Genomic DNA, 144,179 nt, shown 5'->3' with positions numbered 1-144,179 from the left:
AAACTGATAAGTACATACTTGTTAATGATACCTCCCTCACTGCTACTTAACAGAAAATCGACTGTGAATTTCCTCTAATGTAACTTTTTCTTTTCTGGAAATAAATTCATTTCCGAATAATGTCAATATTTATTTTCGGAAATTTCAATATTTAATTACTTGGAATCGTTTTCTTTGCAAGTAGATGCTTAGACTCTTGACAAAAATGGTTCCTCCGAAGAACCTCTTTGTCAGTCAGTCATCTCAACCACAGCATCCTCACCATGACCTAGCGAAGAGAAAAAATAACTTCCCTCCTCGTAAATTATTGTACAACTCATTTGAAAGCAAAACAAATTGTCCCTCCTGGAAATTGGAAAGCGATTTCGAGGAAACCCCATTCTTAGGTGTTCAGGGAGACATTTTGCTGACGCAAGCAGCTTGTGTACAAACTGCTTAAGGCCACCAACAACCACATCGACAGGCCTCTGGAGGGGTCCATGAATTTGCAAGTCTGATGATGGTCTGGTGCTGGGAAATTTCGTGGCAAAAAATGATGCTGTACTCAATACGGTGCGAGCCAAAATTATGGCCCCTTGGTACACAAACACAGGCTTCGTGGAAAAGTTCATTTTAAAACTCAAGGGATCATTTAGGAATGTCAACCGGGAGTCGGAGATTTGCGCAACAGGAAAGCAACAAATGAATAACCGTTCAAGGGCCAGGTTGAGGTGTTGCATATTGAAGGTTAGCCGCATTAAAAAGAACAGAACATTAATTAACGTGTATGCATGTATCCAAGCTAATCCAAGTATCATACAAACTATACTTTCCCATAAGTTCGCTGCCGGTCAGCAGTTTTTTGGTTGAATCGTGTGTGTACACAAACACTCACAGCCACATACATACGGGAATAAAATGATCAGTTTTATAACACAATTATTTTTGTTAAACATTCTGTTTCTCCAGAAAAAATAAATAAATTTAAAATGAAGTTTAAAATTTTTACAGGGCTAAACCTACAAAATTAAACATTTGCATGCATTTTGTTGCTGAACTGTTCCTACAAAAAATCATCAGCACTTAACGAGCATTCCAAACTTCAATTTTCACGCAATCGTTCCCATTCGGACGTTGTCACGTATTCAACAAAACCAACCACATGGCAACAATGTCCGGAGCATGCACTGAAAAAAAAACATACAATTTCACAAACTATACATGTTGAATGAGAAAAATGTCCCCGCTGGCCAATTGTTCTTTCGAATGACTACGAATGGTCTGGGGATTCTCTGGGTACCCGTGTTCACTTGCCAACTACGTCGGCAAAAATGCAGCTTAGTTACATTTTTTCCACCCTCTCTTTTTTCACAAAATGGAAGTTTTTTTTTCTTCTTCTTGTAGAGCACATGTTTCGTTAACCGCTACAAGTCGAGGGCTGCTAGAGTTGAGGTGGTCCGTTTCCAGCCGGACTTGCTCACGTGCATTATTTATTATCAATTCAAGTTTATGTTTCTTTTGTACCCGGAGGTTGGGGGTTCGTCTGGGAACAAGGTTGCGTGACTGCATTATCTGGAGAGAAAAAGTTGGTTGTTCTCGTTACAGAGCTTGATGGATGGTGATGGTCACAGTTTTCAAAAAATGTTTGAAAACAGTCTTTCTTAAGATCATTCAATGAAGATTATATTTTGCCAAATTTAAACATTAGTTAAGCCGTTGCAAATATAATTTAAAGTTTTGTCTCTCGACTCGACCAGTACAGTTGTTTAGCAATCTTTTTTTCAAAATCTCTAAGCCACGACATTTTTTGCAAAAAAAAATGTTTGCGATACAAAATTTCACCAAAATTCAAGATATTTTCGAATAAGCCTAAACATGCTAAATGAGACAAGGGTTTTTTGAAAATTTTATCTAGAATTCTCCGCCAACTCACACAGCAGTTGCCCCGACCCCTCTTCGATTTGCGTTAAACTTTGTCCAAAGGAGTAACTTTTGCCCCAAATCACGAATCCGAGGTCCGTTTTTATAGCTCCTGATGGAGGGGCATTTCAACTCCTTTTATTTTTAAATATTCGAAAAAAAGAAATGTTTTTTTCAATAATTTTCAGCCTGAAACGGTAATAAGATAGAAATTTGGTGTGAAAGGTAATTTTATGTAAAATTGGACGCCCGATTCGATGGCCTACTCAAAATTCAGAAAAAACGTTTTTGTCATCGGAAAAAACACTAAATACGTTTCAAAAACTGTGCCTTTATTCGTTACGTTAAATAAATGGAACATGTCATTTTAAGGGAAATTTTTGAATCTACATTGACCCAGAAGGGTAATTTTTTCGTGTTTTTTTTCCTAACTATGCATGGTTAAGTAACAGTGTTCCACAAAGTTTCAAAACTTTTTTCTTTTAGTGAAATTGTTGGTTGTAAATTTTTGCTCGGGAATCCCATTAGATTAATTTTTTGGGTGATAATTTTAACATATTCGTGTTCCTGAGACAATTCCACCATGAAAACATGAAACATGATTATTTTCATCCATTTTAACAAAGTTTCATAAAAAATCGATTTGTCTAAACATGGACAAAAATTCAGCCAAATGTAATCTCGAGACAACAAAAAATGTACTTATTAAAACATTATAAGTAAATCATAATCCATATTCCAACATTTGCTTTTCTTTAATGATGAGTACTTGAATTTGTAAAATAGAAAAACAAGTATTTTTAATATGTTTTAACTTTTTATCAAACATATTCCAAACATTCTATTATCGATTTTAAGAATCCGTTTTAAAATGACTTAAGAAACCTTTCAGGAACTAGTTCAATTTTAAAATATTTCAAACTTTCATTTCCATTAGGCATTGTTTATTTGACAAAATCACATTCAAATTCAATCGATCTTGTGTTTCCAAATATGCTCATGATAGGTCTAATTGATATTCTATCGATCTTCTGCCAGATTTAAACCGATGAAAACTTCTGAATCTGCCGCATCTTCAGGTGCCTTCGCTTTCCTGCCATCATTTATAATGCAGTCGTTCCAAGCCGGTCCAAACTGTGTCAATGATATCCCCCGACCTACAATTCGATTGCAAATATTTGCAAACTTCTAGCGGTGGCAGCGGTGTTCCTCAAGCCACCATGATCAGCAAAGTTCTTCCAGTTTCCCGATTCACCCGGGACGCAAGTTTCGTTTCCGGTGTCTTGTCTTGGCCTCATGGCGTCTTGGAATAAGACACCACCGGGAGGGTTAGAAGTGAGCACTTTTCGACGACGACATGAGTTGCTGTTCGTCCCATTATTAGGGGCATACATACGGTGCACACTGCACCCACACATACATAGAACAGGGCATCCTTTCCAACTATCGCTGGAGCATCTTTCTCCCCCGGAAATTCCGTCAAGGAGAGGCCAATTAGGGGGTGGTGGCATGATGAACCAACGCAGGGATGCCACCGTGAGCAAAACCATGGGAAAAGATGCAGTGATTTTGTGATTTCTGAGAAAAGCGCCTAGAAAAGGAAGGGCATCGGAAGCAGCTTGAACCACTGGTCCTATAGAACAGAGGGATCTGACATCGTAAAAGTCGCGTCTCTTATTCCGCTAGGTTTGACTTTCTTCAGCAGTTGTTAACAAAAGGAAATCGTAAACGGCAATTAATGCGAGATAATCGAGAAGAATTTGATGAGTGCTTCCTATCGACCGGATCACAAATTATAGGTTAGGTTTTCGGCTTTTCGGTCTTGGCGGGAAAATTCGAAACAACGCTTATTTTCTCGTAGAAAATAAGCGTTGTTTCGAATTTTCCCGCCAAGACCGAAAAGCCGAAAACCTAACCTATGAGAAGAATTTGGTTGATACATGGAAATAAAGAAACAATACAAGAAAAACTGGGTCAAGCATACTAAAGCCTAGTTGCATAAAATTAATATCATCAAATGATGACAATCACAACTCATGCCAGGTGTAATTGTGATGATGTACTACCTTCTCTTTGAGCACATCCATAAACCACGTGATATTTTGAAGGTGGAAGTGAGTTTGACAAAATACCGCGGTTCATAGAAAAGTAGGGTAGCGTAGTCATCAATGAGACACTTTTGGTTTTGACTTTCATTGATTTGTGCACTTTTTTCATCATCTTTTTATAATGATTTTTTTTTTTGCATTTTCATTTTATAAAAGTGTTCTAACATTAACCAAAAATTTAGTTTGGCTGTAAAAATCGGATTTACAGCCAGAGTTCTTCAAATGGCTCATTGTAGACGCACTTGGCAGGAACAATGAGAAAGGTGGGGAACAATGAGACACTCTACGAAAATCAATACTTTTCGAACTTAACATCATGTTTTTGTGTTGTATCATTGCAAATGACTTGTCTTGGATCAGTAGTGCGGTGCCTGTGTGGACGCGCAGTCCTGTTTTTTCGTGTTATTTTCCGTCATTATAATTAAATAATGGCATCAGTAGTGCGGTGCCTGTGTGGACGCTCAGTCCTGTTTTTTCGTGTTATTTTCCGTCTCTTTTGTGTCGCTGTTCGAGTGCATGGGGTGATTGGTCATTATAATTAAATAATGGCATCAGTAGTGCGGTGCCTGTGTGGACGCTCAGTCCTGTTTTTTCGTGTTATTTTCCGTCTCTTTTGTGTCGCTGTTCGAGTGCATGGGGTGATTGGTCATTATAATTAAATAATGGCATCAGTAGTGCGGTGCCTGTGTGGACGCTCAGTCCTGTTTTTTCGTGTTATTTTCCGTCTCTTTTGTGTCGCTGTTCGAGTGCATGGGGTGATTGGTCATTATAATTAAATAATGGCATCAGTAGTGCGGTGCCTGTGTGGACGCTCAGTCCTGTTTTTTCGTGTTATTTTCCGTCTCTTTTGTGTCGCTGTTCGGGTGAGTGCATAATTGGCAAAGGGTGCGCGTGGTCTTAAAAAATATTCGGAGTGAAAAGTGATTTTTTTTGTGTGTGCCTTTTGTTTCGCATTTTTGTCGTGTATTGTGTGCTGCGAGGAGAAGATTACCCTCTGAAAATGCAGCGTCATCAGTGCATTATTTGTAAAGGGAGCGCGTGGTCGTAAAACATATTCGGAGTGAAAAGTGATTTTTTGTGATTTTCAAAGCCCTTCCTATATCATCGTTGATCGTAAGGCACGGCGTCGGGTGGACTGTGTTTAAATTTTTCGAATAAGGTTTTATTTTTTTGCGGTGAAAAAGTTATTTCTATATAATGATCGAAAGATGCACTGACAATTTGGATCGTCGAGTTAATAGTGGAGCAAAATAACTGTGTGATTTTGTGTGTTAACCAGAAAGACCTTCCCATAGCATCGTTGCTCGGAAAGCTCGCCGACGGGACTGTTATGAAAGTCCTCCCCATAGCGTCGTAGCTCGGGAGGCATCGAAAAGCCAAAACCTTATCCTACTAACCAAAAAAAAATAATAATCACGTGATGCTTGAAGGAGATGCTGTGGAGCGGTATCAACAAGTATATAGCGAAAAACTATGTGCTTGATGAGTCTGCAACTTCAACTATCGGACTAACATTCCTCCCTTTCGTTGAACTGCAGGCTTCTTGGGAGGGCGCCGGTATTGACTAATAAAGTAGGGATCTTCAGAGGTTAAACAGTGAACGGATGGTTGGCTCCCACTGATCATTTTTGATTCATTGTTTAACTTCAGCTGATCCGTCAATAACGGAGTAGCAGCTCATTGGCAGTCAACCATGCTCATGCTCATGCTCATGCTCATGTATCATTGCAAATGACTTGTCTTGGACATTCAAAAGTAATTTTGCCAACTTGAAACTTCAAATAACTAAAGTTAACCTTCAAAAGTATTTATATTTTATAACCTTATCAAATAACTTTATATCTCTGGTTAAATGAATTGAAAACTCGATAAATGTGTAAAAAATAACGTCCATGTTTTGGAAGATTGCCACGAATTTTGAATAGTTTAATGAAGAAAAATCAAAACAGTGTTACATTGTAACTGATGGGCTGAAAAGAGAAGGAAACAATGAGACAGCCCTGGATTTTGGGTGTATTAAAACAAACATTCAAATCTAATGTAAAGACATTGTAGCCCAACTTATGCCCTATGAACGTGAAGACTTCCATCATTGTCATGATTTTTCGTTCAAAGATATAAATTTTGCGTCAATTTCAATATTTTGACAAAATTCCTTCAACAAGTTGTATAGAATGGTGCCCTACACATGCTGATTCCTTTTAGTAACGATTATCCCATTCCTTGTAAAGTTATGGAAGTCGTCATTAATCAATGATTGGACGTCAATGACTGTACCACAAAATTATATAAATTTTGGAGCACAATTGATTAAGATCAAAAATTCCTTCAGTGGCTTCAAGAAGGCAACACCCGGCACATGCTGATTCATTTTGGTGCTGAAATTTGTTAAATTGATTTTAATACAGAATATTGTATAGTGATCATCATTTTTTTCCGAAAATGATCAACGGCTTCACCTAAAATGACGCACGAATTTTGGAGAAATATTAGATTTTGTGTTAATGGCAGCCTATGAGCAAAAATGTAATTTTAGACATAATTTATTTTTACACCAACTAATTTTCTTGTCACCCTAGGCAACATCCGAATCCCTTTAACTCCGGGATTCGAACTGAAGAATTTTGACAGAAGGCGTGATTAAACCTTTCTCGTCTAAAGAAACAATAACCGGAGTCGACTGAGATTGAACTTAGACCAGTTGCGGTAAGAGACAGTCACGTGTACCACTACACCGCCGAGCAGGGATGCCAGATACACAGATTTGTCTGTGTTTCACAGACATTTGAGCTCGTGCCAGACATTTTTTGAGGTACACAGACTTTTTAAAAACTTCATTAAATTGTTATTTTGTTAAAATATCAATCGAAACTTATTTCGTTAGTCTTCAAATGCTTAAAAACACAATTTTTGATAGATTTCTATGACTGTAAATTGATTTATTTGAATTTTAGACAAAGACACAGACATACACAGACTTTTTCACAGACATTTTAAAAAATCATGTGGCATCCCTGCCGCCGAGTCCGGCTTCTTAATTAGCATTTCTCATTATTATTTGACATTTGAATAAAGTGTTCGATCTGCTCAAGTTATGCGTCACCATACTGAGGCAATATTGGTTTTCAATCATCTTGTACTAATAACTGAAGAATGTCATTTTTTCTCAACCAAGCGGAAGCAGCATTTTCTGCATACATTCCAACAGCTTCATCGTCCGTGCCAATCGCAGCGATTCCGTCGCCTTTTGAGTTCTTCCGAGGATGATGGGGTCGTCTTGCCGGAGCAAAGTGCCACGAGCGCTGCAAATGCATCGGATCTGCATTCCGCATCTCCGTAAGTAGACAAATTCCGAGTGCAAACAAGTTGAACAACCCACTCGCAATCCGTAGCAATTGAGGGGCACAAAATCAATATTTTAGTTTGCCATTATTCCAGTTTTGAATGCTAGTGGGTGGGAATGTGGAGCGTTTTTCTTTGAATTAAGGGAAGATTATTGGCTTAGTAGAACTAAACTGGAGATAAGAGTTCTTTTTTGAAGATCTGACGTGATTCTCTTTGTATGGCATGCCAAATGAAACTATCAAGAAGAAAACATATTTTTTCAAGTAAATATAAAAATCAGTCTGTACCAAAATTAAAAAAATAAAAGAACCCTCAGCTTAATTTATAGAATATTGAAAAATCTACATCGAGATAAATCTCAACAGCAATCATAAACCAAAATAGAAATCTGGGGGTACTTTTCAAGAACTTCCAAGAACTACATTTATGCATGTTGTAGAAGTACTTGCACCTGTCGGGGTTTTCCCACAGGCAGCATTTGCGAATCATTTCCATCAGGTGCAGCGCATCTGCAGAGAACAAATTACGGGAAAAACTGTTCCCCCATCGAGCATGCAAATTTGCGGTCGTCGTCGTCGTCGTCGTGAATTTGTTTGAGAGTACTTTTTGATATGAGCAAGGTTTTCCCACGAAGGTTACGAAACTACTGGAACTAAGAAATGTGTTGAAGGGACATTGGGGTGAACACTGTAGAGCAGTTCTGTCAGATTTCGGTCATTCGATTTTTTTTTTATTTTTTAATCCTACTGAAACTTTTTTGGTGCCTTCGGTATGCCCAAAGAAGCCATTTTGCATCATTAGTTTGTCCATATAATTTTCCATACAAATTTGGCAGCTGTCCATACAAAAATGGTGTATGAAAATTCCGAAATCTGTATCTTTTGAAGGAATGTTTTGATCGATTTGGTGTCTTCCACAAAGTTGTAGGTGGGTAATTCTCCGCCAACTCACACAGCAGTTGCCCCGACCCCTCTTCGATTTGCGTGAAACTTTGTCCTAAGGGGTAACTTTTGTCCCTGATCACGAATCCGAGGTCCGTTTTTTGATATCTCGTGACGGAGGGGCGGTACGACCCCTTCCATTTTTGCACATGCGAAAAAAGAGGTGTTTTTCAATAATTTGCAGCCTGAAACGGTGATGAGATAGAAATTTGGTGTCAAAGGGACTTTTATGTAAAATTAGACGCCCGATTTGATGGCGTAATCAGAATTCCGAAAAAACGTATTTTTCATCGAAAAAAAACACTAAAAAAGTTTTAAAAATTCTCCCATTTTCCGTTACTCGACTGTAAAAAATTTTGGAACATGTCATTTTATGGGAAATTTAATGTACTTTTCGAATCTACATTGTCCCAGAAGGGTCATTTTTTCATTTAGAACAAAAGTTTTCATTTTAAAATTTCGTGTTTTTTCTAACTTTGCAGGGTTATTTTTTAGAGTGTAACAATGTTCTACAAAGTTGTAGAGCAGACAATTACAAAAATTTTGATATATATACATAAGGAGTTTGCTTATAAACATCACAAGTTATCACGATTTTACGAAAAAAAGTTTTAAAAAAGTTGGTCGTCATCGATCATGGCCGTTAATGGTCACCCGCGACAGACACGGACGACGAAACAAAGAGAAACGCAAAAAGTAACTTTTTCAAAACTTTTTTTCGTAAAATCGCGATAACTTGTGATGTTTATAAGCAAACCCCTAATGTCTATATATCAAAATTTTTGTAATTGTCTGCTCTACAACTTTGTAGAACATTGTTACACTCTAAAAAATAACCCTGCAAAGTTAGAAAAAACACGAAATTTTAAAATGAAAAATTTTGTTCTAAATGAAAAAATGACCCTTCTGGGACAATGTAGATTCGAAAAGTACATTAAATTTCCCATAAAATGACATGTTCCAAAATTTTTTACAGTCGAGTAACGGAAAATGGGAGAATTTTTAAAACTTTTTTATTGTTTTTTTCGATGAAAAATACGTTTTTTCGGAATTCTGAGTACGTCATCAAATCGGGCGTCTAATTTTACATAAAAGTCCCTTTGATGCCAAATTTCTATCTCATCACCGTTTCAGGCTGCAAATTATTGAAAAACACCTCTTTTTTCGCATGTTCAAAAATGGAAGGGGTCGTACCGCCCCTCCGTCACGAGATATCAAAAAACGGACCTCGGATTCGTGATCAGGGACAAAAGTTACCCCTTAGGACAAAGTTTCACGCAAATCGAAGAGGGGTCGGGGCAACTTTTCCCGATTTCGTGTGAGTTGGTAGAGAATTACCCAAGTATGGATGAGGACTACACTGAAAAAAAATTGAAGCACGTTAAAAAAATTGGATGATTTTTATTCAACTTTTTGTCACTAAAACATGATTTGCAAAAAACACTATTTTTATTTTTTTTCATTTTTTATTCAAAAATTCATAATTCGGTCAAAGATTATTTGCACAACCTGGAAATTTCTGAAAAAATGGCATTTTATGTTCCCTTAAACATATCAAAAAATGTAAAAAATAAAAATAGTGTTTTTTTTTTTGCAAATCAAGTTTTAGTGACAAAAAGTTAAATAAAAAATCAGAAAAAAAATTACCATACTTCATTTTTTTCAGTGTGGTCCTTATCCATACTTATAACTTCACCGAAGACACCAAATCGATCAAAAAATTCCTTCAAAAGATACAGATTTTGGAATTTTCATACATCATATTTGTATGGACAGCTGCCAAATTTGTATGGACAAACTAATGATGCAAATGACTTCTTTGAGCATACCAAAAGCAAATTCTAAAAAAAAGACCGATTTCGTAGAGAATTGCTCTGTAATCAAAAATGATTGAATATTTAACATATTCTTTCAAAAGAAAAATCTTGTACGTTTTCCGGGAGGAATTACATTTATTTTACAATAATTTGAGTTGAGTGCTTTGACTTGCTTTCATTTACTTTGCCAACAAACAAAAATTCTTAAGGATTCAAGTTTGGCTGTCTTTGAACACACTATTTAAAAAAATATGAAAAAGTATTAGATTTTGGTTATTTTATACTGTTACAAACACGGTTATTAAATAAATGCTCAAATATAGTGTCACAATTAAAATTTATCAAAGATTTTTAACTTTGACTAAGTATTGCAAAACCAAAATTTGTTGCCATTTCATCCTTCCAACCCCGAAATTAAAACTAGAATTCCTCACCGGTAGCATGCCTTCATCTGCAAGTTCAAGCCTTCGTCGTTGTCGCCTTTTCCGCCTTTGGGTTGTACGAATAAATGCATGAATGGTAATGGGTTGAATCACAGCCACATGAATGGTTGCGGTAGCTGCATTCAGTGATGGTGGCATCACTCAGCACAGCATTCACCACTCTGCATGAATGGAGAGTGCAGTGTGTAAAGTGGAAAAGTCAACTTCTGCGGGCAGCATAATGTAATATGCGTGAGGATTGCTTCTATTCAGAGATTATTTTGTGTCATGGTGGAAGAGTGCAATAGTGAGGTGTTATTAAATTATTCCGTTGAACTAATTACAGAACACGGAATAGTTGCGAAGTGTTTTTTTATGTGTTCTATACAGAAATTTTAATCAAAAGGCTTTATGGGAAGTCTTATGTTCTTGGACAATACCGACCAATTTGTCGCCACACAACTTTGCATTAGCAAAAAACCTCACTTGACAGCTGGTTACTACCTAAACTGGATAACAAGAACGAGAAAAAAAGACCCTCTCATCCAATTTGGGACCCAACTTGGAGCATTACAAGTGACTAAACCAGCCTATCAACAATCTTCAACATCCTTTTGGCATTTCCCTACGCTGCCATCAGCTGTAACAACATCTTCCAAATTAATATCAGGACATCTACCTGAGGTTAAATTTCCACTGGCCAAAGAAGCTACAACCATGGAACACAAAAGCGAATCCCCTCACTTCGCAAAGCTTCTTCTGGCGACGCTCAAATTAATTAATTAACCCAGCTATATCGGTTAAATCCAACGGAAAGCACCCCCTTACCCCCAACACTTAAAGCGTTCACACTGTAAGACTGCCAGAGAAATTCACCGCCCACGCAAACGTCGCGAGCACGCGGTCTGGGCTCAAAATTGAAAATGTGTTAACAGGCTTTACAGTGTTCAACTTGTACCGACATTTTTTCCCGGAAAGCGTTTTTAAGCCCAACATCGGCATTTTTCATGCCGAGACGGAATCTCTGCTGCCGAGAATGGGCCGCAAAGTTGTGCACGAGAAAAAAATGACTAATGCAAATTTTACAGTCGATCCACAGCAAAAAAAAAATGTTTTTTTGAAAAAATAAAAAAAAATTGTCCGAAGGCTTGATTGTTGAGGAAATTGCCAAAGATGTTTTGTCTGATTTCACAGTAGAGTTTGATGTATGTTTGATGGGGCTACACGGAAAAAAAATCAACTCTCGAAATCGTGAATTATGTTCATGAATTTGCGTACCACGAATTATAATATTCACGTTTATAGTGCAAATGCACCATACCCATAAATAAATTCCTTCGTGTTTCTTAAATTCATGAACACAATTCACGATTTCGAAAATTGTTTTTTTTTTCTGTGTAATGCACAAATCAAGCGGAATATTCTAGAAGATTTCATAAAAACTTAGGTAGATTGTTAAATCCTTATTAAATTTTAAAAACGGAAATTAAGAATATGTTCAAAGTTATATATTATAAACAGTACAATTTAAAAAATGTTACATTTTTCATTAGATCTGACAGCAGGTTTCAAATGTAACCAAAAAAATCACTTCAAAAGCCATTTTTTCCGTCATCATACTTTTTTCTTACGGCCACCGTAATAATCTTTCCCACGGAACAAACAGAAATCGCATCAAGGGCCCCGGGATCCTTGCGCTCAAGTGTGTGAATACTTCACCAGGAAAATCTGACCGGAAGGAGGCTCGGATGTGGCACGTGCTTCCAGCCAGCAGCAGCAACACCACCACTTGCTTCCATTTTGAGCAGGAGAAGTTCAACGATAAGAGCCTCTAAGCCGAGGCTACGCTGAAAAGAATAGGTCATGAACTAGGGCTCCCTTTGTACCGGTTCTTACAGCTGTGCTTGGATGCTGAAACCTGAGAAAAGCTCTGGTGCGGTGATTCAAAAAAAGAGGGTTTTTTTCTGAAAAATCTATCATTAGGTAACATAAACTTGAGATTTTTTTAAACATTCAAATATTGAAATTCAACACCTATACGAAAAAAACACAAAAAGTGTGTAATTCTTATTTTGGAGCATCGTGCCTTGATGTTTACACTACTCATTTCCAAGAGAGCACGGTAGGCGGTTTTCTTTATTTCCTTTCGCCTAAAAAGCGATCCGAAAGCTCCACAGAGCACTAAGCTCTGCAGTAAAGAGAAAGTGAATTATCACCCTTTGTATGAAATAATAATACAATTTTATAATCCGACTCTTTGTCGATGGCTGGAAAAGCAATACATAATGTATTAGACGGAGAGGGATGCTCTAAGCTTCCCCAAGGTGGGTATGGTTCCGTCTTCGGAGAAACGTTGATCGACGTAGCTAATGCTGGTGTGGGGCGTCCACTGTGGTATCATGTTTAACGTTTCATTACGCTTTTATCCACTGGCGCCATTAAGGATAATGCCATTATGCTCAGGGGAAATTATTATACAGTCTATTTAAGGTTTAAAGCACCAACCCAGCAGCAGCAGACACAAAACTAAGCCGGATGCCGACTGGGCTCCACCGTGGGAACGTAGGCCATAGGTGTCGTCTCCAACGGGTGTGAACCGGAAAGCTGGTCGGATGGTGTTGATTGCACACTAACGGGCAGAGGGGATTCTGCTTTGAAACAGTGTCAACAATTTCTTGTCCTGGGGTGAGATTCTATCCACAATTTGTCTAGTGAAAAGTTAGATGAGGTCTAATGAAGTGGAGAGGATATCCTCAGGAATTTAATTTAATATGGGCAACGATAGTGCCTTTTGGTTGGAGTGGAATTTGATTATAAACTAATGCTGATATTCAATTTCCAAGAGGCTTTTCATTTGAATTTTTAGAAAGATTATGAGTCTAATTGTTATCAATTACTGGGTAAAATGTTCGTAGCTTACATATTTTACTCAGAAGATGAAATGAAATATGATTCAAGCACGAAAATTAAGAAAGTGGCCAAGTATATGAATCATTTTACCATTGACCAACATTTTAAGGTATCATTCTTATTACAAAAAGATATCAAATTTTGACTAATTACAATACCATACAACATTTACTATCCAAATTCAAAACGATGAAAACATTTGTCCGTTTGTCACTTCCACACGAATCGCTACTGAAAACTCTCTCTTTTGCTCCCCCTCTCACTGAAATCGGGTAGCACAGCGAATTACTCAAAGAGACCGATTGCGCTAATGCTAACTCAAAGCTGACTCGAAATAGTGTACACGGCTTTGCTTTTATCATTTAAGAAATTGCTTCAATTCAATATTATCAACAATATTTCCAAATGTTGTTGATAACACAACATCAAAGACACATTCTTATGTGTGGCAAAATGTGGTAGTGCAGGCGAAATGAGCGCCGCGCTGATATTTTGTTAGATTCTCTCCTCTATGAGCCTGAGCATATTCTTCCATGACTCGAGTCAACGGACGGAGTAGGCAAAGAAATTTACGATGCATTTGTATCAAGCGATTGACTAATACGCTGACAGCTAGCAAGTCGTGTTCGCTCGCGAATGATAGCGCACTTCAGTCGACAAACAAACCAAACGGAACCACGCGGCCACTTCTTACAAATTTAGTTGTTTCCATGTATTTTTAGATCTACATTATATACATGCAAATAACTCGCATAGGCATTTGGAAGGTGTTAGCTCTGCCAAGCTTCTATGACCCATTTCTACGCTGGCTAGCCGAGCGCAAGGTACCTCAGCTTTTATCGACAAGCCCCACCCTAAAGAACGTTTGCACCAACCGGATTCAAATATTATTTAAAACTTCCGAGCCCTTGTCAAAGGGACAAGGACCCAGCGCGTATATAATTGGAAGTAACAGTATTGCTAATTCCAATTACAGCTCACCAAGTCGCGATGGCCTAGTAGTTAGCATTTTTGCATACCAATCCAAAGGACGGGGGATCGAACCCCGACTCGAGCGACTTAATTTTTTCGTTCATGTTCAGAGTTTCAAGATTTATATTTCCTATACTTTCTCGTTGGGAGCAGATGGGAATCGAACCCAGGACCATTCACGAACACCGTAACCAGTCAGCCACGGCCGCTCCTAGCTGATGAACAATTAGTGATCTTTGAACCGAAAATCAGAACCCCTGGTCACCACGAAAAACTGAGTTCTTACGTATGGCGGACCTCAACTTTACCAAGGTTTTTTTTATGCAAGTTTAATTTTCAACTTTCTTAACATTCCAACGCCCAAGGCTCCAAAAAAGTTGGAACGGTAACTTCAACTCGCTGATTCTCGGGCATATTTCAACCAATCAAGATGATTCTGCTTTCCAGTGATTTGTTAGGATGTCTAGATGATTCTAGAACTTTGCAGAACTTAATTTGATCAAACTTTGCGATCAAAAACATCGTTCCAACTTTTTTTTGCGTGCAAAAAAAATTCGCCAAAAATTCCGCAGAGCCAGTCATTTTAAAAAAGGTGGAACGGTGTTTTCGGTTGCAGAAATTAAAGATTTGTTCAAATCAAGTTCTGCAAAATTTTAGGATATCTAGACATTCTTACCAATCACTGAAAACAAGAATCGTCCCGATTGGTTGAGTAATGCCCAAGAACCAGCAAGTCAAAGTTACCGTTCCACCTTTTTTGGGAGGCTTGGGCGTCCGTGTAAGTCGGACATGCGTTGGGCGTTCCAGTGTTAATTAGCGAAAATGCACAGCAAAAAACCCGACGGTAAAATCGCATGCTAAAGCATGCATATCACCTTCGTCAAAATAAACACTTAATATTACACACTGCATGTACAATTTTTGCAAACACAAAAAAAATTGCAACCGACGGGATTCAAACCCAGCACCAATAGTATGGACTGGCGCCTTAGCCCACTCGGCCATCAGACCGATAAATGCATATATGAGCTTGACATTTTGGTCAAGTAGGTTTCCCATACTGATGAGCTACATATTTCAGGGTGTAAAATCACATAAAATTGCATAAAATTATGCAATATTTATTTTACTCCCAGATCTTTTACACGCAACTGGATTACTACTTTTCTAACTGTGTGGGCAGCATGGGTTAATCGAACAAAACTATGGGTTATTTTCACTGTATAAATTGCATTGTTCGATTCGAGGAGTAGCATGAACTTTTCGGTGTACAGAAACACATGCACTTTGAATTTTTCAAAATATTCAGACAGGTTCGATTGTTTTTTCTCCGATGTTTGGTTAAGGAATTCTGGTGTAGATTTGTGTAATGTCTGATTGGTTTTCTAATTTTTTTCTTCAATATTTCAAGTATAATTTCCCGGGAATCGAGAGGTTAAAAAATGGTTGATTTTCCGAGAAATTTGTCCAGGGAATTCCCGTTCGTCGCCCTGTTGTTCCCATAGTATCAAACAGAAGCAATTTTGAAAAATAGTTGTTATTTTTCTATTTTCAAATTCAAATTATGTCAATGTCCTTCTTTCGTTAAACTTTTCTGATGAAAGATTTGAATCGCCTCACCTAGATGTAGACCTGTAATAGAACCCGAAATGTCGAAACCCATTCCGTCGAAATTGCCCCCACTAAAACGAATCTTGATTCCCGAGTGCACCAACAAAAGGAACAATCATCCTGCTTACAGCAGCATTCTTCTCTACTGCTTACAGCAGCAACAATAACAACTCCACCTACAATCAACCCCATTCAGGGAGCTAAAATGCAGCGAAGAAAACGGTGAAAAGCTTACGGACAGAAGAATAAAATTTATCGGAAACGGTCATCTCTCACCTACTTTTGCAGCGTGCCGAGAATGGGATTTTCTTTTGCAGAAGGAAAATGCTGTGTATTCTTTGTGCACCACAATGGCAACGTTACCTTTTAGGCGGGTGCTGGCAGTAAAAGGCAAATCGACCACATCTGCATTCCCCCGCAGGAATGCCGGGTGCACTTTCAACAGCCCAGGAATAGATTGGACGAAAAAGCACAAAGGATTCGTTGAAGCTTGCAATAAAAATCAGTCTTCCCGAAACGCGCGCACGCCGTACACGCCGTACAAGTTTTCAGTGCAGATGAACCTCAAACACACCAGGCTGCCATGTTCGAGTTCTCCCCGCACGGCGCACTCAAGTTTACACGCGGTGTAAACACGGGGTGCACACCTCGGGTACAACGCCGTGCGAGCGAAGAGCGTGTAAAGAGACGAAAAAATGACTGCTTCTCACTCTCTCTGTGGCAAACACTGTAGTGTGACTGCAGAGGAGAATGAAACACCGCTTTACAGCAGAGGGAGCCTGAGGGAACTATTTTTGTCTCTTTTCTGCGTTGTCGGCTTGCACGGGGTTTGTACCCGGGGTGCAAGGTTCGGTTTAAACTCGAGGTTCGTGTGCGCGTACAGACTGTACACGGCAGAGTTTAGGTTTGCTTGTACGCGTGCACACGCGGTGCTGGTGTTTGATCGAGTACAGAAAACAGAGAACGCGGTTGAACGCGGTGCACGGGGATCACTGATAAAAATGTAAAGAGATATTTGTTGGAGGAATAAAAGGTTCTATTTTAATATTTCAATCAAATCGTTTTCTGTGCTGTTTAAAAATACGACACAGAACAAGTCTAAACAGCAATTCCAAGAAAGCTTACGCCAATTATCAACTCCAAGTTTCAGTTGAAGGCCAAACTGCTGTAAGCTCATAAAGCTATTAAAACGTTATAAATATAAGCGGCTCTAAAGTTTTTATTTTATCTTTTGGCCAGTTGAGAACCACTTCCTTCCGTTTTCGTTTTCTCCCGAAAGTCATAATCCAGTGCTTAAAAGTTGACTAAAGCGAGCCCAATTTAATCCTACTTGTGAAGTTTTCCTCCAAATGTAGACCGCATTTGGTTTTGTTTTGGTACAGGATGCATATTTCAGATGTCGCTATTATTAAAATGGGTTATGATTTTTTGTTCAGTCTAGCTTCAAGACAAACACAATATTTAATTGCTTCATAGTATTCCTTCCTCGCGAAGATTCATGACAGTTACTTTTTTTCTAAAAGGCATATCCCGTAAACAGCTACAATGAAAATTTATTCCAAAATAAAACAGCATTTCAACTGATATAAATAAAGCAGAAAGATCTCAACGTAATTGCTTGCTCAGGTGTGAGGGTTAAAGTTCTGGTAAGCCTTGTGCAAGTCATGAATTCATTTCTAATTCATTCGCGTTTCCTTGATCTTTTGTGAGGCAAACAACGCAAGAAGCATGCTGGAATACATGTTCTTTGTTTCGAATTTCCTGTTAATTTTAGCGGCTCAACAATTTATTAGGAGATAAATTAACTTATTGGAGTGGGGAAACGTTGCGCTTATTGGATCGAATTCATCAACTTGCTAAAGAAGTTTCAGTGACACTGTCTTTGGCAAACAAACACTTTCTACAGAATAACATGTTAACAACACTTAAAAGACAGCAGAATCAACAGGAAAAGTAAGATTTTATGGTTGATAAAATTAAAATTTATTTCAGGTGACAGTTTGTAGAGCAAATTCTCTGATTTGTTGGAAAATTTTTAATCCGCTAAATAGTCCAGTTAAAAGCTCAAGGTAAAGGTGAATGTTGTAGTCAAAACCCACGTTCAAGAACAATTTTTACAGTTTAAATTAAAAATGGATGGCTTCAAACAATTAAACGATGTCGTCTCCATGGAAAAGTTGCAAACCTGCTTTGATAGATTCGCTGATTGGCATTTAGATTCACAATCCAAAGGTCGTCAGTTCGAACCCCGGAATGGATGGGAGCTTAGGTGTAAAAACAGGTTTGGATTGCCTTACCGTTTCAAAACTTCGGACACCTAGTTTCGAGCAGGAATCTTGCAATGAAGACCGCCAAGGCTGTAGAGCGAACAATTTGATTGTTTTCGTTTCAGTTTCTTAGTAGAGCTCTTAATTCCTGACCAAACAATCGTAAATCCCAAGATGCTGACGGACGTGCTCCATCCCCATCAAAGCTTAAGGTTTCCGAGAGAACATTCTCAGATCAGGATTTGTGGCTTTTGTTGAACAACCCAATTCAATAAGCCAATCAAATTTGCGGTAAATCAATACTGCAAAAGGGTACAAAACGAGATTCCCGTCTTGTAAGTGAAACCACCCCAACATCGATTTGTGGTCCTGGCCGGTGTATTAATTTTTTTTTTTTTTTGAATTAAATATACTTTATTGAATCTTTCTTATAATAATTACATTTGGTTTACATAATAAGTGGTCAGCTGTGGCTCTTCAGCTTTAGTTTGCTTTTCGTGACTTAAACACTGTTCATTTTCTTAACTTTAAAAGTATATGATTTATCATTTTTGTAACACTAGGTACAATGAGGAAAAAAAAATTAAGAAAACATAACCTAACCTAAAACTAACTTAATCTTACCATAAACTAAACCAATCCTTGAATCAAGGGGTATTCAGATATAGCACATTTTTCCCTGAATTTCAAACATTTTTCTTGAATCTTCTGATCCAACATTTTTACTTCTGCTAATTCATGAACCTCACTTGATCTTGTCCAGCCAGGAACATTCAAAACCATTTTGAGTACCTTGTTTTGGACACGCTGGAGCTTCAATTTATGAGTTCTAGCGCAACACTCCCAAACAGGTACTGCATACTCAATAACGGGGTAAATTATTTGTTTGTAAACTGCTAGCTTATTTTTCAAAGATAGCTTTGATTTTCTGTTAATTAAAGGATACAAACACCTGATGAGAATGCTGCACTTGTTCAATATTTTATCTACATGCTGCCGAAACAATAGTTTCGAGTCAAGTATGAGACCTAAATAGACAACTTCCTTTGACCAGGGTATTGAAACATCATTCATTTTAATCAAAACATCATCCTAAGTGGGCAAATACTAGGCTCGATTGGCAAGTTACACATGATGGTTATGAGTTTTGGCTGCATTTATGCGAATTTTCCATGCGCCAAAGTATTCTGACAGAACGTCAAGACCTACTTAATATTCCAATAAAAATATTCTGTTTTATTTTACCAAATAATACTTCATTATACACTCAAACTAACTGACAAACACACATTACCATTAGATTTATTCAACTCATGATTAAAACAAAAATTAAATCATTTTCACTTAAAATCCATTACCCCACAAATATTCCAACACATCATCAAACAATAACCACCCATCCTCAACACTAACTCACTATATTATACCAATATATACTCACCTATAAAATAAACAAAAACCTATAATAACCCCCCAAATCCAAAAATTCAACAATCCTTCACAACACCAACAACTATTCATTATAAAACTCACATAATAACTTTATAATAAAAATAACCAAACCTATCATCTCCTACTAAATAAACTTCATCCCCCCATACTAACCCACAAAAAACAACATAATTTACACCACCCCCTAATCAAATCATTCAAACCCCCCTCTAAATTTCCTTACACACCTCTATGATGAGAGTATGAAGATATATGTGAGTGTAGAACATATTACCTTTCTTCTCTCACGCTCTCTCAAAACCACCCTCTGCTCTCATCGTACCTTTTCCACTCTCCCTCCACAATCTTCCCTCATTTCATAACACCAAACTCGATCTATCCCAAAACAAAAAAATCCACACATTCACTAAGAATAAATAAACATTCTACCCACTTCGCTCTCTGCATCGCCAATAACAATACTTAACACAACCTGCCTACTTTCCCCCACATCCCATTATCTTATCCTAAATTTCATTTATTTATTATACCTGCATAACCTCTACTGTTCACCTCCTACACTCCCACACAACCGAACACACTCGCAGGAATCCCCGCAAAGGAATCTAAACCACGCGCCTTGCTGCCTCCAAATAATATTATATTCCCCCCCCCCCCCCCTACCCTTCCCCTCTATTATTATTTGTTGAAATACTATTGGCAACTGATGTTTCTTTACGGCTGGTCATAGAAGCGCCAAGATTATGTGAACTAACAAAATGAAGCCCAAGTGCATTTGCCTTTTCCTCGGATGTAATCAAAGGAGAATCCTCAACAATAAGAGGAGGAATAGGCTTTGGTTTGTTTTTAAGAACTTTTGAAAGTTTCCAAAATGGTTTTGAATAATTCCCAAGCTGGCTTACATGTTTTGAAAATTCTTGATTTCTGATATTGTCAAGTCGGTCTTGTATGATTTTGTTCAAATTGTTCACTGAAATCTTTTTGTCATAGTCCCCAGTCCGTTGATATTGTCTCCTATAAACATTCCTAAGTCTAATCAAGTGTTTAGTATCTACGTCAATATCAGTTACCTTAAAATTAACAGGAACCTCCCGAACGTTGGCAGCCTCTGCTTGGTTGATAGCCTGCTGGATCACCTCCAGCGAACGATCAATATCAGCAGAAGTTTCCGGGTGTTGATCATAGTCGATGTTGCTGTCTACCACTTGCTGAAACTGCTGCCAGTCAACGTTGTGGTAATCTTTCCGAGTTGGTTGCCGCTGCGGAGTAACGGAAGCTCCAACCTCCACAACCACCGGATAGTGATCAGAACTCAACTCTTCAAACACCTCAGGATGAGCCACGTTCTCAGCCATATTGGTAATGAAGAAGTCGATGATTGAGTGATTCCCAGACCGAGCCACCCTCGTTGGACGATCCGGACTCACAACGTTGTAGTATCCGTTTTGCAGATCGTTGTGCAGAATCACTCCGTTCCGATTCCTCCTGCTGTTGCCCCAAACTTCATGCTTCGCGTTGAGGTCACCAGCGATGATGTACTTTGCGCTCCGCCGTGTCAGCTTTTGGATATCGCCCTTCAGTTTTGCTGCTGAACCATCTCTGGAATTCACCTGACGTGGGCAGTATGCAGCAATGAAGAGTACTGGGCCAACCGAAGTGGGAATTTCCACTCCAACGGCCTCGATGATGTCCAGCTTAAAGTGTGGCAGCCGGCGTGGCTTGAGATCACGATGAACAGCGACAAGCACACCTCCTCCTCCAGAGGTGGTCCTGTCGAGCTGCGTCGCGATCTTGTAGTTTTGCAGATAAACTTTTTCACCGGGCTTCAGATGAGTTTCCGTGATGGCAGCTACGTCGATCTCCTTCTCGCGAAGAAAATCCACCAGCTCTAAGTTCTTCCTCCTAATGGAGCAAGCGTTCCAATTCAGCAGCTTGAGGGACCTACGATCCATACTGGATGACGAACGAGGTCAGCACTTCAATCTGCTGGGTCTTGGTTTTGCATCCACGCAGTGCAGCGGACATCTGTTTGAAAATATTGAGGAGTTCGGTTGAGGTGTAAAGATCATTACCATTTTCCTCAACTGCTGGTTCTTGGGTTGGTCTTGGCTCCTGGCTGAAGCCGGGTGGTGACGGTCTCGGCTCCTGGCTGGAACCCGGCCGCGGATGATTCATCTCAGCTCTCTTCCTGGGATCCAACGGCAACGGTGCCAAGTTCGGGACCTGGCGTCGCGGTTGAAGAGGTGGAAAATTTTGCTCCACCAGGGCTGGAGGAGTTCTACGACGCTGAGGCTGATTCTTCGTCGATGCTTGCTGCCGAATTTTCACGAACTCAGCTCTCTTGGGGCACTTTCGGTCGGTTGACGAGTGCTCACCGTTGCAGTTGAGGCACTTCACCAGCGAATCTTGGATGCACTGGGATGTGATGTGCGCATCGGTACCACATTTGGCGCAACGACGCTTCAGGTGGCAGTTCTTACCTCCGTGCCCGAAGCCCAGGCAGTTGAAGCATTGTGTGACCTCACGATGCACTGGTCGGTATCGCTCCCACGACACGATAATGTTGAAAACCGCTCGAATTGTCTTCAGCTCAGGAAGCGTCGTCGATCCCTTAGCCAAATGCAGCAGGTAGAGCTGGTCACGGTACTTGATGTCTTTGTTGCGTCGGCTCATTTTGTGCACGGCCAACACATCCAGTTTCAAAACTTTTAGCTCGGCAGCTAATTCCTCCACTGGCATGTCGTACAGACCTCTGACGACAATTTTGTACGGCTTATCCATGACGACATCATGGGTAAAGTACTCCGCCTCGTTTTCGGTCAAGTAATCCTTGACCAGTTGATAGTGCTGCCTGGATTGCACCAGCACCTTAAATCCGTCCTGACACAGACGAATGTTGCCTAGGACTTTCCCAGACTTGATGAGTTCAACCAGCCCCGCTCGAAAGTCGATCGTTGCTGCTGATTGCCGCACATAAAAAGGAGGCAGTTTCTCCTTTCGCTGTTTCACTTCATTCTCCTTTGCTTCCGCTACCTGGTCCTCGTCAGGCAGTCCAGCAAACTTGTTGTTCTTCAATAGCTGCTCCTCGTGCGACGAAGAGTTCTCCTCCTCCTCATCCATCGGTACAGTACCGTCGCTCTTTTTCGTCTTTTTGCTGTTCGATGTCACTTCCAAAAGCACCTTCCTTTTGGAAATCCCCGGTTTTTGGCCATCAGTTGAGGCCTCAACCTTCCTTTTGGAAATTCCCACTTTTTTGCCTGCTTGAGCCGCAGGTAGGGCAATATTGCCGGCGTTTTGCGCCGGGACGCGACGAGTCATGTTGATTCAGACAACCTTCACCAACGAATGCTCGGATAACAATGACCTGGCCGGTGTCTTCCCAGCAATGTTAACCATTCCACGTGACTCTGTTTTGGGGTGGGTTGGGGGCTTTGTCGGTGAAAGCATGTTTGCCCCACTACAACAACTTTTCTTCCTCTTTTCTGCCTCGACTCGACAACATAAAAACGGTACTTTGAGCCTGCCGGCTACGCAGCAGTTACTTAAGGAGGAGGGAACATTCTCTGTGCGTGTAATTGAGGCAGGCAACTCTTTTGATGTACCTTTTTTTCTGTGAGCACATTCCGTCCGCAGTTTCCATACTGAGTAACGAACAAGTTAAATCTTTACTGAAATTGTGAATTGTTTCAGGATCAAATCTCCTATTATGTTATTTTTATTTTATTTCGTGATTCAAGCTGGACCGCTTTCCAAAGCGTGCTGACCCAAACCGGTTGAGTTGGGAAAAAATAGACCAAAAAAAGTGGAAAAGATAATGGCACGAAAGGTATTTCAGCAATGTGATGTCGGCTTAATTTGATTTTGATTCCATTACAGCTAATGTTCTCAGCGGGGTTTAGACCACGTGGAATGGTTTTCCGTGGGAGGGGATTGCGGATTTTTGTTTTCAAGTTACGTCAACCAGGAAGTGGCGATAATGCGATTTACGTCTGGGCAACACTGTATTTCAGGGAAAGTTAAAGTGGTTTTAGCGTTTCATCAAAATATGTTTAATTTTGGAAGGTTGGAATTTGGATTGTTTAATATTACCTCTTTTTTATAAATTTAACTTAAAAAATGTGAACCTTATAAAAATTCACCAGAAACTGATGGAAATCACCAGTTCCTAATATAGTAATACCATTTTTTCACGCAAAATCTGTCATCATTTCAGTTAAGAAATTACTGGTTTAGTCAAGATTTTTGCTGTTTGGTGGATCAGCTTCGCTAGAATCAGCGATTTTTTTCGCTGGATCAGAAAAAGGTTTCCAAAATCATCTAACAGATTTTTCTGCTGAATTCGTGTGACAATTTGGATGATTGCACTATAGGGTGCCCAGAAAAAATGACCCCCTGCTCCACAAGCGGGAAACGGTTTATTGGGTTATTTTAGGCATCTGTGCAAATTTTGAGCGAAATTGGTTGACATTAACCCATTGATACCCGAGCCTAAAGTTGGTGAAAAAAACAATTTCCATACAAAAATTACTTTTTAAAATCGCTAATAACTTTTCAGGACCAAAATTTACAGCTTTGATATGTTTTACAAAGTTGTAGAGCATTAAATTTTCAATGAGAATCTCACTTTTGGGACTATTTGGATGGAGGTAGCGCACCGTGCAGAAGAAACCGTAAGAAAATTGGGGTTTTCATACATATTTTCGATTTTCTCATACAAACTTCACCTTCGAGTATCAATAGGTAAATGTTGGCCGATTTTGCTCATATTTGAGTCCGGAAATAGGTCAAGGAACAATATTCAGCTTATGGAGCGAGGTTTTGAGAAAAAGTCTCATATTCTGGGCACCCTATTGCACAAGTTACATTGATGTTTCTCAATAAGTAAAAATTTGTTGGAAAAGTTGTCACAAATAATTTTGCTTGTTTTGACAAGTTTGCAAGCAAATTTTTTAACTTACGCATTGAAATTGTTGACTTTGTTGATAATCCAGCAGATTTTTATTATCACATATCCTCAAGTTTTTATTATTTTTGTAATAAACAATGACAGATGGACAAAAAATCATGGTGACTGTATAAGCCTACAAATCTCAATTTATTTTTCCATTTAGACGCTGTCAATCTCTTTTCCCACACATTGCTCTTTCTGCAACTTGCTGAGATCATTTGAGCAATTTATGGCACCATTAGTGAATAAATCATCATTCTTGAACTGTTCACGTTGCGTGAACGGCAAATTGAGGGTTTCTTCGCCACCCAAGAAAAAAACATACATTATTTCCCGTGCATCACTTGATTACGTACGTAAACTCCCGAGCCATTTCTTTTTCTCCTGCAAGCATTCCCCCTGTAATGATGATTTATTACTCCATTCGCATGGGTGGTTTATTTCCGTCTTTTTTTGCTCAGTTTCAGCCAAGCCGTTCACCCACCGAGAGTCCTTACGCCGCGTCATATCTAGTCTGAGTGCTGAAAGTTCAAACTGCTCAATTGAACTTTTTCAGCCCACCCACTTGGCGTTGAAGAAAGCTCTCCTGATGGCTGGTAAAATGTTATCTGTCGACGGTACGTTAGCCACATATGGGTGTCGCCCTCCTCCAGTGTACCTTCGTCTAGTGGAGCGTAAGTCTGTGTATACACTGATAGTACACCGTTGGGCTGATGGGTTTTCCATCGAAGCGATCGACACGAGGGTGTGTACCTCCCATCCACCCACTTGAACCACGTTACCACCCAACAAGCACTTAAATCACAATAATGATGATGTTGGAAGATAAAACCATAACAACAGTGTGTAAACATGCTGCCACCGTTGTTGGAGGCTTCGCACTTGTGATTGAACCTGCGATGTTCTGTTGGTGTTCTGGATGCAGCACAAGCTGAGATTCTGCAGAGGTTCAAAAATAACGAGTTGAGATCGATTTCTAGGCAGAAATGTAACACAACCAATAACGGCGCCAACCATGTAAAACTGCAGATCTCAAAATGAATGATTGATTTGTTTGATTCATAGCACATAGAAGACGCATGTTACGCGCATTTTGCTGACAGATTGGCTGTCACAAACCTGCAAAAGTTTCCCAACACTTCAGGGTGTCGATGTGTGTGAGAGGCTGCACGACAAAACTGATAAAGTACCTACCCACTAGGAAGGAACTCACTTTAACGATAGACTTGTTCTCACACTAGATCTGCACCGTCAGCCACTACTATCACCGTGTGGAGCACATAGAAGTTATGTTCAGGGTGACGTTTTGCAGGAAATACTTTTTCTAAATTCAACTTATATTCATATTTTTTTATATTTTCATTCAAGTCTTACAATTGTTTATATCTTTTTTCAGTACAGACCACCCTACTGATAGGCTCGTCACCCTGCACAGCATCATAGATTCATGCCACGCTCATAAATGATAGTGGTGCCGCTCATATTTATGCTGCAAGATGGCGCCAGCGGGCAGGCAAGATAATTAGAACCGGTAATACAGATACATTGAACTACGCTTGCCATAGCAGCAAACACGAACGTGTGGCGCGTTGAAGCCTTCCTACACTCTCGCTACACAGTGGACAACACGTTTGTGTAGCATTGAAATTATAAACCAATTCTAGATTTGAAAACTATTAAACATAATTTTTGTGTAAAACTCATTTAATAATTCTTATGTGTGTTTTTTGACAGCAAAACGTTTTTTTAGAGGGCAACAAAGTGAAAAACAATCATACAAAAGTAGTAGTGTCCTCAAAGGATTTTACCGACCAGTCCTTGTGGGACATCCCTAGTGCGATGATTATGATGCTGCTGACGCCACATTTATGTATTGCAAAGGGAAAGCTTCCCACACGTCGTGAGTAATGAGCCTTGAGAGGCACTGGGTTTCACGCTAGCTTGGTTTTCATTTGATCAAATGGTGACAAAGTCTGGGTAAATATGGCACCAAATCCGGAGCGATTTTTGGGGTTACCACAAATTAGTGTCCTGTGGTAGGATTAAGTAAGATTGAGGGGACACATCTTTATTCGATACTGGCTCTGTTTTGGATCCACCCCAAACCTCATATCTAAAAGGTGTCATGTTTTCGCCGAGAACTGATATGTTTCTTGGCAGTTACGAGCCTTGGCTGTCACTGGGGAGACGTAAAGGAGTTAATGTCTTATATAAGTCTAATTATGATGTATTACAGAGAATGGGAACTCTTGAAACGATACGTGTCTGAGGTCATCCAATAACGAACCGCGATACGAAACGTTCTACCCACGTCGTTCTTGTATCAGCAATGTTACGTTCAGGTATATTAACCAATAGCTTTCAACTAGGTCACATGTTGCAACAACGTATTGCATCTTTCTAGAATCCCATTTGTCAACCGTAACTTCCTGGGATGTATCTGTCATTCGACCCATACGGAAATTGATGACTAGCTGATTGTTCTTTTGAGTTGCATTCAGCATCCTTCCACATCCACAAGGCAAGCTTTTCACCAATCCAAAAACCCCTTCGGAACTTGCTCAACCACACGCAAAAACAAGTGCTTACAAAGGAGGCCAATCCTTCTTTTTCTCCTGCCAGTATGAGTTCTTCTAAACTTAACGACCTGTCGAAAGCAGAGATACGTAATGCTTCATCGGATGGGTGGCTTTGTGGTGGACCACTATTTTAACAGCGGTATTAAGGAACGGAATTTTCTAGTCGAACCATTCAATGATGGTGCCATGGTGATAACATTATGAGAAGGAACTTCAGGCAATATAGCATATTCCATGCAATCAGCCGTTTTCTTGAAATTTATTTAGATATATTTTTTTATTTCGTCAATACTTTGTTGAGTAATATGACCAAAACAGTAATTTTGCATAACTTTTTTGACAACACAATTTTGTCAGTGTTAACAGATCGTCGCTTGTATGTTATCTTGTGACACGTCTGCTGTTAAAAGATAGGATATGTTACAAGATAGCACACAAGCGACGAGGTGTTAACTATAAGAACACAATATATTTTATAAAATGTCTAAGCAATATTTTATATTGTTTTTCAGCAATTCCACGTCAAACGAGAAGATTTAAAACAAGTACTCCGATTTGCCTCATTTTAGGATTGGATGTTCATTGGCCACAACCCTATCCCGCCTCTAGACGAGCTTCGATCTAAAAATTCGCCAAAAATCCATTTTTCAACCCATTTATGATCTTTAAAAAGCATTGGAAAGATAAACTCTTCAAATTTTAGAAAATTTTAGGGTTATTTTATGTGATTTTAAGGGGTCTACTTTCGCTGTGTTTCCTATATTTTAAGTAAAAAGAAATATGCAGTAATTACGTAGAAACAGTTCAATAGGGCAAATCTGTGAACAAGCAGTCAATCCCTTTTGCTCAAGTGACAGTTCACGTCAGTCAAGTAAGAGGGGAATCACCCCTTTCCTTCCGATCTCCATACTAGCCTATAACAGAACGAAAAACCGAAAAACATCGGGATCTTTCAGAAAGACAAAGCAGATCTTAAAAAATCTAGGCAATGGGATTTCTCGATTTCATGATTTTCGTGGCCAGGCTCGTCACAATCGGCTACCACACCTGCCTTGAAAGTTTGGCAGCCGTAGTGAGTTACGCCCTAGGTTACACCTATTATTTTCTCGATCATTTCAGATGGTGGACGAACTCATCTCGTGCCTCGTGGAGCTGCCACATGCCGGGATGACCTGGACATCACGAACAGCGGCCTTGACGCTGGAAAAAACAGGATTAATCTCAACTTTGTTAACCGATTTGGGAACCGTGTGGTTCAATACAAAAACAGAAAATATTTGACAAGTATTTTTTGACCATCGCAACCCCAGTTTACTAGGATTTGTTTGGCGGGATCACTACAACCCACCAGTCAAACGGCGGGATATAAAAGTCATTGTTTTTGTTTTTGACATTAGTTTACATAAAGAATAGACTGCTTGTTTACAATCGCTGATTCGCCCTGTTGAACTGTTACTACGAAATTTATGTAATGTCCCAGACTATGCTGAGCAATTCTCTGAGATTTCGGTCATTCGATTTTTTCTGTATTTTTTAATCTGGCTAAAACTTTTTTGGTGCCTTCGGTATGCCCAAAGAAGCCATTTTGCATCATTAGTTTGTCCACATAATTTTCCATACAAATTTGGCAGCTGTCCATACAAAAATGATATGTGAAAATTAAAAAATCTGTATCTTTTGAAGGACTTTTTTGATCGATTTAGTGTCTTAGGCAAAGTTGTAGGTATGGATATGGACTACACTGAAAAAAAATGATACACGGTAAAAAAATTGTGGTGATTTTTTATTTAACTTTTTGTCACTGAAACTTGATTTGCAAAAAAACACTATTTTTAATTTTTTTTATTTTTTGATATGTTTTAGAGGACATCAAAAGCCAAATTTTCAGAAATTTCAAGAATGGGCAAAAAATCTTTGACCGAGTTATGATTTTTTGAATCAATACATTTTTTTCAAAAAATCGAAATATTGGTCGCAAAAATGTTTCAACTTCATTTTTCGATGTAAAATCGAATTTGCAATCAAAAAGTGCTTCAGTAAATTTTTGATAAAGTGCACCGTTTTCAAGTTATAACCACTTTTAGGTAACTTTTTTGAAAATAGTCACAGTTTTTCATTTTTTAAAATTAGTGCCCATGTTTGCCCACCTTTGAAAAAAATAATTTTGAAAAGCTGAGAAAATTCTCTATATTTTGCTTTTTTGGACTTTGTTGATACGACCCTTAGTTGCTGAGATATTGCCATGCAAAGGTTTAAAACCAAGAAAATTGAAGTTTTCTAAGTCTCACCCAAACAACCCACCAGTTTCTAATATCGATATCTCAGCAACTAATGGTCCGATTTACGATGTTAAAATATGAAACATTCGTGAAATTTTCCGATCTTTTCGAAAAAAATATTTTCAAAAATTTTAAATCAAGACTAACACATCATAAGGGCGTAATATTGAATTTTTGGTCTTTTTGAAATGTTAGCCTTGATTTAAAATTTTTGAAAATGTTTTTTTCGAAGAGATCGGAAAATTTCACGAATGTTTCATATTTTAACATTGTAAATCGTACCATTAGTTGCTGAGATATCGACATTAGAAACTGGTGGGTTGTTTGGGTGAGACTTGGAAAACATCAATTTTCTTGTTTTTAAACCTTTGCATGGCAATATCTCAGCAACTAAGGGTCGTATCAACGAAGTCCGAAAAAGCAAAATATAGAGATTTTTTTCAGCTATTCAAAAATATTTTTTTAAGGGTGGGCAAACATGGGCACTAATTTTAAAAAATGAAAAACTGCGACTATTTTTAAAAAAGTTACCTAAAAGTGGTTATAACTTGAAAACGGTGTACTTTTTCAAAAATTCACTAAAGCACATTTTGATTGCAAATTCGATTTTACATCGAAAAATGAAGTTGAAACATTTTTGCGACCAATATTTCAATTTTTTTAAAAAAATGTATTGATTCAAAAAATCATAACTCGGTAAAAGATTTTTTGCCCATTCTGGGAATTTCTTGAATGTCCTCTAAAACATATCAAAAAATAAAACAAAATAAAAATAGTGTTTTTTTGCAAATCAAGTTTTAATGACAAAAAGTTAAATAAAAAATCACCAAAATTTTTTTTACCGTGTATCATTTTTTTTCAGTGTAGTCCATATCCATACCTACAACTTTGCCGAAGACACCAAATCGATCAAAAAATTCCTTCAAAAGATACAGATTTTTGAATTTTCACATATCATTTTTGTATGGACAGCTGCCAAATTTGTATGGAAAATTATGTGGACAAACTAATGATGCAAAATGGCTTCTTTGGGCATACCGAAGGCACCAAAAAAGTTTCAGTCGGATTAAAAAATACAAAAATGAAAATTAAAGAAAAAAGACCGATTCCGTAGAGAACTGCTCTGCTTCTAAGCATTTATTACAATTTTAATGACAATGGTGCCATTCCATAGCAGAAATGTGAAAAACAAGTCATACATTGAAAAAGTGACTGTAAAACATGATAAAAATTAGAAAGGCATAATAGGAGGTGGTAAATATGCAAAACACCACCAGAAACAAACATAAACTAAAATACTAAAAAATTACAGGAAAAACATAAAGAGAAGTAAAGTTTTTCGTAGAGCAAAAGTTGCTCAAAATGACCTCCTGAACACGGGAAAAATAAAAAATAGAAAAAATAGAGCAGTAGAGGGTTAAACAAAAAAAATTAAAATAAAACAAATAATTGAATTTTAAGCTTGATTTTTAATTATATTCTTCTAATTTACAATGCATTGCAAAGCAACTTATTGCTCGGATTGAAAAAAAAACGGCATAATTTTATTTTTAAGACAAGTTTATCTAATGCATAACCTCTGTGAAAAATATTTCAATAAAAAATGCTCCAATTTAAATTGAATTTTCAAAAATTTTGGTCATTCACTCAGACTCGTCATTAGTTCGAAGGTGGAAGGTTTCTTAGTGCAAAATAAGTTTGAGGTTCAAAAAATGTATGCGTTATAACTTGTAAATTAATATGGATTTTTTTCTATTTTTACTGCTTTTGCAGTTATTCACTTTAGGCAAATTAATCAATTAAACAATTTTACATGATTGCTAGATAACTTTTTCAACCCAAGTAACATTTTTCCAGGAGTTCTACAAGAGCTCTTCAAGATAGCTACAGCATAGCAGTTTGGACCGCGGTAGGATAAAATTCTCTTCAAAGCTTCTTCAGGAGTTTGGAAGAGTACTTGAAGAGAGTTTTATCCTACACCCAAAACTGGCAGCGCTAGTCCGAGAGAATGATGGTCTCGAGTCGAGAGAATAGTGGTACCATTTACGGACGCAGAGAACACAGCTCGAGATGGGCGATAGAACTATTCTCTCGAGGTTCATTTGCAAAAAAAGTTCATCCGTCAAACAAAAAACCAAAATTGTCGACAACGGGAATCGAACCAGAGACCTTTGACAAACCAATCCAATGACTTAGCTGCTTCGGCCACCACAGCTTGGCGACCAAGGAGAAGTCAGAAGTCGATGTATGACACTTTTTGGAGATTTATTGATTCAACTAACGAATGAACTCATTTGTTATGATGGTGTGAGTTGGTACCATTATTCTATCGATTTTGGCACTGTGCCCTCAATAAATTTTGAGAGAACGATTATCTCGACTCTGAATTTTGGGTGTACCGCGGTCCAAACTGCTATGCTGTAGCTATCTTGAAGAGCTCTTGTAGAACTCCTGGAAAAAATGTTACTTGGGAAAACAACCAATGCGCCATGAGTTTCCTATGTACATAGGACCTTTTGAAAAAGTAAGCGAGATTGAACGTGATTTTTTTTTCGTGTCCAAAAACATGCGAAAAAAACACTGTCTGAAGAAAATCATGTAAGAATCATTGTAACTGAGAAGCCAACAAAAGGCACGTTCCTGTACTAAATCTGGCATGTAAACAGCTCCAAATCGTTGTTAAACATGCGTTAACTTTGGGTTGATGTGTTTTCATACATCTTTGTGGGCGTAAGGTATTTTTCATTTAAAAGCAAAAACAAAGCTGACGCCGACTTTGACACCGGTTCTTCGAAAACACTCCCACAGTTTTGTTAATAAACCTAATTGCGTTCTCCTTTTCAGGTGTGAATGACGTGTTGAGCTTTGCTGTGAAAATCATGGAATTACTTGAATCGTTATTTGCTGCTTTCTGATCTGTTCGCTGCCACCGTTGTGGGTGAAATGTTTTATACAGTAGAGGGAGCGCATATTCCTGTCAGCTCAAAGAATTCGGCGCGTGGAAAAGTTTGGAGCTTGTTGCCCTGCCAATCAACGCGGTTTGGGTGGGGGTTGCGTTTTCTTAGAGCAAGGTGCTGTGATCTTCGAAAACGGGGGGAGGAATTACTGATGGGTGAAATTTTCTTCCATGAATGAAAATTTAGTTTCACTTTGATTTGAATGGAAAGCTTTATATGTCGTACTTGATTGAAAAGTAATCAGAAATAGCTGCTTTATAAATACTTGGAATGTAAACAATTTGAGATCAAACATGAGATTGCTACGAATTTCAACATCAATCAATAAAAATTAAACGCTTTTCGCCCCCACAAAACATTGGCAGTTTGACCAAAAATTTCTCTCAACATTCCCCAGAAAAGATACTTTCCTCCCCAAGCAAATGTTTGCTCGGCCAAGCTTTCGCAAACCGCACGATCTATGGGGTGGTGCAATTCAATTTGCCCCAGAATATCTTCTCAACACGGAAATGTTTCGCAAAGTACATTGTATTTGGGGAGCAGGGAGGAGGGCCAGAATTGAATTTCGTTCGCCAGGCTGGCTACCACCCAACCTCCCACATTTCACCCCTCCCTCAGATCGAATGGGGATGATAAATTTCTCATGTTCGCATATTGCGCCCGGAATTTCCCAGATCATATCGGGACCGAGTGACGCCAGCTAAATGGTCTTTGACTCCCCCTCGACTGGTGGCCACTGGGAAAGCTCTGGCTGCAAGCGCCCTCTGTCTCTCTGTATAGACGGAACATTTTCAACTCTGAAACGCCAGAATAGATACTTCCGGGTGAGTCGTTCATTGAACTGACCTTATTGATTGTACGGAGGCAGTGATTGCAATATCCTTTAAATATGTTTTTTTTTTAAATGGGAGTAAAAATTGTACAAAAAATAAGAAATACCAACTAAGTTTACTGAAATTAAATTAAAATTCTTGTTTTGAATCCTGGTAAAATAAACTTATTTAAGATATAGCATTCTACATCACTGTTTGGTGTAGATTGGTTAGCTCCCTTCTGAAACGTTGTCATACAATCAATAATCAGATAAATCATACCACTTCAGAGTGAAAGCACAACCCTCATCAAGTATCTAATTTTCTCACCGGAGCTCAGCACACCACAATGACTCGATCGGCTCCTTTCGACAAATTAGCTTGCGGCATTTAAATTGCAGCAATTTGTACATCTGGCAGACCAACCCGACGCAATTGCAGTTGCGTTAATCAAAACTTTAGATTAAATTACCTTCGGCTACTGCATTGCAAAGTTTTTCTTTTCTAAGCCAGGCAAAAAGTTTTTTTCGATTATGACCTGGAAAGAAATCTTGCCGGAGGATAAAAATTGGTAGCTTCAAACATTTAATTGCGCAAACGTGCGAGGGTAATTTTTCTTCCGTTGGGATTGGAGAAGAAACTTTCCTGCTTGAAACTTGTTCCTGCAAAAACTTTTTTATTTGACCTGGAAAACTTCAGGCTTTGGTGGGATAATCAGCAATGCCAACAAAATCTAGTATGTTTAAGATATACAATAAATTTAAAAATAAATCTTTTGTAAGCAATAATTTCAATCATCAATGACGATTCATCATTTTCCTAGCTTGAGAAATGCTTTCAGATAAGTGACAGGAAAACTTAAAACAAGAAACTAAATCCTTGAAGAAAACCTCAAAGTTGTTTGCAACGAAACTTTAAGGACCGTTGGTCTAAACTTAAATTGTGTAGCTAATAATTAAGAAAAACATTAGTGCTCTGTTTCTAGATATCGAATTATCGTATTAACAAAATCTACTACATTTATTGTTACTGAAACTGCCAAAGAGATCACTAGTCACATGATAACAAAAATTTTTATAATCAGTGTGATAAAATCATTTCAGTTCTGTTTTAATTTTATTTTAAAGATAATCAAAAGATCTACTCACCTTCGTCTGCAACCTTTTGCTCGCTCCAAATTTCACCACAAATCGTTTGCCTCGTTATCCTCACGTTTGTTTTAGGAATCCACCTGGAAAAACTCAATTTTACTTTTCACCACACTGCCACTCTTGAAGATTATTGTTTCGCTCTTCTTCAAAAATTTCAACCGTAACTCAACGACTCCCCGGAAAAATACACCAAATCTCTTCACTCAACTTTGGGGCCTTTGTTTTATTGACTTTCCGTATCACTAATCAGCCCCTTGAGAGGCAGCCTCACCACCAAACCCAAACCGTCTCACCCCTGCGCGGCCCGAACGAACATTTTCCGGTTGTTTCGTTCAGATTCGATGTTTTGCTTGTTTTCCATTTCCCCACCCGTGAAACAATGCGTTTCTAAGAAAACGCTCCCCAAACCGCGCTCGATTATCGTTCTGCTCGACATTTATCGAACTCGTGATTTTTCCATCAAAATTTCCACGAACACGGTTCGCACTTTGTCAGGCACCTTTTTTTGTCAGATTTTTACAGGGGAAACGGGACTGTTTGTTTTACTCAAAAGTTGAGGGTCGGTTCACAGAGTTTTTCCGGCCCAATTTTCGTTGTGTGTGTGTGTTTGTTCCGCGATTGTGTATTTTGTCTGCTGTTGCGCAAAGTTTCTGCCACAAAAGACAGAAAGTTGTAATGCTCTAATAATATTCTTCGATGTCTGTGTTTTGTGTGAGTATTTGCGTTTGAAATTAATTCAAACAAGCCCAGACCGTGCTGCTAGAATTGTCTTAGCCAGGGGTTTTCCTAGTAAACCTCTGCTGGTGCTGCGGCTGCTGATGACGTTGATGATATCAAGTGCCTACCCGAGGGATAAGAACATAGAAAGACATGATTATAATATATTTAATTAAATAAGTGAGTAGACATTTGAACCACTCCTTGGATTCATATTTTTAATTATGTCTCGAACAAATTTAAAACGAAATCTTTGCCCTACTACTTCTGGCCATACCAGTATTTGACTAGCCTTGTAAGAATATCGTCACTTGTATCACATGTCCTATATTTTTACAGCAGACGTGTCACAAGTAAGCACAGAAACGACGATGTAGTAAATACTCATCAGCGGTTCTAATATTGAAATTTGTCGTTTAAATGAGTAATTTTTTTATTCCTGATTTCAGATTATTTTACATAAAAAACCAGAAATTTGAAAAAAAAACGTTAAAAAATTGTTTCAATTTTCTGTAGCAGTAAACCGGGTAACATTGATAGAATTTAATTTGATTATTGTTGAACCGGTAAAGCTCGATTCTAGAGTTAAAAATGCAATGTCCAAGAAAGTTGTTTGAATCATTTTGTTTTTAAAGGGCTTTAAAATATAATTCCTTTTAAAATTTTGAGCATTTTTTTTTTTGGATAACGTCAAGTGAAACATTACTAAGAATGCGTTTCATGTTTCATTCTAGATTCCTGAATTAAATGTTTGTTTCAAGTTAAATATTTTCTTTTAATAAATTACAAAAAAATGTTTCATAAAAAATATCAATTTTACTAGTCATTGATACCAATTTTTAAGCAAGATTTAAAAAAAGCCTTGTTAATCTCCTGAAAATGCCAATAAACTTGAATTATAAAACTGATTTTTTTTAATTTAAAATTTGCGTTGCATAGATTTTTTATTTTAACAGATTTCACCCCATCATTTTTTTATGTTCAACTGTGTGTGCAAAATTATGATCAATACTTTTGGACATATAAACTATATGTCTATATAAACTTTAAATTTTTGAAATTGAGATTATTTTAAACTCTCAAAAATCCATTTGAAAGATTTATAAAACCATTTTTTTATTTCAGATCAAATTTACTTGTGGTGGTTTGATAAAGTGCACCGTTTTCAAGTTTTCACCTATTTTTATTGAGAAAAGTCCATCATGCCACGTCTATGAATAAAATAAAATATTTGCTTTTTTGAACATTTTTGATTCTCTCTTCCGTAGATGCTGAAGAGCATGAATTGTATCGTTGGTAAATTAAAAAAAAAAACAAAAAATCTCTTCATTTTTGTTGTTGTTTTTTTTTTGTTTATGCAAAAAATGACAAACAAATGAGAAATGGTCCATTTTGCCCCAATTCCCCATTTTTTAAATTATAATTTTTTTTTTTTTTTTTTGAAGATCGGTCTGTGTTTAGAGCGGAAGCTTTATGCGGCCATCCAAAATGCACTTAACTTATGTGAAAATGTCCCAGAAATCCAGTAAAAATACCCACTTGCACCGCAAAAGTCATCTAAGGTCCATTTAACCCCAATTCCGCTATAAAAGCATTTTTGGCCGTTTTCAAATGTTAGGTCAGATTTTAGAAATCTAAAAATATTTTTATCGTAAAGCTCAGACAATTTTACATAAGAATGACGATTTGCACTTGATTGTTTGACACATTTATGTTGATAAAAATAAAAATTATGTAAAAGGCAGTTTATTCTGCGTTTGGGAAAATCGGCCCAAAACTGATTCTTCAATCTTTTTATTTAGTTTAATTTCTATATCAACATAAATGTGTCAAACAATCAAGTGCAAATCGTCATTCTGATGTAAAATTGACTGATCTTTACGATAAAAATATTTTCAGATTTCTAAAATCTGACCTAACATTTGAAAACGGCCAAAAATGCTTTTATAGCGAAATTGTGGTTAAATGGTCCCTAGATGACTTTTGCGGTGCAAGTGGGTATTTTTACTGGATTTCTGGAACATTTTCACATAAGTTAAGTGCATTTTGGATGGCCGCATAAAGCCTCCGCTCTAAACACAGTCCGATTCTCAAAAAAAAATTAAAAAAAAATGGGGAATTGGGGCAAAATGGACCATATGTCGTTTCGTACGGTAGATGAAACCATCACCAATCGATTCCCCGGATTTTTTACATAAGAAACACAATTTTTCATACCAGGGAACCAGCCGCGTTCAATTAAGTCCGATTTTGGGTTCCATTTCGCCCACTGTTAAAAATTGGAGAGTTAAGAAACATTTACCAACCTTTTTTAAGTGATGACAGCACTATTTCCAAATTTGAAACAAAACATTGTAGAAAAATAAACCAAAATTGAAATATTTCAAATTACAAAAAAATTATATATTTTTTTGAACTTTGTAGGTTTGTTGAAAATTCCAAAAAGATATTCTTTTATAATTATGGTCAACGACTATTCGTTTGTCATTTTTGGTATTTTAACCCACTAGAAGTTTGCCAACATTTAAAGGAGGAAAAAAACAAATGTTTCGGTTTGTTATTGTTGTTTCTCAAATATTATGTTCGGGATATGTTTCAAATGTCCGCCATTACGGAGTTTGTCTTCCGGTACCGCCTTAGACCGTTTGTGGTACCCCCAGGGGTACATGTACCCCAGGTTGAGAACCACTGTAATAAGCATTTCCATGACAAAAAGTGAACCGGTTGTACCTGCTGACGCTGCAGTCTCACAAAAAGTGATGAATGAAGAAAATCTCATTTAAAAAAATACAAAAATCATTTTTGCAATTCCGCTGTGTTAACTTTTCCTGTCCTTCTGGAGAAACGAAACGGCCTACTTTTCGCTTCCAAAAATAATAGATTTGAAAATCAATACCTTTCAATACCGGTGCTGAAAAGTTGAACTTTTCAACACTTGAATCCAGCGATACAATAATCATCATCAAAAGAAAATCATTGGATGTTCATCAAGAGAAAAAATCTGAAGGGAGCATGCTCTCCTCTCTCTTTCGCGGGTGAAAAAAGTTCGCAAGCGAAATTGATTGTTTTGCGATTATTCCATCCCTGCTTATATCGAACAGTAACTTTTTTCAATATTGTTTTGTTTTGAACAGTGAATTTTCTTAACACAAGGATGTTTGACATAAAATTTCATTCAAAAATGCGTTTTTCTGAATTGCATAAAATGTTGTAAGCAACTCGTTGCAAAACTTGATTTTTACAGCACTCGTCGTATTTTTCCAACTCGGTAAACCTAGTTGGATAAATGTACGACTCGCGCTGAAAAATTGTTGTTTTCGCAACTTGTTGCATAAACTAATACATATTATCGTATTTTTGAAACCAAAACCGGTCGCGGACATAATTGATTTGCCAAGCATTTTTACATAAAAGCATTCATATTGATTTCTGTCCAAAGTCCTATCGTTTTGAAGGTACAGTGGGAAGGTACGCATAATGAAATCTCATAGAAATTGCGTGTGATTTACTTCAGTATATTTTTACAGACCACTTTGTCATATGATGCAATTCGAGATACAATAATCTTAAAATTACGAGATACAACAATAATTAAATAACTAACGCCCTTTTGAAATGTCATTATCAGGTGAAATCGGCTCCATATACACAACAATGACTAATGTAAGCCTAAGATAATATGTCTACAAAGTTTGATTGAAATCGGAGAGGATCGAGTATAAAAAGTATCTGGAAAATAAATTATTTGACATCAGGGCATTAAAACTAGTATAAATTTATAAGTAAAAACATCAGTTAATCCCATAATTTCATTCTTCAATTATCGCAAAAAGTTCGAACATACCTTGTGAAAGGGACTTCAATTTTAATTTTTAATTTCACGTGCCCCTCTTCATCAGACCGTAATCGGTGCAAAAAGCTCAAACACGAATGATAATTTTTCGGTTTTTATCGATGGTAATCCAGCGGCATTTATTTGCAGATCAATTTCACCACATTTTTTGGTCAGTTTGTTAATGCCGCGCAATCCCGGGCGAAAAAAAAGCTTTCAACCGAAGAAAATCCAACCCACATTCCGTACACCCACGCAATCATGCTCAGCTGGTTGAAACTTCACAGTGACACAGTGGATCGTGTGCGTGTGCGTGTGTGTGTGCATCTGTCACCGTCAGTGTGCCGGCCTGGCATGTCACAGCCAATAAACCACGTGCACACACACACGAGCGTTCCGAGCATTTGCTCAGCGCGGTTTTCGGTTGCCAGCTTTGTGCAATGATGGGGACGCACGGTGGGGGTGGGGCTGTAACGATTGATAAGCGTGGGATTTTCTGCAGAGGAAATTATGGAAGCTGCGATGCGGGTGAAATATTTCTGTGGTGGACTGGTCAAATTGACCGACGCGTTGGATTCCATAAAAAATGGAACTTTTCGTTACAACAAAAAAAATTTTTTTTGAAGAAGTCGATAAAATGTAATTACATATAACAAAACAATTGAAATTTTCAATTAATCTACATTGTTATTCATTATAAATTCTCCCATAGTAATTCCACCCAACAGATAATTACTCTAGCATATTCAAAAGTCCAAAACATAGTCAGGCATGTCATACATCAATTATATTTTAGTTTTTATTTCCTCCTACCATAATCGAATACACCCTTACTACCCAAGCCAACCGAATTTAATTTTCACGACTTGCACAGCACTATCGATTGATTGACAGAGATACTGAGGCAAAATGTACCCCACTACTCTGCACTTTACAGTATGAAAAGCTGCACAAATGAAATTACAATAAACGAACGAAACCCCATGTGAAAGCTGTCCTGCTGTAAAAATGCATTAGCATTTGAACGCTTTTCCGCTCCAATCAGATTTTCTTTCAACTTTGGCTGAATGGCGCAACACATTTCACAACGCGAAAGGACCACTTTATTTCGAATTTATTTCTATATCTAGGTGAGAAAAGTGCAGCGAAATCCTTTGGATTTATACCAAATGCTGTGCCATTCCACTGAGTGCGCGCTATATATTATTCATTGGAAGCTTTTTGGCTGTAACATTGGAGGAGAAATTGTGCTTCCTTTGAAATTCAACAGCAGCTAGTTGAATTTACTTGTATTTTTTAGTGTAGGTGTCAGAGTAACGCAGATCTGAAACATAATTCAAAAATCGAATTAAAAATCAAACAAAACAACAATTTTCATATCCAATATTGATCCTTGCACTGTAACTTGGATTTGGCCCGCACTTTTCTCTCGCACTTTTGACAACAAAATTTCTGAATTTCTGAAAACTGAAAATGTAAATAAACAACTGCTGGTTGCCTACCAGCAGTTGTTTATTTACATTTTCAGTCGCGGTTTCCACCAAACTGGACATTCGCACTTTAGAATTGCGATTGACAGGTGAGCTTTGATCATTTTTTGAGAAAATTAAAATTTCCCAAACCAGTTTGACAAGTCGCAATAGTGCGATCGATAGCAATAATTTAGTGCGAAGTCCAAGTTAGTGAGAATTGTGCAATATCGTTGCCTTTATTTGCGTCAGCAGAAACGACTTACAAAAAAGGAATTTCGATTAGCTTATCTGAATTACACAAGGACTCTCCAATTTTCCCAGGCGTTGATTGGTTTACAAAATGTTACAGAAATTGGATTCTGTGTTTGTGTCCAGCATGTTTTGGCTTGCTCCATATAGAATAACCAAAACACTTTTTTTACCCTTTCACAAAAAAAACCTCCTGGGAAACTACTATTGGTTTACACAAAGAACACCATACAAAAACGTAACTTTAATTTCTGAAAATAAAAATAAAATATTAAAATAAAAAATGTCCTGTAGAGCAGCAGACTTCAAATAGTTTAAATTAAAAAAAACATGTATAAAAAGTGATCACATTCACCTCAGTTTACATTACCCATCTCAACTGCTTCTACCAGCGTCATATCGATGTTATTTCGGATGTCGCATTTGAACCCGGGATTACCAAACGAAATAGGATTCTGGATAGGAACCTGAACCAGCGGTGACCAAAGTATGGTACACGGGCAAATTGTGGCCCACCAGAGTTGATTGTTTTTTTAGCATGAGCATGGTTGACTGCCAATGAGCTGCTACTCCGTTATTGACGGATCAGCTGAAGTTAAACAATGAATCAAAAATGATCAGTGGGAGCCAACCATCCGTTCACTGTTTAACCTCTGAAGATCTCTACTTAATTAGTCAATACCGGCGCCCTCCCAAGAAGCCTGCAGTTCAACAAAAGGGAGGAATGTTAGTCCGATAGTTCAAGTTGCAGACTCATCAAGCACATAGTTTTTCGCTATATACTTGTTGATACCGCTTGAGAACGTTGAATCCACAGCATCTCCTTCAAGCATCACGTGATTAATTTTTTTTTGGGTTGATAGGATAAGGTATTGGCTTTTCGATGCCTCCCGAGCTACGATGCTATGGGAAGGTCTTTCTGGTTAACACACAAACTCACTCACACACAGTTATTTTGCTCCACTATTAACTCAACGATCCAAATTGTCAGTGCGTCTTTCGTTCATTATATAGAAATGGCTTTTTCACCGCAAAAAAATAAAACCTTATTCGAAAAAATTAAACGCAATCCACCCGACGCCGTGCCTTCCAATCAACTATGATATAGGAAGGGCTTTGAAAATCACAAAAGAAATCACTTTTCACTCCGAATATTTTTTACGACCACGCCCTCCCTTTGCCAATTATGCACTGATGACGCTGCATTTTCAGAGGGCAATCTTATCCTCGCACCACACAATACACGACAAAAATGCGAAACAAAAGGCACTCACAAAGGAAAAAAATCACTTTTCACTCCGAATTTTTTTACGACCACGCGCTCCCTTTGTCAATTATGCACCCCCACCAGTGTTGATTGTTTTTTGTCTTCGAAAAAGTGTTGAATGGTCATTAGCGTTTGGTTAAATTAGATTTGCTTATTGACATTGAACCAATTTTAATTCTTGATCAAATTTATCGAACAAATGTCAACATAATAACATACATTTTATCGATATCCATTAGGGTGCCCAGCAAAATTGGCCTCCTCCTCCACAAGCGGAAAACGGTTTTTTGGGTTGTTTTAGGCATCTGTGCCCGTTTTGTGCGATATCGGTTGGGATTAACTCATTGATACCCGAGCCTAATGTTGGTTAAAAAAATGTTTTTCATACAAAAATTACTTTTCTAAATTGCTAATTATTTGTCATGATCAAATTTTACAACTATTGATTTTTTTAGAGCATTGAATTTCCATAGAAAATCTCAATTTTGGAAATATTTGGATGGAAGTAGCGTAGCCTGTTGATAAATTCATTCAAAAACGAGTTTCTCCTTACATTTTTTTCGATTTTTCTCAAACAAACTCCCGAGTATCAATAGGCCGTCCCAAAAAAATGAAAAGTTATCAAATCTTTGGTGCTCACCCCTAGAATGATAGATTAGGATGTCAGGAACAATGATCTCTGTAAAAAAAAATCTATAAGCTGAATGCATTAGTTTGGGCTGCAGAATTCTTGGAAAGTGATTTTTGACTTTTCTTTCTAAAACGCCCTGCCATTTCCAAACACAAGCTTTTATGGACTATGTCTGTACAGGAATTTGATCAGGGGACATTAAACTATAACTTGAAGCCCAAGGTGACCAAATTTGAATGACTTTAGTATGATTGTTACGCGCATTTCTGAAAAATACTCGAAAAATGCACTTTTTTCATTCAAGCTCCGCGCGCGAGTTGTAAACCATTTTTGGGATTTTTTTGTTGTATGGAAACATTGTTCCTGACATCCTAATCTATCATTCTAGGGGTGAGCACCAAAGATTTGACAACTTTTCATTTTTTGGGACGCCCTAATCAATAGGTAAATGTTGACCGATCCTGCTTATATTTGGCCCCGAGTCCTAGAATAGTTCAAGGAACAATATTCAGCTCGTGTAGCGAGGTTTTGAAAAATAAATCTCTTATTTTGGGCACCCTAATATCCAGGTTAATCCCTCCAATTTCATTTTCAGAAAATCAACATTCCAAATCTAATCCTTTTAATAATTTGTATACAACTTTCATTTTTCAAGCTGCTGCGAAATTTTATTCATTTTTATGGAACGAGCAAATATCGACTCTGTTTGTGAGAAGATTATCGGGGGAGAAGCAAAAGATGATAATTTTCGATCTACTTGGGTGGTGAAGGTGGCAATTGTGGTGACTCAACGTAGCTGAGAAGAAGCAATAGTAGATTCAATGGTGGTGTTATCATAATGGTATGCTAAACTTCGTTTGGATATGCAAATGATTGCATAACGAAAAGTGTTATGAAATCTGATCAGTTGAAATGCTTTGAATGATACAGTCCAAACTAGATTATCCGAAGTCCTCTGAAAAAAAAACTACTTCGGATAGTTCGAATCGTCTAAAAGTTGTTGTTTATTGAATTAATCTGACTTTAATCGTGGGTCTCGTGGCGCAGGGGTAGCGGCTTCGGCTGCCGATCCCGATGATGCTATGAGACGCGGGTTCGATTCCCGCCTTATCCACTGAGCTTCTATCGGATGGTGAAGTAAAACGTCGGTCCCGGTTTCTCCTGTCTCGTCAGAGGCGCTGGAGCAGAAATCCCACGTTAGAGGAAGGCCATGCCCCGGGGGGCGTAGTGCCAATAGTTTCGTTTTTTTTCGACTTTAACCGAAAAGTGGTCATTCATTAAAAGTGACAAAATAGAAAATTCGAAAAAAAATCTATTTGCCGAAGATCTGAATATGCGAATAAAATCGAATTTTAGAAAAACCAAATCTGGAGTATTAAAACAAAAAGTTTTTTTTTTCAATATTTTAAATTGAAACACTCAACTAAAAAACGTTACTTAATCCACCTTGAGGTGGTTGGTGCCTTCCTCACATTCATGTTTTGTTTCAGGTTGCATTTAAAAATTAATTTAAGAGCTTTTTTCTTTTTTTTTTCTTTTCTTTTTTTATAGTTGTTTTTTTTACCAGAATAGCAACTTTCAATTCTTTTTTTTACCAACTCTCCAAAATAAAGGAGAAAAGGGTGCACGATGAAATTGCATGCTGTCCCCCTAGTCTTAGTAAACAATGTCTGATGAGTTGTACATTTCAGTAAAAAGTTCATGTAAATCTTTGTCGAGACAAAATGATGTATTCAGCAACATAATTACTACAGACTTTTCCAGAAGAGACGCAGACACTGCTTAAGCAATGTGGCAACCGGGCGATACGCATGCTCTGCGACTCTCGTGCGTAAGCAAAAAGACCCAGCCTTTGAGGTTATGCAAAAATCACCCTTTTTTGTAGCTACAAAAAAAATCATGGCATAACTTTAAAAGTCTTTCACTAAACAGAATAAAATTAAATAGGGTCTTAGGGGACCCCAAAACAAACAGAATAAGGCGGATCCGGCCAAAATCGGTTCAGCCGGTTCTGAGATAATCGTGTGGAAAAAAATCGTGTCTACACTAGGGTGCCCAGAAAAAATGACCCCCTGCTCCACAAGCGGAAAACGGTTTTTTGGGTTATTTTAAGCATCTGTGTAAATTTTGAGCGAAATTGGATGAGATTAACCCATTGATACCCGAGCCTAAAGCTGGTGAAAAAAATGTTTTTCATACAAAAATGACTTTTTTAAATCGCTAATAACTTTTCAGGATCGAGTTTTACAGCTTTGGTATGTTCTACAAAGTTGTAGAGCATTAAATTTTCAATAAGAATCTCACTTTTGGGAATATTTGGATGGAAGTAGCGCACCGTGCAGACCAAACCGTAAGAAAGTTGGGTTTTCCATACATTTTTTCGATTTTTCCCATACAAACTTCACCTCCGAGTATCAATGGGTAAATGATGACCGATTTTGCTCATATTTGGCCCAGAGTCCTAAAATAGGTCAAGGAACAATATTCAGCTTGTGGAGCGAGGTTTTGAGAAAAAGTCCCATATTCTGGGCACCCTAGTCTACACACATCCCCACAGACATTTGTTCAGAATTTGATTCTGAGTCGATAGGTATACGTGAAGGTATATCTAGGAGGTGTATTTAAGAAGTTCTTTTTTCGAGTGATTTTATAGCCTTGCCTCAGTGAGGTGAGGAAGGCAAAACGATGTACAAAGCAAGCTCACCCACGCTGATTATGCAAAGTTACGCATCTGTTAGTTAAAACTTTTGCAACATTGAGTCAATGTTTAGCTAATTCTGCTAGGAAAAAACCATCCACCCACTCGCCTTCGACAGCCAGCCTGTGGTGTCATGGAAAATGTTTCACACGCCGGCTATCACAACGCTTGGCAGCCTGAATATTCAACGATTTGTTGGAAACTGATGCGGCACTTTCATTACATTAATAAACCATTAAGTAGGGAAAGGTGGGGCAAGTGTAACAAGTTAACGAAATGCGCGTTTAAACTCATTGAAAACGAAAATAAATCAGTCGGTTTTATTGGTAATCATCTTATTCCAGGTCTTGACTAAGACTTTGATAGAACAAGTTTCTAAAAAATCCTGTTTTGTACTATAAAAAATGATTTTAAAATTATTGATTTTCCGTACGTTCTACTCAACTAGTGGGCTAGACGAACAACCCGTTGGAGCAAGAGGAACAATGCATGAAACAACATGCTAACTTGCTAACAGTTGAACTGGTATCACTTTGATACATCAGATTAGAATGTGTTTGAAAAGTCAATTTTCTATATGAATTAAAAATATTTTGATAGTTTTTACGAAAAAAAATAAAAGATAAATAAATAATAAATTTTCACAATATCACTATATTTTGCATGGACATTTCTTTTTAACAATTCGACGTCGTCGTGCTATCTTGTCGCACCCGCCATTCTGACGTTCCGAGAAAAACGCGTTTTAATTTTTGACCTTGAATATTCAAAATCGAGAGCACGCAATGTAAACAATAACAAACACGTTTTGTTTGGCTCACCATTCTGTGCATTGTCCCAAAGTTTGGTTGAAGTTGGTTGCTGGAGTCCCGAGTTATAATTACAAATGTTTACGGTAGTCTAGCTTGTACGTGCGACAAACGCATCCTGACTTTCCTGGCCTGAAATCCCTTTGGCCTTTTGTCGCACTTACATCAATTTTCATGGAGTGACAAGATAGCACGACAAGATTGAAACTACTTTCATATGTAAAGTGACAAAAATGCACGGAGTTTTTTCGGTTTTTGTTGAATATCTCAGGATTGAAATCGAATTTTGGGGATCTGTGAAGGTCAAAAGGTGAGGCATTGTGAGCTGCACAAAATGGCGTTCTTAACTCAATTTGGCCAAAAATGCACGTACGACAAGTTAGCACGATGGCGACGATTTGTTTATCAATCTTTAAGTACTTCTATATATTTATTTCACAATAAAATATATTGTTGCAACAATTCGTAAATTTTCAATACTTAAAATCCATATGGTACACTTGCCCCACCTGAACAAGATTTTTTAAATGATCTCAACAAAAAAAACGATAAATCGTACTTTATAATTGGTGTAAATTGTTGTTAGGGACACTACTGATCTAGGAAAAATGGCATTTTGAAAAAATGAACTTAAACACAAACCCGAAGTCTTATCTTGGGCATTCCAAATGTTATAAGAAAACAAAGGATTTGAAAAAAAAACACAATTCAATCTTGTGTCCCGTGGCGTTTGCGTCGTTAATTAACTAATTGCATTACTAGTAAAAATTCCTCATATTGGAAATATTGGAAATTGTAAGAATAACGATTGTACGAGCGATTGTTCTTCTTGCCCCACTTTCTCCTATTGGGATTTGCTGACAGCTTTTTTGGTGATATTTTCAATTTTGCCAAATTCGGTTCATGTCGGCGTAAAAACTTTCCAACACCGCTAAATGCAAATTACTTGCACACATACATTTTTTCGCAGCACTCATACATGTTCATCTACGAACGTTCTGGTTCTGGGCGATTTGGGTCATCTCCCATATCGACCTATTGTCGCGTTAGTTAAATGGGACGTACACAGAAAAAAATATGTGAATTTACTCGACACGGAAAAAATGAATTACATGTAAACTCAGTTGATGTAAACGTGAGATTCGACGTAAACGGTTGAATCACACGTAAAATCATGTTTTTACGTATAATTTGTTGCAAATTTACATCAAATTGCATTTAAATTTAAATAATTAATGACGTGCAAAAGTGTTACATCATAAATGATGTAACATTCGGAAATATTTTTTTGTGTGTACAGTTTATGGAGGATTTTTATTTTGGGCTTGTTTTTCGTAACTTGGTTTGTGACAGTGAAAACGTCAAATATTTTCCGATGATTCGGTAAAAAGGGCTATACATGATCCAAATTATTTCTTTTGATAATTTCATCACACTTTTACAATGCGAAATAACCCAGATGTGCCAAGTTTTGTACTGAACATTTGTTCGATGACTGCAAGGGTAATTTAAGATCCGAATTTCACGAGTTTGGTTCAAAAGCATTATCTAAACTAGCAGTGAACAACCAACACACAGTGTTCTCTCTTGAAATAAGCTCTGCAAAATTTCAAATAGAACAAGTTCCAACTAATTGCCATTCGCAAATACCTGCTCAAAGCAAAGTGCACTCCGTTCCCTGGAGTTTGTCGTCTGGCTAGTAATTAGTCAACACGTTTAATAAATCTAATACGACCAAACTTTCGTCAGCAGAATGCAGCTCTTGCATATTAACAGCTACTAACCTTACCGCACAGCGCCTCTCATCTGCTACAGGTGAGAGAAAGTAGGTGCAAGCATCGCTTGGGCTGGCAGCCTTTTCCGAGGAAAGTCCATTAGGTGCTGGGTGGCGTGTACGATGATGGGTACCCGACCCGATAGATGGCATCGTGGTCACACGGTAAACCATTACATCGCCACCTGGAACCTGGTGCGGTGGAGGTGTTAGACGAGCTTAGTGTTATAATTTATGTATGGAAATTTTGTTGACTTTACATATTTTATGGACACACACACACGTGCAAACACGTGTTGAGGCTCATATAGACCCATACACATGCAGACATTCATCACAACCTTCTGGGTTGAGGGAAGGTGGTCACATTTCTTCGGGCCGGCTAGAAGTCCTTTCCGTGGGAACTACAGAAATGGGGTCTATTTCCGACAGGTTTATGTTTTGTGGAGATTTTTATCAACTTCGCCTTTTTCCGTTATTGAAACACAATGATAAATTTACACCCTAATTCAGCAAAATAGGTAGTTAAACCCTGCTCAAAATAGATGCCTTTTCCCTGGCAGTTCGGATTGCATATGGAGGAGTGTACCGTGACTGATGAAATAAGTGTTGTGAGAAGCAATTTATGTACCTTAGCGTGGCCTTAGATTGGTGTTTGGTTTGCTAACACACCTCAAGCCAAACACGTGACCAATGTTGTGATTTCCAATTAGTAAATGCTATCAATTTGAGATAGGTGATGATCATTGATATTCATGGTACATCACATTTTCAAACCCTGTGAGATAAATCCCACAAACAGTTAAAGTCTTCCACCATTCTCACGAGGAAACTGTCAGCAATTCTGTAATAAATTAAAGATAACGAAAGTGACTTTCAAAATCAGCTAAAAAAAAAAGAAAAATAATGCTAAATAAAAAACGATACTTAATCCACCTTTAGGTGGTTGGTGCCTTCCTCACATTCATAAAGTCAATACATTCAGTAAAAATAGCAACATTCCCTTAACATATTTAACAAATCAATTTTATTACAGATTTCTTTTGATAGGGTTCGCAGACCTTCAATTTTTGTGGCTCATCGGCAAGGTCTGATAAAAAAAACCTATCCAACGAAAGTTCACATGGAAGATTCAGACAACATTGTTATCACAATATCTCAGATCCGGCCTCCAGAAAGTATATAAATAACACTTAAGTGCCAATAACTTTTGATAGGGTTGTCAGATCCTTGATGTTTTAGGCTCATTTGAAAGTTCTTTCAATTATCTTACTAACGATGGGTCGCATGATGGACCCGGACATCATTTTTACTGAAATATCTGAGATCCGGCTCCCAAAAAGTGTATAAATTACACTTAAGTGCTAATAACTTTTGATAATGTTGTCAGATCCTTGATGTTTTAGGCTCATTTGAAAGGTCTTTTGATTATCTAACTAACGATGGGTCGCATGATGGACCCGGACATCATTTTTACTGAAATATCTGAGATCCGGCCTCCAAAAAGTGTATCAATAACACTTAAGTGCTAATAACTTTTGATAGGGTTGTCAGATCCTTGTTGTTTTAGGCTCATTTGAAAGGTCTTTCGATTATTTAACTATCGATGGGTCGCATGATGGACCCAGACATCATTTTTACTGAAATATCTGAGATCCGGCCTCCAAAAAGTGTATAAATAACACTTAAGTGCTAATAACTTTTGATAGGGTTGTCAAATCCTTGATGTTTTAGGCTCATATGAAAGGTCTTTTGATTATCTAACTAACGATGGGTTGCATGATGGACCCGGACATCATTTTTACTGAAATATGTGAGATCCGGCCTCCAAAAAGTGTATAAATAACACTTAAGTGCTAATAACTTTTGATAGGGTTGTCAGATCTTCAATGTTTTGGGCTCATTGGAAAGGTCTTTTTAATACCTTTCTGAAAATGTATAACATGATAGGGTTCCTTGCAAAAACCACCCTTTTTGCAATCTTCCGGACATACGCCAAAATCGTTTTTTTAGCATAACTTTTGAAGTACTTAACTAAACTTGCTGATTTTAAATAGAGACCTATGGGACCCCAAGACGGATCGAATGAGACTAATACGGTCAAAATCCGTTCATCCACTCCGGAGATAATCGAGTGACAATTTTTTTGTCCACCCACCTACACACATCCACACAGACATTTGCTCAGAACATGATTCTGAGTCGATAGGTATACGTGAAGGTGGGTCTACGAGGTCGAATTAAGAAGTTCATTTTTCGAGTGATTTTATAGCCTTTCCTCAGAAGGTGAGGAAGGCAAAAAGACCCGGATCAGGTACCTGATATGAGCAAAAGCACAATTTTTACAATCTGCGGAACTTTAGTTCAATTCAACTCATCATCCGATTGGCATCGTAAAAGCCACTTAAGTGACTCTTAAAAGCCCACGTGTATCCAATCGCATTCGTTAGCTCTGCCACTAGTACAACACATCTTTCCCCTTTCGAGTCCTTCAACTGGCTGTCTTGTTCCATTCTGTTTTCCGCGGTAGAAATTGATAAGAGAACACGATCAATACTTTTCCTGTCGAAACAGCCCCCTTCTGATGTCGCCATCGTTTCATCGCGAGAAAGAAAAAGATTGAGGGGAAAACGCCTGCGAGAGAGAAAATGAAAATGGCTGCGGCGGTGTACCTTTTTTCAGCGTAACGACACCGAACGCCATTTACCGCAAAGTGCGGCACAACCTGAAGGCATTTCACCGCGATGCGAGATGGTGCAACAAGACTTGTCAACAAAACTCCATCAGGCGAGTTTCCACCGGGCGAAAGATGCTGTGAGTCTTGTGAATAGAGGTGAATCAGTGCAGGATTGAGTTGAGCTTTCCATTTGAATGGGTTTTCTCCTCCTCGAGAAGTGGCTCCCCCTGGGGAGGTGAGAAAAAGATGCTGCTAATTTGATTATTTTTTCTACACTGCATCAAACTTCGATGGTGCGATTGTAGCTATTTTGAAATGCCGTTGAATAATCTCAAAATTAAACTTTTTCTAGTTTGGCATCAAATTTAGTAAGTTATTTTTAAAAGTTTTGATGCATTGAGTCAGTTGTGTACGAAATTGTGTGATTTCACTTTTAAAACACATTTTTTAATCAATTTATTCAAACTATTCTTCTCCTATTTTGAGATTATTCAATGGCGTTTCAAAATAGCTACAAACCAAAACAGTGAATAAAAACATTAATGACAATCATTACTTTGAAATAAACCTGCATTCCACGAAATTTCCATGATGCAGAAGCATTATGGGAAACATTAATGCTCGTTAATATTTCAAAGCATCAACAGGCGTCATCAAAATGGAGAAAATGTTACGCCCATTCATCATGGACGAGAGTATGTACTCATTTGGTTTGAAAGTCCGTAATAATTCCTGTGGGTCTGTCCTCCCTAGAACTGGGCCTTTGCTAAACCATCAGTAGCAATTTTGCAATGCCAGTAGGAACAAAGCCAAGCTGGCAATTTCGTTTTTAATTTAAATGCTCATTAAAATCGTAATTGACTATCGTTGGACCACTTGGGTCTCTTTGGAGGAATGTACTAAGAATTCACCCAGGTCAGTTTTTCACCATTTGGCCTCCATATCATTCGACCCCAAGTCTTTGGACTATTGGCATGGATTCAAATCAGCAAAAAGGCAAATAGGTCTAATGTATTATAGAACAATTCAAATAAAAAAATACCAAATATCTTTCAACTCAAAGTCGTTCTACTATTTATCATCATTTTAATCATCTGACAAAAAATAAAGTTTTGGTAGTTTGTATTTCTTTAAAACTGGTGGTTTAAAAACCCCATCAGAAAAACTCCCATGAACAAATTAAAAAAACAAACACAGAATATATAAAAAAAACGGTACTTAATCCACCTTTAGGTGGTTGAAGCCTTCCTCACATTCATAAAGTCAATACATTCAGTAAAAATAGCAACATTCCCCCTTAACATGTTTAACCAATCAAATTTATTACTCATTTCTTTTGATAGGGTTCGCAGACCTTCAATATTTCTGGCTCATCGGCAAGGTCTGATAAAAAAACTAACTTAATCCACCTATGTGGTTGGAGCCTTCCTCACAACAATGGCTGTACACAAGTTTCATCTATTTTTTAGATCCGGCTTCCAAAAAGTACATCGATATCACTTAAGTGGCCATATCTCGAGACAGGGTTGCCAGATCTACAATGTTTTGGGCTCGTTGGAAAGGTTTTTTGATAACCTAACCAACGATGGGTCGGATGATGGATTCGGACAAAGTTTACGTACATTTGAGTGAGATCTGGCTTCAGAAAAGTACATAAATGTCACTTAGGGGGCCATATCTCGAGACAGGGTTGCCAGATCTTCAATGTTTTGGATTCGTTGGAAAGGTTTTTTGATAACCTAACCAACGTTGGGTTGGATGATGGACCCGGACATAGATTACATACATTTAAGTGAGATCCGGCTTCAAAAAAGTACATCAATATCACTTAAGTGGCCATATCTCGAGACAGGGTTGCCAGATCTTCAATGTTTTAGACTCGTTGGAAAGGTATTTTGATAACCTAACCAACAATGGGTCGGATGATGGATCCGGACATAGTTTACATACATTTAAGTGAGATCCGGCTTCAAAAAAGTACATCAATATCACTTAAGTGGCCATATCTCGATACATGGTTGCCAGATCTTCAATGTTTTGGACTCGTTGGAAAGCTCTTTTGTTCACCTAATCAACAATGGGTCGGATGGTGGATCCGGACATAGTTTACATACATTTAAGTGAGATCCGGCTTCAAAAAAGTACATCAATATCACTTAAGGGGCCATATCTCGAGACAGGGTTGCCAGATCTGCAAAGTTTTAGACTCGTTGGAAAGGTCCTTTGATAATCTAACCAACGATGGGTCGGATGATGGACCCGGACATAGTTTACATACATTTAAGTGAGATCCGGCTTCATAAAAGTATATCAATATCACTTAAGTGGCCATATCTCGAGACAGGGTTGCCAGATCTTCAATGTTTTGGACTCGTTGGAAAGGTCTTTTGATAACCTAACCAACGATGGGTCGGATGATGGTCCTGGACATAGTTTACATACAGTTAAGTGAGATCCAAATATATGTGAAAACACATTTTTATACATAACTTTTGAACTACTTATCGAAACTTCAATCTGTATAAAACTCGATCTATGGGACCAAGTCGAATGCAACAAGTTCGAGAAAAATCGGTTCAGCCAGTGCCGAGAAACATGAGCTAGTTTGTTGGTCACATACATACATACACACACACATACACACACACATACACACACACACATACACACACACATACACACACACATACACACACACATACACACACACAGACATTTGTTCAGTTTTCGATTCTGAGTCGATATGTATACATGAAGGTGGGTCTACGACGTTTTTATACGAAGTTCATTTTTAGAGCAGGATTATAGCCTTACCTCAGTGAGGAAGGCAAAACCTATTCAATGATAGTTCACATGGAAGATTCAGACAATATTTCTATCACAATATCTAAAATTCGGCATCCAAAAAGTGTATAAATAATACTTAAGTGCTAATAACTTTTGATTGGGTTGTCAGATCTTCGATGTTTTAGACTCATTTTAAAGGTATTTCAATTATCTAACTAAAGATGGGTCGCATGATGGACACGGAAATCATTTTTATTGAAATATCTGAGATCCGACCTCCAAAAAGTGTATAAATAACTCTTAAGTGCTGATAACTTTTGATAGGGTTGTCAGATCATCGATGTTTTAGGCTCATTTGAAAGGTCTTTCGATTATCTAACTAACGATGGGTCGCATGATGAACCCGGACATTATTGAAATATCTGAGATCCGGCCTCCAAAAAGTAAGTAAAAAACACTTAAGTGCTAATAACTTTTTAAAGGTTTGTCAGATATTCAATGTTTTGAGCTCATTGGAAAGGTCTTTTTGATACCTTTCCGAAAATGTATGACATGAACATGCAAAAACCACCCTTTTTACAATCTTCCGGAAATACGCCAAAATCGTTTTTTTAACATAACATGAAAAATAGAACTTTTCAGCATTTATTTTGAAAAGTGTTGCTATTCGATTCTGTTATTTTTGGTACAGAAAAGTAGGCTATTTCGTCGTTCAAGAATGACAGGAAAAGTATGTAGTTTCACGACGGAATTGCAAAAACTACTATTTTGGCTCTCAAATGAATACTGAAAATTGCTTCAAAGTACTGTTATACATATCCATTTTTGGTTATGAATAATAACGACATTAGGGAAAGACAGGATTAGATAATAGTTCCACAACGGAATTGCAATAAATCATTTTGTCAAAAATTTGGTTGATTTTGAAACTGCTAGCTAGGTTGCTGTGGAATCATTTTTTTTAAGGTTTTTACTTATTTTTTCTAAGAAATCAAGATTAAAACTAATTTAAGCGGCCTTTCGAACATTTTTCACATTTTTTTTGTCAAAACTTGTTTCTCTTAACCTTATGTGAATTCGACTTTTGTTACATATACATTTCTAATTTTTCAATCTTGGTGCTGAAACCAAGAATACAAATTGTTTGAAAAATTGATATAGCTTCATATCAATTACCATTTAATGAAACAGGTCCTGCGTATGTAATAGGTAAATCGTTTTCATGCTTTGCAAATGAAAAGAAAATAAAGCTCAACAAATAGAAGTGATTCTAAAGAAGACATATATAAAAAAAATCATTAGGCTGCACCACATACGTTACTGTTTTGCTTTGTTCTTTTAGTTTCCTGAATTTTTCTGATGTTTTCAATAGCAACAATAAACTCTTTCTAGTGATGTACGAGACATGAGCACATGCACTCAAATTCCATCTAAATTTATGAAAAATGCGGATCCAAAATAACATTTAAAAATCATTAACCTGAATTTTTTTAAAAATAATTTTTATTATCATGTGTGTAAATGTTAACTTGAGGGGAACCGATTTCTCAATAACCTGAATTAAATGTTTAGAAAAAAAATCTGATAACATATATATTTTCATTTATTAATTCAGTATGGAATCAACTTCACGAAAAAAGGGGAAGGGAAATCTCTGAATGACACAGTTGTTTTCACGCGTAATTTACTTTTATTGCCGGGCCTTTTTGTACATACACAACTTTCGAGGGGGCTTTTATCGAGCTGTTTTACATCATGTTTGTTTGTGGCTCAGATGGAATTATAATTTGAGGTTATGTTTAGGTTCGCTGGAATCCTCTCAACAATCAATGTTATTATGGGTGGTGAGTTGGTGACTCATGGGTGGGAACAGAGGATACTTTAATAACTGTAAATAATCATTTAAGATGATGATTTCTTGGCTTCATAAATACCCATAAAAATTTAAAAAAAACATAAATAAATAAGTTAAGAGCCATGGTTTTAACATTTAAATGGAAGATAATACATCTGACCAGTTGATTTTCAATCTCTAGACAAAGGTTTTCATCAAAATTTTGAAGTTTTCCGAGAAAAAAAATTTTGCTCCCTGATGTTTCGGTCCGATTTTGAAAAAAGGGAGGTGACATAAACATTAAAAAGTATTTGCAACAGCCAGAATTCAATAATTTCAGATTTTTCCTTTTAATAAAACAACTAACCTTCGTTTTACAAGTGATTTTAAAGAAAATGGATATCAATTAAAACCAAAATCAATTCAATTAGTAAGCAGGAAGTCTCTCGATGCAACTCATTTTTCTCAGCAATTAGACCCTTTTGTCCTCATTCCAATTGCACTCATTCTCTCCAACTATTGATTGCAAACAATCACTTTATAATTAAGACGCCAGAGCCGTGTACTGTTTGTGAAACGTGAGATCGTGATTCTGCTCATTATTTCGAATTACAACCTCAACAATACTGCACTTTCTTCGCCATTTAATGAGCGACCTACGGCGAGTTTTGCGTGCAAGGGTTGGGGGCAACATCGGAATTTGAACGCCTGTTAGCGACGTGGCCAGTCAATAATCGAGCGCAGAACTTGTTTGGGTAAACACAACTTCTCGTGAATGTCAACGGGTTGGACGCCATCACCACGGGAGTTCGAACAGTTGCAATTTTGTTTATACAAACATGTCCAGGTCTGGCCGTCCGTCAGAGAGCCGCGCAGGTTGGATTCAGTTGCAGCCAGTGATGAGAAAATCTCACAACCTCAATTCCCATAAATAACTAAAATTCATGTCCACTGCACTATGTTCATGGACAGTAATAGATGCACCAAAAATGAGGCCCCAATTTTAGATTATTTGTGATTTTTTACAGTGAAAAAACTGTTTTTCAAATTAAATACAATTGTTTAAATCGCTCTTTGAAACCATTCTGGAAATGATTAATTCAAACAATTATTGTAAATAATAATAAAAGATTCATAGTGACGTTTGAAAATGTCAGATGATCAAAACAGTTTCAATTTTTTTGAAACACTGACCCAGCTTTTCTTCCACGGAAAACGCGTCGTTTGTGAGCTCAGAAGGGGAAAGCAAACTAAGTCCCAACAACTTGTTGTGTGAGCAGTGTTGGGGCTTGGTATGACGCCTTTTTCCAACCGTTTAGCTGAACGGTAATCAAATTTAAACCACCACCGGCCGATATATTTACACGAGCGTGGACGTTAAACTGACAGACTACTTCCAGTGGATTACGCACGTGGTGGTACGACGAATGATTCATTTAAGCGAAGAGAAATTAAATAGTTTTTTTTTTTTAAATTAAATAGATCGTTATTAAATTTCTTATAATAATTACATTTTTTTCCCGGTAGCATTTTTCGATACGAGATTTGCCTGATCACGCCTTCCGTCAGACGGGAAAGTAAATGTTGGCCCCGGTCTAACCTAGAGGGTTAGGTCGTTAGCTCAATCCAGGTGTAGGAGTCGTCTCCCTGGGTCCTGGCTCGGTGGAGTCGCTGGTAGGCAGTTGGACTAACAATCCAAAAGTCGTCAGTTCGAAATCCGGGGTGGATGGAAACTTAGGAGTAAAAAAGGTTTGCAATTGCTTTAACAATCAAACCTTCGGACACCTAGTTTTGAGGAGGAATCTAGCAAACGAGAACGCCAACGCAATGCTGGCGAACAATTTGATTTTTTTTAGTTTTTGCATTGATATTTCTAAAATGCCAATTTTTTGCCAAAACAATAAAAAATATAAACAAGGGCCAAAGGAATCACCTGTTAGAGTCTACCAATTCTACAGATAACTTTAACATTCGAACAAGAATCTTGAAAAGTTAAATTGATTCCCCTACGGCTTACCAACTCAAGCTCCCGCTTGGATTGATAGTGTATTTCAAGTCTCGTTCGGGGGTGGTTCCTGCCATGTTCCCGATATTGAGCTCGGATTACGTGCAAACAACAACTGCTCCAGGGGAAACTATAACTTTCGTAACTCAATTTATGTTTCACTCTTACTTCGAGCATCGAGAATCGAGGGCTAAACTTTTAACAAAGTCAAACATTGCAATTTTTCTTTCAATGCACCGTGTCATCCTCGAGGTGTGCAGTGCTTTTCCGGCGAGAGCTGGAGTTCATACGAAACTTAATTTTACAACTTTCCAAAGCTCCCGAAGCTTAACTTGCTGCAGCTGCTCTAATGCACTACGGTTGCAACATTGGGTTCCATCCTGACCAATCCGCGCTTGACTTCATTCATTCAGACTCCTGTTGCAGTAAAGGTTTAGAGGCGAATAAACCCTTCCTTTCGGTGGTAACAAGACAGTTGAACGGGAAGCAAAAACGAGTTTCAACTTTTCCAGCGAACTAACCGTAAACTTATTGCCAACTTTGCAATTTAATTTTATCTGAGCTTGTTTTCCTCAATGTTATGCTCGGAGCACACTCTGTTGAACCGTTTATCTAGTAATCTTGACCCATATTCACTCTCACACACAGAATCTAAAAAAGCGAATTCAATGGAGGCAATCAAAAACTATTCCCGATACAGCTTGTTTTTCGTTAATACAAAAACGTCAACTTCATTTCCCCTGTGAACGTAAATATTTTTTCATAGTAAGTTCCATGCAAAGATTTAAATCGATCAACAGATCACTTTCATGATTTCACTTCTCTATCCTATTCGAAAAATTTCCCAACAAGTTTAATTTTTCTATTCCCTTTTCCCACACTTGAGTTTTATATTTCTCAGAGAAAAAAAAACATTTTTTCAAGTCAATCGAGTCCCAAACTGGCAGGAAAAGCCAACGGTCAAAATTTCTTTTTTTTTCTTTTTTGCACTGACCTTTATTTAATTCGATTCAGTTTGTTAGGAATCGAGAAACAGAAAGGATACGATTCCGATCAGGATTGGATTGACGGCTGAGCGGGGAATTTTGTTGGGTTACGAATCAATGCAAATCAATTTATCCCAGAGCGTTCGCTTGAAGAAGCAATTTTAATAATTTAGTAGATTTTTTCTCAATTTAATCCTATTACATGGATTGGATGTATGTTTCCACGCCAAATGATAATTAAAACAGAAACGTGAATGGCTGTTATCCATTCATTAAAATTAGTTTCTCGACTTTTGCTGCTCTCCGCGCTGTTCAACCAACTGTTCAAACACGCCGGAGATAAAGTTTGCTAAATGGTTCGAAAAACGTTCATTATAATACAGTGAGTGTGACGAAAAACACCGAAACCGCTTACTAAATTGACTGCCGGCAGTATTGTGAAGGCAGACAAAAATCAAAATACGAGCGCAACCTGTCAAAGCCTGTTGCGCCACGGGCTGATGTACACGCTTACGACAAACCACTAAATTTGTGTATGGCGCAACAGATTTTTTGCGGAACAGAAGAGATGCGCACTTCAGTTTGGTGGTGCGCGGATAATAAAATCACAACGGAAGTATCTGGCCACGTGCCAACAACTGCGCAAAAATACCTGGTAGAAGGGGTTGAAAGTTGGCCGATTAAGTCATCCTTCACGGAAGTGATTACCCGAAACGGGGTATGTTTTCAAAACCTTAAAATAATCAAATTTAAATCAATAAACCATATAATTTTTAAGATCCGATAGATTAATATAATTTTCCAACGTCTAGTTAAAATTTAACTAAAATAAAAAAAATATAAGAAAAATCTTCTGAAAAAGTAAACGCAATAAAACCAATTCTAGCCACTTAAATTTTCTTTAATTTTGATATTTTCATGTATATTTTTGCCCTTTAATTCTTGGGGTAGTGGTATAAATTAAGAAAAATATGTTCAATGAATCAAAATTGTATTGAGCAGTTGGAAAACAGTTTTTTTCGCTTCATAGATCAACAAACAAAGATGGAGTTATCTAAAATTTTACAAGTCTAGTACTAAAATTTTACTAGTCTGTTTGTTTTGGTTTTAGCAATACATTTTGTAATAATTATAAGAACCCTGTAAAATTTTAAATATCTTAGGAATTCTGTCAATTTCAAAAATAGATTTAAAGACAATTATTTTACAAAATAGATCAGATAACGGAGCAAGAAAGCACAATCAAATCTAAAAGACTCAACAAAAGATTTTTAAAGACAAACAAAAAGGCACCAAAAAAGGTGCTTCTCACGATAAGAAGCTGATGGCTTGGGGCTTTTGCATAGCGGACTCAGGTCCTTGATTGGGTGCTTAACGCCGTCCATCGACAAAGGGAAAACTTTCCCGAGAGCCTCTTACACACCGGTTCGAAAAGGTTCTGCTTTGTACGAAGAAGGACTTCATAAAGGGAGGATACCGTTGAGAGCTGAGGATTATTGAGAAAATAGGAAAAGTGTAGATGGGCAAAAAGCCGATGATGGGCAAAGGTCAACGATGGAGAAAGTGAGCGAGTGAAAACAGTGAAGGCATTAATCAATTAAGTTCGAAGGATGCTGGGCCGTAAGTACACACACCTTCGCGCGCAGATTGCATTTTGTTAAAGGAAAAGTTTTCCAGCGCCGGGTCAATTTGTTCTGTGATAGAGAGCGACGGTGTTGAGCAACTTTTTACAGCTTGATCTGGAGAACGAAACTTTTCTCGGCTGGTCTTGGCGGAAATTGGAGAAAAAGTTTGATCGGCGGCAAGTGTCAATCACAATGAAAATTTCAAACTTTTCAGACAGATTGATAGAAGAAAATTCAACATGAACGAGACTGATAGAATTTTAAATAACGGAGTAACACGAAAAAAACTTTGCGGTGTTCAAGAATAGCCAAGTCTAAACCCAACAAAAAGTTAGCTCATTAGTGACCAATTACATCGTCATCAATCAACCCAATTCTTGAAGTGTCAATTTCATCTGATTTTCACATCCAAGATGAATCCATCCCCTAAATCATCAATATTAGATCATTCCCCTCACTTCACTCTATTGAAAACCGGACATAAAAGTCTTGAATAAGAACCTCTCTCTCGCTTGAAGAAACTAACTATCCTCTTCGTCCCCTTCAATTTCTTCAACAATGAAAGAGAAAAAAAACGTCCAGATCACTTTTCCGCTTCCGGCTGTAGTCCTTCGTCACGGCTACATAAAATCCTACAAATCATCCATTTTATCCGAGTCACATCATCTTGACCCGAATGTTGGTTTGGCCCCCTACCATGTGTGAACATGTGTGTGTGTGTCCTTCTAGTAAGGACCATCAGAGCTCGGAGTCCCGCGACAAGAAACCAAACCTCGGACAAATCCTTCCCCGTAATGGTATAGGAATCAGACGGCCATTGCCGGGGATCAAGGTGTCACAAAGTTTCCCACCGAGTGCAACGAAACACCAAGACGACCCCGCCGGGACAACTTGATTTATTGGTATCCCGCCACGGATCCTGTCCCACGTTCTTGGCGGCCAGTTAGCGCTCAGCAGGGATTATTTGAATTTTATTGGAATTGGCTAGCAGTTTGGGGGTGCCTCCGAAATCGAGCTTTAATCTTGGGCTAGTTTAGTGTTCGTCGAAACCGACATGAGTAGCAAGGGACCAATTCATGCATAACATTATTGGGGAGAAAAGGGTCAGAAATGGAAGGATCTCATAACGGTCCCCGAAAACTCTTCCGGGAAGTTTCTGTCTGACTTTCTGTTAGTTACCTTTGGAGCCATTGGTACGTGAAATGTGATTGTTCGGAGTTCCGTTGACAAGCACGGCCCAATGTTCCGGGCCCGTATGAGGGATTCGGAGAAGAAGAACACGAGATAAAGCAAATAATAAAGCTCCACGTGCAACGCGGATTAACCATGTTAATAATTTGGACTTTTTGCAGAAATGGCAGCTGCGCTGCGTATAATTATGAAGAATTGGTTATTGCATCACATGGAGAGTTACATTTTACGGATTAAAACATAACTGATGACATTTCGCACATCACGAAATATATCATGCATTTAAAATTACACTAACAGGAGTGTGAACCTATCGGAGCCAAAATTGCGAGGATTGCTGGCTGGTCATTGATGAATTTTCAATTACCATCAACTTGGGTTGGCAATTTCTTTTATTTATTTATTTATTTTTTCATAATATCTACCAAACAGCCATCATCAGCTTTAAATATGAGTGTTAATTATTAACTCAAATTCAGTTTCACTTAGCACTTTTGGTTTTGACACCTTAATGCTTGAAAGTGTTTTTTTTTTGTTTTCGTTTAGAAGCAAATAAAACAAATTTATTTGCATTTTATTATAAGTTTAGAATCAATGTTAAATTTGCAGATCTCACACGACAGTAGCAAATTGTCTCATATATTGGGTTCCTCGACTATTTAGGGGAACAGCCTGTATTTCCATCGAGCCGGTAATGTTGACATATTATCACTTTGACGTTCAATGACAGCTCTTAAAAGACGAGAAATAAATATTTTCCCAAAAAAAAAGGATTTGCTACCCGATAGCCTTAAAAGACGTTATTAAGACGCAGTTGACTTTATAGCTGTCGGCCACCATTGCTAGTACCAACCACTAGTGTCTTCGTTTTATCTACAAGGACTTCGCCGCCCTGGGCTCCTAAGTGTATGAAAGTATGGCACGGAGCGACGGCGCCGAATACCCATATTTACACAAAGAATTTTAGAGCGCCCGCCGCGGGATTCGAACCGGCGATCTCTGGATTGTGAGTCCAGTGCGCGGTCCGATTGATCCACACGGGCGGGAATTAAGGCGTTATTATAACTGGAATTGAGTGATAAATAACTCAGTGAGCAAGCAACCTGCTATCAAAATAAATTGTTTAAAAAGTGTAAATGTGTAAATTGCATGGGATTCAGACCGAGCCCTTAACCTGCCCAGCATATGAAAATTCCCCGAAAAGGTTTAAAATTAAGAATACAAGCAATGAATGGTTAAAAACTTTAACAGAAAAACAAAATACAAATGTTGTTGTATAGTTCATCGTACTTTCACTTATGTTCAAAATATTGTGAAATGAGTCTAAGCACAACACACATAATACCAATCAGAAATTAAGCTATTTCAAGTTTGAAGTATAAGTTTAATGACAATCTCAAAAATATCTAGACCACAAACTAGGCAACCAAAAACGAAAAAAATCACATTATACGAATACATTTTTTTAATAACTTTAATTTAATGTTCATCCAGAATCAATCAATCGCTAAGAAAGTCCTTTCTTTCCAAGGCAAACGTCTCAATCATCGAAAACAAAACGGCAACAAAAACAGGCAACTCATCACCCAACGATTCTTTCAACACTTTCAAAACGACTCCCATCTTGATTGGGCATTTACCATAAAAGTGCAAATCGTACAAGTCACGAAACCATTCGGTTGTTTTATTTTCTTTACCCCACAGCCTGAACCCAGAGTCAGCACATTCGAGTGCGCACCATAAACATAATCTTACCATACTTTATTGTGTGGAAAGAGGGGCGGTTGAGGGATCTCCCACTGTGAACTGTTGCAAACATCATATTTACCTTCACTTCTGCACTGCTCCTCAGAATTCCAGTATAATCCTTCAAAAGTTTTATTTTCCTTTGGTAAATGTTGTTTTCACGAAGCTTGGGTCTTAAATCAATTACCATATTTTCACTTTTTTTCCTTTCCCAAGCCAGGGTAATCGTTTTCCCAAACTTTTCCGCCACCACCGTGCTCGGAATTTTCCTTGGACTTTTCACATAACTCACACTGTGGGGTGGAACACTTACTGGAATCTTTTTACGATGGGCATGCTTCAATTAGAAGCACCTCTTGCTTTCACTGCTTGTACACGGAGGTTGTGAAGATTGTGCTGACCTTTCACCCAAGTCAAGCTCCGTCTGCTGACCTGGAATCTTCCAGTTTATTAATTATTCAATCACACACATAAATTATAATTTCCCTTTTGATATCACGATTTTTCTGTCTCGAAGCGGTACTCCTAGAGGTTACTCCCTGGAGGACTCCGTCAGCTATCCTTTGGTCATTCAACGGATTCTCGACCAAACGAACTCACCAACTTTCACTCCTTTGTTTGACCTAAACCCCTTTTCACGTCCTTTCAAACTTCCAAATCAATACGAAATCACTGCTTGGGAACACTAATTTATTCCTTCAATATTCAAACCACAGGCACTCTGATTTTGATCCCTTTGCCCAGTGGGGCTGTTTACTTATACATTCATATGCATATTTGGCCCTTAGTTCTTCCATCCCTCATTAAAATACTTTTGATCAACCGTTATCGATAAAATGTCAGGAGACCAGTTTCAAGTTGCGTTGATCCGTCGTCCTTCACCCGTCATCGACCGAACCACGCTACAAATCCTATCCGGAGATCCCCGCGTATCGATTACCCACGTTTCGCGGAATTCCCTTCTGGGGATCTACAAGATACGCACCGTTAACTCTGCCGCCGTCGCGAACAAATTCGAGTTCTCCGTAATGTCTCCTTAGCCAGCTTTCTCTTCCCAACTCTTCCACCCTTCCAGAGGGGGGATTTGAAACCGACTCTCGAAATCCGAAACCGCGTATTACCCCCGTATACGGCCACCGCAATGTAACGACAACTTCTTCCGAGAGGAGTGCGCGTTATCCTTTACTGGCGAACGAGCCGACAAGAACTGAACCACGCCGTGCTGAGTCTTGCCAGCTGAAGCTGGAACAGAGCAGGTCCCCCATGTTCACACCCACACTTACCACCCAGCTCTAGAGGGACTCCACCCTGCCCGCTTCAAGATTCATCCCAATGTACACAAACCAAGTTCATGCACTCGGCTCAAGTTCGAAATTCATTCCAGTCAAAATCCGAAGCCGGTGAACTTCGAAGTTCGCATCATCTGTTGTTGTCGTACCTGTTGCAGAGAAAGTCATACGGTTCTGGAGGGGGCTGTCAAGGATCCCGGTGGAGGAGGGCTGGTCTCCCCCACTCGGATTTATATCCGGATGATGGAAAAACACGTGCGCCGAACGACGGACGGATGACGTACGAACGGCAAATGTTCATTTGTTTCCGTCCACGTGCGTTTCGTGAAACGTGAACGGTATCTGGCAGTGGGTATGAATAGATGCTGCGAGTTTGAGATGATGTAGAATACTCACGTCAGCAGGCATCTTTATTATTAAATTCAAGGAGTTTTGAGAACAACTTGATATTAATTAAATTTATTTTACAATTGATGTCCCATTGTCTCACCTCCATCTTAGATCCGCTAAAACATTACGAGATTACCGCTAATTTATGATTATCACTAAAATGCTATGCAGATTTGAAAAATCTCGTGATGAAACATAATTATAATTTTGGCTAAACACGTGTCATAGCACTGTTAAAGTGGACCATTTACACATTTCATAAGGTTTTACATTTGTTGACATAAAAGAGTGGAAATGTTCCTATTCAGAAGAAATATAACTGTAAAGATGTAAAGTACCTGTAAAGACGGTGCATTTTACTTTTTGTCCTTTTTGGTACCTTTACAATTTTTAAATTTTTTAGGCCTCATTAGCCGTTGGTAGTGGCCAGGATATAACTTTAGAAAGGAGAGCGAAGAGATTCGTGCACTTGTGAGATTCTTACATAATAAAATAGAATAAAATCAGGAAAAAACATTGGAGTCTACCCGTTGTTGCTACTCCGTAATTGATCAGGATCTCTAAGCTAGTGTCCAGACTTTCGGTTCAAATATCGATGGTCTGACGGTTAGCATTTTGTCTGTTGACCCAGAAGACCGGGAATCGAACCCTAACACGAGAGCTCAATTTTTCGTTTATATTCAAATGTTCAAAATTCCATTTCATAAATTACTCAATTGAAGCAGATGGGTATCGAACCCAGAACCTTCCGCTTACAACGCCAGCAACGTCACCATTCTGCCACGCCTGCTCCTTCTTGCATAATAAAATAAACAACTGAAAAAAATATGTTGAGTCAGGAAAAGGAAAAACTTCGCTTTTTGTATTTTATTTTCATTTTCATAATTCTATTTTTTACAAAAAATACAAGCATTAAACCAAGGGGAAATAACCCTTTCTAATCAAACACCAAACATCGCCATATGAAGAGTTTGATGATCGATTAAAGCTCCAAAATACTTAAACTTACCAACAACAGCACCACCTTGAGTAGGCACGCAAATGTATGCCACTCACTGGCCAAAAAGAGCAAATTTGATGCACTTTTGATCATAATTTCTATTTTACGAGACCATTTGTCATCATTTTTAACGAAAGTTGCCATCAATATCTTTTCACTTGCGCTAACATTTTCAAAGGGCTTAAGATATGATATTGATTCCAACTACCGGCAACATGTTCTTTTAAACATTAGTTAGTCTTTCACTTGAAAAATAATACCGAAACATGTAAATAATTTGCAAGCACCATAAAAAAAACAATCACGCCAAGTCTTTTGACGTTTGAATTCTGACGACCCATTCCAATCAAAGGCGGAAGAAAACCGAGCGAGAAGCGAATGCAAATAAAGACCAAAGGGTGGCCACCAACACTACCAGCAGCACCTGTTGGAGTGAGCCAGTGATGCCAGGAAACTTACGCTATAAATGCCACCAAAAGAGCGCTGGAAGAAAAAAGAACTAAGTTGAAAATAGAAAAATGGGCGTGGTTCAATGCATTCCCGTCTGATCAGAATACACTTGGTAAATATTTTTTTAATGCTTGTAAAAGGAATAGAAAAACTTTGAGTGCAAGTAAAAATAAACAGAAATGTTCACTAAAAGTTGCTTTACTCGTTGGTGAACTTGGTTTTAGTAAATTCCAAGGAACACTCCAGATTATCCAGCATCATTCAAACACGAACGCTTATTAGGCTTAAAATGGGTATATTTCCCCTATTAAGTTTTTTTTTATATTATTTTGTGTCTTACAATCTCCAATTATCATCTTTTGCCATGTACATACGTTTTATTCTCTTTATTATGCATTTCAGATTGGAATTTAAAACGCACAATATTTGTTTGTTTTTTAATTGGGTCCTAAAATTTAGCTTAAATTTGTGATATTATTGTTTAAAACGATAAAGCTTGATTTTGTGAGTACTTTGAACCTTTGTACGACCACAAAGGATTTTAAACAAAAAACTTCGCGGCCCTTCTTGACAGAAAAGGTCCTACTTGCCCAGTCACGACGTTCTAGCAAGATTCTAGCAGAATTCTTAGAAAGCTGGATATTCTTAGAGCATTCTAGCAGAAATGTTCCACCGTTCTAGCAGGATTCTGACAGAACCAGCTCTGCTAGAATATTTCGTGACTGGGTGACAGCTCGTTACAAGAGGACCATAGTTGGATCATCTAATAAATGTTGTCTTGACTATTTTTATATATTTTTTGCATTAAAATGAAAAAAAGGTGATCAGAAATGGCGTTTACATAAAAATTGACATAGGGCTTTAGGACCCAATTTGATAGAAAGATTTAAAATTGAGCATCAAGCACTTGCCCACTAAACGCACTCTATCCCATCAAGACCGGTATCCATCTGCGCCGTCACAACCTGCCATAACGTAAAGCGTACAATATTCGAAAGAGGTCCCCACAGAAGCCGGGATGGATGGATGCGCGCGCGTTCTCACGATCCAACCAGCATGCGCTTCAGCGACTAATTTTAGTCACTCGCAGCTTGGCTCCCGACGCGACAACAACGTTTTCGTGGCCGCGTATTTCGAGTTAGTTCACGAGCGTAGTGCGTTTAAGGACGCGCGCGGGCCTGATCGATTTGGGATTATTTCTTCGGGAGGTGGGAGTAGAGAGGTTTTGGGATCAAGTTGAAGATTTTACAGTGTCAGTTTGGATCAGAAGTGAATCATGCGCGCAAAAACCATTAGGCTATGCTAATAAAAGTGATTAACGAAGCCCGCATAGTCGATGTCAAGCCGATGATCTAAGTGGGTGATTTCGAAGAATTTGTTCAACGATTTTGTGCGCGCGATCTTTGCGGAGTCCAAGCAAATCTGCGAGCGATTCCGTTACTGTTTGATATTCTCTTTTAGTGCATTTCATTGTGCGTAATACGAGCAGAGTGTTTGTCCTCCGCGCTGAAGCCAGAGTGTGTTCGTTGTGCAAAAAGTCTAATTATATTTTAATTAATTAATTACGCTACATTTTAATAGCGAACAAACAACTGGCAAACGGTCATCGCGTCGTCGTTGTCGACATCGTCAGTACACGACCAACCGACCGCGAGAACAAGTGGATTCAACGATGCGACACGCCACGAATTTTGGGGACTAAGGTCTTCTAGACCGCCGGTTTTCGGCGACTGGCTGGCCCCAAGATCATCATCTCGTTTCGCCGGCAACTCTTGGATGCAGTTTATTCCCGACGACAGTTTGTGCATGACGCGGGGACCACAACACTACTATAGAGTGTACGACCAACAGCTGCTAGCTGGTATCAAGAAGAAACAAGGAAGATCGTGAAACTGTTGGAGCATGTAATTTTAAGCTGTTTAGTGTCCGTGAAAGTAACGAGGTCTAATCAGTGCTCTTGTCAAACTCTTAATCTTGAGAGTTTCAAAGAAAATTTCACCCAGCAAAGAAAACCGTCCTTTCGGATTTAACCGTGCAAATGTTTATCATCCTCAACTACTAAGTTTGTTTGTGCAACTACGAAATTCAGCTTTGTTCGTACAGTATGTAAAAAAAGTATTTACACCCCTTGGGCACTATGCACATTTTGTGATGAAACATGTAAAAAATTTAAAGTTTGACAGGAACCTAGTACTACGTTTTGTTCAGAAACTCATGCCAAACATTTTGCTAAAAAAAGCTCATGAAAAGATGATTTCTATAAAAAATTATATAACAAATACTATTACGAAAATAAAAAAGGTGCAAAAAAAGTTTGTACACCTTTCGAAAAATTAACATAAATAATGTTATTTGTTGACAAATCACCATAAATCCAGTCTCCCAACTCCAAATAGGCATCCTTGACTGATTAAAAAAATAATTTGAATTGAATATAAAGTTTACTAACTACTTAGTATAAAAGTTTATATAACTCTGGAAATTCTATATAAAACTTATCTAAACTTAATTTTGCAAACTTTTAATTCAAATAAATGTCAATTAATTACCATAGAATTGCTAAATAAACATTTTGGAGTGGGTATAACACCGTTTTGGGGGTATTTGTATCGATAGAATAGATTTTTCGTTGGAATTTCGTACCAACCCGGAATTACGTCGTCGGAAAATCCGCCGGCATCTGAACCGGTCCTCAATTCACAAGTCAACCTATGTGGCATCAGAAAGGGCATAAAATTTCCGATCTTTTGATACCCATACATCCAGGTTTTCTATAAAACCCACGTTTTTAAATACCTAAGCAAAAACGTTGTTATGGTTTCGTTTGAGCAACCTGCCAGAAATGTATGGAATTTCGTAATTTTTGTTCTCGTGGATCAAACTTACTTTTTGCCCAGGTATTTAAAAACGTAGGTTTTAAAGAAAACCTAGATGTATGGGTATCAAAAGATCGGAAATTTTATGCCCTTTCCGATTCCACATAGGTTGACTTGTGAATCGTGGACCGGTTCGGATGCCGGCGGATTTTCCTACGACGTAATTCCGGGTTGGTACGAAATTCCAACGAAAAATCTATTCTATCGATACAAATACCCCCAAAACGGTGTTATACCCACTCCAAAATGTTTATTTAGCAATTCTATGGTAATATATTGACATTTAGTTGAATTAAAAGTTTGCAAAATTAAGTTTAGATAAGTTTCATATAGAATTTCCAGAGTTATATAAACTTTTATACTAAGTAGTTAGTAAACTTTATATTCAATCCAAATTATTTTTTTAATCAGTCAAGGATGCCTATTTGGAGTTGGGAGACTGGATTTATGGTGATTTGTCAACAAATAACATTATTTATGTTAATTTTTCGAAAGGTGTACAAACTTTTTTTGCACCTTTTTTATTTTCGTAATAGTATTTGTTATATAACTTTTTATAGAAATCATCTTTTCATGAGCTTTTTGTAGCAAAATGTTTGGCATGAGTTTCTGAACAAAACGTAGTACTAGGTTCCTGTCAAACTTTAAATTTTTTACATGTTTCATCACAAAATGTGCATAGTGCCCAAGGGGTGTAAATACTTTTTTTACATACTGTACGTCGGGTAAATGTTTACATGCCCACCAAACTGCACAACGCGAGCTGAAAATATGTGAATTATGCATCAACACAAGTGTTGTTACTCGAGCCAGCAACGGTCGTCGTCGTCGTCGCGGTGCAGTTGCGCTGGCAAGATACTGCTGCTGCTGTTTGTGTGCATTTTGGGTAAGTTTTTGGGCGAGCTGAAAGTTTTACGTGTTTTGCCGATTTAGCGCAGCAATGCGAAGGCGGTTGTGAAGTTTTGACGGAGACAGGAAATCAATACCAGTCCGGACGGATATTCGCAGTAGAAACTTTGAATGTCAGATTGGATGCGGTATTAAACAATTTTTCAGCATACCATTAAATTTTTCTTAGTTTAAAACTGAAGTAACGGAAAAGCACATATGTTGGCAGGTGCTGTAAAGGATTTTGTCTGATTATCATTTAATTTTTAGCTCTCACTTACAAATACTAAAAAAATCAAATTTTTCGCTCTACAGCATTTGCCTTGGCATTCTCGATTGCGAGATTCCTACTCTAAACTAGGTGTCCGAAGGCTTGATTGTTGAAGCAATTACAAACCCCTTTTTCCACCTTAACTTCCATCCACTCCGGGATTCGAACTGACGACCTTTGGATTGTGAGTCCAACTGCCTACCAGCGACTCTACCGAGACAGGACCCAGGGAGACGACTCTTACACCTGGACTGAGCTATCGACCTAACCCGTTTGGTTAGACCGGGGCCAACAATTACTTCCTCATCCGACAGAAGGCGTGCTCAGACAAATCTCGTCTCGAAAAATACCACCGGGACCGTCTGGGTGAGAGGCAACTACGCTTATCCCTATACCACGGTCCCGGCTAATACTATAGTTTACAAAAATCAAGAAAGTTGCTTACAATAATTTTTACACCCAGAACTGGGCATCGGCATACGAGAGAATAAAGAGCACGATTCGGTAGTAAAATGGTACTGTGTGCGGACTGAGAGAATAAATCCCGAAATAACCGAGAGTACTTTACTTATAGGTTCATCTTCAAAAAAAGTTCATCTATCAAAAAAAAAGTACCGGTACCGAGACTCGAACCCAAGACCTTCGGCAGATAGAACCGTGCCTTTGCCGTATGGGCCAACGTGGTTCGGTGACAAAGTGGCGGTCATTTGTCCATATAAGCCACTCAATAGGATGAACTGTTCCAATGAACGAATGAACACGCGAGAGGACTATACTCTCGCACTATAGCACTTTCCTCACGTTTCTTTTCGTGAGGACTATCCTCTCGTTCTTTAACTTTGGGTGTAAGAGGCAGTATTTGTAAATTCTGCACGGTTTGTTCTAGAGGTCGTTTCGAAGTGCTCCGATTTGGATGAAACTTTCAGCGTTTGTTTGTCTATGCATGACATGAACTCATGCCAAATATGAGGCCTCTACGACAAAGGGAAGTGTGGTAAAACGGGCTTTGAAGTTTGAGGTCCAAAAAAACCTAAAAAATCTTAAAATTGCTCGCATTTCCGTAAAACTTCTTCAATTCCAACTCTCTTAATTTCATTTGAAAGGTTTTTTGAAGCACTTCAAAATGTAGACATCCAGGATTAATTTGAATTTTTCTCATAGCTTTTGCAAATTACTGTTAAAAATTGATTTTTTAAAACCTTAATATCTTTTTGCAACAGCCTCCAACACCCATACTCCCATAAGTCAAAAGTTAGGTAAATTCATGGACTAATGGCTTGCGGTATTAACTTTTTGGTCAATCGCAGTTTTTCTCACAGTTTTTCGATTTTTCTACAACAAAAATTTTACAACGTTATTTTTTGCCCTGTAGGCCAAAATGGCGGCACTTTTAGGGCTCAAAATTTCACGTTACACCCAAAGGAAAAATATATATCAAAATCTGCAACAGTGGATTTGCTGCAGAAAATGTTACATTTTATAACAGTTTTTGCAGCAAGCCCGTAGATCATTTTTGCCCGTGTGTAAACATGTCAGTGATCTGCAGTTCTCACCAACACATATAATGCTGGCGCAACACTTCAAGGAGAAGAATATGTTGGTGCTCTGTCCCTCCTAATTCATCAAGCGTCCATGGCGCGGTGGTAGCGTGTCATATCAACAACCAAGAAGTTGATGGTTCAATCCTCGTTCGGTTAAGATTTTTTTTTGCAATACCAGCAAACAGCAGTCGGCAATGTCGATAATTGTCGGTAACGGGCAAAAATGCCATACCCCTATATCGCAAAAAATGCATGAGGACAGATTTCATGCAGAATCTGATATACTTTCATGCAGCCATGCATCACAATCATGCGACCGCCGTTTGGGTGTAGTATTGGAGTTGTAAATTTGATTTTAAAAATAATTGAATAAAACATTTTTGAAAAAAATAAATAGATCTTATTTACCCTGTGATCAATACGTCTAATGCTAGATCAAGTTTTACGCAAATTAGAGCAATTTTAAGATTTTTTAGGTTTGAACCTCAAACTTCGAAGCCCGTTTCACCCCACTTCCCTTTTTCGTAGAGGGCTCATATTTATCATGAGTTCATCTCATGTATAGACAAACTAATCTGGATATGACCAGATTGATGTTATTTTTGGGGGTTGTGCATAATCTTTTTTGTTCATCCATACATGCGTTTTTTGTACACGTTTTCTAATACTATATAACATGCTTTTGCTCACAAAGGTGATGTATTACCCCCATTTCGATTTAATTTTAGCTCAATTTATGTGAATACATAAAATTAGAAATTTCTGACACACATTCTGTTAACATTCCACTCGTCCAATTCCCCGGAAATTCCCGGGAGATCTCGAAAAAAAATATTTCCCGTTTCCAGGGAAATTTGTAAATTTTCCGGGAATTCCCGAAATTTAATCGGAAGTACACATTTTCTTAAAATTTTGGAACTATTTTTTTGAAAATGCTGTGAAAAAATAATAATTTAACAAACTCAACATGATTTTGTTCAATTCAATGTATTGTTTGGTTTATATATAATTAATCAGATAATCAGAAATATAATATCAGAATTATTTCTGATACTATTATTTTTTTAACTAACTGGGAAAAGATCTTGCTTAATGAGTATTAAATTATTACAATTAGGTAAGCTTTTAGCAGATTGATGTTATTTCATCAAAACAATTTGTGCAAAAAGAATTAATTCAAATGGTTGAATACCAAGTACTAAAAAATTTCAATTTGAAGTAAAAGAATTATGGAGCACTGGCACAACTACAGGTGTTAGAGGGTTAAATGTGAAAAAAATAGAAGACTTTTTGTCAAATGATTTTAATTTATCGTATAATTATACAAAAAAAACATTGAAAAATTACTTTCTATTGTTTGTTCTCAAAAAACGCAAAAATATATTCAAAGCTTACTTCAAATATTTGAAAACATTGGGTTGTTTGGAATAAAACTAACACTAAAAAGCTTTACCATTTGTTCAAGAGCTGAAACCAGTATTTGTCATGAAAAACATAATTTCTGCATGTTTTTTTTCTGATTAAAATAAACTGGTCACAGAGGAAAGTTAAAAATTTCTCATCAAAAAATACCAAAATCCATTTTCTTGTAGTTGAATGATTTTTTACATGCAGTCATGCTATTAATTGATCTTCACACTCATTTAAACGATTAATTCTGATGTCCTATACAATTTTGTTGCATAATATTAATTAAAACCAAGATCATAACAATTTTCAATAAATTTGAAATTTCCCGGGAATTCCCGGGATTTCCCGAGAAATTGGCTTAAAATTTCCCGTTTCTCGGAAAATTTGTACAGTCATCCCACATATTCGGAACGGTTTCCAAATCGGCCAATGTTCAAAAAATCATAGCAAATCGATAATTGAACTTAATGATTTGCTTTTACCTTCATTTGAAAGCTTTTCTTGCGATCTTTCGAATGCTGTATCGAACATCTGCAAATTTTAGCTTTTATATGAAGTTTTTGAAGAATTACTTTGACCCTTGAAATCCACAAATTCGGAACACTTTTTTCTTACGAATGTAAACAAACTTTGGATCTCTCCAGGAGTACATATTTATTACCAAATAATGACTTCACACACTGAAACCAATGAAACTCAAGCTCAGTGATGTTTTATGCATGGTCTGATAATATTTTTTTGTGAAAATATCAGTTAAATTCAGGTGTTTCACAATTGTGGGAGGCACAATAACATCCCACAATTATGAAACAGGCCATTTGGAGGCAGTGTTTTGCTGATCTGGACAAAATAGTCTTGGAATGAAGTTTTTTGTTCAAAAAGTACTACTTTTACTAGTGAAATAGCAAGATAATGTCCAAATAAAGGTTCTAAAAATAGTGAGGTCGATAGAGAAGCTACTTTTGGCATGCTATTGACAAATTATCATAAAAGTGTTCCGAATTTGTGGGTGTTCCGAATATGTGGGATGACTGTAACCCCGGGAAATTGGACGCTCTAATTCCACAATGTTCAAAAATTTTGTAAATTTGGAAGGTATAAAATTTAAATATGTAATACATATTACCTCTTTTATGCTGTAGGATAACCTCAATTAAGACTGAAAAAGTGGCAAGACATAAAATTAATAAATCTAGCGTAACATGTACCAAAACTTTCTATTGCTTTTCCATGCTAGAGTACCAAGAAAGCAAATTACAGCAAATTTACTGCTTTGTTTATATTTCTATCAACACGAAAAAAACATAAAGCATAACACTGTTTCACCAGAATCGATACTTGATTTCGGTAAATTCTAACCCAACATGTGACCGTCACCAAATGGTCAAACCGCCACCTCATAACATCAATCACGTGGCCACAAATTTTCATTTCCTGCCTTCCCCTTCGGTGCGATGGAACCGGCTGCAATAAATCCTTCGTCTTTCAGAATCGTTACGCCGGATCCGGCCAAAAATGAACCACCACACAGGAGAGGACAGTGACAGTTTCATGGGCATCGAACGTGAAAAACACCTCTCATATGGTTTGGTTTGGTCTTCAGTGGCAGTGGCCACTACACTACACAATATCGAAAACATCTCGCCCTCGTGGCACATCTCACATCGCTATGGCAGCTCGTTGGAAGCGCAACCGAACGACATTCTGGTGGGCATCGTGACAACCGTGACGAGTAACAGCTTCCACAATGGTGTTTGGGTTTTTATGGGTTGACTTTTTTCATATAAACAGCTAAAAAATTGCATTCCAGTTGATGATTATTTTCAAAAAAATGAAATTTTGATAATTTACAAAATTTGAAAGAGCTTATAAAAAAACCCAGATTTGGCTATTCTCGTTTGGGATATAAAAAAATTCTAATAAATCAGTAATTAAATAAATATGAGCTCATTGAGCAGTGAGCAATTAAGATGGCTGGTCTGGAATGATATTTACTCATAATTTGTTTCATATGGCATATGAGATGATAGGTACTTGAATAGAAAATCAGGCTCCTTAGGATGAAGAAAACTATGTATCCAATAAGGTGAAAACAGATCGTTGTCCTGATTCCTTTTCATGATTATATTTATTTCAAATTCAGCGTCGAGAGCAATTACTCTGAATGACGATGTTGAACCCACGCAAAATGCGAAAACCACATCTCACACATTCTGCCAAAACTGAAGCAAAAAATAGAGCAAAAATTTCACATCCCATTATCCTGCCACCGCAGCCATGAATGGTCGGAAGACACCCCGGTAATTACCACACTCACACACTCACACACCCCATATAACAGCGAACCAATTACTTTCACCGCGTGGCTTTTCTCGCGAGAACGGCGTGCGTGAACGGAAATTTTCATTCAATTGTAACGCGCTAGACGACAGTTGAGCAAGAATTTTCTCAGTCTCTGCAGCTTGGACGGTGTCGGGCCGGGTTGGCTTTTATGACCTGTGAATTGCGATTGTAAGCTCAGCTTTAAAGCAGAATCTTTGGGATAGGGTAAGGGTAGCTGTTTATGGCATAACTTAACTAGAAGATTTTTTCCAATTTCAACCAAAAACAGATAAACTGACAAAATATATGAAAAATATTTTACTCAATGCGACACACTGCAAGGCGAAAAACCCAAACAAAAAGGAAGAAAAACACGACGTTTGTTTATTACAATTTGTCGGCGCGGCTTTACGCGCTTGATGTGGGAAAATTATATTAAGGTCGTACGGATCACGTTACTGCGTTTCTCCCCGTGTGGCGACCTGACGAAAGATTGATATAGATTCTATTCGTAAATGCCTCCGCTGCTGTTGATCCGTCCTTCACGGGCAAGTTGAATTTATATAAATTTCACGTTAATTTATTCTACGTGATGCACAACAGAAGCAGAATGGGAGACTGTGAAAACACACACACACGCACACACAACCCCATCGTGGCCCCATCTGACGGATCCGAATCATTCAGAGTTCATTTAGTCTGGTTTGAATGATTCATATCATTAATCAGTTCTCACGAGGAAAGTGCAGCGAAAAATGAAATAACGCCAATTTCGCGCGCAGAACGAATGGCGCACGCGATTGCATATTTTGGGTGGCACTCATTTTTCAGTGTTTTCAGACCCGTTTGATCAGGCTTGTTTTCGAGAATTGAAAAATGACAGCCTTCATGGATTTGCAGATGATATTCAAAGAATTTATAGATCATGTCGCAATCGGCGTCGGGAAGGAATATCACGAAATTTTCCTGGTTTTTAATTGCATTGCATTCTGTTCACCTCTGTGAATACTAAAAATTAACATTACACGCTGGATGTACAGATTTTCTGCACACACACATTTTTTTTGTAAATATGCGGGAATCAAACCAAGATAAGGAGGCGACTCAAAGCGGTATCTCAAACTGATGGGCTATATATTTTTGCTTGTAATATTACATAAAATTTTATTGAATTATGTTGAATTTATTTAACACCCGACTGTTAACAGTTCTAATCTAATCTTATCTAATCCAACCCTAGCGCAGCCAATCTTTCGAAGGGATCATGTAGAGTGCCTTATGTTAGATGACGCATAGCACTCTTCTTGTCATTCATTAACATTTGTAGTGCGCCATTGCATTAGAATGCATTGAAACATCACAAACGTTAAAGCGGCCAGGCCTACTGCGTAAAGCCGTATCGCAGAGATGACTCGTAATTGGGTTGAGTTTGAGCACTGAGTGTTCGAACTACAACACAATTCTGAATCGACAGGGATGGGACATTGTATTTCCCTGAATGCCCTGGACACTATTTGCCGTGGTTATAGCGCCACAACTCGCTCTCTGTAACAGTATTCCTAATTCCAGTCCAGGCTCATCAAGTCGTCATGGCCTAGTAGTTAGCATTTTTGCTTACCAATCCAAAGGACGGGGGATCGAACCCCGCCTCGAGCGACTTTGATTTTTTCGTTCATATTCATCATTTCAAATTTCTGTGTTCTTAACTTTCTCGTTGGGAGCAGATGGGCATCGGACCCAGAACCATTCGCTTACAAAGCGAACACCGTAACCAGTCAACTACGGCCGCTCCCAATTCAACGATTAACACCCGACTTTTAACATTTTCAAAAAACTATTTTTTTAACTTTGCTCTACATCCATATTGCAAATATTTCTGCATCTAAAAAAATCAAATTGCTCGCTCTACAGCATTGCCTTGCCGTTCTCGATTGCGAGTTTCCTACTCGAAACTAGGTGTCCGAAGGCTTGATTGTTGAGGCAGTTGCAAACCTCTTTTTACACCCATGCTTCCATCCATCCGGGATTCGAACTGACGACCTTTGGATTGTGAGTCCAACTGCTTACTAGTGACTCTACCGAGACAGGCCAACATTTACTTCCCGTAATTCCTTTGGGAACCAACAACGAGAGAGGTACTCCTCGATATTAGCTCCTGAAAAAAGTGCAAAAATGCCTCACGGCAAGAAAAAGAGGTGGTCCTCCCCAGCAGGATCGGCAGATTTGAAGAAGCTAAAGAATGTCGATGCGCTACCTGAAAAGCCAGGCAGTTTGGGCAAGGACGCTCAAAATACGTCTGGAAACCAGTTCGCTACCCTCCCTGTGGACGTGAGCGAGAAGAAAGAATTTAAACGATGGGAGAAGGTGCTACCCATTTTTGTAAAAACTTTGTCATCGGATTCCGTGCGAAAGTGGCTGACCGGATTTATCAAATCTGGTGCTTTACGAGCTTCCATTCGCTTGTGTGCTGATGGACTCAAAATTCTGCTACCTACCAGAAAGGATTACAACTACGTTCGGGATTTCCTGAACAACACAAAGATTGAATACTACAGCCATGACGATCCAGGTAAACTCCCCATGAAACAAGTCCTCCGAGGCCTGTACGACATGGATGTGAGTGTGCTGAAAGAAGAGCTCAAAACTCTTAAGTTGAACGTTATCGAAGTCTTCAAGATGACGAGACACAACAAGGGCATCAAGTATCGTGATCAACTGTACCTGGCTCATCTCGAGAAAGGATCGACAACGCCGTCTGAGCTGCAAGCAGTTCGGGCAATTTTCAACATCATCGTGTCTTGGAAACGTTTTCGTCCAGTGCACCGTGACGTGACACATTTTTCGAATTGTTGCAGTTTTGACATGGTGGAAGGAATTGTTTCATCAAGAGTTGTTGTGCAACCTGCGGAAGTGAGCACGAAACTCAAGCTTGCAACACAATCAACGAGAACATCGAAGCCAAATGCTTCAATTGCGGTGGCGAACATTCGACGAAGAATCGGAGCTGCCCAAAACGAGCTGAGTTTGTAAAAATTCGGCAGCAAGCGACGACGAGGCACCAACCAAATCATCGTAAAACACCACCACACCCAAAGGAAAAATATATCTCAAAATCTGAAAAATTGGATTTGCTGGATTTGCTGCAGAAAATGTCATATTTTATAACAACACAGAGAATACAACACCTCCAGGCTTCAGTCAGCAACCAAGGGAAAATCAACCAGCATCAACGGGTGAAGGCAGCAGTACCCTGTTTTCACCACAAGAACTTCTGAACATTTTTATCGAGATGACAACAACACTGCAAAACTCGCCAGGAACAAGTAAGAACGCTTGGAGCATTCATTTTAAAATACAGTTTGTAGTTTTCTCGTCTAACACCCAAAATTCAGAATCGAGATAATCATTCTCTCAAAATTTATTGAGGGCTCAGTGCCAAAATCGATAGAATAATGGTACCAACTCACACCATCATAACAAATGAGTTCTTTCGTTAGTTGAATCAATAAATCTCCAACAAGTGTCATACATCGACTTCTGACTTCTCCATGGTCACCAAGCTGTGGTGGCCGAGGCAGCTAAGTCATTGGATTGGTTTGTCAAAGGTCTCTGGTTCGATTCCCGTTGTCGACACTTTTGGTTTTTTGTTTGACGGATGAACTTTTTTTGCAAATGAACCTCGAGAGAATAGTTCTATCGCCCATCTCGAGCTGTGTTCTCTGCGTCCGTGAATGGTACCACTATTCTCTCGACTCGAGACCATCATTCTCTCGTACTAGCGCTGCCAGTTTTGGGTGAATGATTTTGAATAAGTCAAAGTTTTTTTTAGTTTTAAGTTAGGATTACAGTCATCCCTCATATTCGGAACAGTTTACCGATCGACCAATGTTCAAAAAATCATAGCAAATTGATAATTGAATTTAATGATTCACTTTTACCTTCATTTCATTAGGGATCTTTCGAATGCTGTACCGAACAACTGCAAATTTAAACTTTTATATCAAGTTTATGAAGAAACACTATGACTCTTGAAATCCACACCCAACCAACGGTCGCATGATTGTGATGCATGGCTGCATGAAAGTATATCAGATTCTGCATGAAATCAATCCTCATGCATTTTTGTGCGCTATAGGGGTATGACAATTTCGCCCGTTACCGACAATTATCAACATTACCGACGGCTGTTTGGTAATATTGCACAAAAAAATCCTTAATAGAACGAGGATTAAACTACCAACTTTTAGGCTATTGATCCGACACGCTACCACCGCGCCATGGACGCTTGATGGATTGTGAGGGACAGAGCACCAACACATTCTTCTCTCTTAAGTTATGCTAGGGGACGCGCCAGCTTTATATGTGTTGGTGAGAACTGCAGATCGCTGACATGTTATTACGACGCGGGCAAAAATGAGCTATGAGCTTGTTGCAAAAACTGTTATAAAATATAACATTTTCTGCAGCAAATCCACTGTTGCAGATTTTGATATATATTTTTCCTTTGGGTGCACGGACACTTTTTTCTTACGGATGTAAACAAACTTTGGTTCTCTCCATGAGTACATAATTTTTACAAAATAATGACTTCATGCACCGAAACCAACGAAATTCAAGCTTAGTTATGTTTTATGAATGGTCTGATAACTTTTTTTAGCGAAATAATCAGTTAAATTCAGGTGTTCTACAATTGTGGGAGGCACAATAACATCCCACAATTATGAAACAGGCAATTGGGAGGCAGTGATTTGCTGCTCTGGATAAAATAGTATTGAAATAATGATTTTTGTTCAAAAAGTGCGACTTTTACTAGTGAAATAGCAAGAGAATGTCCAAATAAAGGTCCTAAAAATAATAGGTTCGACACAAAAGATGCATTTGGCATGCTATTTATAAATTATCACAAACAAATGTGATCAGTTAATAATAAAACGTAAAATACAACAAAGATGAAGAGCATTAAGCCGTACTACTTAGCATGTAAAAGAAATGTAATTATTATAAGAAAGTTCAATAGAAATAAATTTAATTTCAATAAAAATCATTTACTTCCCCGTCCGACGGAAGGCGTGAAATCACTGTGAACAAACATTAAAAACTAATCAAATTGCGCTATGCACGTTTTATCTAATAAAACAAAAAAATCATCCACAGCAACTGAAGTCAACATGCCTCACGGCCCAGCATAGCTTAAACCATGTTGTTACAAACCTTTCAAGAGTCCAAGTACGCTTCCACCCAAGGCCTGTACAAATATCGTTAATCTTTCCACGTTCCTTTCCTAGCGATAATTGATGAGAAAACGTTTTTCCTGGTCGCACGTAGTCGCTTGTCCACCCTGTTACCCAGAGGCTGACCTAAAGTGGAAGCGGTTGAGCCTTGTAGTGATGTGCTGCCGAAAAAATAACTCAGTTCGCGTTGTTACAAGTCAAAACATTGAGCATCAAGCTATTTTTCGCTGCTAATTACCACGCGTCTCCATGTGGCCACATATTATTGTAATGTTGTTTTATTTTTAGACCCAACAACACCCAGTTTTTGCCCTGTTGGCATTATTTCGAATGGTTTTAGTTGTTTTTTTTTATTGTGTATTCCTCGCAAATATTTGTCACCTCTGTGTCTCTCTTTCTGTTCGGTATACATGGCATTTGCGATGAGGCAACTCAGTAGTGTGATGAACATTTTATTTTCATACAAAAATGTCACTTTGTTCTTTTTAAAGAAGTTGGGGATCAATGGACTCTAAAAGCATATAAATCAAAATAACCACCGTGGCAAAACCAATTTTTCCGCCGTGAATCATATTTCGATTTTTTTAGAGGAAATACTCAACAAACTCTGTTTCAAAGTTAGGTCATTTGTATCATATAAAACCACATAATGCGTAGCGGAAAACAGCAAACACTAACGACTGTGTGGCGAGACAGTGCGGAAAATCGTTTTTCCCCTCTTTTCCTTCCCCTGTCGGCGATGGCGACGGCTTTGCCCTCCAAACTAAAAATACGCAAATATTCTTTTAAGCTGCTTGTAAAACAATTTTTTACTCAACTTTTTTTCTGAAACGACGCGTGTGTGCTCACTCTAAAAGCCCTCATTTTTCTGACTTTAATTCATCACTCGTGACAAAACAAAACCACGCGTCTCCGTCTTGGGTTTGGGTTTGAATCAAAATAAAACAAACGGAAAACCTTCGCACAGACTCAGCGAATCAATGTGATTAAGTCACGTTTCTCACCTCCCTTGGTGAGGGAGGGGCTTTGAAATAGATTTGCGTTATTTTTATTAATGTGAGAAACAGTGATTGCAAGCTGAACCCTATCCAGTGTGGAATATCTGTGCTGACGTTTTGTTGAAAAATGATGTTGTACTGCTGTTGCTAGCAGAACTAGGGGAAATCTACCCATTTTAATCCTAATAAGCGGTCGTATTTGAATGATGCTGGATAATCTTGAGTCTCCCTTGAATTTTACTAAAACCAAGTACACCAACGAGTAGAGCAAGTTTTTGTGAACATTTCTGTTTATTTTCACTTTCACTAAAAGTTATTCTATTTCTTTACCAAGCACTTAACAAAAAATAATCCCAAGGGTATTCTAATCGAGGCGAATGCATTCGGCCACGCCCATTTTTCTAATATCAGCTTAGTTCTTTTTTCTTCCAAAACTCTGTCGAGTGTTGCCATTTGCGCTGACAGTTCAAACGAACACTCACGAAAAGTGGCATTTATAGGGAAAGTTTCCTGGCATCGCTGGCTGTGCTGCTGGTGGTGTTGACGGCCAGCTTTTGTTCTTTTTTGCCTTCGTCTCTCGCTCGGTTTTCTTCAGCCTTCGATTAGAATGCAAAGTGAAAATTGAAACGTCAAACGACTTGGCGCGTTTGTTTTTTTGATGGCGCTTGCTAATTTATTACATTTTTCGGGATTATTCTTCAAGTGAGTGCCTTACTAATGATCAAAAGAGCATGTTGCCAGTAGTTGGAAGCAATTTCATATCTTAAGCGCCGTGAAAAAGTAAGCGAAAGTGGAAAGTTAATTTTGGCGATATTCATTAAGCGTTTGAGGGATTCTCGTGTGTGTCACTGTGTGTGCCAACAAAATGATGAGAAGTGGTCTCGCAAAATACAAATTATGATCAAAAGTGCATTAAATGTGATCTTTTTGGCCAGTAAGTGGCATACATTTGCGTGCTTACTCGAGGCGGTGCTGTTGCTGGTAAGTTTATAGCCCAAATAGTATTTTTGGAGCTTTAATCGAGCATCAAACTCTCCATATGACGAAGATAGGTGTTTGATTGGAAAGGGTAGATTTCCCCTACAAGAAAATCGTGGGATCCACGATATTCCATGGAAAATTGCAACTCTGAAAAGAATCAAAGTGTTTTTTTATGTTGAAAATCCCGTCGTAATAAAAACTTTCAAAACTCATTTCTTTGGAATTTACTTTCAAAGGAAACAATCTGAACTGTTTTTTTTTTCAGGTAAAAATATAGACTTGATAAAAAGTTTAACAACAAGACTTAACAGTGCAAAAATCAACACTGAAAAAAAACTCTCGCAAACTAACATGGAAAATCCTCCAACTGCATTCATCACTTTTCAGACTGTTTAGCTGCTGTCGGCTGGCTGATGGTGGTGGTGGCGCCCTCTGACGACGTGCAGAAAGATTTATGCGCCGTGACGTCTAAGTGAAAAGCGCAGTGTGGTATACATATTATACAAAGTCGTCACACGTGCTTCTCCGCGCGGAATGAAGTGTCTAATTGGCAGAGCGTGCTCCCGGGGCACGACCAAGCCTGTTGACAGATTTAGCTGGAATTAGCTATACCGACCGGGACCAGACGAGTGGGAATGATTTGAGAGGAGAAAAGTTTTTTAACGTGTTTATGCTATTTCAATTGTTGTTTTGTGTTTGGGGTTAATTAGAAAATTGCAATGAAATAAAATTAATTATTCGACACATTTTCTCTCGTCTTTAATTGTCGATTGAAATCCAATCCAAAACTTCACACAAAAACAAACGCTGTTTTTGTCAAGCAGAAAAGTTTGAAAAATTCGTGTTGTCTAAAACGGTATGGCACTGCATTAACATAACAAATATACACAGCAAAAAATTCAATGGTAAAATCGCATGCAAAAGCATGCACATCACCTTCGTCAAAATAAACATTTAATATTACACACTGTATGTAGAATTTTTGCAAACACAAAAAAAAGGTGCAACCGACGGGATTCAAACCCAGCACCAACAGTAAGGACTGGCGCCTTAACCCAACGAACGTAAGGATAAACGCATATATGAGCTTGACATTTCGGTCAAGTAGGTTTCCCATACTGATGGGCTACATATTTCTCGGTGTAAAGTTACATTAAATTGCATAAAATAATGCAATTTTTATTTTACACCCAGCACTTTTACACATAGCTGGATTACTACTTTTTTAGCTGTGTACATTTCAATCTATTCCAAACAAACTATTATACAAAATCAAAACTATTTTTACAGCCAATGATCAATGTATTTTTTGTGAAATACTGGAATTAAATTTTGAAAGTTTAGTTTTTTATTTATGAAAAATTCATAGCAAATTTACTAAAAATGTAATTGGGTACACATGAACCGAAAAAAATGATGTCAACTTCCATTTTTTTTTTTTTTTTTGGGTGTCCGATTTTATTGTAAAAAAATAGTGTTACACTGTTTTAAATTCGTGTTATGACCATACGTAAGGGGAAGACTAAAAATATAGCTAAATTATGAGCTTTATTTGATGCAACTATGCTGGTTTCCAGCATACTTTTCTGTTTCTAATCTAGTGTAAAAAAACAAACTCTACATAATTGGGGCAAAATTTGAACGTTCTATATATTTGCAAAGTCTTTTTAAAACAGTCCAGTCTCGATTATCCGAAGTTACGATTATAAGAAGTTCGATTATCCGAAGATTTATATGGGATGTTGTAATCGTATCACGGGAAAAAAATCTTATTATTTCATTTGTAAATGACAAAAACTTTAAATAAAATTTATACCAGCCTTATCTGAAGTTTCGATCATCCGATGTGAAATTTTGCCAAGGCCTTCGGATAATCGAGTTTTTTTTTAAACTCCACATTGCCCCATTTACATTGTTTTTCTTGATTTTTTCAGCTGATTATCTTCAAACTCTATCTCAGTGTTCCATTAAATGATCCATTTAACGCAGCGCCTAATTTAAGTTGACATCTAATATGTTTATGCCGTGAGGGAACCGCATCTTTCATAAACATCAACAAGAGTAGAGAGTTTTTATGGTTCACACTCAATTGACTGGCCTCTCTACACTCAAACCCCGATGGTTTGACACCAACTCTTGTCAAACGAACGGGGTCACTTTTTAGTTTGACACCCCTTTTACACGGAGCTCCCACACACAACCAAACGTTTGTTTTAATAGTGTGCGTGAGCGCCTGGTAAAAAGTGACAGTACGTCACTTGTTTTTTAGTTTGACTTTGACCAACCAACGGGGTACAAACTAAAAAAGTGTCATTCGAAAAAGTGACCTACCACCGGGGGTTGAGTGTATACGATGCTGAAAAAAGAGTATTTTTTATTGAAAACACTTAAATATTTCAAAATGTAACTTAAATACCTTAAAAATTCCTATTTTATTTATTTTTCAGCGATTTTAATATGTTAAGACCTTAATGAAACGCGATCCGATGATGAAACCGTTCTCACGCTCTCTCCATCGTTCTAAAATCCCGTCATGCGTTTAAGAGCTAGTTTGCAGCAAACGCACGTTGATCCACTTGACAAATTTAGACGGACGCCTGACGCGCTAAACCAACGTCGAATTTTCGTTCACACACCCATGTGTCATAACCCAAACATACTTTCGGTACCGCCAAAGATCACACAAACAATTTCCGTTTGTTTAGCTTTGCTCGTCTCAGAGTTGGGGTGTACTGCTTCGAAAAAAATATCACTTTAAGATCATTTTGTTTTGCTTGAAAAAAAATGCATTCAAAAAAATAGATGCAGAATCATTGAATTGAACTTAAAATTTTGAATTGTTAAATCATGAAAACAAAACAATTTTTGGCATAATTTGTTATAAATTAACCGGCAGGTTACAAAAATGCCATTGTTTGACAAAAACTGAGATTAGAGGGTTAACCTGTCAGGCAAAGGCAAACTTAAGAAAACAATTTTAATATATTTGTTTATGTTTTGGCCTTTAGCAGGAGGGAGCATTACGGGGACGGTATTTTTTATTACCTCCCAGCTCCAACGCCCACACACACACAAACACATTACACCCACCACGATCGGACCCGAGCACCTATTTAGCTAAAAGGCCTGGGCCGGGCCCGGTTTTAATGGGAATTTCAATTTGTTTTCAAATTATTCTCAAGACAGAGCATTTAACACGCTGTAATGCCGTTTTGTCTTTGATCAGATCCGCAAGACAAGGGGGAGAGTTGGTGGTGAGGGGGTTAATGAAATGCTTAACCATGAGGGGATGAAACCAAATGTTTGCATAACATTTCTATCTAGAAGTCTCAGTTAGGGCCATAGATCAAGAATAAAACTCACTGCAATCGTGAATGATGCATTCCCTGATAGGGTACGTTATCCATTAGTGGACCCCTTTCCCATAGTGGACCCTCTGAAGGCTTTTTGATGAAAAATTCAATAATATCACAATTTCAAGCGTGTTGTTGCCTACAAATCTCTTATTTGGCATGTTCATCATCATTTAAATCAATGTTGACTGATATTGAATTGTCCTTTTTACCAAAATAAGTGTTTTGAGTTCGACATCAGAAATCAGCCATGGCCACTAGCATTTTCACAACAAAACTGCATTTATATTTTATGATTGAATTAACTATTCAATCATTTTTTGACTGATTATTTAACTTCAGCAAGTCGAAATAATGTAATTTTAAGGAACTCTACTAAAATAAAGCGAAGAACTGCTCATTTTCGAGCAAAAATTAGGGGCAATATAGGACAACGAAAATCCAAACTTTTCCAAAAGTGAACCCCTGTTAATAAAACTTTCAAAAATGAACAAAACTGTGTATTTAAGCAAAAATTTCTCTTAAACAAACAATAAATGCTTGTTGCTATCAACCTAAATGCATATTTTTTTCAATTATTAGTATAAATAATATTAAATATAGCTGTTTTATGTTAAAAGTACCAAAAATGCTGAAGCCGTAAGAAAAATATAATTAATCAAAACTATAGTCAATTGCACTTAACTGAAGCATCATAATTGCACTTTGAAATGATGTTTTATAATAAAAGAACAAAACTTTTTTTTTTCAAATAAACATGCGTGGTTTTATCAGCAACTGTAAACAAATTTATTGTTTAGTTTCGGTCAACCATTGTAATTAATATGAAAAAAGGTGCATCAACATTATTTTTTTTTATTATTTTTATGTTTACAGTGATTTTTAAAACGCTTCCCTGATCTTTTTCGAAAATAAATGTTTTTAAATGTCTGTTAGGTTTTTTGTTGTTTGAAGCCAATTTTTTTAACAAAACATATTTGTTTATGATGACAAGTGAGCATAATCCATCTTTTATTCATTATATCTATCATTAGACCAACACCATGCATCAAAACATCAAATATCGGTTAAATTTGGTATAAACATAACAGTTCAAAAGACTTCAGTTTTCATTGTTTTGTACAAAGGGTTATGAAAAAGGGCTTAAAATATTGAAAATTTGTGAAAAATGTGTATCGGCTCTACTAGGGGGTCCACTAATGGTTAAAATACCCTAGTCACCATCGAACGAGTTTTTTTTTTATAAGTAGAATAGGGCAAATTTTTATTTTTAGCTTTTCGAGTGTTTTGGGTGCCTTAAATTCGGGGTATTAAAAACACAAAACAAATATTTTTCTGTTTTTAAAAAAACCCCGCTTTAAATACGAAAACCAATGCATTATTTTTGTTGCTCTGTGTCTGTTCTATCCGAAACTTATCAAAAATAACCAATTATTATACAGTAACAAGGCTAAAACAGTTGTCCCAATTCGCTCCATGTGTCCTGTTTAGCTGCATGCACATTTGGGATATTTTCGCTATTAGATAGCCTCTCTATTCACCATCTCAACATGGTTTGAAAACATTTGATTTGGGACAACTAAAAGCAGTGTCAGATTGGAATTCCATGGCCCTTGAGCATTTTACTGGCAATCTTAGGAATATATTGACTCTTCAAGAAATTATTTTACAGTCTGTCCATCATATTTATTTGAAAAACAAAAAAAAAGTTACACAATTGCAATAGTTTAACTTCTATGTAAAGTGTTCTTGAGCAATAATGAAAGTTTGTAAGATTTCGTAGAGTTGCGCAAAATTCTTTGAGTTAACGAACGAACAATTTGCCAGGTTTGTACTATTCTTGATTGGACCCATTTTTTCCACAGCTCACCCAGGAATCCAACGAAGCTGCCACACAAACCAATTCCTAGAGCCAACCAAGCCGGTTGCATATCGTGAAAGTTAAGATAAGTTTTTTCGACATTTTTCGGTTTGCTATACGCCCGCTTTGTCCATAGGTCCCTCCACAGATCGAACAGTCCTGCTTCCTCAAGTGCAGTTAACGTAAACTGAAGCGCTTCTACATATATACTACGCAACCCTAATCGATATCCAAGAACTCCATCGAAATACTCTTCATCAAGGAATATAATTTCAGGGAAGTTCAAAAATTGACGAATCATCGATCGAGCAACATAAAATGCGTAACCTGGTTCGTTAACAATTATGTTGGTGTCATTTCTGTAAACTACATACTTTCCGATTACCGCGTTATCCCCAGCACTGGGATTTTTCTTTGGATCATACCGAAACTTAAGACCATACTTGTCGAAATCAGCCAGAGATTTGACATGCTGGATCCAGGGCTTACTAATCATCAGCGAGATCACCTTGGTCTCAAAAGCATTTGTCATGAAGAACATGAGAACAACCAGCGAGATCAGAATGAATTTTTCCCGCCGAGCAGCTTGATTAAGATTATGTTTTTCGAATCCGCAAACGACGTGCAAGAACGGATCGTTTTGTAAAAGATCTGGTGCAACACGTTTTGCGATTTCAGCTAGTACAAAAATGACCAACAGTAATGTCCAAACTTGCCAATTGAAGGGCATCAACATGATCTCAATTGCATTCAAAGGTCTTCCTTTATGAATCGCAATCCGACATATTTCCAAAGCATTTTCATAAATTACTCGATAATTTCCACTGGTGGTGTTAACAATTAATGCTTTCTCTAGCAATATATCGAAATCCTCCATTTCGTCTTCATTGTACTCTGTAGCACCTACATTTAAGTACTTTGCTGTTGCTATAATCCACTCGAGAGCAACTCGACCATCCGCTGTAATGTTGTTCGAAACATAGTAAATACTTCGTTGGCGTAGAGCTTTTTGGTGCCACATTTCAATACTTGCTGGATTGTCCAAAATCATATTAGCAGCTGTATGAATGTACTCGCAGGCTAACATCATATGCCCCGTAACCATATTCAAATATGTGACCCTTCTGAATTGCCCTCTTGCTAGATACTCGTAGATAATTTGAGAACTTTTTTGACGAAAGTCCATGACAACCAATACTGGGGTACCAGGATTCAAATGTTGTAGAAATCGGTTAATATTCATGAACCCATTTCTCGAAAGAAGATCCTGCGCAGACCCTGGGTGTAGCACGAGTAGAGACGGATTTTTAGGATAACGGTTAACCTGGTGTTTCAATCCTTGGACCACAAATTTACCCACATGCTCTAGTATGGGCGATCGCAGCAGATCGTTGAGGATCACGTTATAAGGATTCTTTGAATCCATGTCGAAAAAAATACACTGGAATGTTTCGGCACCTTGAACGGCCATACGGTGTTCAATAATAGACAGGGCATTTTTCAAAACGTCTGGATGGAAGGCGGATGTCGAAGTTGTAACTTCTACTCTAGAAGAGACAAAATGTAGAAATAACAATGTTTGCAGTGTGGAAATACAAGCTGCCAGCTTCATGACTCAACCTCGAATGAGCATACGTGGACTTATTTAACACTTTTGTTGGAAAAGCTTTCACTATGATGACAATAATTTATTTATTGATTTGCATACTAAATCATCTTCAAACGCCCTATTGCATAAAATTAAAGCCCATGGTCCAAATAACAAGTTACCGCCATCCAGGACAAGTCACAATATTAAGTTTTTTTTAAATTCAAGCTCTTTAAAATCTCTTTAATTTTGAATTTTTGTTCTTACCAAAACTAGACAGTACAAACGGCCTTTTGGTCTTCTAATTGTAGTAAACAAAGCTTTTTTTTAGCAAAATGTCGTCAAACGACCAACCACTGCAAATTTCCAAACCAGACTGAAGACTAAAGTGCCTAATAGAAAGTAAAGTGCCTAATAGAAAGTGGGGACACGAGAAACTGAGAACCCAGCGATTTTCTGTCAAAAAATTGAGCACCTCCAAGATCTTACAGATAAGGTGCTTACAATCTCTACTTCTTCCATAGGTTTTGTCAAAAAATGAACACCTTCCATTTAAACGCTTGGTAAATTTTGAGTGACCAACTGTGAGTGGCATTGCATTTTGAGTGCCTTGTCCTCACTTTCTATTAGGCACTTTAGTTGTCGCTCTCTCTCATTTCACTCACATCGCTTTGCGTTGCGCAGACAGACAAGCTCAACTTGGTCGACGCACGCACACTAGTACGGTCACTCACGTGTTGCTGTCCTTTTTCGTGTGCGTCGCCGTTGCATCTCAGCAAACAACAACAGTCCAATTTCGACTCCAACATTTCAATTGGCCAAATATAATTTGAAGCATATTTTTCCGAAGAATAATAGAATCGTTAATATAATTTTGCATAATATTGCATTTCCTCGTCTTAAAAAAAAAAAACTCCTTAAATTCCATACTTGTGTAGTAAACAAAGCTTTTTTTTTAGCAAAATGTCGTCAAACGACCAACCACTGCAAATTTCCAAACCAGACTGAAGACCCCCGAGCATTTCACGATCATTCCAAGAGCGCACACACACACGCGCAACCGACCCGACGCTCATCGCCTGCGCCCAACGTGCAAGCATCGCAGCAATCGATGACTTCGGTCGTTGTCGCTCTCTCTCATTTCACTCACATCGCTTTGCGTTGCGCAGACAGACAAGCTCAACTTGGTCGACGCACGCACACTAGTACGGTCACTCACGTGTTGCTGTCCTTTTTCGTGTGCGTCGCCGTTGCATCTCAGCAAACAACAACAGTCCAATTTCGACTCCAACATTTCAATTGGCCAAATATAATTTGAAGCATATTTTTCCGAAGAATAATAGAATCGTTAATATAATTTTGCATAATATTGCATTTCCTCGTCTTATTCTCTACACTAATAATACAATTTTATATGTTTCTATCAACCAACATCAATTAATTGCAAGGTTAATATCAAACCAGTAAACTACGCCAGGCTATAAATACATTAGCATTTACATCAACTTATGACCAAGTGGTAAAAGCATCATCTCGCTGTCACCGCACTATTGAGATGAACAACCACCTGTCTTCTCCCTTTTCTCTCTACACTGACAGAGTAATATTTGTGACATATTTGCAGCAAATAATATACATCTCTGTCACGTGGTTGGCCCTGATCGGAACAAACAGCTCGCTGACTCTGTCTAATGTATGTCGCGCTTGTCCCCTCTCTTCCACAGATCTAACCGATGGCATGTACCACCACCTTCCGAGCCAGTGGCCAACGCCGGCTGACGTCACACCAAAACCCACTGCCCCCAGGCCACCACCGGAGCCTTACTTTGTGCCAACGGCGTCCAAGAACGCCACCATCCGACAGGGCGATCCCGCCTTCCTCAGCTGCCAGGTCGAGAACCTGGGCGCGTACACCGTGTCCTGGATTCGGGTCCGAGATCTACACATCCTGACCGTCGACCGGTACACCTACACCGCCGACCAGCGGTTCCAGTCGCTGCACAACAACGAAACGGGCGAATGGACGCTCAACATCAAGTGGACCGAGCGGAAAGACACCGGCATTTACGAGTGCCAAGTTTCGACGCTGCCCGTCAAAAGCTTGGCACTGTATCTGATTGTGCTAGGTAAGGGATGAACTAACTATCGCTATCAGGATCATGAAGGTTTTGTTTTTCACCAATGGTACCATGCGTCTCCTTTATGTTGACTCCATCAAACTTATTATATGGAGACGCATGGGAATTTGTTAGTAGAGCAATTCCAGCTCAAATCAGGAATTTTTCTGGTACTTTTGTACCCGACCCTCTCCGATTTCAATGAAACTTTTTAGACATGTTATCCAAGGCCTATATAAGCCATTTTTGTGTATATGGAGCCAATAGTACTCGAAAATAACATTTGAGAAGGGCGTAAGGTATTTGAATATTTTTGTATTTTGCAATTTAAAAATTACTGTATCTCGAAGCAATTGCGTCGTATCAAAAAGTGGTCAAAGACAAACTTGTAGGAAATTGGAGGCAAACTTATGGGAAATTGGACGAGCTTTCCGGTAAAAATATTTACGAGACTGAAAAACCAAGTCTGTCATATAGAAATTGCCAAAAACCACCAAAAAACCAATTTTTTCATCATTTTCATTTTTAAAACCGCTGTATCTTCCCAAGAATTGGACATTGGGTCAATATGGAGACTTTTATGTAAAATTGTCTGGAGAATCGATTCCCACTACCGGTTTTTTAAAATTTTGACGTTTAGACCACTTTTCAAAAAACAGTTTTAGTAAATGATTTTTGTATTTTTTTAGGAGAGACATACCATCCTGCATTTTTCGTTAGTCTTTTGGTAACATCTTAGGCTATTTCCTCAAAAATTTTGAACGAAAAAAAATCGTGACAACACCTTTAAATTTAAGTTTTAGACCTAAAAATCAAAAAATCTCATAGAAGTGGCGTGTATTTTTGTTTCAGTGTATTTTTTCAGAAAGCCCGTCCAATTTCCTACAAGTTTGTCTTTGACCACTTTTGGATACGACGCAATGGCTTCGAGATACAGTAATTTTTAAATTGCAAAATACAAAAATATTTAAATACCTTACGCCCTTCTCAAATGTTATTTTCGAGTACTATTGGCTCCATATACACAAAAATGGCTTATATAGGCCTGGGATAACATGTCTAAAAAGTTTCATTGAAATCGGAGAGGGTCGGGTACAAAAGTATCAGAAAAATTCCTGATTTGAGCTGGAATTGCTCAGTAATCTAATTTTCTCACATGACTATGAGTAGTTTCTGCTTACGTATATTCATGCTGGCGCGACGCTCTCGAAAGCTGACCGCCAATTTGTCATGATTAATTATCCGCGCCCGCGTGCTTTATTTGCAATCCATACAAATGGTTTCAATAATTTACACCTTCACACACGCTGTTGGTCGTGTGAGTCATGTGAAATAGAATTATGGTAAACATGAGGTCAGTTAAGGATTTAGAGCTGCTCTTGCAGAAATAAACAAGAGCTCTTAAATCTAAAATTTGAAATCATTTTCAAACAAGTCCCAACAAAACATGTAAAATTGAAAACGAGATTTCAATGTTAGTTTTGTATGTATAACGTATGTTTTATCGTACAGATATAATTTGAAAATAAGTATATTTAAAGTCATACATCATTGATTTTTGGTTGGTATTGAAAGTGTTAATTTTTTAACTATATGGCTTGGAAAATGTCTGTTTAAAGATTTTTTATTTATACAGCAATTCCCCACGAAAACAGCATGATTGGAATAAAAAGTTCTCCGATCGGGCTCAAATTTTTTTTGGGGGTTCCGTGGCCGAAATAATTAGACCCGTATTTTTTTTGTTTGGTCATAAGGGTGACCTACGCTTTGTTAGGGTGGTCCGAAAAATGGCAATTTTCGTCGATTTTCGCAAAAACCACTTTTTTCAAAAAATCATATCTCTGCGCCACTTCATCCGATTTTAGCTGTCTTAGGCGCAAAAGAAAGGTGATTAGTTTTGCTAATTGTAAAAAATAGTAAGAACTTTCAAAATCTAGCTTAACATTTGAAAAGGTCATATAAAAACTTAAAATACTGTTTTGAAGGTCTCGGGACCAAAGAGCCTATGTCTCAAAATATTTTTATCAGATTTCTCGGAAAGTTTTATATGACATATCAAAAAATGGTGAAGTTATGTTTTCAATACTCTGAGATACGATTTTTTGAAAATAAAAACTGGGGTTTCGACGCACCACACGCAAAGATGGGAAAATGACGAAAACGGGAAAAAATCGACTTTTTTCACTAAAACTGCGATAACTTCAAAATTTCAACGATGACCTATAGGGTACCAAAATTTTCGTAATTGAAATACGCAACCGGGGACCAAATCAAATTTTAATAGGAACTTTTCAAATATTCAGCAAGTTTATTCGGACCTCGACATATTTTTTCTTAAAAGTCCAACTCATACCTTTTTTTGAAACGTGGCACTCTGAAATTGGATCAGCCACTCTGAAGGTAGGTATATTTTTTTTTTAAATTTGGCTTTATTGGAAATTTCTTGACCAACGCTTAATCGCCAAACAAAAAAATACGGGTCTAATAATTTTGGCCTAGGAACTCTCATGCCAAATTTGGACCAAATCGGAGCACTTTTAATTTGGATTTTTCCTATTTGACGTGGAATGGCTGTTTGTTAGTTTCAGATTATTACTCAGGTCCGTCGAAATAGTACTGTAGAGTGTGTTATTAAAACATTTTTTATTATTAAAAAAAAACACGGTCTGAAAGATTTTGTGTTTTGCCTGTCTTACTAAAGAAATAGGTTTTACTTTATGGCTAGACACTAGACATCATTTTCATCTTCGTAAATATGACGATTTAGCATGAATTTTAATCGAAAAAATCACACTGCTTCGATTTTCAACGCTCTATCGATTCATCTTGACAGAACTCGTCTATATCCAGCCCTCGAATTTTGAGAAAATAAATTTCGTGGAGATCGAGTGATGTTCGTGTGTGGTAAAATTTTGCCAAATTTTGTGTCGCGTCGTTTTCAGTTCCCCTAAATCCGATTATGATTCTTCTGAATGCAAATAAATGCTAGTGTGCTGAACCATTTCATTTTCATATCTTTTATTTGTCCCAAAAATCGCATTTTTCGAGCTCTACAAACTCCCAAATTATCGAGATTCATAATCTAGTTCTGGAGCTACAGCCGTTTGATTAACCCATAATAAGAAAAAAAAATCCCTGAAAAAAGGTAAAAGCCCACCTGGTGACCTTCGCCAACATTTTTCGTTTCTAATTTTATCCGAATTTTCTTTCTACATTCATAGTACAGACCATGAGTAAGCATCTTTGACAGCTATCGGCAATAACGATCCATTTTTAGAACGATTTACTTTTTGCCTTACTTACTAAAGAATGGTATAGGGTTTACTTTATGGTTGGCATGAATTTTGATCGGAAAAATCGCAAAAAAATCACACTTCATCGATTTTCGACGCTTAGTCGCCAAGTCGACAAGTTGTCAAGTTGAGCTTCGAATACTGGCGCTAGAATGCTGGCGCATATATTTTTTGGCTCGAAATATACTCGTAAGTAGTAGCTTGTCTACCGATGTAAGATATCGTAGCTTTCCGGTTTTTTTTGCCCTGTCCGTTTTTGCATAAGGAGCATTCTAAGCTTCTCATCGTTTATATCGTTATCAAAGTTTTCAATGCTCGCGACGCCAATGGCTTTCTACCTTAATAAGTCGCGATTGAGTGTGTAGTGGTGCGGTTGTCAAATTAGCTATCTCTGACTCTCTCACTTTCGTAAAAGCTGAATGGCAAGCTTCCCTGCACCGTGCGGCATACGCGGTTCACTTGTACCTCGGTTTTGCTTTGCGCCTGCTTTGTTCGGTTTATGGGCTCGTACCGAAACTAGAAAACCAAAACCGCGGTGTGCGTTGTCACTGGCGCATGGGAAGCTTGCTATGCTCGCGTTTGTTATATACGCATGTTTGATTAAGAATTTGTACGATTAAAAATATTCTTTTGGTAAAAAATGCGTTTTCAATTTCATTTGGAAAACACATAATTTATAATACCTTATTTTCATCATAAGATTTTTTGTATCATATCACTTTCTTTTGTGTTGACATTATAAATAAACAAAGTCGATGTTATGAATTAAAAGAAGTTCTACCATTGTTATATTTTTTATTAAGAAAGGCTCTATTTCAACCCAGTTTTTTTTAAATTACATAATGTTTAATAATCTAACCCTATTTTTTTAAATATGATGTCGTGATGTCATTTGTGTAGCCAATTCAATAACGTAATAAAAGTAAGTCGATTTATATTGAACAGATTACTTTCAGACTCGCAAATTGCTGATCCGTCGCAATAACCGCTCAAACTAGCCACACATGTACATGCGTTAGCGGCACTGAGTCGGTCTATTGTTTTTGCCTTCCTCACCTCACTGAGGCAAGGCTATAAAATCACTCGAACTCGAACTTCTTGAATACGACTCCTAGATATACCTTCACGTATACCTATCGACTCAGAATCAAATTCTGAACAAATGTCTGTGGGGATGTGTGTAGACATGATTTTTTTCCCACACGATTATCTCAGAACTGGCAGAACCGATTTTGGATCCGGATCCGCCTTATCCTGTTCGTTTTAGGTTCCCCTAAGACCCTATTAAATTTTATTCTGTTTAGTGAAGTACTTTTAAAGTTATACCAAGAAAAAGATTTTTTGGAGCTACAAAAAAGGGTGATTTTTGCATAACCTCAAAGGCCAGGTCTTTTTGCTTTTTTGACTTTTTGACCACGCGGAGGATTGGCAGCCACACCCCCTTGCATGCGTATCGCCCGTTTGCCACATCGCTTAAGCAGTGTCTGCGTCTCTTCTGGAAAAAAATCTGTATTAATTATGTTGCTGCATCATTTTGTCTCGACAAAGATTTATACGAACTTTTTACTGAAATATTTAACTCATGAGACTTTTCACCCTTATTTTGAAGAGTTGGTAAAAAAAAGAATTGAAAATAGCTTTTCAAGTAAAATCAATAATTAAAAAAAAAAACAAATGAAAAAAAAATTAAAAAAAATAAAAAAAAACTCTTAAATTAATTTGTAAATACCACCTAAAATACAACATGAATGCGAGGAAGGCATCAACCACCTTAAGGTGGATTAAGTAACGTTTTTAAATCTTAAATTCTGCACTATTTATAGCAATATTCCATTCTGTCAATTACGAGTGTGGATTTTGATGGTGATGCGTTGCAAGTTGTAATTTATCGCGAGCAATGAAGCATTTCTGCTTACTGTCAGTCCTATCAAAGAGCAGTGGAAACTGAGCTAATGCATCACTCAAGTAGTAAAAAGCAATTATAACACTTCAATCGTACTCAGTTGAAGGGATGACTCAAATTGAAAAGGGGTAATTTTGTTTTCCATGGAATATAAATTTGTTGCGCAAAGCTAACGCCGCATAACCTAACGAACGGTCTTAGTTCGATAACCAGAATTAACTAAAATCAAATTATTCGCTCTACAGCATTGCCTTGGCGTTCTCGATTGTGAGATTCCAACTCGAAACTAAGTGTCCGAAGGCTTGATTGTTGAGGCAATTGCAAACCTTTTTTTACACCTTAGCTTCCATCCACCCGGGATTCAAACTGACGACCTTTGGATTGTGAGTCTAACTGCCTACCAGCGACTCCACCGAGGCAGGACCCAGGGAGACGACTCCTCCACCTGGATTAAGCTATCGACCTAACTAGAGCGTCCAATTTCCCGTCCCGGGAAAAAATTTCCCGGGAATTCCCGGGATTTCCCGAAAAAAAATATTTCCCGTTTCCCGGGAAATTTGTAAATTTCCCGGGAATTCCCGAAATTCAAGCGGAAGTATACATTTTCTCAACTTTCTGGTACATTTTTTAAACTTAAAAAAAAAATCAAAATGAAAAAACTTATTTTAATAAATTCAATTTACTGTTCTTATTGAACTTATCAGATCGTCTAAAAATTTTATGTCAAGATTTATTTCAGATGATAATAATTTCTGAAGCATTCACAACTAGGTATAGATCTTGTACAATATTATGAATAAACTCTTGTTATATCATTTGAAAATAAGGTAACTCTTCCCGCCAAGATCAAAATTGATTTTTTTCGTTTTGTTTCCCATTACCAAATTATTAGGTTAATTTGTTCAAAAGTATTCGAGAAATTACAGTCAAAAGTTAAAAATTTATAGAGCATTAGTTCGCGTAAACGTGAACAGAGCTCATGCCAACGGGAACCAGGAAGAAAACTGTTCACTTTCATGGTGCAATGCACTATAAAAGTTGAATAGTTTTCTTCCTGGTTCCCGTTGGCATGAGCTCTGTTCACGTTTACGCGAACTCATTTTTTTAGCGTACCAAGGGCGTAAAGTTTAAATCTGAAACTACTAAACAAGTTTTTTTTTCTATGAAAATTCTTTTAACCGAAGTCTTTTATTAGGCCGAATCATTAAAAATATCATTAAAAAACTACTTCAAAAAATGTAAACATATTTCAAATACTCGTTCCAAACATTTGAAAACTGGAAGTTGTAATTACATAAAAATGGTATTTCGAGTGAATAGCAGATTTTTAAGGTAAATTCAATGCTTATATATTTATTCATGAGATTAATCCAGTAAGATTTGTTCTGAATAAAATATTTGCCATGAAAAACATATACCTGGCTATTTCTTATCAATACAAAATACTAAACATTATATTTTGAGCGAACGAATTTAGAAAATTTATATATTTTCCTGAAGTTGTATGTTTTTTTTACAAGCAGCCAAGGCATTAAGTGAACCTTACACTTACTCTGACCATTAGAATTGCTATTGAATACTATTTTGTTGCAAAATATTGACCAAAACCAGGATCAGAACAATTTTCGATTAATTTAGAATTTCCCGGGAATTCCCGGGATTTCCCGGGAAATTTGCTGAAAATTTCCCGTTTCCCGGGAATTTTGTAACCCCGGGAAATTGGACGCTCTAGACCTAACCCTTTAGGTTAGACCGGGGCCAACATTTACTTCCCCATCCGACGGAAGGCGTGATCAGACAAATCTCGTCTCGAAAAATGCCACCGGGACCGTCTGGTATCGAACCCAAGCAGACTGGGTGAGAGGCAACCACGCTTACCCCTACACCACGGTCCCGAACTCGAGTTAACTAATTATGTTATAATAATTGGTTCTCTGTCATTTTTAACCCCTCAATGTTAATTATTAAGAAATTACACTGCCGATTAAGCTGTCCGTCTCGACTTTCTTTCGCATGTCGCTCGCAACATAGTTTCCATGTTCAACATTTTCATAAACGTGTCACGAGATTTTCCCCATAAAATCAGCACGTGTCACGAGACCGCCTCGCACCTTTCAACTGCCGGTCGGTCTCGTCGTCCGGTGGGCGTCCAGCGAGTGTCTATAAATTGTCCCGTTTTTCAACAAACGCCATACATCAGGCTAGAATCCAGGGGCCCCTTACGTAGCAGAAGAGGGACGTTTATTTTGACACTGATGCCTCTCATAAATGCGGCATCCACAAGTTATTAACTGGTTAATTTACACCCGCGGAAAGTTTGACATTTTCCCATCGCGGTTTCTCGGGCGAGGGTTTTTCTTTGCAGGCGCTTTCCATAGGTGGATGGGCTGTGGGGGGTGAAGTGGGCGCGAACTTCGAGATTTTTCATTTGGAATATGTTTGTCTGATAAAAAAAGCGGCTTAAAAACTAAACAAATATTTCTTTTCGATAAAATGTCGTGAGGCATGGGCATTTTAAATGAAATTTGATGCATTTTTTTAAATTAAAAAAAGTAGTTTTTTAAAGTACTATTTTTTTAATATCAGAACTTATTTAGCTCACATTTCCCTAGTAGTTTCTCTTCTAGCCACAAGTGTGTCGGCCCGTAATTTATGTGTGAACATGGCGTTTCTCCACCCCGAAATTGTGAAAAAAAACTCTCTTCACCATCCCTCAAGCAACCCCTTCCCAAAGTCTTCTCCAATAACTGGCGCATAAATTATAGTCTAGGAAATTGGCCAGCTAATAATTGGCGTGTAAACGATCTTCCCTGGCTCCCAAATAACGGCAAGAAAGGGGGGGGGGAATGGCCTTTGCCATTTCTCTTCATCTCCACCGAAGCCGGTGCGACTGTGACGATTTGATTTATTGCCATGCTGCCAATTTTAAAACTTGCTCATTCTGAAAAATTATCGTCAATCTTCAACTCATCAACACTAAATATTTTCCAGATGAGTCCGAGCTGGTGCGGAGACAGGATGATATTTTGTACGACCTACCGGTGCCAGTACCGGAACAGCAGTCGAATCGAGTCAGCTTCAGCAGCAGCAACAGCGGCCAAGCCAACCAGGCAAATGGAGACATTTACAATCGGATGTATGCGGATCGAGGTCTGTTTGGCATAGTTAAGCTGAAAATGGAATTTAAACTATTTTAATCGCTTCCAGACTATCTGTATCTGGCCGCCACGACGCAGATTCTCGAGGGCACCATGGTGTACGGGTACAAGGGTGAAGATCTGAACCTGACCTGCATGGTGAATCACAACTACGACCGGCGGCCGAACCACGTGATTTGGTATCACCAGAATGATGTGAGTATTGGCACTTGAAACCTCTAACGCCCATCCATAGTTGCTTCTAAGGAAACAAATTTTCAGCTATTTTTATGTTTGAGAATAAGAACGAATTATGCCCAAGCTTTTTGTGACACATGTTTTTTTGTTGTTGAATATATCGATGCTCGTGTGCTCTCTTGTACTTAGACCATTTTTTAATCTTTTCAAAGCATTGGGTAGAAGAACTCTTATTTTTATAGAAACTGTTGTGTTTGATGATTTTACTTGTTTCGTGTGACTTTGCCAATGTTCAAAATAAATAAATTTTTAGGGGTCAACTTAGGCCGTGTTTTTAAAATGAAAATCCCCAGCTTTTATTTAAACAACTTCAGGAACAGAAAAATCTAGAATATTTTCAAAATTTTAGATTTTAAACAGTTTTACTTCAAAACATCACTTTTGTAAACAGTTCTGAAAGCAGGATTCAAATGATTAATAAATGTACAAAAAATCGGTAATTCAAGCCTGCCCAACGTCCGGCCCGCGGCTGGCTTTTCAAAACAGTTCTATGACCGGCCCTAAAGGCTGTTCATGATATATAAAATAAATAATTGATTGTCGGAATTAAAAAAAAGTAAGCTTGAGATCAAATTTTAACGCATTATACAAACATTCTTCATGTTTCAATTTAGTTCATATTATTGCTATACTGATATTTTTAAACTGAAAAATTGTGCAAGAAAATAAAATTATCCGTTTCGTAAAATCGAGAAATTTATGAAAAAAAACCTGAATTGTTGTCTGCAAAGGTACAAAATGAAACTAAATATAAATTTCTTTCAGTTTTAACAGTGTAAACTTCACATAGAAGTTTTTTTTCTATTTTAAACAATTTTTAAAGATAAGCAAAACCCAATGTATTCTAACCAGAACAACTTTTTTGTGATAAGCAAACATATTTTTGTCCATAAAATTTGAATTTCGTGGAATAACGAATTGAAAATGATTTAATATATATTTTTTACTCTTTTATATTTGGGTAATTCTCTACCAACTCACACGAAATCGGGAAAAGTTGCCCCGACCCCTCTTCGATTTGCGTGAAACTTTGTCCTAAGGGGTAACTTTTGTCCCTGATCACGAATCCAAGGTCCGTTTTTTGATATCTCGTGACGGAGGGGCGGTACGACCCCTTCCATTTTTGAACATGCGAAAAAAGAGGTGTTTTTCAATAATTTGCAGCCTGAAACGGTGATGAGATAGAAATTTGGTGTCAAAGGGACTTTTATGTAAAATTAGACGCCCGATTTGATGGCGTACTCAGAATTCCGAAAAAACGTATTTTTCATCGAAAAAAACACTAAAAAAGTTTTAAAAATTCTCCCATTTTCCGTTACTCGACTGTAAAAAATTTTGGAACATGTCATTTTATGGGAAATTTAATGTACTTTTCGAATCTACATTGTCCCAGAAGGGTCATTTTTTCATTTAGAACAAAATTTTTCATTTTAAAATTTCGTGTTTTTTCTAACTTTGCAGGGTTATTTTTTAGAGTGTAACAATGTTCTACAAAGTTGTAGAGCAGACAATTACAAAAATTTTGATATATAGACTTATGGGGGTTGCTTATAAACATCACAAGTTATCGCGATTTTACGAAAAAAAAGTTTTGAAAAAGTTACTTTTTGCGTTTCTCTTTGTTTCGTCGTCCGTGTCTGTCGCGGGTGACCATGAACGGCCATGATCGATGACGACCAACTTTTTCAAAACTTTTTTTCGTAAAATCGCGATAACTCGTGATGTTTATAAGCAAACCCCTTATGTTTATATATCAAAATTTTTGTAATTGTCTGCTCTACAATTTTGTAGAACATTGTTACACTCTAAAAAATAACCCTGCAAAGTTAGAAAAAACACGAAATTTTAAAATGAAAAATTTTGTTCTAAATGAAAAAATGACCCTTCTGGGACAATGTAGATTCGAAAAGTACATTAAATTTCCCATAAAATGACATGTTCCAAAATTTTTTACAGTCGAGTAACGGAAAATGGGAGAATTTTTAAAACTTTTTTAGTGTTTTTTTCGATGAAAAATACGTTTTTTCGGAATTCTGAGTACGCCATCAAATCGGGCGTCTAATTTTACATAAAAGTCCCTTTGACACCAAATTTCTATCTCATCACCGTTTCAGGCTGCAAATTATTGAAAAACACCTCTTTTTTCGCATGTTTAAAAATGGAAGGGGTCGTACCGCCCCTCCGTCACGAGATATCAAAAAACGGACCTCGGATTCGTGATCAGGGACAAAAGTTACCCCTTAGGACAAAGTTTCACGCAAATCGAAGAGGGGTCGGGGCAACTGCTGTGTGAGTTGGCGGAGAATTACCCATTTTCTTTGTTTAAAATCATTTTAAAATATTTTTTTTTTCAAAATATTCGAATGAAGGTTTATAACAAAGTTTTTTTGTAAAAGATATTCGAATCCAAGTTTTGTTTGAATAAATTTTATCATGTCTCATTGTTTTTTTTATATTGCAGTAATGAGGAAATTAAAACGTTGGTTTGTCAAAGCCAAACTAAAAAGTGATAACCTGTCACTTTTTACACTGCGCTCACGCACACTATCAAAACATTCGTTTGGTAGTGTGTGTGAACTCCGTGTGTGACCCCGTTCGTATGAGTTGAATTTCGTCATTTCCCGGGAATGCTCGGGAGTTTTTTTACTACGCCAAAAGTGCCAAAAAAATAAAATGAAAAGTAATAAATTTGTTTCTTTTCAATAAATTTAGTTACAATTCTATGAAACGTTAGTTTAAGTGTGTGTGTGTGTGTGTGGTCCAATCCAATACCCGCTAACCGGTAGCGAAATTATGGGAAAGTATAGTTTGTATCAGACTTTGTATATGCCGAATGCTGATACAACTTATCTCAGTCCCGGGTGGTGATAGCCCTCGCGCTGCTTCCAACGACCCGTTTCAGAATGACAGAGCTCCTTGCGGTCCCAATTCCGAGTTCGCTGGACATTGTTCGGCCCCGCCTAAACTCAGGCAAATCAGGGATCAGCGCGTATTTAATATGAGAAAGAGATAACATGTTTCAACATTACGGATCAATTCACTGCTAGAGTGTAAACCGTCTGATGGCCGACTGCTTAGCGTCCCAGACCACCAATCAGAAGGTGTGAGTTCAAATCCCACCTGATTCATTTTCGTTTTTGTTCATATTCAAAGTTCAAATTCCTGATTCCAAATTTCAAAGGTACCGGCCGGGATTTGATCCCTGAACCTTCTGCTTGTGAGGCAGAATCCGTATCCATTAAGCCACGGAGCCGGTTATTCTATGAAATGTTAGTTTAAGTAGCCTATTATACTGAGGGACTATAGAAAACCTTTTGATTTTTTCTAAACCTGCACATACAAAATGGTTTATTAAGCTTTCTAAGACTCAAAATTGTAGTTTCAAATATTTACGAATCTTAATTCACACTGAGTGATTTTTCAAAATATGCACAAACTTGATATTAGATTTTTTTAAAAACTAGATAGCTAATATATGATTTTTTGCAATTCCGTCTTGAAACTTCCTACTTTTCCTGTCATTTTCGCGTGACGAAACAGCCTACTTTTATCTACTGAAAATAACAGAATCGAATAGAAACACATTTCAAAACAAATGCTGAAAAGTTCTACTTTTCAGCACTGAAATGGATGCTGAAAAGTTGAACTTTTCAGCACTAGTTTTGAAAAGTAATACTTTTCAACATTTTTTTGATTTAAACGATTTATTGATAAAATACATGAACATTCGACTTATAATTACACTCAATGGGTGTTTTTCAGAAATGCAAAAAAATGTTGTATGGAACTCGTTGCAAACCTTGATTTTTTCAGCACTTGTCGTATTTATCCAACTCGGTGAACCTCATTGGATAAATGTACGACACGTGCTGAAGAAATCTTCTTTTTGCAACTTGTTGCATAAACTACTATTCCAGTATTGGGAATGTTGCAATATGACAAACAACGAATCAAAATAACAAATTAAATTGTTTTTTTTTTCGTAATTTTTAAGGTCAACTGTAAATATTCATTGAAGAAATATTTACAATTTACAGGAAAACCCAAATTTTCACACAAAAAAATAGATTTTGAGGATTGCTATGCTCGAGATAAGATATGGAAATTGAACTTAACTTGAAAAAGCTTTTCTCTCTTAGAAATATAAAAAAATATATTTCAACTGCTATTTTAACTACTTAATATTATTTAAAGAAAATTTTGTAGTCCACATATTTTTTTGGTTTCTCTCTATAGTTATTGGAATTTTTGACAAGATAAAAATTACAATTTCTGAATAAGATTAGAGAAGCATTGGTTTATTCGAACTTGAGCATCAAACGATGAACTTTCAATGTTCTAAACAATTTTGTTTTTTTTTTTTTTTTTTGATTAGTTTATATAATTTTGCTTCGATATTTATAAGTTTGAAATTTCCCGGGAATCGAGAGGTCCAAATATGGTCGATTTCCCGGGAATTCCCGCTGGTCACCCTCTAAATGGAAACCAAGCGAAATGAACATTTTTAAGTGGTGCTGACAAGGAAATTCACAAAAAAATTCTCAACATATTGATTTTCTCGGAGAAGTTTTTGCGTTCGCAAGCGAAAATGTTTTTTTTTTTTGCGATTATAAGGGGAACAGCATCTAGTTCCAGCGTGGCTCTAATGTTGGCAGGTCAGAACATTGTCGTTCAATTAAAGCTAATTAAAAGCGTTTTCAACTGAAACCGAGTAATAAATAGCTCAATAAGAAGTGAGCAAGCAAGTTTCTATCAAAAGTTTTGCAAAATCTGTTGTTTAAATAGTGAAAATCAGCAAATTGGATGGAGTTAGGAGCGAGTGCTTAACCTGCCAAACATACGAGAATTTCCCCTACATCCTGGGTGCTGAAAAGTCGTTCGCAAAAGGCCTCAATTTTCAACTGTCAAAATGGAACCAATTTACTGTTCGCCAAAAGTAGGTAGTATTGTTATCGATCATTAAAAATTGTTTTTTTTTTGCAAGAATGAAAAAAGTAAGTGAGATCGTTTTTTTTTTTTTGATAATTATTAGGCCGTTGCAAATATTTTTTGAAGTTTATGTCCCTCGACTCTGGCCAAAGCTTGTATCCATCCAGAAGCTGTCTTTATTGTTTGATTCCATTTGAAAACCTGCTGATCTAGAATTAGCGAACTTTTTTTTTGCTTTCTTTTTCAATTTAATTGGCAATGGAGCACCCGCACTCGAGCAGTTTTTGACAGTTCGCTCCATAAGAAATACATTGTAGAAAAAAGCAAAAACTGCTCGAATGGAAATGCTCCATTGTTTTCAATATTTCATCGCGGCCATCCTGGCCGCTATCTTGTATTTCCAATTTCTTGGCCGCCATTTAGGGGTCATACTAAAGCTTAATAATAAAAAATTAGACAACGGAAGAATATCGTAATTCAATTGGGTCCTAAAATGAAGCTAAGATTGCTGATATTATTGTTTACAGCGATAAAGCTTATTTTTCTGAGTACAATGACCCTTTGTACGAACACAAAGAGTTTAAAATGGATGTTTAAATCAATTTTGAAAAATTAACCTGGCAGAAAAGCTCCTACTTGACAAGCTTTACTAAAATGGGGGTGGAACATTTCAATTTGATGTTAAAAGTAAGAAAATAAACAAATACGAAAAATTATTCTGTTCATATTTCGATTTTCCGAAGTCCCATACAAACCTTCGGATAATCGAGTATAGACTGTACTTCAAACTTACGTTGAATTTTCCGAGAATGTCGAATATGTCATGTAGGCCTACAGGACAAAATTCAACGGTGTAACCGGTGAAATTTAAAAATAGTCTTTTCGGTAAGCTACTCATAAAACACACGTTTCAATGTCAGCAATGTATAACTACTTAGAAGAGCTTTATAAATTAAATCATAATCAGTTGTATTTGAAAATGGTTCGATTTTTTTCTTTCAAGATTTAAACGACTATTTTTTCAAACTATTTCCATCCTCTTGCCAGATCGTCGCGTACGAACAGCTCCGCAAGCGGGACAGGTCCCCGCTCAACAGCATCACGTCGTACCACCTGATACGGAACGTGGACTTTGACGACGCCGGGAACTACACGTGCGCCCCGGATATTTACACCAGCGCGAGCACCATCGTGCATATTCTGGACGGTAAGGATCAGGATTATCAACTCAGGGTTTTGTTATTTTTTCTTTCGCTCTGTAATCAATTTCACCCTCCCTCTCCTCTCTCTCCAGGTGATGAGATGCAGAGCGCGAAAAGTAATGCGGCCAGTGCCTTCGGGACACTGCCGGTGACGACGATGACCGCCCTGGCGTGGACGACCGTCTTCGGACTGCTGTGCATACTCTATTGCCACCCGGACAATGCGCGATGACGGCGACAAGACGACGACAGTTAATTTATACATTTCAATGTTCGAGGATTGTAAATAATTCAACGAAAGATCTAGTTGTTAAGCCAATGAGTTGTACATTAAAAATGCGCATCTTGTAACATTTAATAAGGGAAATTATTTATTCAAATATTGACTGCCATGAAAATAATTTTGCTCCAGCAAGTGCCACCTCTCCTTGTTCAAGCAGCTTTACTACAAACTATAGGGAAATTGAAACGTTGCACCCACAACATAACATTTCTCAAAGTAATTTTCTCCAACAAACACAAATCCTGACCAAACTAACAAACTTTCAGAAGACAACACGCATCATAACCTTGTTGTCCGACGGCCGTGCCAACGGTGTAACGCACAAGGCCAAAGATTGGCTTGAACCCACCGACTGCCCCTGCTGCTGCTGCTCGGATCGTTCCGGCGTCCTATCCCGGTTCTGAAGGCGTCTCTTCCGGGCCAACCTTTCCACCACATTGCCACTCGCGCCGTTTCTGACAAACTCCGACGGTGGTTCGCTCTTGGCGGCCCGACCGGCCGACCGAGTCGTCGGCTTGACCGGACTCCTGTTGCGCTTCGTCAGCTTCCGGGTGTAGCTGGTGTCGTTCAGGAAGAGCGCACGGATGAGGACCGTGTTGCAGATTGGGCAGTGTTTGTACTTGGCCAGCACTTTCTTCGTACAGGGACCGCAAATGGTGTGCTCGCAGTTCAGGACCACCGGCGCCTCGTACACGCTGGAGAAACAAATCGGGCACTCCTGCTCGGCCATCTTGGCGAACGGGGCGGGACCTGTGTCGCGGAATGAAAGCATCGTGGAACTAAAATTTAATCCAGACAGAGGGAAACTTCCGGAGGTCTTACCTCGGTTCCGGAGGTTGTACCGGGATGTTGGTGCGAGGCTGGTGTTGGACGAAGCGCCAAGGTTGCGCTCCGATGAAAGCCGCTTTTCCATCGTGGGTGTGGTAATTTTCTCAATATTCACAGCTTGCGAGACATTAAATTTGATTTGCACGAATAAAAACCAAAAAAAAAACCCGGACGTTTCAGTTTTTGTTTTTGTTCTTGAAGCTTGAAGCTTATACACCCTTACCAAAAATCATGATTTTTTGAGTTCCAAATCCCACTTTTCATACGATTTTTTGAGTTCAGGTACTACAACCATAAAAATGGTTATATGGGTTGAACTGAAAAATTCGTATGAAAAGTGGGATTTGGAACTCAAAAAATCATGATTTTTGGTAAGGGTGTAAGCTGTTGATTTGACAGTCACTCACGAAGTTTATCAAAAGAGAGTGCTTAGGGGAAACTGGTTAACGCTTGTCATGGGGTTTTCATGGCTCGCGAGTTGAACTGAAAAATTCGTATGAAAAGTGGGATTTGCAAGGATTTGCAACTCAAAAAATCATGATTTTTGATAAGGGTGTGCACAATACGGTGACAATCAAGGGGTACATTGGTGACAATATATGTCCATTTTGGAAAATTTTAAGGTGCACCCTTACCAAAAATCATGATTTTTTGAGTTCCAAATCCCACTTTTCATACGATTTTTTCAGTTCAACCCATATAACCATTTTTATGGTTGTAGTACCTGAACTCAAAAAATCGTATGAAAAGTGGGATTTGGAACTCAAAAAATCATGATTTTTGGTAAGGGTGTGAAGCCGTTGATCATTTTCGAAGAAAATTGATCATCACTATAAAATATTCTGTAGGGGAAGGTGGGGCAAGACGACCATATGGGGCAAGAGGAACAATTGCTCGTATGGCAGTAATTTATACAATTTTAATTATTTCCGGTATGAGGAATTGTTGCTAGCAATGCAATTAGCTGTTTCTACTACCACATAACCGTCAAAACGTTCGTTTTAAGGCTCATTTTATCAAAATGCTATTTTTCCTAGATCAGTATTGTCCCTACCAATGACATGCACCTATTACAAAGTATGATGTAACTTTTGGTTATTTTTGTTGAGAGCTTTTAAAAAATCTTGTTCAGGTGGGGCAAGTGTACCATATGGAATTTTAGTATGGAAAAAATCACGAATTGCTGCAACAACATATTATATTGGGAAATAAATACATGAAAGTACTAAAAAACTGATAAACAATTGTTAAAAAAATTGTCCATACAAAATATAGTGATATTATGAAAATTTACTATTTATCATCGAAGTAATATTTTTTTTTTGTAAAAACGATGAAATTTTTTGTAAAATATTATTATTTAATCTAAAAATGGAAGAAACCTTTCAAATACATTCTAATCTGATGTATCTCAATGATAATAGTTCAATTTTTAGCAAATTAACATGTTTTTTCATGCATTGTTCCTCTTGCCCCAACGGGTTGTTCGTCTTGCCCCACTAGTTGAGAAGAACGTACGGAAAATAATTAATTTTAAAATCATGTTTTACATTAAAAAACAAGATTTTTTCAAAACTTGTACCAACAAAGTCTTAGTCAAGACCTAGAATAAGATGATTATAATTAAATCCGACAGATTTTTTAACTTTTTAATGGTTTATAACAAACATTTCCTTAGCTTGTTACACTTGCCCCACTTTCCCCTATTAAATTCAATTTAACGAATTTCTGCACCAAAACGAATCAGCATGTTGGTTGTTGCTTTCTTGAAGCCACTGAAGGAATTTTTGATCTAAAGCAATTGTGTTTCAAAATTTATATTGTCAGTTTCTTTCAAAGGTACACGCCGCGCGGCATTTCCAGCGATTTCTACACTTTTGGTGCAATATAAAACATACCTAGCAACAATGTCTGCCTGTGTGGATCAATCGGACCGCGCACTGGACTCACAATCCAGAGGTCGCTGGTTCGAATCCCGAGCCGGACGCAAAAAATTCTAAGTGTAAATATAGGTATTCGGTGCCCTCTCCCCGTGCCATACCTTCACACTTAGGAGACCCGGGAGGCGGAGTCTTGTCGCAAAAAGAACGATACACCTCGCGATACACACCTGTGGAACCGTTGACGAAACCGCAAGGTTTAAGAGGGCCACATTATAAGGTGTTACGTCGATTCCATTCCTAGCAACAATGCCGGGCTATTCGAAGAAGAAGATCAACAAAAACAAAAAGCGCAGTATGGGATTTGACAGCACGCATTTGCTGAAAGTGCGGCGCGTCGTTTCGAGGCTGGTTTGCCGCGTGTCTTTCTCGGGAATACGCGCAATATAATGTTGTGGTACAATCATTGACGTCCTAGTTGGCAATCATTGATTAATGACGATTTCCATAACTTAACAAGGAATGGGATAATCGTTACCCAAAGGAATCAGCATGTGTAGGGCACTATTCTAAACAACTTGTTGAAGGAATTTTGTCAAAATATTGAAAGCGACGCAAAATTTATATCTATGAACGAAAAATCATGAGAATGATGGAAGTCTTCACGTTAAGATCCCCTAGGGGCCAATGGTGGGCCAATCCCTGATTCTTTTGAGCCGGTATGCTGTTCAAAAGAAAGGGGGTCAAGAAACAGCTTTACGGACGGCAGAAAAAAAAGAGAGGGGACGTTTTCTTGGGGCTTTTCTTCACCCTTTTTGGCTTGCTTTCGCTACCACTGCTTCCCATTTGAAATTTTTCTTGACCGGTTTCTTCGGAAGTGCATACCTTACATTTAGTTAAAATAATTAATTGAGTACTAAAGCCCTATGTCAATTTTTATGTACAACGGTAAAAAACACGATTGGAAACCATTTCTGATCACTTTTTTCATTTTAATGCAAAATAAATTATTTACAAGACAACATTTTTTCGATGGTCTTCTAGGAACGAGCTGTCTAGTAGAGCTTTTTCTGCCAAGAAGGTCCGTGAAGATTACTTTTGAAAATGGAATTAAAAATTCATTTTAAATCCTTTGCGGTCGTTCAAAAAGTTATTTTACTCAGACAAATAAGCTTTATCATTGTGAACAATAATATCACAATTTTAAGCTTAATTTGAGACCCAATTAAAACAAATAACTTTACCAATTTTGAGCCGAGTCGGTTAAGGTTTAAAGGTCGTAATTGGTCGGTGAGATTTCTATGGAAAAATTTGCAAAAATGAAAGGAGAAAAGCATTTTTTAATTCCATCAAATTCCATCGTGGTTGCCTCTCTCTCAGTAGGCCTGGGTTCGATCCCAGCTGCCAGAAGAGAGTGAAGGAAAATAAGTTGATGTTTTTAGCAGCGGTGTTATAAATTCTGTAACATTTCAAATAGTGGACGAATCTTTTCGCACTCCTCGGCAAAGTTGTTCCCTGGAACACGGACGATGAACTCATGAGGTTTTTGAAAAATCCAAAAAATGTTAAGGGGCTCAAAACTGGCAAAAACCAAAACGAACCGATTTTACGGGTTAAATCCAATTTAAAATTCAAAGTCAAAGCGCCAGGTCCTGTCGCAAACAGTCAAGCTCAAGCTATTTGGTTTTTAGGGCTCAGAACACCTAGAAGATCATGCCCTGAAGTACCCGTAAAATTAACCCGTTTTGTTATATCCTAATCTAGGTGATGAATAGAGAGAATGCGTAACGTGATTTACGAATGATCCTACTTTGTTTACATCTACAAAGTAGGAGGCTGTTCAAGCACAATAATGACTTTTTTCTTACTGGCAAATGAGATGTATTATTATCAGTAGTATGTGTTCTATTTTGTCTAGTTTTTGTCATTTTTTGCTGAAAAATTGTGTATGTTTTCAGGTTTCGATCGATTTGAAGATTGCTTTCTTTTTTTACGGGTGAAAAGAACTGCGGTCATTCTGCGAAGTCGTAGATAAATTCTCTGGCTAATTTTGGAATTATGCAGCTCTTCCTGGTCCAGCGAAAAAAGTTCGCTAATTCTAGTGAAGCTTATCCAACAAACTGAGCAGATTTTCACTTAATCAACAGGTTTTCAAATGAAATCAAACAATAAAGACAGCTTCTGGATGGATACAAGCTTTGGCCAGAGCCGAGGGACATAAACTTCAAAAAATATTTGCAACGGTCTAATAATTATTAAAAAAATACGATCTCGCCTACAATCTTCAAACCAAACTTTATTCATTCTTGCAAAAAAAAATATTTTAATGATCGATAACAGTACTACCTACTTTTGGCGAACAGTAAATTGCTTCCACTTTGACAGTTAAAAATTGAGGCCTTTTGCGAACGACTATTCAGCACCCAGATCCTAATTTACAACTTCTCGAGAAATTTTAAATTATTTTGCATCATGACTTCTCAAGGGTTGACAACACATACGCCTTGAAGTATGCAAAATCTCACTTGAAGCGCCACTCAGCATCTCACTCGCCTCCTCTCACTGCACTCACTCTCACAACTTTTTGCACAATCACTCATCGATCCAACATCGTTTCGCGAGTTTAGCCGGCTGTCATTCGTGATTCCGCCGTGTTGACAAAGGGACCGCAAAAGGATTTTGTTACTCTTAAATAATAAAAAGTAGGTACAACTTCCGGCTCCTCCCTCGGACCACGCCATCATGTCCGACGAAGTCGCCAAAGCCCAGGCGGCGGACGCAGCAGCCGAGGATACCATTTTCGGAAAGATTCTGAGGAAGGAAATTCCGTGCACTTTTATCTACGAGGATGATAAGGTAAGTTTTTTGACCTGTGATTTGCAAAGAGGTCAGATTTTTTTTTATGCATTCCGCAGTGCGTCGCCTTCCACGACATTTCTGCCCAGGCGCCGGTCCACTTTCTGGTAATTCCCCGGAAACCGATCGCGCAACTTTCGAAGGCCACCGAAGAGGACGAAGCCCTGCTTGGCCACTTGATGTTGGTCGGAAAGAAGGTCGCTGCCGAGCAAGGAATGGACGAAGGATTCCGCGTGGTCATCAACGACGGCAAGAACGGAGCGCAATCCGTTTACCATTTGCATTTGCACTTTCTGGGCGGGCGCCAGATGAAGTGGCCACCGGGTTAAAGCTGGTGCACGGTTGTTACAGGATGTTGGATTTGTTTGAAACAAATATACAATGACATTTAAATCAATAAATTAACAATTTTATTGCACCTAAGAAACGGACTCCGACTGCAGCGGATTGTAAGAACTCGTCGTCGCTGTCGTCATTGCGCTAGAACTGCTTTGCATTACTCCAAAGGCGTTGTACGAGGCTGGAATGTTTGGTCCATACGCGTACTTTCGTCCGGTGTCCCTGCTGTAGTACTTCCGCTCGATCACCTTGTCGAAGAACCGGGACAACTTGACTGCGTCGGTCGTTCCAGCGGCCAAACTACGCGCCTCGTGGCAATTTAAACAAATCTCGTCTGCGCCGCACTGTTCCGCTATGCTGCCGGCGCTCGTCTTGTTCAAAATCTTGCCTTTGTGGCCCTCGTCCAGCAGGTCCAGCTTCGTTCCAATAACCAAAATCGGTATCTGAGAATTTTTAAACTGGAAAATTATTCCTCATCTCATGCCGCCCAAACTCTGCCCTCCTTCCCATCCAAATCTCACCTGGGTCGAGCCCAGAAACTGCTCCGGATCAATGTCGAACGCGTCACCGCCCTTCAACACATCCTTGCCGTCCTTGTTCAGGATTTCAATCAGCCATCGTTGCAAGTTTTCGTGGCTCTTCCTATTCGTCAAGTCGTGCACCAAAATTATCCCATTCGTTGGCTGGTAGAACACGCCGCGGGTGTTTTTGTGGCTGATTGACCCACCAACGTCCCACAGCTCGACGAAGAACGAATTTTGGGACGGAGTGCCCTCCTTGTACTCGTGCAGTTTGACCTCGACGCCGCAACCCACGGTCCAGCCCGGCGAGGTCAGCGGCTCGTTGTTGGCGACCAGGTGTGTGAGCGATGTTTTGCCGACGCCTGATGAGTAGGAAAGACAGGTTTGAATACATTTTGTAATAAGAAATATTAACTGTTTTGACGTTGAATAACGTCTTACTTGAAGGTACTGGAGTGCCATTCCGAACATTAAAATAAGCTTTTTTCCTTCAGATAAATCAAAATGCCAAGGTTTTACATTATTTAATTAGAAATTAATTCATCAATTTTCAACAATTTATTCGATAACAACAAAGAAAATAACGTAAAGAGTTTGTCACGCGTTTAAATCCGTTTTCAACCTAAATCTGAAATGTTTTTAAATGTATTCAAAATGCAGCGAATTTGCAAGCAAAATGTGCGCTTCTCGAACTCAGACGGAATGGTCATGTACCTAGAATTCATAAAATTGGCCACCAAACAAGAACTTCCCTAACAAAAATGTGAACTTCAAGTACCTAGAATGCATAACAAATGTAAAAAAAATCGTGCATATTCGTTGAAATTTTAAATATTTCATATTAAAACTCATGTCGGTAGAACAGTCTTATTCCAAATCCCACGTGCGTGAATGCAACCTGATCATGAAATTCCGCCACAAAAAGAAAATAAACCCAGAAAAAAAAACATTCAAAAGTCACTCAGGGCAAACTGGCAACACTGGCCAAACCCTGCACTGCCAGTCAACGAGACAGCTGGCAGCCGGGGCAGGGCCAAATTCAACATGGCGCTTCGCTGTGGTGCCTGACGTTTCGATCGCGGTGCAGGAAAATCGTCCATATCCGGCGGAATTCGTGCCGGCCCGGGCCCCAAACCAGAACCACCCGGCGGATGATGTGCCAACGTACCGGAATCGCCTACAACGAGGACGCGAACTTTGTCGATAGCCGCCATAAACGGGCCGTAAGTTGAGTGATTGAATCGAACCTAGCTCCAGAGGAAGAAAAACAACACTGTTCCAAGCAGGCAGCGACGTTTCGACGCGAGGAACTCGCACGCGGGAAGAGAACGAGAACCCCCTTCTGTGGGAGAGAGAGAGCGTGGGAGCGAGAGTGAGTGACCGTTGTTTGAGTTATTTACCGGCGCTGCTTCGCCTTTGGCTGTCATTCGGTGAGTGGCGTTGTTTTTGTTTTTGATGTGGGATACGGCGTCTGAGGACGGAATCCATCCCCGTAAAAAATTTGACAGTTCTCGACCTAACGAAACACCCTTCGAAATCGGGTAATCAAAAACAACCAACCAGTTAGCCGATTTAGTCGGGATTCGTCAGGAGTAAGATTTTTAATCGGCCTACGAATAGACCGATTAAATTGGGTTGAGTCAGATTTTATTTTATTCACAGACTAAATCTGTAAAAAATCGGTTGTTTTTGTAACCGATTTCGTCGGCCGATTTCGACAACCGATTTACCACCAGACGCTTATGTAAAGATTACACAGAAGTCTGTTGCCCGGTCGGCCGATTCGTTGGCCAACGAATCGGCCGAAACCACCCGACTAGACCCGACTTAGTTATGCGAAAAGTCGGATTTTTTTTTACGGGGATGTTCTAGGATTGTGTCAGAAATTTAAAAACTAGACAAACATACCAAAAATAAAAAAAAATAAAAAAATCTAAACTTATAAAAATTTAAAGAATCTAATTCCCCGTAAAAAATTTGACAGTTCTCGAACTAACGAAACACCCTTCGAAATCGGGTAATCATAAACAACCAACCAGTTAGCCGATTTAGTCGGGATGCGTCAAGAGTAAGATGTTTAGTCGGCCTACGAATAGACCGATTATATTGGGTTGAGTCAGATTTTATTTTATTTACAGACTAAATCGGTAAAAAATCGGTTGTTTTTGTAACCGATTTCGTCGGTCGATTTCGACAACCGATTTACCACCAGACGCTAATGTAAAGATTACACAGAAGTCTGTTGCCCGGTCGGCCGATTCGTTGGCCAACGAATCGGCCGAAACCACTCGACTAGACCCGACTTAGTTATGTGAAAAGTCGGATTTTTTTTTACGGGGTTCGCAAAGCGAACTGTCAAACTTTCTGAGCGTTTTTCTCGAAACACTGAGTCGATTTACGGGTGCCACGATATCTCGAGATTGGATGGACCAAATTGGCTCAAATTTGGAATGAAGACTCTCGATACATTTCCCGTTTGCATGACAAAGCCCGATTCTGAAATTAATTTTTTTGGAAAAATACATGAATAAAAAACAGACGATTTCTTATATGAAAAACAGACACATAATCTTCTATCTTTCTATATATATAAAAAATTTCGACGGTTTTGTTGGAACGCGCATCAGTTCAATACGCACGGCGTGTTTTCTAGAACAATTTTTTCAGGAAAAAATAGTCATCGCTACTTTCAAATGTGTCTTATAGGAAATTTTCTCAGCTTCCCAATGCTTCTAAGAGCGAAATGTTTCATTGGGAAATTTCTGAGATATTTTAAGTTTTTTGGTTTTAAATTTCTTTATTATTTTTTGGAAACTTTATACTAACAGTTCAGAAAACTTATGAAATGATGTGTTTCATGTGTCATTTACTCATAAAAATGTGCAAAATAAGACAAGAAACAACTTTGTAGAAGGTTGCAAATCGCTAAACATTTGAAAAATGAAGTTTTAACCAAATTTTTTAATATTTGGAATTTATTCAGAAACTTAAATCATAAAACAATGTAAAATTATATTTTAATAAGATTATTACATGTACTTTTTGTGTACAAATATCACGAGTCTGCTCTGATTTAGCTTGTTCAACCAAAACTTTGGCAGGTTTGTGATTGTTAATGGTATTATTGAATTTTAATGAATAAATTTGATATTTTCTTGAGCAAACATTAACCAGGAACATAAATACAAATATGATTTAAAATCGAAAATATACTACATATTACTGTTGCAAGCTTCAAAAGCAGACTTACCTTTTGACGGGTGCGACAACGGTTTTGCTATGATACCGGTTTTTCTATGCGCACCATTTCTCGTCACGACCCAAACCCGACACAGCTCGGTAGCTTGATCGGTGCACCGAAACCGAAGTTTGGTGTGACGGCGGTGTGGATCGGGCACACAAAACTGACATGGTTTCTGCGCCTACCACACGGGAGAAGTTTGGAACTCTTTATGCCTAGCAGGCCAATCGAAGCCGACAGTCTTAATGGTGTGGTTGTCTAAGGCTTTGCAATAGTATTTTAAAGGTTCTTGGTTCGAATCTCGACAATTATTATTTAATTTTTTTATGTTTTTTATTTGTTTAGAATAATTCTTTAGGAATAGAATTTCGTAGTGTCATGAAATATAAACTCTAACTTCTAGTGCACATAATTCTGAAATAGGCATTTTTACTCAAATCTGCCTGCATAATACGAATCGTTTTCTCTATTCCACTACAAAACTCCATTTACATTTTTGACCCTTTGACTAAAGCGTCGCAGGTTCGAAGAAGATAATAAAAAAGTATAAATATAATCAGTAATTTTGATAATAAATATAAATAAAAATCATACATATTAATTGAACTCAGGATCGAACTGGGAACCTCGTGATAAATAGACGGCGATAATAACCACTAGGCCACCCCGAAGATGTAAAAGTCGATTGACGAACCTCAATCAAAACAATGTCCGGTTTGCTTGGATCTACCATTCTTTTGAGTTGCATCTTGGTATACAGATGGGTGCACCGGTGGTGTACCAAGGTGCTTTCTGTACAGTTGCTATGGTGTGACAATAAACAGCTCGGTTTGGGTTCTAGAGTGACACGAAAACCGCACTACGGCGCACCAGATCTTGGTGTTCAGTGAAGCCTGTTCAAAAGTCATATTTTCATGAGTATAAAATAAATATAAAATTTTTATAAAATGTTTACTGTTGAAAATGCACTTAAAAGTACCAATAAAACTCGAGTCTTCCAATTCAGAATGCTGAAAACATCGTCACAAACTTTTTTTTGTTTGAACAATATTATTTATTATTTTAACAAAAAAAACAAAAAAAAAGTCTTTCCAAACTATTTGAACAAGAATCATGGAATAAAACATTTTTTAAAAAAGATGAGATTGAAGATGAGAGTCTTATAAACTTCTAAAAAATTGCTTATTCCTTGATCATTTAATACAAAAAAAACTAGACAATCATTTCATACCAATGGAAAGTATTTCTCCTAAAGCTTGCAACAGTAGTTTGCAGTTCAATTTCGAGTATTAAACATGTTTTGTATTCATGCAACTGGTTAAAAAATCTTGTAATACCCTATCAATCTCAAACCTGTAAAAATTTCGGTTGTATCAGCTAATTCCAAGCTGAATCAGAGCAGACCGGTGTTATTTGTACACAACAATTATGGGTCATTCCACCTGAAGTGTGCAAGAAAAAATGCAAATTTGAAAATTACCATCTCCGATTCTGCTCAAATTTGGCAGAGCTGTTGAGACTATCAAAACATGCAAAAATCCCAAATTTCATCCAAATCGGACCACCCCCTCAAATTTTGTACCCTCCCAAAAAATCGACTTTTTGGCGATTTTTGAGCAAAACCCCTATCTTCAAACGACGATAACTCAGGAACCACAAATCTTAGAGGGTCGGTCTTAGACTCAATTTTGAAGGAAATTGGACGTAGAATCCATTTCCGTGATCAAAATTTAGATTAAAATATATTTTCTACCTGTATTGCGCAATTGAAAACTTTAAATGGCCGTATCTCAAAACAGCCCTATTTATTTTTTAAATTTGACCTCACCATCGTATTCCCCGTCCAATTTTACATAAGAATCACTTATCGACAGAAAGGAATATGTTTCGTTCCAGAGATATCGAATTTTAAAGTTTTTAGTTTTTGAGATTACCTACATTAGCTTCATTCTCCGCATATGCTAGAAGCACTCAGAAGCGCTGTTCAATAACTGCTACCTGGTTATTTATTGAAATAAGATTTCATCCCAAATAATCATTAGCAAATTAGGCAAAAATGTAATGTACACCACTGTAGGAAACTGCTGTATACGGTGAATTTGTGTGCTAGCCCACAGTATAAAGCAAGAACGACACGCAATCAGGGCAGAATGGAATTCCCGCAGAGCTAGCAGGAAATTGTAATTGATCTTGTAACTTAAGAAAAAGTGTACGATACATTATCGTGTTAAAAATTATGAATTAATATGAATAAAACTCTCGTGAAGCATGATTAAGGAGGAGGATTTCTGGAAAGAATAAAACTGGAAAAAGGTAAGAAAATCACAACGATTAATCTGATTTATTATCTAGTTGTGTTATTATTCAGTTGTGTTCATTTCGACACCGTCCGAACAATAATCTTTTTTTTGTTTGTCAATCATTTCGAAATCTTGGAAGACGATACAGCTGCTATCCACATGTATCAGAAGTATATGGTATTGCTTTTGAAATTAAATGTACCAGAAATGAAAAAAAAAATCATCAATTATTTATTCTGATGAAACACATTATAAAAATCGGTTTAATATGATCAATCTTCAAACCCTAAGGCAGAATTTGGGGTTTTTGCTGAATGGCACTATTTCGCTACCGCACATGGCAAAAGCTCTAGAACCCATGAGAATTATTTCATCTACTACAGTCAGCTCTACATTTGTTCTCGTTTCAAATAAAAGAAGAAATAAAAGAAATAATTTGAGAAAGTGGGAAGAAATGAGGAATTAGGAAAAATATGAAAATAATAGAATAATGATAAATTTTCGAAAATTGTATTGTAAAAACTCTGTAGCATTTGCAAATAAATATTAAAAGTTCAAATTTTACTTAATATGGTTCAATGACACTGAGATCAGAAAAAAGTGCATTAAAATTACCCAATAAATATTCCTTAAACAAAAAATAGATTGTTCAAGGTATTGATTATCTCAAAATCGTATAAAATTGAAAAAATAATTCATCTTACAGAACACCAGGTAGTTATTATTGATCAGCACGACTGAGTGCTTCTAGCAGATGCGGCGAGTGTAGATATTATAGGTAATTTCAAATACTTAAAACTTTAAAATTCGATATCTCTGGAACGAAAAATATTCCTTTCTGTCGATAAGTGATTCTTATGTAAAATCGGACGGGGAATACGATGGTGAGGTCAAATTTAAAAAATAAATAGGGCTGTTTTGAGATACGGCCATTTAAAGTTTTCAATTGCGCAATACAGGTAGAAAACATATTTTAATCTAAATTTTGATCACGGAAATGGATTCTACGTCCAATTTCCTTCAAAATTGAGTCTAAGACCGACCCTCTAAGATTTGTGGTTCCTGAGTTATCGTCGTTTGCTCAAAAATCGCCAAAAAGTCATTTTTTTGGGAGGGTACAAAATTTGAGGGGGTGGTCCGATTTGGATGAAATTCGGTATTTTTGCATGTTTTGATAGTCTCATCAGCTCTGCCAAATTTGAGCAGAATCGGAGATGGTAATTATCAAATGGTGTTCCGCTTCAGGTGGAATGACCCTTATGTAATAATCTATTTTTTCTTGTAAAAATAATATTTAAATGCGGTTTTATGATTTTAATTTCTGAATAAATCCCACATATTCAAAAATTCGGTTAAAACTAAATTTTCAAAATGTTTAGCGGTTTGCAACCTTCTACAAAGTTGTTTCTTGTATTATTTTGCACTTTTTGATGAGTAAATGACACATGAAACACATCATTTGACAAGTTTCCTGGACTGTTATTTAAAAGTTTTCAATAAATGATTAAGGATTTTAAAACAAAAAACTTAAAATATAGATATCTCAGAAATTTCCCGATGAAACATTTCGCTCTTAGAAGCATTGGAAAGCTGAGAAAATTTCCTATAAGATACTTTTGAAAGTAGCGATGACTATTTTTTTTCCTTAAGGTTGCCCAGAAAACACGCCGTGCGGAGCGTCGAATCGAGGTGCTCTATGTTGCGTTGGGTTCGTAAAAGTCCAAGGAAGGTTCTTACGCCAAAAAGTGACAACTTTGGCCACTCTGGAACCGATTCCGGGACATATGCAGATTGTATGGGAATAGTTAAAATTTTGATCACAGGAGGCTGAATAAGCAATCAAGCTAAAAACGTCAAGAAACGAAAAAAAAACAAGACGAAGTTTTTCGGGTATGGCTGGATTAATATTTTTTTTTTTTAAATAAACTTTTTAAAAATCGGCCTTCGTCATGCACACGGGAACGGTTTAACAAGTCTTCACCAAAATTTTTAGCCGATTTGGTCAAATCTATGTTGAGATACACTCAACCCCCGATGGTTGGTAACTTTTTCGTATGACAATTTTTTTAGATTTTACCCCGTTGGTTGGTCAAAGTCAAACTAAAAAGTGACGAACTGTCACTTTTTACACGGTGCTCATGCACACTATCAAAACAAACGTTTGGTAGTGTGTGTGAACTCCGTGTAAAAGGGATGTCAAACTAAAAAGTGACCCCGTTCGTTTGACAAAAGTTGGTGTCAAACCATCGGGGTTTGAGTGTATCGTGGCACCCGTTTTTTGAAACTGCTGACTTCAAATAGCTATATCTCAGCTATATCTCATGTCTTCAAATTTATGTTTTTAATAGTTGAAGATGTATATTTTTATGCCCTTAACCCTGATTAAAAAAAAAGTTTTAATGTAAGCTCTTAACAACTCTTGACATTTTTGCCGATTACATGTACCTCTTAAACATATAAAATTCAAAACAAGATCTAATTATTTCAGATCCCTCAATACCAAATTTCAAAGATCTTATTAGTCCGATTCATAAGCCAGAATGGGCGACCAACGTTACGTCACAGAGATCCCCAGCAGCCTGAAGCAGCTGGCTCGGTTCGTAGTCCGTGGCTTCTACAGCATCGAGGATGCGCTCGTTGTCGACATGTTGGTGCGGAATCCCTGCATGAAGGAGGACGACATCTGCGAGCTGCTCAGGTTCGAGCGGAAAATGCTCCGAGCGCGCATTTCGGTGCTCAGGAACGACAAATTCCTGCAGGTGCGGCTCAAGATGGAAACCGGTCCCGATGGAAAAGCACAGAAGGTGAACTACTACTTCATCAACTACAAGACGTTCGTGAACGTGGTCAAGTACAAGCTCGACCACATGCGCAAACGCATGGAAACCGAAGAGCGTGATGCCACCAGTCGTGCCAGTTTCAAGTGTCCTTCCTGCAACAAGACTTTCACCGATCTGGAGGCGGATCAGCTGTTTGATTTCGCTACGGGCGAGTTTCGCTGTACGTACTGCGGAAGCGCCGTCGAAGAGGACAGTTCTGCCCTGCCGAAGAAAGATTCGCGTCTGCTGCTGGCAAAGTTTAACGAACAGCTTCAACCTCTGTACGATCTGCTGCGACAGGTGGAGGACATCAAGCTGGCGCCGGAAATTTTGGAACCGGAACCGGTTGATATCGATACGATTCGAGGGTACGTTTGTTGGGTATGGTTGGCGAGGATTGGATTTTGAATGTGTTTTCTTTTTATTTACAGCATTGCCAAGCCGACCAACCGACCTTCCACGGAACAGTGGTCCGGAGAGGCGACTCGGTCCAGTGGGTTTGCGGTTGAGGAGACCCGCGTGGACGTGACCATTGGCGATAACGATACGACAGAGAACACGACACAGCGCAAGGATCGCCCAGTATGGATGACCGAGTCGACCGTCATCACGAACGATGTGGACGAAAATTCGGTCGAGTCTATCCTGGAGAAAGCGGCCTTCACCTCGACACAGCCACCGTTGGTCAGCAACAACACAACGGTTATATCTTCGGCGCGAAGCCGAAACAAAGACACCGACGATATCATGTCGGTGCTGCTGCAGCATGAGAAGCAAAGCTCGCACAGTGCCACGACCGACGCCCTCAAGGGGCTGGCCAACGAGGGCAATTCGAGCAACGATAGCAGCGACGACGAAAAGGAGATCGACAACACCGAGGTGCCCACGGTGGAAATCATGGACACGGACTCGGACGGGGACGATGTGCCGACGGTGACGGTGGCCGGGCGGCCGTTCCCGCTGGATGAGATAAACGACACGCTGATAGCGGAGATGACACCACAGGAAAAGGAGACCTACATCCAGGTTTATCAAGATCACTTTAGTCATATGTACGATTAGGCGACGAAAATTAATCTTAATTAAAATGTTGAAATTTGCAACGCATCAATTTGTTTTTTATTTGCGAGAAATTGATTTGTAATCTGTAATTTGTTGTTTTATTGGTTACGATAGCCTGTTAGTATAAACTGTGCACCAGGAAATTCTATGTATAAGTTGATTCAAACTCTGGATGAATTCAGTACATTGTATCGTTTCACTACATCTACGTCAATATTTTAATTAGAGAAAAAAATAATTAGGGTGTAGCAAAACCTATTTGCAAAAACAGAGTCGATATTAAAAAAAACATTTTTATGAACAGGAATTTTGACCTAAAATGGAAAAATAAGTCCACTATCCAAATTATTCATTGAAACTGTGAACGCACTCCAAATGAGTGTATTCTGTCAAACTGGCACTCACTAGCTGCTTTAATCAAAACAAAAGCGCTCATCGGCCGTCGTCGTCGTGACTGTTTACGGCGACTTTTTTTTCAAGTTTTTCATAGTTTTTTGTTAGTTTAATTTGATAAACTAGTTTCTTTTGTAACTAGTACCATCCAGCATGTCTCAGGATATGTAAGTAACGAATTTGGTCGCTGAAGAGTTGAAAAATCAAGTTTCTCCGAAAAATCCCGTTTGTTTTTGCCAACAGAGACAGCGAGGGAGTGCCCACTAGTGAGTACAGCGACACAGTGAAGGCTCTCTCGTCCGGTTTGCTGGAAATCTACGAGCCAACTCTGAATGAGGTCAAAGGAAGTTTGAAGGAGCTGTTGTGAGTTGGATGTCGAAAGGGGGTTAAAGGTGATTTTAATTCAACTTTCAATTACAGAGATAAGCAATATGAAATGCAAGCAACGATAGCAACAGAAAAACTAACCTACATAAGTCAGGATGTGCAACAAATCAACGAAATGGTAAAAAAGATATATAATTTTGTATTTGGTGTATTAATAAAAGATTTATTATTATCATCCAGATCAACAAAGCCAAACTTTACAGAGAGAAAGCAGTACGAATCAAAAATCAAATGCACCAAATCCATCAACGAGCCAAGAGTTTACGGGTAAGTCGGAGTTCTTTCTTTTTTCAAGCATATTAAAAAAATCAATTTTGTTCAACCAAGGCTAAGGCACTGGACATGCAGGAGTTAAAAGTGAATCAGTGCGCCTCAAAGCTTCAGCAGCTACATTACGAAGAATCTCTGGTGGCGAGCATTAAAAAAGTCCCCGGCAAAAAGTCCTAGTCTTGGACGAGGCTGTCGCATTTATTGTTGGTGAAACAATCAAAACTTTTCCATGTACTTGTAGAGAGGCAAAAACAAGACACTTTATCGTCACAATATTTACCAAAACCATTAGAATTTTCGGATTTCGTTAATGTTTTTTTATCATCGTTTGCGGCCAAAGGAGTAAATCAAAACGAAACCATTTTAACCTGCAGCAGTTTATACACATTTTCAAAGTGTGCTTTTCCATACAATATACATTTTAATCTTATCATTAAAACACTATAAAGGAAATTGTCTTATTTGTTTGTACTGGTACGATGATGACCCGCTCCCGTCACGTTCTTCCGTGCACTATCGGTTCGTCGTCATCTAGCTGGTCCAGGGCATCGCCTGGGGAAGTATATCCGGCACGAACGTCTGGAAAAAATGTTTTAATTATAACAATAATAAAAATACTGGCTTAAATTCTACTGCCAAGTTATTTCAAATCATAACAATCCTCAATTTCGTGCAATCATGCAATGGTTTCCTACACTAGAAAAAAAGCGTTCAAACACACTCAAAGCAATAATTCAAAACAAAATCATATTTACGATTGCTTCTAGTCGAAACAGTCACGTCGTCCTCGGTGGCGCTTATCGTTTGGCTCCAAGCTTTAGGAAACTTCACTGTCCGTTCGCGTCGCGCGTGGTCAGTCGTGTACTCAGTCTGGCACTGTGTGGTGTGACGCTGGCGGTTGGTGGTGACAACCTGGACTATCTCTGCTCGACAATTATTCTTTATTACCGAGATAATAGCGGTATTTGCTGCAACAAAGTTGCTGTCGTCTGGAAATGCGTTAGTAGTCTTGGGGATGCAGTCGGTAGTGGTTGTTTGATTTAGTATTTTCGCTTAAGATTTGCAAAGCTGTTTGAAGTTCAATTTGTTGTGACTGATAAGGAAAATAAGTGAATTTAGTTATAAGGGCGGCTCTTTCATATTATTGACCATCAGTTTGCAACGTGGGATCGAGTACTGAAACTCTTCTTTTTAATCCGAAATACCCTGTATTGAGCGATTTACACGAAAACCTGAAATAGATTTCATTTGTTTTTTTTTATTTGCCTGCAACTTTTAGTGGAGCTTCCCTCTGACCAAAGAAGGCAATCGCACCATGGTGCTGTCCATACAAAAATGGTGTGTAAAATTCGAAAATCTGCATCTAACAAAGAGATTTTCTGAGAGGTATTGTGGGAAAATCAACGATTCAACACATGTTTCATATCGCTTTTTGTATTGCTTTTTGTTATGCAAAATAATAGTTGGCGAGTAAGTGTTTGTCCCGCCCGTGTGGATCAATTGGACCGCGCACTGGACTCACAATCCAGAGGTCGCTGGTTCGAATCCCGCGGCGGGCGCTCTAAAATTCTTTGTGTAAATATGGGTATTCGGCGCCGTCGCTCCGTGCCATACTTTCAAACACTTAGGAGCCCAGGGCGGCGAAGTCCTTGTAGTTAAAAAGGAAGACACTAGTGGTTGGTACTAGCAATGGTGGCCGACAGCTATAAAGTCAACTTCGTCGAGTAAGTGTCAGATAAAAATTAAGGCTGTTTTGAAACACTTACAAAATCCTGTTTCACAGTTTTAATTCTTTGTGATGCTTTATACAGTTTCAAATTATATACAGGGTTGTTACGAATCGCGCGAATGGCAATTTTGATAAATAAAATATTTTAGAGCGGTAGAATTACTTTCAAATTATAAAGAAAAATGTTATCAGGAATTCAAAAATTCTTGGGAAAAAAATATATTCAAAAATGAAAGCTTCAACATTCAAAATTCAAATTCAAAAAATCGAGAAATATTCATTTTTATAGTTGTTTGAACCAAAAATTTTAAATCTAGTTTTAAAAATAATCAAAAATTGAAAATATCTAAAAATTCCAGAATTTAAAAAATCTAAAAAAATTTACTAAAAAAATCAAGAATTCAAAAATTCTAAAAATTCAAGAATTTGAAAAGTCAAAAACTAGAAATTAAAAACAATTATTAGAACAAAAACTAATAACTTTTAAAATTCAAAAATTCTTAAATTTTTAAATTCTTCAATTCTTCAATTCTTAAATCCTTAATTTCTTCAAGAATTATTCTTACTGTAGAATTTAAAAAAATAAAAACTGCAGAATTATTTAATTCTTAAATGTTACAATTTTTGTCACCATCATAGATTACAGAAAATCTGAAAACTTTGGAACATTTTTGAAGTCATATTTTAGGTTAGAGATATATTTAGAATAAAATAATACAAATTTCGTGTTTAGATTTTTCTGAATGACACTTTGGCGAGGATCATCTTGAACGAACTGCATTTTAATTATCAAATCCTTAGATTTATGTTTTATTACCTAATTTTTTTTTTAAATTTTATGATTTCTTTAAATTTTTCAATTTAAATTTTATTAATTTTTTAAATCCAAATTTCAGAATATTTAAATTTTTGTTTTTGCCTCCTTTTATTAAATTCTTGTTATGTCTTTTTCCTCTGGTTTACTGCCGTTCTACACATAATTGTCTCATATTCAAAATGGGACAAACAGGCTTGGTGTTTCCGAACAATGTACTAGATTTTATATGTTTTTCTAAAAGTATACAACAAATTAATCTCAAAAATGTCAAAAAGTCTAAATCGTCAAAAAATGACATGGGACAATTATGCGTAGAACGGCAGTTTACTTCATCCTATCAAAAATAAATTTATCCATTTAATTTTCGGCGTTTCAAGATTCTGCGTTCTGAGTGAGGTTCAGCCTCATGAGGCTATTCAGAATTTAAGTTTGTATTAATTGAAAACAAAATTATTTAAACGTTTGTGATTTTTGCGTTCCTTCCGACGGAGCCCTTTAAAGGTGCACATCAACCAGAGCTTTTGCACCAAGATTTTTGTGACAGATATTTTGGTATGTTCGAAACTTCGGGAACTATCGATATTATTTTTTATTTATCCCCTAAAGTACTGTCTACTAAGCGATTTACAACCAAATTTGCCTATTATTACAATTAGATTGTTGAAGGATCGGGTCCGTAAGTATGTCAATTATGGAATAAGAAGACAACAAATTCCTTGGTTGCTGTGAACCCTTAACATAAAACGAGTTTAGTTTTGTTTAAGCTAATTACATTGCTCATAACTGAAAACATAATATTTTTTCAGTGTAGTGTAGTAACCTGGATAGTAAATTAGCTTATATCTGCAAGCCCATGCATCCAATTGAAATGTGGTCAAAGAAAAACTTATAGGAAATTGGACGAGCTGAAAAATCAAGTCTGTCATATAGAAATTGCCAAAAACCATCAAAAAACCCATTTTTTCAACATTTTTATTTTTAAAACCGCTGTAACTTCACAAGGATTCGACTTAGGACAATGGTCAATATGGAGACTTTTATGTAAAATTGTCTGGAGAATCGACTCTCGTGTTCGGTTTTTGAAAATTTTGACGTTTAGAGCACTTTTGAAAAAACAGTTTCAGTAAATGATTTTTGTATTTTTTTAGGTAGGTTGCTCCATCTTGCATTTTTCGTGAGTCGTTTTGTAACATCTTAGGCTATTTTCACAAAAAATTTAAACGAAAAAAAATCACCTTCAAATTTGACTTTTAAACTTAAAAATCAAAAAATCTCATAAAAGTGGCGTGTTGTTTTCTTTCAGTGTATTTTTTTCGGAAAGCCCGTCAAATTTCCTACAAGTTTGTCTTTGACCACTTTTTGATACGATGCAACGGCTTCGAGATACAGCAATATTTAAATTACGAAATACAAAAATATTTAAAACTCTTACGCCCTTCTCAAATGTCATTATCGAGTGTAACTGGCCCCATATACACAAAATAGTAGTTTATGCAACAAGTTGCAAAAAGAGGATTTTTTCAGCACGAGTCGTACATTTATCCAACGAGGTTCACCGAGTTGGATAAATACGACGAGTGCTGAAAAAATCAAGTTTTGCAACGAGTTCCATACATTATTTTTTGCAATTTCGAAAAACACCCATTGAGTGAAATTTTAAGTCGAATTTTCATGTATTTTGTCAATAAATCGTTTGAATCAAAAAAATGTTGAAAAGTGTTACTTTACGAAACAAGTGCTGAAAAGTTCAACTTTTCAGCACCCATTTCAGTGCTGAAAAGTAGAACTTTTCAGCATTTATTTTGAAAAGTGTTTCTATTCGATTGTGTTATTTTTGGTACAGAAAAGTAGGCTATTTCGTCGTTCAAGAATGACAGGAAAAGTAAGTAGTTTCACGACGGAATTGCAAAAATGGCTTTTATAGGCCTAGGATAACATGTCTACAAAGTTTCATTGAAATCGGAGAGGGTCGGGTACAACCGATTCCCTATTTGACATGGAATTGCTCATGTAACTAAAACAAAGCAAATCAGCAGGAGAAAAACAATTCAGACTTTGTTGAGTTGAGCATTCCTGTCTTGGATAGTCGTTTCGTATCGTTTGATATTATTGTAAACTATTGCGCTTGATTTAATGTTTATTTCAAATAAATTCAACTGTATTACGGAATAAAAATATTATTCAAACTAAAAGAATAAAAATAATTTCACAACCATTTTGTGAATCAAATTACAAAACAAATGCTTTTGTACTGATAGTTCTTGTGCCTTAGTCCAAAATCAATATCTAAATGCACTTTTCATCAGATCGATTAAAAACAGTGGAGTTCTTCAGTGCAAAACAAATCCCCTCTGGTCTTTGGTCCTAATCCTCCTTCGCGGCAACCTTCCCCGCCTGTTTGTCACTTCCCTCAACCTGTTCGTCCTTGCGTTCTTCCTCCTCCAACTCTTCCTGCACGGTCGACTCGGACAGAACCGACTCGGACTTTGGCACATCACGGTCCCCACCACCACCACCACCACCAGCAACGAGTTCGTCCTTGCCATCGGTCAACATTGAATTCCCTGCCACCTTTTCCTCTGCTTGGCTGTGGTGCTGCTGCAGCTGCTTACCCCGTGCCGCGAACCGATCCACCACCCACTGAATGACCACGTGCACCGCAAACAGCACGAGCGCCGCCACTCCGAACCACCGGAACGTTTGGCTGCCGCCAACCTGGTTGAAGAGATTTCCGGCCAGCAGACTGCCGCACGACACGCCGATGCCCTCGAAGACGGCACCCACCAGACCCTGCATGGTTGCTTCCGTCCCGGGCGGGGCCACGATGCTCGCGTACGATGCCATCGTGGCGTAGAACAGCCCGAACGTAATGCCGTTCATAAATTCAATCGGAATGACCCACCACGGATCGACCAGGAGCGAGTACAGCAGGAACCGCACGCCAAAGCCCAGCAGGACCAGGCTCATCGCGTTGATGTGGCCAATCTTGCGCAGGATCCAACCGGACAGGAAGAAGAACGGCAGCTCACCGCCAAAGCATTGGATTGACATGACGATGCCTTCGAGGGTTTTGATCCAGGCCGTGTGGTCGCAGCTGAAACGAAACAGTAGATTGTAATTTATGGTATGGATATGGATTAATTTAAAAATCATTTGCATTCAATATACATATTTTTCATGACATAAACTTTTCTTTTTCTTTTGATCATATCTCGAGTTAGTTCGCAACATGTCATAAACGCCTTTAGTAAACAAAACACATTTTCGTTCGGTTTTCAATTATTTTATGAATAATCAATTTGGGCATCATATTGTTCATCCTTTAAATGCTCCCTACTAATTTAAAAAAAAAAACCCATAAGAATTAAACAAAAATTTAGAAATTCCGAAATTTAGACATTTTAAAATTTCAATTAAAAATAAGAAATAAACAAGAATAATCAGACATTCAGAAATTTAACAGAATATTAAAAAAAATACAATAATCACCACATTCAACACATAAAAAATTTAAAAAAATCGAAATTTTCAAAATTTAAAAATTTTATTTTCAAAATATTTAAAAATTAAAAAATAAACATAAAAAAATTAAATTCAATGATTAATAATTTAAGGGTGCACAGCAGCCAAGGAAGTTGTTGTCTTCTTATTCCAAATTTGTCAAACTTACGGACCCAATCCTGCAAGAATCAGGTTGTAAAAATAGGCAAACTTTATTGTAAATAACTTTGAAGACAGTAATTTAGGGGATGAATAAAAAATCAAATCGATAGTTCCCGTAGTTTTGAAGATACTAAAATGTCTGTAACAGAAATCTGCGTGCAAAAGCTATGGTTGATGTGTACCGTTAAAAAAAATTAAAAATTAAAAATTTTAAAAATTGGAAAGTTTTAAAAAATATCGAATTATTTGCTCTACAGCATTGCCTTGGCGTTTTCGATAGCGAGATTCCTACTCGAAACTAGGTGTTCGAAGGCTTGATTGTTGAGGCAATTGCAAACCTCTTTTTACACCTTAGCTTCCATCCACCCCGGGACTCGAACTGACGACCTTTGGATTGTTAGTCCAACTGCCTACCAGCGACTCCACCGAGACAGGACCCAGGGAGAAGACTCCTACACCTGGACTGAGCTATCGACCTAACCTCTAGGTTAGACCGGGGCCAACATTTACTTCCCCGTCCGACGGAAGGCGTGATCAAAATGCCACCGGGACCGTCTGGGATCGAACCAAGGCCGACTGGGTGAGAGGCAACCACGCTTGCCCCTACACCACGGGTCCCGGCTTATAGTTTTAGAAAGAAAGTTTATAACATCCAAAATTCAAATATTGAATAAGGCTACAGTTAAAAAATTCAAAGAAATTAAAATTTCAAAAAAAAATAATAAATCAATAATTTTAAAAATGGATTTTTTTGAAATATGATATGACTCCAAAAATGTCTAATTTTCTGGCTGCGTTTAAAAATTAAGAAAACTTTAAAATTCAAAAATTAGGAAATTTAATAGTTTAAGAATTCGAGAATTTAAGAATTTAAGAATTTAAGAATTTAAGAATTTAAGAATTTAAGAATTTAAGAATTTAAGAATTTAAGAATTTAAGAATTTAAGAATTTAAGAATTTAAGAATTTAAGAATTTAAGAATTTAAGAATTTAAGAATTTAAGAATTTAAGAATTTAAGAATTTAAGAATTTAAGAATTTAAGAATTTAAGAATTTAAGAATTTAAGAATTTAAGAATTTAAGAATTTAAGAATTTAAGAATTTAAGAATTTAAGAATTTAAGAATTTAAGAATTTAAGAATTTAAGAATTTAAGACTTTAAGAATTTAAGAATTTAAGAATTTAAGAATTTAAGAATTTAAGAATTTAAGAATTTAAGAATTTAAGAATTTAAGAATTTAAGAATTTAAGAATTTAAGAATTTAAGAATTTAAGAATTTAGGAATTTAAGAATTTAAGAATTTAAGAATTTAAGAATTTAAGAATTTAAGAATTTAAGAATTTAAGAATTTAAGAATTTAAGAATTTAAGAATTTAAGAATTTAAGAATTTAAGAATTTAAGAATTTAAGAATTTAAGAATTTAAGAATTTAAGAATTTAAGAATTTAAGAATTTAAGAATTTAAGAATTTAAGAATTTAAGAATTTAAGAATTTAAGAATTTAAGAATTTAAGAATTTAAGAATTTAAGAATTTAAGAATTTAAGAATTTAAAAATTTAAGAATTTAAAAATTTAAGAATTTAGGAATTTAAGAATTGTATCCCATTAAAGCTACACACACGGATGACATCCGTGCTACACAGTTACACCCAAATAATGCAAATTTGATCACATGGAAAAATTGTTGCAATATTTAAGGTTAAAAAAAAACAATTTAAGGAAAGTCCATTCTGCAGAATGGTTTATGCTATGGGATAGGATTCTGAGGAGTGAGCAATTTAATGGCTGCTGGTGCCCAAGTGAAACCTAAATGTTACAAAAAGCACTCACCCCTGCTGCTTTGCGGCCAGATCCTCCAGATGCAGAAACAGGAAGTTCCAAATCATGGCTGTGCCCAGTCCAACCAGGATGCACCAGCAAAAGTAGATCACTATCCTGGATGAGACGAAAATTTTGCCAACATCCTTCACAATATTGGTCGACAGTCTTGTTTGAGTATGCTGCGTTGGAGAAGGGGTGAATAATGTTAGAATTTTTAACAACTACTTTGGAACAGTTTTAAAACTAACCTTAAGTTTGGACGACACCAAAATGTCCACTCCAATAATCACGATCGTCATGTAAAACACAACGGTGTAGTCCTTGGTAGCCTTGCCGTACGAGAAGTGATCCACCAAATATCCAGCCACCAGCGAGATCGTTCCCCAACCAACGGAACCCCACAGCCTCTGGTTACCGTACAAGTGCGGCCGATCTCCCAGCATATCGAAGCAGATTGCATCGCCGACACTAACTACAACGGCCATTCCGGCCCAGCTCAGAATCAGCAGCAAAAACAGCAACCAAAACTGGTACAAACCCTTCGCTTCGCTGTCGTCAATCTTCGAGTGCGTAATGGCCTCCGTGATGATCTGATTGTCACACTTCACCTGGCAGTTGGTCCGAAAATCTGTGGTATTCACCGGGCAGTACAATGGCACCCGATCTCCGTCCATTTCCGCTCCGGACAGCACGAACCACAAACAGTCCTGCTGCAGCTCGATCTGGTTCGTCGGAACAAGTCCGGTCAGCTCGAGTTGTCCGTTGGAGGGAATGTTGCTATGGTCGCAGAACTTTTCCACCTTCCAGTACTTGCAGATCGTGTCCCACATCCAGTGTTCCGTTTGGCACTCCAACTCGCACCGGATGGTGGCATTGTTGCTTTCGACGTTCACGATCCGATCCGTTAGACAGCTGTCCAGCGTTGTTCCGTTTGGTGGACAGTAGCGCAGGTTCGAGGTTCCCCCGTGGCAGTGGAAGCTGACGGTAGACTCTTGCGGGATCGCCGGGATGAACATGATCAGAAAGAACGGAACGGCCGACAGGATCTGAGTGCGACAAATTTTGGATTAATTGTGAACCAGTTTATAATCTTTCAAAAAACACCTGAAACAGTAGAAACAGCAGCTTCTGACGTTGGAATCGATCGGCAATCAACCCGAACAAGGGTTTCACCAGCATGCCCACCAACGGCAGGACGCTGTACACGGTTCCCACGATGACGGGCGAGAATCCGAGCTGAATAATCAGCGTTGGCATGAACGGTACGACCGGCGCGGTTCCTGTGAAATAGATATGGTTTTATAAAAACCTAAAACAGTTAAAATCTCTTGTTTTTTTGTTTCCAAAATCTTCTGAGCAGTTACAGAGATACAGATAAAGTAAAGCTACAAAGAATCAATAAATAAATGCACACTGAAGGACAGAAACTTAAATATGCTAAAAAGCAAATCAATTATCAAAATAAAAAAAAAATCAAATTATTCGCTCTACAGCATTGCTTTGGCGTTCTCGATTGCGAAATTCCTACTCGAAACTAGGTGTACGAAGGCTTGATTGTTGAGGCAATTGCAAACCTCTTTTTACACCTTAGCTTCCATCCACCCGGGATTCGAACTGACGACCTTTGGATTATTAGTCCAACTGCCTACCAGCGACTCCACCGAGACAGGAGACGGGAGACCAGCGAGAAGACTCCTACACCTGGACTGAGCTAACGACCTAACCCTTTAGGTTAGACCGGGACCAACATTTACTTCCCCGTCCGACGGAAGGCGTGATCAGACAAATCTCGTCTCGAAAAATGCCACCGGAACCATCTGGGATCGATCCCAGGCCGACTGGGTGAGATTCAACCACGCTTGCCCCTACACCACGGTCCCGCCAAATCAGTAAATCATATATAATAAAATAATAAGGCTGGTACAAATTTTATTCAAAGTTTTTTCACATGCCTGATTTGTTAAAAACTGTCCCAAAGTGCTGGATCAGATTTATACATCATAGAGGTGGGTAAAACCGCTCTTTTTTAGGAGCCGCTCATTTTCGTTCGTTCATTAAAAAGAGCCGCCCAAAAGAACGGCTCTTTCTTTTTTTCAAAATTTGAATTAAAAGGTTTTTTTTAAGAATCGTGTGATTTTATAAGTTGTTTCACATTGGATTTCTGCTCGAACCTAAACATTCGAGAATTTGAATGGCATCCAAACTTAAATCTACACCCACAACTGGGTATCGGCATACGAGAGGATAAAGAGCACGATTCGGTAGTAAAATGGTACTGTGTGCGGACTGAGAGGATAAATCGCGAAATTACCGAGAGTACTTTACTCATGGGTTCATCTTCAAAAAAAGTTCATCTATCAAAAAAAAAAGTACCGATACCGAGACTCGAACCCAAGACCTTCGGCTTATTGAACCGTGCCTTTGCCGTATGGCCCACCATGGTTCGATGACTAAGTGGCGGTCATTTTTCCATATAAGCCACTCAATAGGATGAACTGTTCCAATGAACGAATGAACACGCGAGAGGACTATACTCTCGCAAAATAGCACTTTTCTCACGTTTCTTTTCGTGAGGACTATCTCCTCGTTCTTTAACTTTGGGTGTAGGATGCTGGAAAAATTGCTTTTAATTTTAATATTGGGAATTGAACTAATGCTGATATTTAACACAGTTTAATCGGACAAAAGGACTTATTTTTCCAAAATCTCTATACTATTCAGTACATTTTTGGTAATATTTTACAAATTATGCAATTTGTAATGCTCAAATTTGTATTCCGGTTTTACTTTGATGTACAATCAGTTGTACAATGAAAAGTTTTTTCATGTTGTTTACAATATCATTTACTTTTGGGATTAATTTTTTTAAGCATTGAAATATTTGAAATTGCTTTTTCAAAAACCAGTTTAATACTACTATTTTATTCGAAATTCAATAAATTATATTTATAACAAAAATAATGCCATCTTTGAAACGGTTCTGTCAAAAGACCGGAGTTTAAAAAAGAACCGCGGTTCTTTTATTGTGAGCCACGGGTCGTTCGCTCTTTTTAGTGAACCGGCTCTTTGAGCGGCTCGCTCTTTTTTTGCCCACCTCTAATACATCATTTTAGAAATGCGACTAAATATTTTGTTACTCATATGCCTGGGTGGCGCTCAGGTGCACCATAAAAAGGTCCAAAAACATGCAAAATCGGTTCAAACTCACAATGTTATTCACTGGGGCTTTTTTCGTAGGTTCAAATGATAGCTAATTATTTTTTGTGGTTTGGTTAAGCGTTTTAGCAGAAGGCATTACTATGAATACAAAGAGACGAAATGTGTGTGTGTGTGTGTGCAACCAACCAAACGGGGCCACGCGGCCGCTTCTTACAAATTGAGTTGTTTCCATGTATTTATAGATCTACATTCTATACATGCAAATAACTCGCATAGGCATTTGGAAGGTGTTAGCTCTGCCGAGCTTCGGTGACCCATTTCTACGCTGGCTAGCCGAGCGCGAGGTACTTCAGCTTTATCGACAAGCCCCGCCCTGAAGAACGTTTGCACCAATCGGGTTCAAACGTTATTTAGAACTTCCGAACCCTTGTCAAATGGACAAGGACCCAGCGCGTATATAGTTGGTAGTAACAGTATTCCTAATTCCAGATATAGCTCACCAAGTCGCGATGGCCTAGTGGTTAGCATTTTTGCTTACCAATCCAAAGGACGGGGGATCGAACCCCGACTCGAGCGACTTTGATTTTTCGTTCATGTTCAGAGTTTCAAGATTAATATTTCCTATACTTTCTCGTTGGGAGCAGATGGGAATCGAACCCAGAACCATTCGCTTACAAAGCGAACACCGTAACCAGTCAGCCACGGCCGCTCCTCTCATGAATACAAAGAGACGAAATGTTCCTTTTAATTCCGCTATATATTTTTAATATCTTGACAGATACGTGTTTCGTCTACTACTTGCAGACTTCATCAGTGTTCTGTTCTCGACACTAGGTAAATTACACTTAAAAAAAAATCTTTTTAAAAAGTGAAATTTCTTAAATACGTATTTTTATTTGTTTTAAAATACAAAGTATTTCACGCAGATTGGCTTTTTTGAATAAATCTTTTTTTTCTCAAAATGTTGAAAATGTACTAAAAAGGCAAAAATCATTTTCAAATGTAACATAAATTTTGTTTTCAAGTTATAACCATTTAGAGTTAAAATTTATGTAAAAAGTGTATATTATTTTTTTCAATAAGTGTCTCGTTCATTTCTGAAAATATATTGCAGATTGCAGCGATTTTTAGACAATCGCGCTACTTGTGGAAAGCTCTATAGTAAAGTGCACACCTCAAACTACAGCAGAAAAAAATTCTCTAAGACACACACCCTAGTTTGAAACTGTTCTAAAATGGTCGAAAGCAACAAAGCTCAGTCGAGACACGCACCACTTTTAGGCGAGCGGGGGGGGAGAAGGGGTAGGATTTCAAGTGTGCACATATTTGGTGTGCAGATATTATTTGCAAGGGTGGAGAATTTGGTGCAAAGTGTGCAATATTTGGTGTTGATTTTTGTTTTCCCCTTCAAAAACGACCTGAAAAATCAGGAGCAAAAAAATAGTTTTTTTTTCAAAATACTTCAAAATTTTAGCAAAATTTCAAGTGCAATTAGCTTAAAATAATTTAAAAAGTATTCCCCTGCGTTCATAAACATTTTCAACATGTTTGCTTGAAAACATTTTCGATTTTAGTAAATGTTCGACGCACGGAACAAACGACTTTTTTTGCCAAAACTTAGATTTTCTGAAAACTAATAATTTCAAACCAACTCACAATGGATGGTTTCCATATAAGCAGGTGTCCAGGAATCCAAATCATTATTTTTAGTGATAAATGCATAGTTGAAAATCTTAACGTTACTCAAAAAGAACAAACATCGCCACGCAGTATTATTTTATCTTAACTCGCTAAAGCCCAATTATTTTTCTCAATTTTTTATTTTTCCCGTTTTAAGGAGGCAATTGTTAGATTCCAAATTTTTTTTTGGCCACCTGCTAACCCATAGTGCAACTGCACTATTGTATTTTTCACTGTATAATTATTGCATTTTCCAACAACTTTTTCATTGAAGTGTTGAAATTTTGGCTTGTTATTTAAATATTTATATTTTTATAGATCCCTCCTTAACCTCAGCCAGATCCGAGGGACAAAAACTTAAAATATTTGCAACGAACTTTTTAAAATAAATTTCTATTCACAAATTAAGGATAATATGGCATTTAAGAGAAATAGTTCTCAGTAAAAAAATCGAGGTGGGAATAGAGCTCTTTAAAATATGGGTGAATTGAACCAAAAAGGTAGAGAACCACTGCTCTGAATCGTTAAAGTTGGTGAAATACAAAATTTCATACGCAAAAACGTGTATGGATATTCCAGTAATTACGTAGGTATTTACAAAGTAAAATTTTAAGAGACGATCCTCATCAGGGGGTGCTATTTCAAAACAGAAATTCCACCATGTGGAATCTACAAGCCGTCGATCGAATAATATGCAATGGTAATCCATTTTCGATGCATTTTGTCTTATCGCGCTTGGCTTGGGACGATTAGTCGGTTCATTGCTGTGGTGGAGCGTTCAAATTACGTTTAAATTCACAAACATTTACAGCTGTACACCACATGTAAACCAGCCCAGCACGTTATCACCCGGCCAGAATCGCGCCCGGCGACATTTGCTGCGGGCTTGGAATAAAACCGAAAGGACCGAGTCTTATCAATAGGTTACAAATTGAGCACAAATTATCATCAGATTTCGACTGACAGCCGATTTTTACGGAGCATGCCGTTTTACAATGTCTCAACGATTCATCGGTTCAATTGGGGAATCTGACTGCTTGCTCCTCCCGGGCTGGCTGATAAGCTTTTAAGTCATGGTACAATGTATCAACCCCAGAGTGCAGTACAAGGGGAGGAATATGCAGTATCATGTGTCGTTCGTTGATGTGTTCTGTTTGGTGGCATTTTGTATTTTTAGAAAGAGAACTAAAGAAATAGCACTAACTGTTAGTGGACAAATAAAAATTCAAAATTCACAAAACCATGTTGTCTCAAACAAAAAAATCCTACACTTAGCTATTAGTTCATTGAAAATACTTCAGCAAGGAATCGTTAACTGATTCCAGGGATGGAATAATCGCGAAAAAATCAATTTCGCTAGCGAACTTTCTTCACCCGCGAAAGAAAGAGGAGGCAAATCACGCTAAAGAAGATCGCTCCCGAAATTCTTCAAGAAAAATAATCTGCTGATGATTTTTTGTGAATTTCCTTGTCATCACCAATTAAAATATTTATTTCACTTTGTTTACACACATTGCCCATATACTAAATTTGACAGGTCATTTTCGACGTGTGACGTCACACTTGCAAGTGTAGTAGTGAATAAGATGTTTCGCCGAATAATCAAGATGATGATTTTTTTAGATTCCTTTTACCGATCTTTCGTGCGCGAGAGAGGAGAGCCATGCTCCCTTCGGTTTTTTTCTCTTGATGAACGTCCAATGATTTTCTTTTGATGATGATTATTCCATCGCTGACTGATTCAAACGTATTTTCCAACGTTAACGATTGCCAGCTATTTTCTGAAAACACTTATTTACAATCTTACACAGTTGAAGCTTTTTAGGCACTATTTCATGTCGTAAGCATGTTTCAATAAGTTCAATCCGATCGTTAAATTTAAATTTCATAGTAGGGGAAATATACCCATTTTAAGCCTAATAAGCGGTCGTGTTTGAATGATGCTGGATAATCAGGAGTGTTCCATGAAATTTACTAAAACCAAGTACACCAACGAGTAGAGCAACTTTTTGTGAACATTTCTGTTTTTTTTTTCACTTTTATTAAAAGTTATGCTATTCCTTTAACAAACATTTAAAAAAATAATTCCCAAATGCATTCTAATCAGTCGAGTGCATTGGGCCACGCCCATTTTCCTATTTTCAGCTTAGTTCCTTTTTTCTTCCAGCGCTCTTTTGGGTCTGCTTAGTGCTGCCAAAATTGATGAAATTTTAAGCGAACACTCACAAAAAGTAGCATTTATAGAGAAAATTTCCTGGCATCACTGGCTCACTCCAACAGGCGCTGCTGGTGGTGTTGGTGGCCACCCTTTGTTCTTTATTTGCCTTCGCTTCTCGCTCGGTTTTCTTCAGCCTTCGATTGGAATGGGTCGTCAAAATTCAAACGTCAAAAGACTTGGCGCGTTTGTTTTTTTGATGACGCTTTCTAACTGTTTCGGGATTATTTTTCAAGTTAGTGACTAACGAATGTTCAAAAGAACATGTTGCAGGAAGTTGGAAGCAATTTTATATGTTAAGCGCGTTATCGCAAGTGAAAAGATATTGATGGCGACTTTCGTTAAGCAGTTAACCCTCATCTTGCGTGTGGATGTGTGTGCCACCAAAATGATGAGAAATGGTCTCGCAAAATAGAAATTATGATCAAAAGTGCATTAAATTTGATCTTTTTGGCCAGTAAAGTGGCATACATTTGCGTGCTTACTCGAGGCGGTGCTGTTGCTGGTAAGGTAGCCTAAATAGTATTTTTGGAGCTTTAATCGAGCATCAAACTCTCCATATGACGAAGATAGGTGTTTGATAAGAAAGGGTATATTTCCCCTAATTTTCGTAGGCAACATCTTAAGGTGTAGCCGTTGATCATTTTCGAAGAAAATTGATCATCACTCTAGAATGCTCAGTACTTAATTCAATTAAACGTAATTCTGCACCAAAATGAATCAGCATGTGCCGGTTGTTGCCTTCTTGAAGCCACTGAAGGAATTTTTGTTCTTAGTCAAATGTGTTTCAAAATTTATATAATTTTGTGGTACAATCATTTACGTCCTAGTTGGCAATCATTGATTAATGACGATTTCCATAACTTTACAAGGAATGGGATATCCGTTACCAAAAAGAAACAGCATGTGTAGGGCACTATTCTAAACAAGTTGTAGGAAGAATTTTGTCAAAATATTGATAGCGACGCAAAATTTATATCTTTGAACGAAAAATCATGGCAATGATGGAAGTCTTTATTTTTTATTTTTCGATTTGGTTAAAAAAAAGCTAAAAAAAAATCCTCAAAACGTCCAATACATGTAGGAGTTATTGGAGGACTAATTTTGAGAAGTTGATTATGTGTTAACTTTCTACTGATCAATATTTTTTGTTTTTTTTTTATTATTATTACATATTGACTGTGCACCTCCAGCAAAATCTCCGTTGGACTACAATTTACAGATTTTACTCCAGACACAACGTGTTGCTCATTAATAAAAAAAAGGTAAAAAAAATGCAAAAAATATATATTCATGAACATCTTCCTTTGTCAGACATTCCTGTTCAGTAGTCTCAGGATTTATTCCAATCGGCAGGGGATAAAAGGAACACGTTTCGCTTATAAGTTCCCCTCGTTATTTTTTACCTTCGATTCTTAGAATCCCAAAATCAGGTTTCTTTTGTACGCATTATAAGAAAAGGGTTGATTTATTTAGGTGGCAAAACTCGATCATATTATAAAAGCCTTCGACGAATGGAACTTTTTTTTCTCCGAATCCAAATTAATTGCATGCATTATTTCAGACTCAAACATGGTTTGCTAATCATTAGTTTAAACGTATCGTATCACACAAATCTTGCATCTCACCTGCATTGAAGAGGAAGTAGTGCGCCTTCATCGGCAGCAGCTTCTTGTCCACTTCGACTTTGCCCATGTTGTGTGTTTGTCTTTTTCTCTCCTTCTGCTGTACGTATTGTATTCCACTTTTATTCCTAAACCTCCAATCTTCACTTCTGTTGCCCGCAGCTTAGAACCTCAAAAGAAGGCACTTAATTGGTCCACTTCCGTGGGATATCACTTGATCATCGCGTAAAGAGCCAACAACACTCAGTTGATATTCCGGGTGTGTGATAATTTCCCCTCAATAATAGGACGACGACACCCAAACGAAAGGCTTCTTCCGCGTAAGTCCGCGTAACCTTTGCGCGTGTATTCTCTTGTTATCACGCCTGGAATGCACCGCGAAGAAAAAAACGCAACTTTACACCAAACCAAACTTGTGAACCGGCGCGACACGCGGGTTTGTTGCCATTCGAAGAATGGAAACAACCCACCAGAATCACTCGACACGCGACAACAGAACGACCGACCGCGGCGATGTCTTCTCTCGTACTACTACTACGTACTGCTTATACGTGTAATCTCATCCTCAGTGTCTACGCTCTCCAGCTCAATCTCAGAACGTGGGGGTTTGCCTTTCTTACTTGGGAAAAGCGAAACGACTGTTTTAAAATATTAGAATTAAATAAAGATAGTTAGACCATTGAATATTTTTTGTTATAAAAATGTTTGTTAAGAATCTAGTTATATCATAATGTGATCGAGTTATCTTGTCGCTCGCCGCTTCTCAACGTTTCGAGAAGAACTTGTTTTAATTTTTACGAAGAATAAACATAATCATGTGCGCGCAACGTAGACAATGAAAAACACGTTATGTTTAAATGACTATTCTATGCAATAACCTCAAAATTTTGCTGAAATTGGTTACCGGATTCCATAGTTACATGTGACAAAAGTCCCCTGATTAAATTATCTCTGGCCAGTTGTAAAAGATGGCACGGTCAGGACGATATCACAAATAGCATGTGATGCGTTGTATGTGGAAGGCATATTCTCCAGTTGGGTGGATTATGGTTTTGGTTTGTTATGCAATTCATCGACGACATACACAAGAGAGTACGAGAGTAAAGGAAGAAAGAGAGCTAGGGAGAATCTGGCTTTGCCAGTTTTGCACGGTGGGAAAACGCTTTTTGAAGAATGAAGTCAATAATTGGATAACGAAACGATTTTTTGACTAACTTTAAAATCTTCAAGAATTCTGGAGTTTTTTTTTTATAAAGGTCCAATAAACCAAATTTTCAGTTTTTGCTTTTTGGGTGTTTTTGAATACCCCTGACTCAAGGCGTTTTTTTTAATTTTCGAAATTTTTAATACGTTTTAGAGAACTCAAAAAATCATCTAATGAGCCATCATAGTGCAGAGGCTCGAACCAAAATCCACACTGGGTGTTGGTTCGATTTTCAATGTTAAAATGTGTTTTTTTTAAATTACGTGATCTTTTCAATAAAAATAATTTTAAAATTTTAAATCAAAAATAGCCTTTGAAAAGGTCTAGAAATAGATAATTTGCCTCATTTCATAATTGGGTACCAAAGCCCTTTGTCATTTTTTGTGTACAACGGTAAAAAACACGATTAGAAACCATTTCTGATAACTTTTTTTCATTTTAATGCAATTATTTTTTTTTTGACAAGACAACATTTTTTCGATGGATCAACTATGGTTCCCTTGGAACGAGCGGTCAAGTAGGAGCTTTTCTGTCAAGAAGGACCGCGAGATTAATTTTTCAAAATTGATTTAAAAATCAATTTTAAACTCTTTGTGGTCGTACAAAGGGTCATTGTACTCAGGAAAATAAGCTTTATCGCTGTAAACAATAATATCAGCAATCTATGCTTCATTTTAGGACCCAATTGAACCAAATTTTTAAATTAATAAATTTAACAAAAGTTTCGATCTAATAGTTTTCGAGATATCTCTAGTTGAAAATTACAGGCTAACGAGATGACATTTAGAAAAAAACTTGCCAGAGCCTTGTTGAATAAAATTTAATGTGCGACTCGTGCTTAAAAAAATCTTCTTTTTGCACCTTGTTGCCTAAAAACTTTAAAAAAAATCAGAAAATGATACAGTCCAGACTCGATTATCCGGAGTTTGATTATCCAAAGGTTTGTATGAGACTAAAGATATCGAATCATGAACAACAAAAAAATCGTGTTTTTTTTTATTTCTAATACTAATTCGAGTTTTGCGACCCCATTTGAGTCAAAATTGAATGGTTTTGCTTATTAAATTATGAAATGCATTTCTCAACTGTTGACCACATTTTAGATAGAAATCTCTATAATTAAATAAATAATTAACATTTTAGATACAGTAGTTGTTCGGTAGGTAAACGTAGCCCAGTCACCGAATGCTGTTCGCTAACTAAGCTGAACGAAAAATAACGAGGGGACTACCGATGCATAATATTTTCTTGATGAAATATATAAAAAAAATGTTACTTAAATTTATTGACAATGATTACTTTGCATATTTCTTTAATTGTCAATTGTTACAATTACATAAAAGTTTGAAAAAAGTTTTTTTTTTATTTAAAGAACATGATTTTTGCATCCATGATTTCGGTTTGTTTTGGTTTTTTGATGTTTGTCTGCTTTTTAACTGGGCTACGACCCAGCTATCGAACGCCCAGTTAAAAAACAACCCAGTTAAACAACGCCCAGTTACCGAACAACTACTGTATTTAAAAAACATATCTCAAAAAACAAGATTTTGCCCCATAAACAGATCAAAAAGTTACAAAAATAGAAAAATACGTATTTTGGGAATCCAACTCCTCGTGAAAAAAAAATAGGGAAAGGGATCTATTTTTTTTTAATAGTCATAATTCTAGGTTACTTTTTCAAAACAACCAATGCGCCATTGGTTTACTATGTACGTAAGACCTTTTGAAAAATAAGGCAAGAATTATAATCTACACCCAACCGGCGGTCGCATGATTGTGATACATGGCGTCATGAAAGTATATCAGAATCTGCATGAAAACTGTCCTCATGCATTTTTGGCGATATAGGGGTATGACATTTTTGCCCGTTCCGACAATTATCGACATTACCCACGGCAGCTTGATTGTATTGCAGAAAAAAATCTTATCGGAACGAGGATTGAACCATCAACTTCTAGGTTGCTGTTCCGACACGCTACCACCGCGCCATGGAAGCTTGATGAATGGTGAGGGACAGAGCGCGAACATAATGTTCTCTCTGGAGTGTTGCTCGGGGACGCGCCGGCATTATATGTGTTGGTGAGAACTGCAGATCGCTGACGTGTTTACATGTGGGCAAAAATGATCTATGGGCTTGCTGCAAAAAATGTAATAAAATATAACATTTTCTGCAGCAAATCCACTGTTGCAGATTTTGAGCTATATTTTTCCTTTGGGTGTACAACTTTGCCGAAGACACCAAATCGATTAGAAAATCTCATCTCAAGATATACATTTTCATATATTTACGTACGCATTTTGTATGACCAGGCCGCCAAATTGTATGAAAAAACTAATAATGCAAAATAGTTTCTTTTGACAAAGGGAATGTATGAAAAAAGTTTGAATCAAATAAAAAAAAATACAAATTAAAAAATCGCGAAATTATCTGCAAAAATCTAGAAAACAAGGTGATCCATTCTTTTGCCTTAATTTTACGTAGACTTATGCCCTTTTTTAAAACGAACATAAGGCTTTCTAGGCCCAGTGAAAAAAATATAATTTTACCCAGAAATGACGAACTTCTCATTACAGTGTCCTGATGCAAACAATGATCGAGCTCGAGCTGTCACAGCCCTGCGAAGTATGTTGGCTGACATATAGGGCGGTCAGTCAAAAAAACCAGCTAGAAGTCGCCTGACAAAAACCTTTTGCTAGAAAGAGATAGGAAACCTGATGCAAACAAACGTCCAGCTGTAATGTAAACATGCTTTGATTGTGTTGGTAAATTTCTGTCTAGAAAGCCTTATATGTTGATCGTTCGTGCAAGTAGGGGCAACATTTTTAATACATTCTTGAAATTCTAACTTTCGACTGGATACCAAAAAAAAAAAAAAAGGGAAGAGTAATCATTCATGATTCCAGGATTATCTATTTTCAAATACATTTTTAATGAAATCAGAAGAATTCAATTTGTTTAAAAACTTTATGAGGTAAACAAGTTTTAAAAAATATTTGCAAATTTTTAGGTTTCAGTTAGGTAGGAGC

The 144,179-nt window shown here is 37.7% G+C and overlaps 7 protein-coding genes across 9 annotated transcripts; 4 read left to right on the top strand and 3 right to left on the bottom strand.

Annotated features, from left to right (window-relative positions):
• Positions 1 to 69,473: 69,473 nt before the first annotated feature.
• LOC120420362 (zwei Ig domain protein zig-8-like) lies at positions 69,474 to 106,419 on the top strand. The gene is made up of 6 exons (XM_039583361.2): positions 69,474 to 69,661; positions 90,944 to 91,345; positions 99,524 to 99,682; positions 99,740 to 99,885; positions 105,904 to 106,063; positions 106,151 to 106,419. The coding sequence occupies exons 1-6, from the start codon at positions 69,556 to 69,558 to the stop codon at positions 106,288 to 106,290; spliced, it is 1,113 nt and encodes a 370-aa protein (XP_039439295.1). The 5' UTR covers positions 69,474 to 69,555; the 3' UTR covers positions 106,291 to 106,419.
• LOC120420363 (uncharacterized) lies at positions 106,404 to 107,386 on the bottom strand. Its single transcript, XM_039583365.1, has 2 exons — positions 107,164 to 107,386; positions 106,404 to 107,091 (listed from the first exon to the last, which is right to left on the bottom strand). Exons 1-2 carry the CDS (start codon positions 107,252 to 107,254, stop codon positions 106,604 to 106,606), a joined length of 579 nt encoding a protein of 192 aa, XP_039439299.1. The 5' UTR covers positions 107,255 to 107,386; the 3' UTR covers positions 106,404 to 106,603.
• Positions 107,387 to 111,671: 4,285 nt separating this feature from the next.
• On the top strand, positions 111,672 to 112,306 carry LOC120420361 (adenosine 5'-monophosphoramidase HINT1). Its single transcript, XM_039583360.2, has 2 exons — positions 111,672 to 111,905; positions 111,965 to 112,306. The coding sequence occupies exons 1-2, from the start codon at positions 111,792 to 111,794 to the stop codon at positions 112,232 to 112,234; spliced, it is 384 nt and encodes a 127-aa protein (XP_039439294.1). The 5' UTR covers positions 111,672 to 111,791; the 3' UTR covers positions 112,235 to 112,306.
• On the bottom strand, positions 112,293 to 114,074 carry LOC120420359 (rab-like protein 3). 2 transcript variants are annotated; one of them, XM_039583358.2, is made up of 3 exons: positions 113,934 to 114,074; positions 112,766 to 113,127; positions 112,293 to 112,702 (listed from the first exon to the last, which is right to left on the bottom strand). In XM_039583358.2, the coding sequence occupies exons 1-3, from the start codon at positions 113,977 to 113,979 to the stop codon at positions 112,325 to 112,327; spliced, it is 786 nt and encodes a 261-aa protein (XP_039439292.1). In that variant the 5' UTR covers positions 113,980 to 114,074; the 3' UTR covers positions 112,293 to 112,324. The 2 variants fall into 2 exon arrangements, with proteins under 2 accessions (XP_039439292.1, XP_039439293.1); XM_039583359.2 differs by having other exon boundaries at positions 112,293 to 112,687.
• LOC120420358 (general transcription factor IIE subunit 1) lies at positions 114,054 to 122,232 on the top strand. The gene is made up of 3 exons (XM_039583357.2): positions 114,054 to 114,195; positions 120,795 to 121,493; positions 121,557 to 122,232. Exons 2-3 carry the CDS (start codon positions 120,847 to 120,849, stop codon positions 122,185 to 122,187), a joined length of 1,278 nt encoding a protein of 425 aa, XP_039439291.1. The 5' UTR covers positions 114,054 to 114,195; positions 120,795 to 120,846; the 3' UTR covers positions 122,188 to 122,232.
• Positions 122,233 to 122,585: 353 nt separating this feature from the next.
• On the top strand, positions 122,586 to 123,840 carry LOC120420357 (uncharacterized). Its single transcript, XM_039583356.2, has 5 exons — positions 122,586 to 122,747; positions 122,824 to 122,943; positions 123,001 to 123,085; positions 123,148 to 123,234; positions 123,295 to 123,840. The coding sequence occupies exons 1-5, from the start codon at positions 122,734 to 122,736 to the stop codon at positions 123,412 to 123,414; spliced, it is 426 nt and encodes a 141-aa protein (XP_039439290.1). The 5' UTR covers positions 122,586 to 122,733; the 3' UTR covers positions 123,415 to 123,840.
• Positions 123,597 to 140,483, bottom strand: LOC120420356 (major facilitator superfamily domain-containing protein 6). 2 transcript variants are annotated; one of them, XM_039583355.1, is made up of 6 exons: positions 139,952 to 140,483; positions 132,374 to 132,549; positions 131,518 to 132,315; positions 131,279 to 131,448; positions 128,396 to 128,877; positions 123,597 to 123,816 (listed from the first exon to the last, which is right to left on the bottom strand). In XM_039583355.1, the coding sequence occupies exons 1-6, from the start codon at positions 140,016 to 140,018 to the stop codon at positions 123,734 to 123,736; spliced, it is 1,776 nt and encodes a 591-aa protein (XP_039439289.1). In that variant the 5' UTR covers positions 140,019 to 140,483; the 3' UTR covers positions 123,597 to 123,733. The 2 variants fall into 2 exon arrangements, with proteins under 2 accessions (XP_039439289.1, XP_039439288.1); XM_039583354.2 differs by lacking the exon at positions 123,597 to 123,816 and having other exon boundaries at positions 127,908 to 128,877.
• Between the last annotated feature and the right edge of the window lie 3,696 nt (positions 140,484 to 144,179).

This window comes from Culex pipiens, chromosome 3 (genome assembly GCF_016801865.2).
Source record: "Culex pipiens pallens isolate TS chromosome 3, TS_CPP_V2, whole genome shotgun sequence".
In the NCBI taxonomy this organism is placed as follows: Eukaryota; Metazoa; Arthropoda; class Insecta; order Diptera; family Culicidae; genus Culex; species Culex pipiens.
The sequence above is the reverse complement of the archived record's forward strand: the minus strand, read 5'-3'. Positions and strand labels throughout refer to the sequence as shown.

Coding starts and splice junctions, on each gene's coding strand:
- LOC120420356 (XM_039583354.2), bottom strand. CDS start 140,018: ATGGGCAAAGTCGAAGTGGACAAGAAGCTGCTGCCGATGAAGGCGCAC. Junction 132,316..132,373: donor TGCTGTTTCTACTGTTTCAG/GTGTTTTTTGAA, acceptor TGTCGCACTCAG/ATCCTGTCGGCCGTTCCGTT. Junction 131,449..131,517: donor TGGTGTCGTCCAAACTTAAG/GTTAGTTTTAAA, acceptor TCTCCAACGCAG/CATACTCAAACAAGACTGTC.
- LOC120420362 (XM_039583361.2), top strand. CDS start 69,556: ATGCATCAACACAAGTGTTGTTACTCGAGCCAGCAACGGTCGTCGTCG. Junction 69,662..90,943: donor GCTGTTTGTGTGCATTTTGG/GTAAGTTTTTGG, acceptor TCTCTTCCACAG/ATCTAACCGATGGCATGTAC. Junction 99,683..99,739: donor TCGGATGTATGCGGATCGAG/GTCTGTTTGGCA, acceptor AATCGCTTCCAG/ACTATCTGTATCTGGCCGCC.
- LOC120420363 (XM_039583365.1), bottom strand. CDS start 107,254: ATGGAAAAGCGGCTTTCATCGGAGCGCAACCTTGGCGCTTCGTCCAAC. Junction 107,092..107,163: donor GTACAACCTCCGGAACCGAG/GTAAGACCTCCG, acceptor TCCGCGACACAG/GTCCCGCCCCGTTCGCCAAG.
- LOC120420361 (XM_039583360.2), top strand. CDS start 111,792: ATGTCCGACGAAGTCGCCAAAGCCCAGGCGGCGGACGCAGCAGCCGAG. Junction 111,906..111,964: donor TTATCTACGAGGATGATAAG/GTAAGTTTTTTG, acceptor TGCATTCCGCAG/TGCGTCGCCTTCCACGACAT.
- LOC120420358 (XM_039583357.2), top strand. CDS start 120,847: ATGGGCGACCAACGTTACGTCACAGAGATCCCCAGCAGCCTGAAGCAG. Junction 121,494..121,556: donor GATATCGATACGATTCGAGG/GTACGTTTGTTG, acceptor TTTTATTTACAG/CATTGCCAAGCCGACCAACC.
- LOC120420357 (XM_039583356.2), top strand. Junction 123,086..123,147: donor TGCAACAAATCAACGAAATG/GTAAAAAAGATA, acceptor ATTATCATCCAG/ATCAACAAAGCCAAACTTTA. Junction 123,235..123,294: donor AACGAGCCAAGAGTTTACGG/GTAAGTCGGAGT, acceptor TGTTCAACCAAG/GCTAAGGCACTGGACATGCA.
- LOC120420359 (XM_039583358.2), bottom strand. CDS start 113,979: ATGGCGGCTATCGACAAAGTTCGCGTCCTCGTTGTAGGCGATTCCG. Junction 113,128..113,933: donor CCTCGTTGTAGGCGATTCCG/GTACGTTGGCAC, acceptor CCTACTCATCAG/GCGTCGGCAAAACATCGCTC. Junction 112,703..112,765: donor AGTTTCTGGGCTCGACCCAG/GTGAGATTTGGA, acceptor ATAATTTTCCAG/TTTAAAAATTCTCAGATACC.